Source organism: Rattus norvegicus, chromosome 15, assembly GCF_021556685.1.
Source record: "Rattus norvegicus strain SHRSP/BbbUtx chromosome 15, alternate assembly SHRSP_T2T, whole genome shotgun sequence".
Taxonomy (NCBI): Eukaryota; Metazoa; Chordata; class Mammalia; order Rodentia; family Muridae; genus Rattus; species Rattus norvegicus.
Genome location: NC_141548.1, coordinates 96,769,681 through 96,890,000, shown reverse-complemented (window position 1 = coordinate 96,890,000; position 120,320 = coordinate 96,769,681). Strand labels below are relative to the sequence as shown.

Sequence of the window (120,320 nt, the reverse complement as noted above, 5' to 3'; positions counted from 1 at the left end):
TGGTAAATATATTTTACTACTACTTCAGTTTTGTTAAATTGTCATTACTCCTTTGTCCCCATCCTTTCCTTGCCAGAAAGGCTTCTGATAGCAATGTTGTTTCAATGTATTTGGAAATTATTAAATACTATTATCATTATAATTTTAAATTGTAAAACACAAAATTTTGTCACAAAATAATGTTTTTATATATTCTTGATAATGGTGGATTGCCTTTCCATAGCACTTTCATATTAAATTTCCATTTATCATCTCTAATTTTATCAAGAACAATTGTTAGATTTTATTTATACTCAGATTTAGAATATATAGAGAGAGACTATATATAAAGTGTTCTAAAAATTGCTTTATAAAATGTATTATATGTCACATTTGTTATTCTATACAAGATTTTGTGTTTTTTAATACTTTCTGTGAATTTGCTTATTTGCTATATTTATTTATTTATTTTACATTTTTCCATTTATTGGATATTTTTTATTTGCATTTCAAATGTTTTCACCCTTCCCAGTTTCCCCTCCAGAACCCACTATCTCCCTCTGCATCTATGAGGGTACTCCTCCACCCACATGCTCCCTCCCACCTCTCCTCCCTGACATTCCCCTATACTGGCTACCGAGCCTTGAAAGGAACAAGGGCCTTTCCTCCACTGATGTCTGACAAGGCCATCCTCTACTACATATGTGGCTGGAGTCATAGGTTCATCCCCTTGTACTCTTTGGTTAGCAATTTAGTCCCTGGGAGGCCTGGGATGTCTGGTTGGTTGATACTGTTGTTCTTCTTATGAGGTTGCAAACACCTTCATCTCTTTCACTTTTTTTCTCTAACTCCTCCATTGGGGACCCCATTCTCAGTACAATGGTTGGCTGCTAGCATCGACCTCTGTATTTCTCAGGCTCTGGCACAGCCTCTCAGGAGACATATCAGGCTCCTGTCAGCATGTACTTCTTGGCATCAGCAATATTGTCTGGGTTTGGTGGTTGTATATGGGCTGGATCCCCAGGTGGGTTAGTCTCTGCATGGTCTTTCCTTCAGTTTCTGCTCCATACTTTGTCCCCATATTTCCTGCTGAGTATTTTTGTTTCCCCTTCTATGAAGGACTAAAACATCCACACTTTGGTCTTTCTTCTTCTTGAGCCTCATCCATGTGTTCTGTAAATTATATCTTGAGAATTCTGAGCTTTTGGGCTATTATCCACTTATCAGTGAGTGCAAACCACATAAGTTCTTTCGTGGTTGGGTTACCTTACTCAGGTTAATATTTTCTAGTCCATCCATTTGCCTAAGAATTTCACATAGTCATTGTTTTTAAGAGCTGTGTAGTACTCCATTGTGTAAATGTACCACATTTTCTGTATCCATTCCTCTGTTGAAGGGCATCTGTGTTCTTTCCAGCTTCTGGCTATTATAAATAAGGCTGCTATGAACATAGTGAAGCATGTGTCCTTTTTATATGTTGGGGTATCTTTTGGGTATATGCCTAGGAGTGGTAGAGCTGGGTCCTCAGGTAGTACAATGTCCAATTTTCTGAGGAACCTCCAGACTGATTTCCAGAGTGGTTGTACCAGCTTGTAATCCCACTAACAATGGAGGAGTGAGTGGTCCTTTTTCTGGGTCATAGTGGTGTTAAATGTGAGCACTGAGTACAGGGGCAAGAATTGGGCAACTTTTCAACCATGAGAAGCAAAAATGGACATTTAAGCTGACACATTCCATGTTTCCTCGTGAGCTCGCTGCCTCGTATTCCTCTTCTGAACTCTTACAAGATGCTAAGAAAGGTCCTTTTCTCTAAGTTGTGCTCTACATGCTGGCTACCTTCTGATGATGTTCAATGGAAGGTATAAAGGGACAGCCAGACCACAACCATTCATGACAATTGTGAAGGGAGCGAAAGTCACCATTTGGATCAACATAGACTCATGCACACATTTTGGCTCTTTCTAGAACAGAGTATCTTTCCTCAAAGAATGTTTGAAAACATTAATCAGTTGGTACATATAATGAAATTTGTCCTGCTCACTCCCTTTTGCTCTCCTCCTTTCACTCACATCCATTTTTCTATGGAACCTTTCTTTCTGAGTCCCTTCCCACTTCAATGCCTTCTTTGTGTTTGTGACCCACTGTGTTTAAACCATAGTGCAAATAAGAATTGCAGGAACAGGTTGTTCAAATCTAAGATTTCATGTGCTCCAAGCAATAACCCCAGTCACACATCCATGTAGCTTTCCTTGCCCATAGCCCTCATTGTCAGCACATTTACTACAGACGTTCTGTTTAATATCCACATCACAGCATCTGATGGTCATGAAAAGACATAAGTCTATGGCTGCTGCTTCTTCATTTTTGCGTCTTCAAACACTTCTTTTTTACTGGATATCTTGTGTTATTTCCTTTACCACTGAGAAAGAATAACCGACAAGAAACCATTTTAGAAAGAACAGATTTATATTGACAACTGTCCAGGGGCTTACATTCAAGTACGGCACGGGACACGTGGCAGAAGCTGCACAGGACTGGGGCAGCTGGCTGTGTTGTGTCTTCAGTCAGAAGAGGAATTGTCCACAGAATCTGAGCTTTAAGCTCCCTCTGAAGTAGGGCTGTACTACCCAAGAGATCTACAACCTTCCAACACAATGGCACCACCTGGAGAACAAAGTATTCAAACACAGGAGGGCATTCAGACTCAAACTGCAATGCCTGCCATGTCCTGTTATCTTCACAAGCAACTAAGTCAATTGTTCTTTCACTCATTTTAACAATTAACCCAAACTTTCCAGAGATATTTATTATACTTAATTCTATAAGCTTCAACACTCTTGTTTTTTTCTTCTTCTAACAAAAAATAGCTACTTCTAAGTAATCACAAATAGTATTAAAGTTCACAATTTTATTGTGAATCCCATCTTCATTTTTTTTTTCAGTTGAACAGTACCTCATAGACTTGCTCAACCTGATTTTGAAGAACTTTTCTTTTTTCCTTTTTTCCAGGAACACATTCAAGTGGTTCTTACTTGAAGTTATGAGTCCTTGTTTTTTGGATCCCTTTCATGGTTCTTCAAATGTTCTTTTCTGAACATTGGAGTGCCTTAGGCTCCATCTGAGATTTCATATATATATATATATATATATATATATATATATATATATATATATATATATATATATTTCCCTCAGTGAACATCCAATTTCATGAATGAGGAAACTTTGATAATAAAGAAAGTCACTAACTTAAAATCTTTAACCAACTCCTTTTTTTTAAAATTCTTATTGCCGTGAATAATTAGTTTACAGGCATCTATGGCCTATTTTAGTTGGTTGATTATGATATGTATATTTTTCCTTGCCTAACAATTATTGTTAAGGCTGATATTTTCCTCTGATATCCTAACAGCATTATTAAAAATCACAAATAAAACATATAAATGTTGAAGTGGTGACAGCCAATATTATCACATACCTGATTTAAAAGGGAAAACTTTTAGACTTTCTCAATGAAAAATAATAAATTATACTACGTTTCTGATAGGCACTGCTGACATTAACTAGCAACTGAAATGAAACCTAAATGAAGCCTTTGAAAAGTGCTAGGTGTTAGACATAATGAGTAACATTATACATGATTAGCTAGAAATGATTTTAGTGATTCGTTGGGACCCAGTAGAAGAGAGAACCAGGAATCAGGATGAAACCATATGTCCTGAGGCACAGAAATCAAAAGGAACTGCTAAGACTTTTTATTTATTTTTATTTTTCCATTACAAACTATAAAAGAGAAATTTTGCTTTGGGGGTGATCTAGAGGTGATTTAAAACACACAGAAGGCTGTGTGCTTGATATATGCAAATGTGATGCTATTTTATATAAGACCTGAGCAAATCCAGATGTTGATATCTACAGGGAGTCCCAAGAACAAACAGCAACTAAAGTATATCTGACCTAATCTTTGCCTTTTCCCAAGGTGAATCTCAGGTAGTGGTGAGGGGAGATATGAGCAACTATAGGGAAGTTGTAGGGCAGCTGGCCATCTCTCAGCAGGGTAGTACAGAACACAGCTGGGCCTTGTCATCCTTCAGAACTCCTGTTCCTCCAAACAGGCCCTGCTGGCAAAGCATAGCCTCAACCTGATTACTACTGGGCACAATGCCCTTTGAGCCTCACCCTCTTAAGGTTGCCAATGTTTTTTTTTTTCTAATTTATCATTTCCTTATGGTGGAGACATTCTGGTGTGCAGCAGACTCAATTGCTTACCCATCTTCTTTTTGGTAATGGGATATAGAAAGTTTCAGCTTGGGCCTGCACTTTAGGTATATCAGCACACAAAACAGTCACCTCAATCCTAGTAATAGAGCAATCCGTCACCAACCGGTCACCACGCTCCTCCTCGGTGACATTTAAGGGTTATCAGAAAATGGAACTGGAGTGATACTGTTTCTGATTTGTCTACATATATACAATGAGGTCAATGTTTTTGGCCTAATTGTGTCCCTCTCTAAACGAAAAGGGATATGATATAAAAACAGATATCATACACATGCTGTAGTAACTACATAAAAGAATGCTTGATTCTGAGGGGTGGCGGGCAAGTTAAAACTGGTTAATAAATACAATAAAGCAGTTATGAATAATGTGTCAAATAAGAAAAAAACAGCATATGTATATCTTAAAAGGTATGATTTCAGGTGAATACAAGCAATGATGTGTTCAAGTAATGCTCTGAAATAAATACACACAGATATAATTGTCAGGTTAAGGTAAAGGGACACTCGGTAGTTATTAAAAGACACGAGGAGAAAGGTCACAGTGTTTCTCACAACACGTGCATTGATTGGAGCTGAATTGCCTCTCTGCTCCATGTTTAGAATTTTAAAAACAAATAACGAGAGAACAGACAAATTGTTACAATGAGTAAACCGGGGTTGACCACTAAGGTCAAAGGCCAAAGAGTGAAAGACATACTACTGACTGGCAGATTTATTTCTTTCTGTTTTAGAGCTCTCTTTAAGGAACCAAAATTAATTTCAAGCATTCTACTGAGTAGCCACATTTTCATGCTCTATTAATCCACAAGTCAATGGGTTAAATTTCGTGGGCCTTACATATTTATGTTCATAAGTCCGATTACCATTCTGTTAACTGCTTCTTAGAATTGTGGAGTTTCGTGTGACCAGTTAGTTTTTAGATCAAAGGTCTTTTCTTCTTTTGATATCTTGAAATATAATACAGTATGCTATTCCTTCTGTTTTCCTGGATACTTATTTACCTAAAGGAAGATCCACAGAGAGCTTACATTGTGTGCCCTTCCTAAAGGATCTCTCTTTAGCTATGTTCACCAAGAACTTCTCTCTCAGACTATACAGCAAGTGTGCTTTTACTGAATGGGTTTGAGATGTTTTAGAAATACGAACTCAATTCGTTTTGGCAAAACCCATTGGTTAGCATAACCAGCCATACACTCAAGGTTCTGAATAGATTTGATTCATGTTTTACCTGGGGAAAGCTTGGTCTCAATGCTTTTAAGGAACTGAATTGAAGTTCAGAAAGTGACATTTTTACATTGTTTGGTTTGTTTTGAACTGGACCAAGCATATATATATATATATAATATATATATTATATATATATCTTATTTAGATTTAGATTTAGATTTAGTATCTTCAGCTTGAAACAAAAAGCAATAAGAGGGAATGAGAGAACTTGAATGGAGGAAGAGAGGGTGCACCAATGAATTCTACTTCAAGTAAGCAGTATATTTTTAAAAGGTAAAGCATTGCTGGAGGACATTTTTGACTTACAAATTAGAAAGTATGTGTGTGGAAGATTTAGGTTTTGCAAGTTACTGTTTGCACACAAATCATATATGTATGAATACAAATAGATAATATAATTATCTACAAATTATGGATTAGTGTCTGCATTTACGGTCTCAGAGTAAAACTAAAATAAATACTTTGAAAAGCAACACATATTTTTACAAAGCAAATTTGATATATAGCTATGTAATGACAGTGACTACACAAGACCTAAAGTATTTCTGTCTCAATGTGGATAAATATGGGTGAAAAGCAGGAATTATAGGCCTTATTATTTTCATATTTTGTCTGTGACTTTTGGATCTCTTTTAAATGTATTTTGTATACAGTCTCATATATGACATCAAAGGACAAAGGATATATGAGGCAAAATTACATAGTTTCTTTCAGAAAAATCACCGCTAGAATCTTAGAAGATGAATAAGCATTGACTTGCCCTGTGGAATACCGATATTAACTTGGTTCATCACCTTGTTAATAGAGATCTCTCATGTCAAAGGCAGGTGTCCCTTTAGTATATCTGTAAAGGAACAAAAGTTTCTGAAGCCTTGCCTGGGGAAAGAGAGTACAAGACTTTGTTTCCTCATTTTTATTACATTTATCTACCTTTCTTTTACATAGATTTATAAAACAAAAATATATTTCTACCTAGTTGCCATTGAATGTATCCACTAAAGACTCTAGTATTTACCATATAAATCATTCAAGATGGCAAAGATCAAATCCTTAAGGTTTGTGGTACATACTTTTGTGTGCATTTAAAACACAAATTGTTATTTGCGAACATTATATGAACCACTAGAGAAATCCCCAGACTGTATATAAGCTCAGAAATGCTGAATAGGTGTGTGGGCACGAGCTTCTGCAAAGAGTAACAATTTATTGAGAGGAGGAGTAGGCTCCCAAAAGAGAAAAACGAGTTACTTTGCAAAAGCTATATGGAGCCGCGGGGAAAGAAATGGTTTTAAAGTACCATGAGTAGGAGACAATGGCTACATCTTAAGGGCCATAGGCTAGACATTTAGACACAGACTAAGCAAAACAAAACTAGTCTCTTTCAGAGTTCAAGCTACGGGGCTTTGTTGTTTAGAGTTTGCCTTTCCCTTTATTCTCATGTTGTTAGCATACAGCTTTAAAGAATGTGCAGATTATGAATAAATCCACCATTTCCTTAAAGACTAGTTTATATTCCACTATTAGAATACTATGGGTCAAATAAGAGGACACATGGTTTATATTTTCTTTGGTATTTGGGATGCTTTTTATTGCCTGTGGTTAGAAGCCCAGGAAACCATTGCTTCTGATCTACTTTCAATGGCTGTCAATCTGCTAAGCAAAAGCCACACCTAGAGGAAAAACAAGTTCCTGCCTCTCCATGGAAACTCTATGTTCTTGTATTCTGAAGAATCATGCCTTGGATTATGCTGTTTTGATGATAAAATTGTGTAAGCATAGACTATGCTTTGAGTAATCATCATTCTTTGAACCCTACTGCATTAAGTTGAGGTCATGGTCGAAAGTTTCAATACCCTTAGCATTGTGACTAATCATGGTTGTCAACTTGACCTCATATGTAGTCAACTAATACTCAAGCTGCTTACCACTCCTGTGAAGGACATTCTTTATCATGTTATTGGAATTAGGAAGACCTGCTTTAAATATGAGTGTCACCGTCTGAGTAGCACTTTGATCTTTGTTGTTTCTGGGACCATTCCTTCAGTTGAATTCAACCTACATTTCAGGAATGCCACAGACCTTTGGTGCCAGGTTGGTACTCCTGACCCATCCACACTCACAGACTTAGCAACTACATGATACTCTCCAGTGTATGATAGTCATTGTTGAAGTACCTGAGTTGTATCCTCAAAGCTGGTCTAATAAATTCCTTTCAGTGTGTGTGTGCACGTGTGTGTGATCAGTTTTATTCCTTTACAGATAACTGACTAACTCATACAGTAAGATGTACAGCTCTATCAGAGGTGAGAGGAATGTCTCACCTATGTTTTCAGTTGCTGCCCTGAAAAAGAAAACCTTTTGAAATTTCTTGGACTTACAAATGTTGCACAGGAACACATTTATTACAGTAAACCCAATTTTGTTCTTTCTCCAAAATATAATTTTTCTAGTATTTGTGTGAATATGCAGTAAAAGAACAAAACAATACATAACCCATTGAAAGTTAGAAAATTGAAAATTTGAATTCCATTCACTATAATACCCTGTGTGAATGTAGTCTTTGTTTCATTTTCTGCCTGGCCAGATGAAAAATTCAATTTGTTTATCTATGATTTCTTACTTCTGTACCACATTTTTTTTATACACATGAAGCCAAATGTTAATATCCTGCTTTCTGTTCTTGTAATTCAGAGACCATAGTAGGCACTCTCCAATGAAGGTTTTCTCACAAACTCTCCAGTTTAGTGGAAGCCCTCTTGTTTATTTTCCTTTACTATTTTTCCAGTACTAATATCAACATTATTAATTGTCAGGCCATTAACTTCAATTCACCTAACCATATAATTCATTTAAAATTCTACCCTTTGTCTCCCTTTTTAAGTTTCATATCTTCCATCACATATCCATTAACATAATTTGATAGTGATTCTCTGCAGCTTTGAATGCAGTGCACTCCCGAGAGAATCAGAGCGAAGGGAGTCACTCAGTTCTACTCTTTTCCATCCTTATGACTTACTGCGATGTTTCTTCCAGTGGCTCTGTGTGGCATGTAGTATAACAGTGCTGCCACACATTTTTCTCTCATGATCTGTGCCTCATCATGTCTTACCCAAAGAAATATGTTGCAAATTTTGTGCTATTCTTGGCCCTATATGATTTGCAAATGTGTCATATGTGTCAACATATAGAGTAAAAGTCTTGAAAAAACAAGTTGAACTACATTGTTTCTTGAATATTTGATAAAAGTGACATGCCTTTTCTTTGGAATAAAATAGAAATATTAAACCATAATGGTTAATCTTGTTTTCTCTCCCATGTTATTTATTTGTTGTGTGTGTCTATGTGTGTATGTGATATGTTTGTGAGCACATGCTTTATGCAATACTTAATTTCGGGTCAGATAACAATGTTAGGAGCTCAGCGCTCTCCTTCCACTAAGTCACAGAGACACACCTCAGCTTCTAATGATAGTGTAAACATTTATCCATCGAACAAAACTCACCTGAAGGTTCATGATGGTAAATCAGGAAAGCCAATTCATTGGCAATAACACCTGTGTCTGGGAAGCTATTCTATTTAGGTATTCTATGTAGATAGTTATTGAGGTAGAAAGTCTCAGGTTTAATGTTGGTGTCTGGAGTTCCACAGTGGATGAATAGGTTCAAAGAAACTGAGCAATGGCATTCAGCTCTGCCTCCTAACTAGACAAGTGATGTGATCGGCTGCCTCTTACTTTACTGCCATGTTTTCTCCACTAGGCAGGCTTCCTCTGCAAACTATCAGCCAACTGAGAGCTTTCCTGCCTTCTGTAGGCTTGCTCAGGTGTTTGATTACAAAAATAAGAAAATTGACTAACAAAAACTTACTTCCAACTGCATGTTGAATCAAAATAACTCTTCTATTGATACTGGGTGTTGTGGACACTGCTTCCTCAGGAAGGCACATGGTATGGGACATGTGAAGATAATATTTGAAATGTAAATAAGAAATACCTAATCTAATAAATATGAAAAAAATAAAAAAAATAAATTAAAAAAATTAAAGAAAGAACTCAAAGTCACACAGTTTGAAGGGTAGTGAACTGGGGTAGATCTGGAGTTAGGGGAGGAGGAGTGACTCTGATCAAAAAATATTATATAAAAACTCAAAAAAAAGTAATAAAAATTTTAGAAAAATAAGAGAAATTGGAGGAAGCCCAAATAAAAGCTGTACATTAAATGATGTATTTAAGTAGCTGAGAGTACATGCCTGAACCACCAGGCCTAGCATCAAAATAGAGTTGTTTCTTTTTTTTAAACCAGAAATATTTTAAGGTGTTCAATGAAAAATGGTGATTTATCAAGTAAAATAGTATATTATTGGTAAAGTTAGAATTGTATTTTCCATAAAAATTTATAAGAATGAATAAATAAGTAAATAGATGATCTTCAAGGAAAAATGTGGAAAAAATAGGCTTCTTTCTTTCTCTTCCCCTTCCTTCCTTCCTTCCTTCCTCCTTCCTTCCTCCTTCCTTCCTTCCTTCCTTCCTTCCTTCCTTTCTTCTCTAGTTTGACACAAAATTTCACTGTGCAGCTTAGGCTGATATCAAAAACTAAGTTCAACTGATCCTCTTGCCTCCATCTTCAAGTATCCATGGATATGCTTGCTGAAGCTTCTTTCTTCACACATATATATTATATAATATTTGTACATATGTATATATACATATATATAATGACTCAGTAGAAAAGTTAGTAAAATCTATAAAGACAATTTGTAGAAAATCAAATAGAGATTTAAGTATATGAAAAAATGGCTCATAATGTTTTATGTGATCTATTTCTTCATAATTTGAAGAATTTTGGAACATTTGAAAACAATGGCACTGGATGAATTAAACAAACAAACAAACAAACAACAATAAAACCCCTCCTAAATAAGGCAGAGTGCAAGCTAGTCTGCTCCCCAGAAGACACCATATCCTGTGGATCCCAGAAGATCAGCTGCACTCAAAGCATTTGGTTAGAACTCTCCTGAAGTCCCACAGCTGATGCTGGGAGCCCAATAAACTCAGAGACTCATCGGCTCCCAAAACCTCTGCCTGCCAAATTCCATTCCCCTTCTGCCCAGTCCTTTCTGCTGGGACAGACTGCAAGTAGTCTGCTCCCCTGAAGACACCATATCCCGAGGCATTTGAGAAGATCTACTGCACTTAGAGCATTTGATACCACATCCTGTGGCATCACAGGAGATCCCAGAAGATCCATGGCACTCAGGACACCACAGCTTGAAGGCATCCCAGGAGTTCCTCTGTACACAGGGTAACTGGGCAACTGACATCACACTCTGTGATTTTTTTTTTTTTTTAGTTTTTTTTTTTTTTTCCGGAGCTGGGGACCGAACCCAGGGCCTTGCGCTTCCTAGGCAAGCGCTCTACCACTGAGCTAAATCCTCCAACCCGACATCACACTCTGAAGACCTCCTGTGGCACTGTGGCATGCAGGACAACTGACCCAAAAGACTGAAAGCCTCCCTTGAGTTCTGTTGAACACAGGGAAATAGAAACCACAGTCCATAGGCCCTCCTCGAGAACAGCATCACACAGGACAACAGCTTAACTTCTCCTCTGAGGACCAACTAGGATTTGAAAGGCCTCCCAGAAGATCTACTACAGCCAGGCAACAAATCAGCAGCTTCTCTGCCCCTCTGAAGATCTTCTTGTTGGAAGGACCCACAGAAGGTCTGTCTGTGACAGTCAGGGTCATAGGCCTACCGGGAGATCTGAAGTAACCCAAGGACAAGAGAGGCAGACTCTAGACAGAGTCACCCAGACCAGCAAACACCAGGGATAACCAGATGTCAAGAGGAAAGTGCAAGACAATAAGCAACAGATGCTAATTTCGAGGTTTGCATATCCTTGGCCCAGAGAGTGGCACTATTAGAAGGTGTGGCCTTGTTGGAGGAAGTGTGGCACTGTGGGGTGGGCTTGGAGACCCTGCTCCAAGCTGCCTGAGGATGCTCAGACTGTTCCTGGATTCCTTCAGGTGAAGATGTAGAACTCAGCTCTTCGTATATCATGCCTGTTTGGATGCTGCCATGCTTCTGCCTTGATGATAATGGACTAAACCTCTGAACCTGTAAGCCAACCCCAATTAAATTCTGTCCTTTATAAAACTTGCATTGGTCATGGTGTCTATTCACAGCAATAAAACCCTAAGACACTAATAAATGTGGGTGTCATCAGAACACAGATCTTCCACCACAGCAAGCCCTGAATACCTGAAAATACCTGAAAATCAGGAAGCTTACATAAAATCCTATCTCATGAAGATAATAGTGTCCTTTAAGGAAGATACAAATAACACACTGAAAGAAACAGAAGAAAACACAGGTAGGTAAACAGGTAGGAGCTCTTAAAGAGGAAACAAATGAATCCCTTAAATTAATATAGGAAAATACAATCAAACAGGTGAAGAAATTGCATAAAGTGGTCCAAGACCTAACAATGGAAGTAGAAACAATAAAAAAAAAACCACAAGGAGGCAATCTTGAACATGGAAAATCTAAGAAAGAGGTCAGGAATTACAGATGTAAGTATCAACAATGAAATACAAGACACAGAAGAGAAAATCTTGGGTGTAGGAGATACTGTAGAAGAGATTGACACAACTGTTAAAGAAAATTCAAAGCATAAAAAAAACTAGCCCCAAACATCCAGGAAGTTTGGGACACAATGAAAATACCAAATCTAATAATAATCAGAATAGAGGAAAAAAAAGATTCCCTGAAAACATCTTCAAAAAATAATCATAAAAGAAAATTTCCTCAACCTAAAGAAAGAAATGGCCATAAAGGTACAAGAAGCCTATAGAACACCAAACAAATGAGACCAGGGTAAAAAAAAATCCTCTCTTCACATAATAAAATACTTAACACAGAGAACAAAGAATAGTAAAAGCTGCAAGGGAAAAGATCCAAGTAACATACAAAGGTAGACCTATCAGAATTACACAAAACTTCTCAACAGAGATTATGAAAGCCAGAAGAGTGGTCAGAGTTGACACAGACTCTATGAGAACACAAATGCCAGCCCAGGATACTATACCCAGCAAAACTCTTAATCACCAAAGATGGGGAAAACAAAATATTCCAAGATAAAACCAAATTCAAACAGTATCTATCTACCAGTCTAACATTACAGAGGATCCTAGAATGAAAACTCTAACACAAGGAAGAAAAGACAACACCAAAGAAAAGACATGATATTAAGCATCTCACAACAAAGCCAGAAGGAGAAAACCCCAATCACATAAAGCCACCTACAAAAACATATATAACAGGAACCAACAGTCATCTGTCTTTAATGTCTCTCAATATTAATGAACTCGACTCACCTATGTAACATACTGGATAAGTAAAAAATGATACAGCATTTTGTAGCAAACAGGAAACACACCTCAATAACAAAGACAGGTACTATCTCAGAATATAAAGATGGAAAAAGTTCTTCCAAGCAAATGGTCCCAAGAAACAAGCTGGAGTTGCCATCCTAATATCCAATAAAATAGACTTTCAACTAAAAGTTATCAAGCATGATGAGGCAGGACACTTCATATTCATTAAAGGGAAAATCCACGAGAAAGTCTCAGTTCTGAACACCTATGCAAGGACACCTGCATTCATAAAAGAAATTTTAGTAATGCTTAAAACACACATTAAACTCCAAACAACAATAATGGAAAACTTCAACACCTCATTCTCATCATTGGACAGGTCATTGAAACAGAAAATTAACAGAGAAACAGTGAAACTAATAGAGATTATGAAGCAAATGAATTTAACAGATATCTACAGTTTACCCTAAGAAAAAAGAATAAATAGTCTTCTCAGCACTTCATGATACCTTTTCCAAGATCGACTATATAATTGGACACAAATCAACCCTCATATGATACAAGAAGATAGATATTATTCCATACATCCAATCAGACCACCATAGCCTAAGGTTAGTCTTCAATAACAGTAAAAACAAGAGAAAGCCCACATATATGTTGAAACTGAACAACTTTTAATGATAACTTAGTCAGGGAAGAAATAAAGAAATTAAAGACTTACTGGAGTTTAATAAAAATGTTGAAAAACTTATGGGATACAAGGAAAGTAGTGCTAAGAGGAAAATTCATGCACTAAGTGCCCTGGTAAATAAAATAGCTAGATCTTACACTAGCAATTTAACAGAACTCCTGAGAGCTCTAGAACGAAAACAAGCAAGTGTACCCAACACGGGTACACAGCAGGAAATAGGCAAATTGAAGGCCAAGAAGATGCACCTAACCCTCAAGATACTGGAGACCCCAGGGAGTTTAGAAGTCTGGTGGAGTGGGTAGTGTAGGGACATCCTTGTGGAGACAGGGGATCATGGAAGAGGTATGAGATTTGGAACAGTTGGAGGGTGGGCTGGGAGGGAAATAATACCTGGAGTGTAACAAAAAAAAGAATAAAAACTCCAAACAACATTAAAAATTTAAGGATATAATTGAAAACTCAGATGGTTATCCCTGGAGAATGGTACAACAATTAATTTCATAGAATCAACTTCATGTCTATGTCCTCTGCTGATATGTAAGTGTCCACCTGGTCCTCATAATGTTTTTTGGGGTCAACAAATTATTATAACTTAAAAAACTGTAACTAATAAGAACTTCCGTTGTTCAAAGCATATTAGAAAATTGTGAAAATATACTATACTGAATTAAAGATATATATTAGATAGATAGATAGATAGATAGATAGATAGATAGATAGATAGATAGATAGATAGTTTGATTTGTACACAGTGTTTGTGGCTGGGAGAACTTTTGAAGAAACTAGATGGAACTGGTCCTCATAATTTTTGGGGGGTCAACAAATTATTATAAATTAAAAAATGGAACTAATAAGAACTTGTTCTTAAAAGCATATTAGAAAATTGTGAAAATATACTATACTGAATTAAAGATATATATGTATATATATATATTAGATAGATAGATAGATAGATAGATAGATAGATAGATAGATAGATAGATAGATAGAATGTTTGATTTGTGTCTCAGAGAACTTTTGAAGAAACTAGATGGAACTGGTGAAATAGATATTCTGTAACTTATAACAAAGTGATGATCACTTTATTTTGGAATTAATTATTATATTATCTATGTAAAAGTACCCTAATATTTTACCTTAAATGGATCTAGGCAACATCTCACAACTAAGGCCCGGAACATTATAATGAACCCCATGGAACTTGCCAATGATTACATCACATGGTTATGGGCAATTAAGACAAGCTTTGCAATCTTCATGACTACATTTTGTAAATTACTTTTATAATGTATGTGCACACATGTGCATGGCTATAGTTATGTATACATATATGCAAACATTCATGTATATGAACAGGCATGTGTTTGTGTATTCACGTGTATGGCTCCCATATATGTTATGGTGGTTATGAAAATCAGAGGACAACCTTTCGGTGTGGGATACAGTAAGACCTGGGAGAATGGAGCTAACAAACGAGTCTCATGCAATAGCCAACGTTAATCACAAGAGTAAAATGCATGTGCTCATTATTTTTATGTCAACTTGCCAGAAAATTTAGTTCTTTGAAAGGAGGAAAACTCAATTGACAAATGCCCTCATAAGATCCTGATGTAAGGCATATTCTTAGTGATTGATGAGGAAGTTTCTAGACCTTTGTGGGTGGTGCTATCCCTGACTGGCGTTCCTGGATTCCATAAGAAAACAGGCTAAGCAGGCCCATGGAGAACAAGACAGTAAACAGCGTCCTATGCATGGCCTCTGCATTGCCTCCTGCATCCATGGTCCTGCGCTGTTTGAATTCTTGTTCTGACTTCTTTAAATGATGAACAGTTCTGACGAAACATGAGATTAATAAACCCTTCCTTCCCCCAGTTTCTTTTTGGTTATGCTGTTTTTGTCTCAGCGGTAGAAACTAACTAAGACAGGGTACAATCAAAAGGACCAGCCACATGTGACTGACAAACCCCACATTGCATAAACCTCTCTTTACATAGAGGAACATAGACTAATATCAGTAGCCAGTTCTAAGGAAGTCTGGGATAAATTCACTCTTACTTGATATAGCTGGGAGGGGCACAAAGACACAATCAAAGAACAATTACATGTTTTGGAGGAAACTGTGGTCACTAGATCCTCGGATTGTTTTCTTAGGGTTTTCTCACAAGCACTCGAAATTCTCTTCACATGACTGCATTCTTGGACAGTGTTCCAACACTAGTCCACACATTTCCAACCTGTTTTTTAAGCAGTCTCTTTGTCATTGTGCACGTGTGTGTAACTGCTCTGCTGTTGTCACATTTTCTCACCAAACTCTAGGGGCATAATGGGGCTGCTGCTGATTTTCCTACAGAACCTGGCTTTAATAAGGGATCTGTGGCTCTGAAATTAGGTCATCAGTCTTGCATGACAAGTGAATTTGCCAACTGAGCCATGTCTTCAGCTTCAAATCATGCTTTTACTGAAATATACTTATTAAAAATATGTTTGAAGCCTGCTCTACAGGAAAAAATTCACATTTCATACTGAAAATTTAATCCCACTGTAACTACCCTTACACAACGACAAAGAGACTATGTGTGAAACAAGGTGGAAAAAAGTAGACGGACACCTAAAGCTTGTCTTTGATCTCCTTGAGTATGGTCTACTCATGCTCTCCATGTGTTGGACTCTTCCCATACAGATGAACATACACATACATGCACTAATGCACACACACACACACACACACACACACACACACACACACACACACTATAACCAAATTCAAGAGAAACAAAAAACAAAAGCCTGGGGAATTAAAGGCCCAAGTAAGAAAGCTACTGCCGATGTTTCCTCCCAGAGAACATGATAGGCTTGTCAAATTCCCTTTTACAGAACTATGTTTTTGAGTTAGACTGAATATGCTAATAAGTTTGATCACACAATCCACTTTGCAGTGGTAAAGAATGACTGTGAAGACTAATGAGTGCTCAGAGTAGTGAGACTACAGGACTGCCAAAGGCCTTGTCTAAGTGGATAATGTGTATCAGCTGCTCCAGTGCTCAGGCGATATGACACAAAAGGAAGGGAAAAAAGTGCCAGAACCAGAGAATGGGGTGAGAGGGATGGCAGTGTGGAACACTCACATGTGTGAACATGTCATGGCTGTCACATTCTTGTGTTCGTAACACCTGTCCAATATCCCCCTGACTTTGGGCCCATAGGCATCCTTCTATAGCAACAAGAGAATACACAGGGTCTGACACTCTTTAATAAGTTGGTATTCATTTCAAGGTCAGTGAAGGAGGGAGAAACATTCTCTGATGGTCTAGTCATTAGTGGGGTACACATTCTTAAATAACTGAGCTCTATTCATTATACCATCAATACAAATGAATTTTACTAGGTTAGAAACAATAAAACATTAATTTAGAAAGTGCATCAAAGGTAAATAATGAGTGCATGTGTGGAACACAAGAGATGGTAACAGAGAGCTAGGATATAAATAGACTGTGGGCATGTATAGAATCCATTATAAAATCCATATATGAAATGAATACATAGAATAGTACTGCATGGTTAAATTACTTCTACTTAGAATACCCATTGACATAACTTGGGATAAGGCATTCTATATTCAGAATACATATTTCTGGTCATTCAATTTAAAATATAGAGATTTTCCTGTACTACCTAAGTGACTCCAATGCAACTATGTGGATTCCTAAAACTGGAAGAAGAGGAGAGCTCAGTCAATGGTTGTGGCTGAAAAAGAGACAGGGAAATACAATCCTGATAGGAACTCAAATTTGTTCATGTGCAGTGTGTGCCATTTAAGCCTAAGAGTTAGTTATTCACTTGGGAGTAAAAAGTAGAGAAGATTCAAAATGAAAAAAAAGGCCCCAATTTTTTTTGGAAGTAGTTGTGACAGAGACGAGAAGCTGTTGCACTAGTGACCTTAGTCTCTGCTGGCACACTAGTGGCCATATTCTCCGTTGCTGTTTTTTGCTGATTATCCCAAGAGTATCGACTCTGACTTCTGAATAAAAGTGTTAACCCTTAAACTTCCTGTCTTTACACTGAAGGCAGAAAACTAGAGGGACACTGTGTAGGATACTTGAACTAGAAAGAGAGGCAGAGTTCTCAGCAGTTCAAGTGACAGTTCTGCTGAAGTTTTAGTGACTAGAAAGCTTGCGACAGAGTACAGTGAAGACGCTTGATGGAAATCCAAATGTCATCCACTGCTGCAGAAACCCTGGGTAGTGGAAAGCCATTCAGGCCATGGGAAACTCTGTGTGAAGTTAGTTAGACTCGCCTGCCTGTGCTGAGAGACCTGAGGACAAAGGTGGAAGAACCAAGAGAAAAGTAGGTTAATGGACTTTTCTAGACACTCTTCAATGGCACGGGAAGTGGAAGCTCAAGGGACGGGACCAGACATAACCACGCTTTGCTCCTGCAATGGAACTGAGGTCAAACACAAAGTAAGAAATAGAATGCTCCCCTGGTGCTCGGCCACTTCCCCAAACAAAGAGTCAGGGAAATATCAAACAGCTTATGTAGCTGCACAGTAACGTAGTTCTCTTCCAAACCACATTTTATCTCAATAAAATGACAAAAATAAGAACTTCTGGGAATATAAATTTTTTAAGAGGTTAAAGACTTAAGAAAAAGAAACACTCTCTATCCCTTAGTTTTTTAGTGTGGGAATACACAATTTTTGTATCTGTGTTAAAGAAGATACTGACAAATGAATAATATCTGAAGTCGATGGCTATTTTGATTTAGTTACAAACCTTGAGTTTCAACATGAACAATTGAACTCGGAGTTGCAGACTGTTTTGCCACAGGACACTAATGCAGAGAAGGAAGGAATGATAGAGTGAGTGCCAGACCTACCACAGAGAGGATATAAACATGAAGCACCTACCATCTTCAGCCTTAGCTGTCACCTGACACAAGCTGGAAGTCACCCGGGAAGAGACAAGCTCGACTGAAGAATGCTTTGTGGCGTGTCCTTGAGACACTTTTAGAAACTCTAATGGGTTCCAGTATGATGTGGGCAGTGCCATGTCCAGACAGGTGTGCCAGTGTTGTATTAAAATAATGAATCTCAGACTGTCAAGAAGAAGAATTCCTCATTGGCTTCTGCTTCTAAATCATTTCTTGAGTTGCTACCTTGGCTTCCCTTGTTAATGGACTGTCAGTTCAAGACTAAAATGAACCATTTGCTTTGGGTCATGGTATTGATCACAGCACCAGGAATCAAATTAGAAAATTTAATATTCAATTATTTAAAAGCTAAGGTCGAAAGTTCAAGGGGTGCTGACATATAGGTCACCTCTTTTCTACAGTTACGAGTGTTGCAAGAGTGGCAAGATATATAAGTGTGGTCGGAAGTAAATAAGTGAAATACTGTATGAACTTACAGTAAGCTTTCTTTGTCAATGTGGCAGGTTTCAGAGGGAAAATTTAGTACTTGTGACATTTTCTGATACAAGATTTTAGCATCAATGCATGCAAATAATAATTACCAGAAATCAGGGAGCAAATGAAAGAAACAAAGCATATAATCACAGATGTCAGCATGTCAAGATAAGACTGCAACATGTCAAGGAGTTAAAATTAATTATATAATGTAAATGGAATTATTCACACCTATTATCAAATAATAATAGGTAACTATTTTGAGATATTCCAATGTGCTAAAGTTTTGAAACAAAAAATACCTGCTGTAATTTCACAGATTATATTACTTTTATTGTTAAATTTTTATTGAATACAATGCTCTCTTCTTTGTGAATTGTAGATGACAAAATTATGCCCATGAGGAGAGAATGGAGGCTCCAGAAGGATTTTTGGTATTCTAATACACTCCTTTAAACATGATATACTACTGAATATGAAGATGCTTGTGTCTCACTTGGAAGGGGGAATAAAACTGTCATAAGAGGCACAAGGAGGGAGGGAATTGAATGGCATAAGGGATTTGGAGGGAAATGGAGGGGATCAAGATCATGTGTGGGGAGAAACAGGAAGAATGGCCAGATTGCCATGAGAATGAAGAAATCTGCAATTGATGGGTGTGAGTAGGTAGGGGCCATCACCAGGAAGAGACAGTAACCCAGGATAAGGAAGATGTCCAAGAATTAATGGGGAACGTCCTTAGTTGTGACTCACAGCATTGGGGATATGGAATCTGAGGAGGCCAACTCCATTAACCAAGAAAGAACCTCGGGGCTGGGGATTTAGCTCAGTGGTAGAGCGCTTACCTAGGAAGCGCAAGGCCCTGGGTTCGGTCCCCAGCTCCGAAAAAAAAAAAAAAAAAGAACCAAAAAAAAAAAAAAAAAAAAAAAAAAAAAAAAAAAGAAAGAACCTCAATGGAGAAATAAGGACAGCAAACCACCCACAAAACTTTCTACTCAAAATATATCCTGTCTACAAGAAATGTAAGGAGGAAGGATAGCGCAGATAATGAGGAAATGTCCAACTAATAACCAGGCCCAACTTGAGACACATCCCATGGGCAAGCACCAGTCCCTGACACTCAATGATACTTGAATATAGGAACTGACTCAGAAAGATAGGCACCCACAGCCAAAACGTGGATCGAGCTTGGAGATGCTTAGGGAAGAATAGGGGGAAAGACTGTAGGCCTTGAAGGGGATTAAGAATTCCAAGGAAGATCAACAGAGTCAACTAACCTTGATCCTTGGTGTTCTCAGAGTCTGAACCACCAACCAAACAGAGACAAGCCGTATCCAAGCCTCCCACTCATATTTAGCAGATGTGTGCTTGGTCTCATGTGTATCCTGAACAACTGGAGCAGGGTCTATGCCAAAAGCTGTTGCTTGTACATGGGATATGCTCATTGCGATGGTTTGTATGTGGTTGGCCCAGGGAATGACACTGGGAGGTGTGGCCCTGTTGTAGTAGTTACGTCTCTGTGGGTGTGGGCTAAAAGACTCTTCCTAGCTGCCTGGAAGTCAATATCCTGCTAGCAGCCTTCAGATGAAGATGTAGAACTCTCAGTTCCTCCTGTACCATGCCTAGTGCCTACCTAGATGCTGACATGTTCCTTCCTTGATGATAATGGACAGAACCTTTGAACCTATAAGCCAGCCTCAATTAAATGTCAGTCTTGTAAGAGTAACCTTGTTCATGGTGTCTGTTTACAGCAGTTAAACCCTAAGACACTCTTCTAGCTGGGCAACCTTGTTTGGCCTCAGTGGGAGACAATGTGTTATCACTGCTTGGCGGAGAAGGGGAGGGGAGACACAAGAAGGATTTTGGGGAGTAGTACTGCGACTGGGAAGGGGCATTGAGCAGAATATAAATTGAATAAGTAAATAATGATGATGATGGTGGTGGTGATGATGATGATGATGATAGAAAAGCAGGAAAAATATTTTGTTACTTCAAATTAGGCTTGATATGAACCTTGAAAAACCAGATGTTTGTAGAGATTAGTGCTATATAAAATAGCATTGTATTTTAATGTTACAAATATAGAATAGGCTAATGTAAGCTGTTAGGTATAATAATTAAAGACTTAAGGATACAGTCATTTGTACTACACACTGAGTCAGTGTACCTTGATTCTGAACGTTACTATTTCTTGACAGTAGATTTCCTGTGCTATTGAAAATGATATTTGATAAACATATATGCATATATATATATATATATCTCGAATCTCTCACTTTTAGGATTTAAACATTGATATTCTTGAAGTTAATCCAGTAATCAATATAAGAATATATTTTAATGACGGTTAAATTTTGTGTTATTAAAACTAAAATAAAATTATTTTATAAAAACATTAAAAAAAAACAAGAACAAAAAGAATAAAATTCATGTGAACACAACTTTAGCCAGTGCTGGGTGAAAATTTTCTGGAATGTGACCAAGCAGTTTATTTTCCTTAAAGTTTAAACAGAATAAAATGTTGGAAAAAAAGTTTTCACATGGCAATTACCACAAGTAATCATAAGACATGGGTATGTAGAAGCCACCCTTGTAAAGTTCATCACAGGAATGGCTGCTATTGACGAGAAAGAGTATTCTGGATAAGGATCTAGGGTGTAAGGTTTGTAGTGAGAATAAGGATGGATTCCATTGCCTGAGAGAATTGCTCAGGCTTTTGGGGGATTTGATGAAGGCCTGTTGTACATAATAACAACAGACCAAAAGGTAGTCACACATCATCCACTCAAGTATTCTGGATGAATAAAAGGCATTTCCTTTCTTTGAATAAAAGTCTACTTGTTTAACCATTATGGTTTCTCTAATTTCTTAAAAAGCTGTACCCTTTATAACTCTTAATATCCTGAGCTACACATGCTCATAGTTAAAATGAATATGAAAATTTAATAGTGATATAAGGACTATGAGAAAGACAGTCCAGGGGCATTTATTTATATTCACACCAATGCCTTAAGAAAGATTCAGTAAATATTTATTATCAATAATACAAATTATTGTGCAGGAGACTATGAAATGAGAAAACTATAAAGTGAGAAGACTATTTTCCAGATTTGATTTATGTTGTCAGTTAAAAAAAGTTGAGTTTACAAACCTCGCATCTATTTTTCCGTGTCAAACTGAATCTGAATAGTTCCAATTCCTTTCAAAATTTATATTGCTTATACCAAAGAAGGAAACAACAGTACAATGTATTTTCCTATAACTGTGCATACATCTTCAAGCAATGTGTTTTTGATATTTTTAATCTTTCCATTAAGAACAAAAAATGCCCAAGTAGCATTTTTTATCTAAAGGGATATTACATTTTTCCTTTAATTGGGAAAATTCACCTTCTGTTAGTAATTCACATAACTGGTAGTTATAGATGCTACAAGCATTAAAAATACCTCAGTTTTTAGCATGATCTTCAAGATCATTGTATCAGTATTGCCAGTGTTGAATTCTATTTGACCTAGGAGTGTATAGTGGCTAAAAAATGCCTCACATATTAATGGTAATATAGAATGTCGATTTCTTTATTGTAGCATATTCTGAATTATGGTCCAGCATTGAAGAAAAGGCCATTTAATCAGTAACAACTTGACATTATATAGGCATAAGATCTCTCTTTCAATGTCCATAATAAAAAAATTTAAATTTAAATTCATCTTGACATTGTTAGGTCTCTATTTTTTCAGTTCAATCAATTAATTAAAATTTTTCTCAAACATCTTATGTAAATTGATTTTTAAAAAATAACTGTGATTGAATGTACTGTTTGCCAAAAGTGTAAATAGAACGAAAAAACTTTATAATTCAATTACCAAAAATACATTTTGCAGTATTTTTGAATTTGAGAAAAATTTTCCTATTGATTTATCCACTGTTTACTTAACAATAAATATGCCAGAGTATTACAACAACAAAAGACAATTAGATATGTATCCAGGCTATTGAATAAACAATTGTGCTTCCATACAAAAAAAAAAAGAATTGTGAAAATGAGAAAGTTGATTTCATTTAATTTTTTTTTTTATTAACTTGAGTATTTCTTATATACATTTCGAGTGTTATTCCCTTTCCCAGTTTCCGGGCAAACATCCCCCTCCCCCCTCCCCTTCCTTATGGGTGTTCCCCTCCCAACCCTCCCCCCATTGCCGCCCTCCCCCCATAGACTAGTTCACTGGGGGATTTCATTTAATTTTTAAAATGTATGTTATGTCCTCAGTATACTTATTACATCTTTATTAGGTATTGATTATTATAACCATTCGACTACTGACCAATTCAGCAACAAGTCAAAACTGAATAAAACAAACAAACAAACAAACAAAACATGATTTTGTGCCATACTCATCCTGTGGAGAACCGAATGTACATCACACCAGATAGAAAAGTGTTGACAGGTCAACGAAAGTGTAACGCCCAAGTCCACTTTATCAATCAGCAAGTTACTTGAGGTTGCCTCCAGGATCAGACAGCTGCATTACAGGGCCTCACGGGTGACAACTAACAAAATCACCAGCTCACTGCACAACTTGTAGGAAGCTCAGTTGTGCTGAGTCTTTCCAAGACAGTGTGGCTGGTATGTTACCAGAGTGCCTAACTCAAGTGTCCTGTAGGAGGCTTGGCCTTTCTGAGCATTTTTCTCACTGCTTTTGTAAACTTGAAGGATAGGGATACAGCTTCTAAGTTTTTGGCTTTCCAAGTCTTAAGAACTTTCCTGTAGACCGTCCTGGGTCTTTTGGAACTTCTCCATGTGATGGAATGTGTCGCCCGATTTAGAACACAATTAGTAGCAGCCTCTCTGCTCTCCACATTTCACTGCCCTCCAACATGGAACTTACTATCTGAGAGGAAATCCCTAGTATAATAACATTCAAAGATAAAAAACTTAGAAAGGCTAAAAATAATTAGTGAAGTCAAACAACACGCAAACCATTTCCATAATAAGAATTATCAGATATGATTGAACAAGTTCTCCTTTTGAAACAGCATCAAAGCATGAAAATCGAAGAAAATACAATCGTTTCAAATTAGAACATACAAGATGCCGAGACCAATTTCAAACAACGATTCTTGCCACATCATTTTAAGTAACCGAATGTTATTGTCTGAGGCATTGTCTCTTTCTGGATCTTCAAAGCAAATGGAATAATTAAACCATTTCTATTTGCTTGATTTCCAAGTTGAGTATTCATGACTAGGGGAAAAGATGCATAAAAGACACATATATTTGCAGCTTTACATAATTTGCAAGGGTATCTATTGATTTACCTGGTTATATTCTACTTTGTAGCATTTAAACAGCAAATGCCAGTTCCAATTAGAGAACAATGTGCTCTGATAGAAGCATCAGAGTATGGTAGGAAGCTGGGAACATTGACTTGCTAATGAAGCAGTCAGTTTCCAAGTGCCTGGATAGATAATGCAGCCTTATTTAAGAGAGCAGCAGCTTTGACTCATCTTGCCATATGGGTCACTAAGATTCCTGTGATTATGAAGCTGTGCTCATAAAGAGATGGGGATCGCCCATATTTACAGCTCATGGAGGCAGCTTCATTAGCTGTCAGTCACACCTGTTTACACAATTTCTCTAATACGACCTGTCAGTATCTCGAGAGAGATGCCACTCAATAAAGTGGGAGCAGAGGCTATCAGGAGAATTTCTGTGACTGCCAGGGGAAGATGTTCCTCTTCCCTAGCTGATTGTCCAAATCTACTTATCAACTATTTTGTATAAGGACATCACCATGTTTTCAAGGAACATTGTCCTAAGGAAAGTTCCTGTGTCTAAGGAAAGCAATGGAGATCTCCATGGGCATAAAGGCCCTTGGGAGAACTACAGCTTTCTAGGAGAATGGAGGGAAGAGAAGTAACTGTCAGTGTAAAAACTTGAATATTAAAGTTAGGCAGTCAAGAATACTTTGCTCAAGATCAACTCTTCGAATAGGAAGAGTGAGGAAGTTGTAGTAAATGGAGCCATGTGTCAGTGGTGTCACTGGCTGGTGTCCTGCCTGTCATGATGGACTCTGGTACATGAAAGTCTACTTCCTTCCGTCATCATTATGGGAAATAACTCAACAACCTGAGAAGAAGCATTCAGTGCTGGATTTGTCCACACAGAGTCAGACACACATTTTCTTTCAACATTTATGTTTGCAGTAAATGGTTATCGGTTTGAGGAAGACAATCTCTCGAGTTTTAACTCTCCCTTGAGGTAAAAGAGATGTATGTGCACTGCACAAGGACAGAGGGCAAATTTGCAAGTAGGAGTTTTCAAAATAAATGCTCTAAGAGTATAGATCTCTTTTCCAGCAGCCTTTCCCCTGCTAAAATTCAGTCAATCTGAGGTGACTATTAAGGAAATTTCAGTAACAATCTATATGGACTTTTTTCCCTCATAGTTGTCTTTATTAGTGTCAAGTGTCCAAACTAGTCCTGTATTTTTTTTCTCTTCTTGTATTTTCACCAGCTGAGTCAAAAGCTACACTGGTGATCTCCAACAAAATCTGTCTCTCTTTGAATTTCTCACAAATTTATGATAATACTTCATGACATCACTGTGATTCCATGCTAAATTTATTTAAACCAAGACTTTATGATTATGATATCACTAATGTAACATAAAGATCTTTAGCTCACAAGTGAACAAAAAGGAAGGACTACAGAACCTGGGGAATTCCAAAAACTCTCCACCCTTAAAGGGACGTAGGGAAAAATATTTGTGTGTAAGAAAGCCAAATCCACGCTACTTTAATCTGAGGGACAATATTAATTTGCTTTATGTCAATTTACCAACCTAACAATCTAAGAGAAATAACTACCATATTTTCTCAGGACATGTATACACATACACACACATACACACACACACACAGACACACACACACACACACACACACACACACCCATTCAAACACACCCACAAACACACACACACTCACACATATACACACATGCACACACATACCCATTCAAACACACACACTAACACGCACTCATCCACACACTAACACGTACACTCACCCACACTCTTGTACACTAAAACATACACTCATGCACACACACTCACCCACACTAACACACCATTGCTCCATGTTCCCTCTGCTGTGCTGTTTGTTACACCATCTACTTTTTTCTATGTTATCACGTCACATGCATTCTTCCTCCCATAGTACATGATACCACTGCACGTCAACCCCACTATATATAAAATATTTTAAACTATGTCTAGGCTGAGCATATACAGTTTTCTCTTAACATTACTCCAAACATCAAACAGCATTAGGACTAGTACCATACTATTTCTACAACACTATACTTTGTAAGTACCGTTAGCATGACCGAAGCATAGACATATGTGAAAGTAGGAAAGAATGATGCTACACGCCTACTGATGTCACAGAGGAGAAACGTACATATAAAAAATGCAAATTTTGATTTATAACAAAGTAACACCCTTGAAATTCATACTGTCACCAAGATAAAATTATTCCAGACCCTCAGAATATTTTCCCTTAGACGGCTCCCCCGGAAATCCTCATATTCCAGGGTTAGCAACATTACAAATTGTTATCATCATGAATCCGTTTCGCTTGTTTCAAAAGTGCACAGAAATCAAATCAGACAAATTACACATTTATGTATCTGACTTTTTATCCCACTGTAATGTTTAGATTTATCACTATCATTCTAATTACCAGTGGTTTGTGTGGATATATGGGTTATCTTTTATCCCACTCTTTCTGACTATTTTGTTTCTGCATTTTAGTTATTCTGAAAGAAGCTAATGTGAAAATTATCATAAAAGTCTGTGGCTCAGTTATTGTCTGTTTTAGTCTGTATGATGAATGTAAATGCTGTTGTAGAATATGTGAAAATTTAACTTTATTAAAGTTTCCAATAAATTTGCAACAATATCTACCATTGTGTATACTAAATTTATCAAAATGGATGTGTTCAATATTTTGTGCTTAGTCATTCTTTAAGCATAGTAATGTCATTGTGCTTGATTTTTTATTTTCATAATAAAATATTTGTGATTGTCTTAGACTTTTTTATTTTCATACTCATTTTTTTATCTTATAATACTCTCCTAGTGTAAGGTGATGAAAAATTCTTTCCTCAGTTGTCTTCTAGAAGCTTCACATATTTAGACTCAATCTTCTTTTTTGGGTCTCTGATATATGTACATTAATCATGTATTGAATTATGCATACTTATGACTTTACCTAAATGGATAGTATTTTTCATTTAGTTACAAGAGCATCATTTACTTAGAAAAATATAATTCTTGTTATATTAGGACAGTATGATGTTCATAGATTGATTAGAGTAGTTTCCAGGAGAATTTTGTAATCATAATCAATGTCTCTTAATTATTCTTTTAGTTTGATTCATTAGAAATATGGTAGTTTATAATGACACATTGATAGAATAATTTATCATGCTTTAATTCTCAGTACAGTTTTGGAAATGATATCATGAGTGTAAACATGTAATTCCTTGGGTAAATTACTACATATATTTTACACAAACTAAATTCATATTTGGTTTTTTTTCTGCCTGTTTTTAGATCAGTAAGATACAAGTTAGAGTCACTGGAGAAGAGGAAGTCTGAATAGAGAAAGCCCATGTCAGACCGGGCTGTAGGCAAGCGTGTAGGCTGTTTTCTTAATTAATGGAGAAGGTTCCAACTCGCTGTGAGTGGTGACAGCCTTATGCTGAAAGTTCTGAGTTTGAAAAGGAAACTGAGGAAGTTGTAGTCTCAGAATTAAGAACAAATTTAACATTAAAAATCTTTAAGTATCCCAAACTTCCCTGATCCTTACAATCACTTAAAATACTTTGTGATGTACATATTTTTTATTTAATTATTTTACTTTTTTTACACTCCACATGTTACTCCTTTTTCTTATCCACCCTTCCCGAGTTCATCATCCCATCTACCCCTTTTCCTCCCTCTAGGAGGGAACTCCCCTATCTGCCCACCCAACCTCACCTCACTTAACCAGCATAACCTCTTCCCTGGGGCATCCAGTTTCCACAGGATTAAGTGTTTCCTCTTCTACTTAGACCAGACAAGACAGTCCTCTTTTACCATGTGCCCAGGGGCATGACCTGGTTGGTGGCTTAGTCTCTGGAAGTTCTGAGGGGTCCAGGTTAGTTGATCTGTTGTTCTTTCTATGAGGTCACAATCCCCTTCAGCTCCTTCAATCCTTCTTTGAATTCTTCCACGGGGGTTTCTGAAGTAGATATTAGCCAAAAAGTTCAGAAGACCTACAATACAACTCACAAACCATAAGAGGCTTAACAAGAATTTGAAGGCACGGCCCAGGAGCGGCAGGACCCCTGCCAGAGACACCGCCAGACCCTGAAGGAAACAGACCGGATAAACAGTTCTCTGCACCCAAATCCCGTGGGAGGGAGAGCTAAACCTTCAGAGAGGGAGACAAGCCTGGGAAACCAGAAGAGACTGCTCTCTGCACACACATCTCGGACACCAGAGGAAAAAGCCAAAGACCATCTGGAACCCTGGTGCACTGAAGCTCCCGGAAGGGGCGGCACAGGTCTTCCTGGTTGCTGCCGCAGCAGAGAGCCCATGGGCAGCACCCCACGAGCGAACTTGAGCCTCGGGACCACAGGTAAGACCAACTTTTCTGCTGCAAGAAAGCTGCCTGGTGAGCTTGGGACACACGGAAGCAGAATTTCTCTAGGACCGGGCACGTTCTGTGTTTACCAGAAGTCCCACACCCTCGGATCCCGGCCCACAGCAGCTCTCGACTCCCAGACCCTGTGAGAGAGAGACCCAACCGCCTGGTCAGGTGGGCACTCCTGAGGCTGCAGAGCGGAAGAGACCACCAACACTGCTCACCCCTGCCCACATCCCTGGCCCAAGAGGAAACTGTATAAGGCCTCTGGGCTCCCGTGGGGGAGGGCCCAGGAGCGGCAGGACCCCTGCCAGAGACACCGCCGGACCCTGAAGGAAACAGACCAGATAAACAGTTCTCTGCACCCAAATCCCGTGGGAGGGAGAGCTAAACCTTCAGAGAGGCAGACAAGCCTGGGAAACCAGAAGAGACTGATCTCTGTACATACATCTCGGACGCCAGAGGAAAACACCAAAGGCCATCTGGAACCCTGGTGCACTGAAGCTCCCGGAAGAGGCGGCACAGGTATTCCTGGTTGCTGCCGCCGCAGAGAGCCCATGGGCAGCACCCCACGAGCGAACATGAGCCTCGGGACCACAGGTAAGACCAACTTTTCTGCTGCAAGAAAGCTGCCTGGTGAACTCAAGACACAGGCCCACAGGAACAGCTGAAGACCTGTAGAGAGGAAAAACTACACGCCCGAAAGCAGAACACTCTGTTCCCATAACTGGCTGAAAGAAAACAGGAAAACAGGTCTACAGCACTCCTGACACACAGGCTTATAGGACAGTCTGGCCACTGTCAGAAATAGCAGAACAAAGTGACACTAGAGATAATCTGATGGCGAGAGGCAAGCGCAGGAACACAAGCAACAGAAACCAAGACTACTTGGCATCATCGGAGCCCAATTCTCCCACCAAAACAAACATGGAATATCCAAACACACCAGAAAAGCAAGATCTAGTTTCAAAATCATATTTGATCATGATGCTGGAGGACTTCAAGAAAGATGTGAAGAACTCCCTTAGGGAAACACAGGAAAACATTAATAAACAAGTAGAAGCCTACAGAGAGGAATCGCAAAAATTCCCGAAAGAATTCCAGGAAAACACAATCAAACAGTTGAAGGAATTAAAAATGGAATAGAAGCAATCAAGAAAGAACACATGGAAACAACCCTGGATATAGAAAACCAAAAGAGAGACAAGGAGCTGTAGATACAAGCTTCACCAACAGAATACAAGAGATGGAAGAGAGAATATCAGGAGCAGAAGATTCCATAGATCATTGACACAACTGTCAAAGATAATGTAAAGCAGAAAAAGCTACTGGTCCAAAACATACAGGAAATCCAGGACTCAATGAGAAGATCAAACCTAAGGATAATAGGTATAGAAGAGAGTGAAGACTCCCAGCTCAAAGGACCAGTAAATATCTTCAACAAAATCATAGAAGAAAACTTCCCTAATCTAAAAAAAGAGATACCCATAGGCATACAAGAAGCCTACAGAACTCCAAATAGATTGGACCAGAAAAGAAACAACTCCCGTCACATAATAGTCAAAACACCAAACGCACAAAATAAAGAAAGAATATTAAAAGCAGTAAGGGAAAAAGGTCAAGTAACATATAAAGGCAGACCTATCAGAATCACACCAGACTTCTCGCCAGAAACTATGAAGGCCAGAAGATCCTGGACTGATGTCATACAGACCCTAAGAGAACACAAATGCCAGCCCAGGTTACTGTATCCTGCAAAACTCTCAATTAACATAGATGGAGAAACCAAGATATTCCATGACAAAACCAAATTTACACAATATCTTTCTACAAATCCAGCACTACAAAGGATAATAAATGGTAAAGCCCAACATAAGGAGGCAAGCTATAACCTAGAAGAAGCAAGAAACTAATCGTCTTGGCAACAAAACAAAGAGACTGAAAGCACACAAACATAACCTCACATCCAAATATGAATATAACGGGAAGCAATAATCACTATTCCTTAATATCTCTCAACATCAATGGCCTCAACTCCCCAATAAAAAGACATAGATTAACAAACTGGATACGCAACGAGGACCCTGCATTCTGCTGCCTACAGGAAACACACCTCAGAGACAAAGACAGACATTACCTCAGAGTGAAAGGCTGGAAAACAATTTTCCAAGCAAATGGTCAGAAGAAGCAAGCTGGAGTAGCCATTCTAATATCAAATAAAATCAATTTTCAATTAAAAGTCATCAAAAAAGATAAGGAAGGACACTTCATATTCATCAAAGGAAAAATCCACCAAGATGAACTCTCAATCCTAAATATCTATACCCCAAATACAAGGGCACCTACATACATAAAAGAAACCTTACTAAAGCTCAAAACACACATTGCACCTCACTCAATAATAGTGGGAGATTTCAACACCCCACTCTCATCAATGGACAGATCATGGAAACAGAAATTGAACAGAGATGTAGACAGACTAAGAGAAGTCATGAGCCAAATGGACTTAACGCATATTTATAGAACATTCTATCCTAAAGCAAAAGGATATACCTTCTTCTCAGCTCCTCATGGTACTTTCTCCAAAATTGACCATTAAAATTGGTCAAAAAACGGGCCTCAACAGGTACAGAAAGATAGAAATAATCCCATGCGTGCTATCGGACCACCACGGCCTAAAACTGGTCTTCAATAACAATCAAGGAAGAATGCCCACATATACTTGGAAATTGAACAATGCTCTACTCAATGATAACCTGGTCAAGGAAGAAATAAAGAAAGAAATTAAAAACTTTTTACAATTTAAAGAAAATGAAGGTACAACATACCCAAACTTATGGGACACAATGAAAGCTGTGCTAAGAGGAAAACTCATAGCGCTGAGTGCCTGCAGAAAGAAACAGGAAAGAGCATATGTCAGCAGCTTGACAGCACACCTAAAAGCTCTAGAACAAAAAGAAGCACATACACCCAGGAGGAGTAGAAGGCAGGAAATAATCAAACTCAGAGCGGAAATCAACCAAGTAGAAACAAAAAGGACCATAGAAAGAATCAACACAACCAAAAGTTGGTTCTTTGAGAAAATCAACAAGATAGATAAACCCTTAGCCAGACTAACGAGAGGACACAGAGAGTGCGTCCAAATTAACAAAATCAGAAATGAAAAGGGAGACATAACAACAGATTCAGAGGAAATTCAAAAAATCATCAGATCTTACTATAAAAACCTATATTCAACAAAACTTGAAAATCTTCAGGAAATGGATAATTTCCTAGACAGATACCAGGTACCGAAGTTAAATCAGGAACAGATAGTTAAACAACCCCATAACTCCTAAGGAAATAGAAGCAGTCATTAAAGGTCTCCCAACCAAAAAGAGCCCAGGTACAGACAGGTTTAGTGCAGAATTCTACCAAACCTTCATAGAAGACCTCGTACCAATATTATCCAAACTATTCCACAAAATTGAAACAGATGGATCACTACCGAATACCTTCTACGAAGCCACAATTACTCTTATACCTAAACCACACAAAGACACAACAAAGAAAGAGAACTTCAGACCAATTTCCCTTATGAATATCGATGCAAAAATACTCAACAAAATTCTGGCAAACCGAATCCAAGAGCACATCAAAACAATCATCCACCATGACCAAGTAGGCTTCATCCCAGGCATGCAGGGATGGTTTAATATACGGAAAACCATCAACGTGATCCATTATATAAACAAACTGAAAGAAAACAACCACATGATCATTTCATTAGACGCTGAGAAAGCATTTGACAAAATTCAACACCCCTTCATGATAAAACTCCTGGAGAGAATAGGAATTCAAGGCCCATACCTGAACATAGTAAAAGCCATATACAGCAAACCAGTTGCTAACATTAAACTAAATGGAGAGAAACTTGAAGCAATCCCACTAAAATCAGGGACTAGACAAGGCTGCCCACTCTCTCCCTACTTATTCAATATAGTTCTTGAAGTTCTAGCCAGAGCAATCAGACAACAAAAGGAAGTCAAGTGGATACAGATCGGAAAAGAAGAAGTCAAAATATCACTGTTTGCAGATGATATGATAGTGTATTTAAGTGATCCCAAAAGTTCCACCAGAGAACTACTAAAGCTGATAAACAACTTCAGCAAAGTGGCTGGGTATAAAATTAACTCAAATAAATCAGTAGCCTTCCTCTACACAAAAGAGAAACAAGCCGAGAAAGAAATTAGGGAAACGACACCCTTCATAATAGACCCAAATAATATAAAGTACCTCGGTGTGACTTTAACCAAGCAAGTAAAAGATCTGTACAATAAGAACTACAAGACACTGAAGAAGGAAATTGAAGAAGACCTCAGAAGATGGAAAGATCTCCCATGCTCATGGATTGGCAGGATTAATATAGTAAAAATGGCCATTTTACCAAAAGCGATCTACAGATTCAATGCAATCCCCATCAAAATACCAATCCAATTCTTGAAAGAGTTAGACAGAACAATTTGCAAATTCATCTGGAATAACAAAAAACCCAGGATAGCTAAAGCTATCCTCAACAATAAAAGGACTTCAGGGGGAATCACTATCCCTGAACTCAAGCAGTATTACTGAGCAATAGTGATAAAAACTGCATGGTATTGGTACAGAGCAGACAGATAGACCAATGGAATAGAATTGAAGACCCAGAAATGAACCCACACACCTATGGTCACTTGATTTTTGACAAAGGAGCCAAAACCATCAAATGGAAAAAAGATAGCATTTTCAGCAAATGGTGCTGGATCAACTGGAGGTCAACATGTAGAAGAATGCAGATCGATCCATGCTTATCACCCTGTACAAAGCTTAAGTCCAAGAGGATCAAGGACCTCCACATCAAACCAGACACACTCAAACTAATAGAAGAAAAACTAGGGAAGCATCTGGAACACATGGGCACTGGAAAAAATTTCCTAAACAAAACACCAATGGCTTACGCTCTAAGATCAAGAATCGACAAATGGGATCTCATAAAACTACAAAGCTTCTGTAAGGCAAAGGACACGGTGGTTAGGACAAAACGGCAACCAAGAGATTGGGAAAAGATCTTTACCAATCCTACAACAGATAGAGGCCTTATATCCAAAATATACAAAGAACTCAAGAAGTTAGACCGCAGGGAAACAAATAACCCTATTAAAAAATGGGGTTCAGAGCTAAACAAAGAATTCACAGCTGAGGAATGCCGAATGGCTGAGAAACACCTAAAGAAATGTTCAACATCTTTAGTCATAACCGAAATGCAAATCAAAACAACCCTGAGATTTCACCTCACACCAGTGAGAATGGCTAAGATCAAAAACTCAGGGGACAACAGATGCTGGCGAGGATGTGGAGGAAGAGGAACACTCCTCCATTGTTGGTGGGATTGCAAACTGGTACAACCATTCTGGAAATCAGTCTGGAGAATCCTCAGAAAATTGGACATTGAACTGCCTGAGGATCCAGCTATACCTCTCTTGGCAGGGAAGGGAGAGGCAAAGATTAAAACAGAGACTGAAGGAACACCCATTCAGAGCCTGCCCCACATGTGGCCCATACATATACAGCCACCCAATTAGACAAGATGGATGAAGCAAAGAAGTGCAGACCGACAGGAGCCGGATGTAGATCGCTCCTGAGAGACACAGCCAGAATACAGCAAATACAGAGGCGAATGCCAGCCGCAAACCACTGAACTGAGAATAGGACCCCCATTGAAGGAATCAGAGAAAGAACTGGAAGAGCTTGAAGGGGCTCGAGACTCCATATGTACAACAATGCCAAGCAACCAGAGCTTCCAGGGACTAAGCCACTACCTAAAGACTATACATGGACTGACCCTGGACTCTGACCTCATAGGTAGCAATGAATATCCTAGTAAGAGCACCAGTGGAAGGGGAAGCCCTGGGTCCTGCTAAGACTGAACCCCCAGTGAACTAGACTGGTGGGGGGAGGGCGGCAATGAGGGGAGGTTTGGGAGGGGAACACCCATAAGGAAGGGGAGGGGGGAGGGGGATGTTTGCCCGGAAACCGGGAAAGGGAATAACACTCGAAATGTATATAAGAAATACTCAAGTTAATAAAAAAAAAAAAAGAATTTGAAGGCACAAGTGTGGACAATTCAAACCCACTTAGACATGGGAACAAAATTGTGGGAGGCAGAGGGAGGTTAATCCTGGGTCGGAGAAAGTAGGGGAAGGAAGGAGGGCAGAATCAGGTATGGAGGCAAACAGAAGAGAAGCTCAGAGGGTCAGGGAATTAATTGAAATATTCATCAGTGTGGAGTGAGGGACAGCGAGATCCTCTAGAAAATCTCAGACACCTGGGATAGGAGAGGCTCAATGTTGATGACATTAGCCAAAATGCCCAACAGTGAGGACATGGAACTGGAAGAGACCATCTCCTATAGACAGACATGGCCCCGAGTTGAGGCACGGGACTACCCATCTATCTTCAAAATTTTAAACCCAGAATTGTTCCAGTCTAAAGGACATGCAGGGACAAAAATGGAACAGAAACTGAAGGACAGGCCACCCAGTGACCAACCCAACTTGGGATCTAGTCCATGCTCACACACCAACCTGGACATTAGTTCTGATGTCATATTGTTCATGCAGACAGGAGCATGGCATGGGCCCTCTGAGAGACCCTACCAGTATGTGACTTGAGACAAATGTAGATACTTACAGTCAACCACTATATTGTCATATATGGTTTTTAAGGGTGATTTGCATATGGTTTAGAGTATCCGCATCTTTCATATGGAATGCATTCTACTTCATAGCTGTGGACAATTATTTGAGCAAAAGAACAGGAATCTGAAATACAGATGTAAGACTACGTTAAAGTATAGCTTAAATATAAAGATCAAAATGAAAGTTAAATAAAAAGAATTGATCATGTAGAGGAAAAAGGAAGGAATAGAACCAGAAAGGAAGTGGAGAAGGAAAGAGAGAAGAAAAGGAAAGATGGAAGGAATGAGAAAAGGAGCAGTGAATGAAGCAATGAAAGGGGGAAAGAAGAAAATGAAATTATCATATCGTGTGAGAACCAAAAATCAATTTGTCTCTGATAATAGACTAACGTCAATTTCACATAAACTTACGAGACATAGACATAAAAGAAAAAATTCTGCGAACTAATCTTAACTAAAGGTCTTTTACAGGGCAATCAAAATGTAAAGGTCATGAAAGTGAAACATAAATTTGGCTTTATGAGCCTTAAAGGCTCTATTTTTATTACAACAATAATAAAGTTTTCTATCTCTAGACAACCATTCCCGTTCTAGCCACATAACTGGATACACGTTGCTTTCAATTTCCTCTGTCTAGCGACAACATGGCTGTGAATTTGAGTCCAGTTTCTTTATGCTGTAGTGTGGTCCCCCCATGGGGATATTGGGTTGACTATGGCATTTTACCTATTTGGTTTTCTTGGAAAGCATTGCTTCTAATTATTCAATGCCAATGTCCTAAGTTAATCTGTATTCTTCTGTTCTCAAAGCAAATATGATCGGAGGCTGCCAGGCATGGGACTCATCGGCTAATCTCAGGAAGTTCTCACTAATTCAGTCTTCACATGCTTTGAGTTTTTATGTCTAAGAAAAGAGAGGAAAGAATAGTTTTTGGAAAAGTTAGTAAGTGAGAAGCACCAGGGGTCAAATTAACTCCTAAGTCTACAAAAGCCCAGCTTCTGTGTAGTCGGCATTATAGAAATGTTTTACTATAGTCGGGACTTGTTTTCATGTTTAAAAAAAAGATTCTTCTAAACACTTATGTTTTCTATGTGGGGATGTAGCATAAAGCAAGCTACTTAACGTATAATTCTTATTATTGCAATGATTTCTATAGCCATTAAAATCATTTCTCTTTACTCAGTACTAAATAAAGGTTCTCCCATAAGCATTTTTTTTTGTTTTGTTTTTTTTTTTTTGTTTTTTTTGTGCTCTGTTTACTAGCTTATGTGCCTGGTCATGCTGTGGGATTATCCCTTAATTACAAGTTTAGCCTTGGCAGCCCAGATGAATAGGAAATCATGTTAAATCTCCAATCTGCCATGTCTCCTCTTCTTCTGCCAGTCTGGGTGGTTCTAATTGGAAAATAAATTTAAAATGCCTTCATACAGATACCTTGGTGGAATAACTGCTATAAATACAAAATTTACATAAAAGATAAGTGAGGCCAAAGGAGTAAAGGAAAATTATGCATTACATGCTATGGGATTTCAGAATCAGATGCTGTATTTTCTTTTCAGCATTCATTACACATTCTTTGATCAAAGCAGTATACAGATGGCATAATGCATTTGACAAATACTGATATTTTTTAGGACTGAACAAATAGCAGGAATAATCGTGAATATAATACAAACTAATTCATGAGTATACACAATGTTGATTTTATGTTTTGAAAATTTTGATGCAGAAAGTATCTGATGAGTACACATTTTCAATCAGATGCTGCACTCTATGCTCACTCCTCTCCATGAAAAATTAAAGTCTTAGCACAGCACTGGAGGTGTTGATCCTGTCTGCACTAGTCATTAAATGATTCACTTGATTAGTTGAAATTTAATTTGCTTATAATGAGCCTGAAAGTATGAAATAGAAGTACTAATGCAATGTTACACATAATTCTATTATTGAAACTAAAAAGCAACTTTACACATAATCTTATAATCAAAATATTTACTTTCACATTGACCTCATGTGGCTGTTCTTTGTTTTTAATTGGATATTTTAATTATTTACATTTTGAATGTTATTGTCTTTCCTGGTTTCCCCTCCAGAAACCCTCTATCCCATCCTCCCTCCTCCTGCTTTTATGAGGGTGCTCCCATCGCCACCTACCCACACACCCCTTCCTGCCCTGGAATTCCCCAACACTGGGGTATCAAGCCTTCACAGAACCAAGGGTCTTTCCTTCCACTGATGCCCAACAAGGCCATCCTCTGTTACATATGTGGCTGGAGCCATGGGTTGCTCCATGTTTGGTGGTTTATATCCTGGGAGCTCAGGACGGGGCTCTGGTCGGTTGATATTGTTGTTCTTCCTATGGTGTTGCAAAGCCCTTCAGCTCTTTCAGTCTTTTCTCTAACTACTCCATTGGGGGACCCAGTACTCATAAAACTCAAAAGGAAAGAAGACCAAAGTGTGGCTGCTTCAGGCCTTCTTAGAAGGGGGAACAAAATACTCATAGGAGGAAATATGAAGACAAACTGTGGAGCAGAGACTGAGGGAAAGGCCATCCAGAGACTGCCCCACCTAGGGATCCTTTCCAAATACAGCCACAAAAACCTAGTAACTATTGCTGATGCCAAGAAATGCTTGCTGACAGGAGCCTGATATAGCCGTTTCCTGAGAGGCTCTACCAGAGCCTGACAAATACAGAGGCAGTTGCTCACAGCCAACCATTGGACTGAGCACAGGGTCCCCAGTGACTGTTCTTTAAAAGTTCTGATATTTTAAATTTACACACTCATGTTTCTGACCTGGTAATTTCCATGTTTTCAGAAAGCGTGCTATCAATTAGGAGATATCTAAGGAAAAAGAATCAATGAACTGACCCAAAGAATATAATTATTGGAGCTAAAGATAATCCAAACTCAACAGAGAGAAAAAATGTTGGTTAATAATGACATTTTAGAAACTCAGAAAGAGTAGAGGAAGCCTATATGCATACATTTATTCATGAAAATACTTAAACACTAAATTTTAATTATAATTTCTAATATCTGCTAAATGCATATAAGAATCGCTATATTATCCCGTGAAAATCTTGAATCCATCTTTTTATTATAGAGTCTTCCTTTGCTATTACATTTGTATTAATTGAAAATATTCATCTTATTTTCTTATTAAAGTCTGGCACGAGTTGACATTTACCTAAAGTAAAGGATACTCTGGCTGGTTTTATTAGTGAATGCAAAACACCTTCGTCCTGATTGGACCTCTCTGTGGTGCCACTGAAGTCGTGTAGTACGATAGGCTAGAGTCCTCTGGAGCATGGGAGACCATTTAACAATTTCATCTGTCATTCCCCAGAAAATCTCCTTCACACTTTGATGTGTCTACGTGGTGAGAAAAGTAAGTCTCTGCCAGTTTCAGAGAGGACCAGGTAACTTCCGTTAGCATCTTGACTCACCAGCAAAATGAATTTCTAGTTTTAGTTAAGGCACAATTACCCTGTGACAGGCAGGGTAATTACAGCCTAATAAACACTGGACTAGTGAACCCAAAACCTTGTTTTGGAAACCCGGTCCTCAAGAATTGTATTTTAGCATCAATTTTTTTTATTTTTATTTTGAGACAGGTTTTTTTCATTGGGACCCAGGCTAGACTTGGCCTTTAATTCAATCTTCCTCGGTTTATCAGACATTGCCACATAGACATGGGGTGACATTTAATAATAAAACTTTTATGCATATAGTTACTATGACAACTCATTATGCTGAAATAGTATACTATTAAAAATAAAACAAAACTTCTCAACCTTCTTGCTTTTAAAACTATAGCTGTCTTAGTAAACCGTTATTATTCGGACGTTAAACAAAATTGAGGGAGAAGGAGTTGCAGAAAGAATTAAGTTTGCTGTGGAAATTTTCTGTGGAGATAGAGGTTCCGCAAGCCACGTTTCTGTGCCTTTAGATCACCACAGAGCTCTTTGCTCAGCCTTTCCTTCAGTTCAGCTACTCTTAAGTGTTCTCGTGGAAACTGCTACATGCTAATGCAGTGATGGATTATTTTCTAATATCAGCTTATAATCTTCCAGTGTTTTGTCCTGTTGTCCTTCTTATCATACAATCTCCCATTTTCTACAATATTTTGTGGATGTATCTTGGTTTTACTTAATTGTTCCGCTGAGGTTACTGGCGATGGTCTCCTTTTTCTCTTTCGTCCTGCACCAATATAGGAAAACTGATTAGGTCTTTCTTTCTGGAAGTAGAATGGAGACAACTGAAGGCTTGACAGTAAGACTCTTACAGCAGCTTCTGAATTCTTACTCGAGTTCAGAGGAGTCTGTATCATCTGCGTGATTATTCACAACCTCACAGGCCTCTGGATGCTTATCCTCCATGAAGTGCTTCCTTCCGTTACCCAAACATCTCTCTGCTCCTGCTCCTCCCGTGGGTGGACTCACCTTTCTGAGGTTGCTTCCTCTAAGAATCCTTTCATAGTCTATGCTGACATTTGACTGTACGTGTATGCTTTATTTAGAATGCTAACCGATGTAGGATTGGTGTACATTTAGATACATGTTTTTACACATTTCTCTTTTTTCACTTAATTGTATGATAAAATGTAAGAAAAGTTTCAAAATTGAGTCCATATTACTTAAAAGCCCACTAATCAGACTACGCTTCAAAACAGATTCTACACCTAAAAATAAGGGACAATATTTATGATGTCTATAACAGAAAAAAAACAATCTTCTCTGTCTTTAAATTATCAAATAGTTCACAGATGTGACACCAAGTTTATTATTTTAAAATCTGTTTATGTCATACATCAAGAATTTTATCTCATTATTAATTATCCTTTAATCTTTATTATACATCTCAAAAACTATCATCAGTTTACACTTAACCACAGTAAGTAAGGTCAATAATTTGGATAATGGTGCTTATAGAGTTATGGAACTTTATGTAGGTTTGAAAATTGTGATTCTATGAATCATACCCTTGGCTCTCAGAGATATTATTGATTTTCCTTACAAGATAAAATAATTGAAAGACATTAAAATAGTAGTATGCACATACAACATAGACAAAATATCGTCACAGAATCAGATTACTGTGATTCTCTAATATAAATCTCACTGTCATCATTACAAGAAAACGGTACAATTTAGATGACTATTCTATGATTAACTGGAAATGATCATAATTTTAATAGAAGGAAGCAGTCAAATGTATTTTATGGAGATTTTTAAAAAATTTATCATATCACACAAAATCAGCAAAATATACTTAACAGTTGTCAATAGGACATATTTAGAAAATTTAATGTTTATATGTGTTCAGATGGTTTCAAATATTGAATTACAGCCAAATAGTACTAAATAAAACTTTAAGACCATGCCAATTCTGCTACACAACTCTATTGAGTGGAGTATAATTTTCAAAAATGATTTTAAAATCAGATAAACTAATGTAAACACTAGAACTAATGGAAGCATAGGTCTTCTGAGCTCATTTTCAGGCTGCATGAAAACAAAGTCTAATAGTATTTGTGTTTCACTTTTTTAAGTTGATAAATTTATAGGTAGAAGAACAATTATTGTGTAAATGGCAGACAAAATGTTTTTGATATGGTGTCAATGTTTGCATATCTGTTTATATATTTCACATGTCATTATGGAGGAACTGGATATCAAGACATTACTGTGAATTTCAAATTAAACTGTTACATCCTAAATCACATAAGATTTTTATAACAATTCTTAAGATTGACAAAGTTGTTAGAAAATAAAGAATATTTTTCTCACATATTTGTTTTGGCTTCACTATGATACTTCATATTATTTCAGATATATTTTATCTATATTCAAATAACAAAAGATAGAGATATATACTAATAAAACACAGAGAAGGGGGAGATAGGTGCATACTCTGCCTGTATCTTATTTTATTAACTATTTATTTTATAATGTATAATATTTGAACTTAATTTTGTTTTTATTTTGTCTTACTGACATGAAAAGTTTTATTGAGTCAAGCTTATTTTATGTACCTAGTTTCTAAAACCTTTACCAATTAGGGTAGAGGAAAGGTCTACACTGGAAAGTTGTAGAGTGACCTGCCAAGAGTCAAGATTTACTTCTGTTATAAGCAGTCACAGATATTTCTCTTAAGTAAGATTCAGGTTTTAATTGTTGAATTCAATATCACTTCATATTTTAGCTCACATATATTTCTAAATATTGCATATATATGATACATAATATTTTATAATAAATTATCTAGTTGTGAAATGTTGATTCTTGTAGAGTCCAAATATATAATATATAAATTTCCAACATATTGCTTTGTCACCATATTTCATTACCATCAAAATGAAAATATACAGTCTCAGTTAGTTATATAATGTAAACATTCTATCATAATATCAAGTCCCACTTTATTTCTTGAGTAGAAAAGAATGTTTTCATGTTAAATACCTACATCTTCAACTGAAACCTTTTATTTATATTTTCATTCTAGTTTATCTGTTTGGATGTTTTGCCTTCATGTATGTATGCACAATCCATGAATAATTTGCCCAAAAATGGCAGACAAGGGCTTCAGACCCCATGGGATTGACATTACAGATGGTGGTGAGCTATGTTGGGGGTAATCAGAAACGGATCCAGGTCCTCTTGAAGATCAAATAGTCTTACTAAATGCTGATCCATTGTTCTAGAATCCAACTTTCTGTTATTTTTTTTTCTTTTTCCACTTGGCACTCATGCCATAGAGTGAAACTTCTCTCTTACTATCTCTACATGATGAAAGGCACAGGAAAATAATAAGTTTTGTTGTAGAGGAATTTTGATCCAACAACATGGCTGCTCTGGCAAGTGATCATATCTAAAGTCTTTCTAGGTCTGTGTGATCCAGCTGAAATGCAGACGGGACACACACCTTTAATCCCTGTCACTGAAAACAGACATACTTTTCATCCTAAACAATGAAGGCAACATTAGACTGTAGAAGGAAGCAGTTGTGTTTCAAAGTGACATCTCGTTGAGAGACAAAGTGACAAATCAGAGAAATATTTGACAGAATGAGTCAGGGATCGGATACAACCAACTCTCATGAGAACAGACATGAAAGACAGGCTACCTAACAGCAGGACACACACACACACACACACACACACACACACACACACACACACACACACACACACCCCACAGAGAGAGAGAGAGAGAGAGAGAGAGAGAGAGAGAGAGAGAGAGAGAGAGAATGTGCAGTTCAGTTGGATATTTTGAGTTTACTTAAGTTCCTGCAATTCCATTCAGTTCTGTTTAATTCGTGCAGTTGGGGAATTCAGAGGCACCAAGCAGACCAATTCTGTCAGAAGCTGAGAGAAGTCAGTTAGAATCAGACAGCTTGAAGAGGAACTTTGAGCCACACAGCTGAGTCGAAACCAGTCAGCGGATTTCAGAAACAATTAGAAAGGATGAGCTCATTCAGCAGTAAGCCTCTGAGATGATGACAATAACATAGGATGAGTAAAAGCCACTTTTCCAATTTGTTCCAGCTCCCAACTTAACATTTCAAAGCTTTCATTGTATGCTTTAAAAGCACGTTTCTTTTGAAGGTTGTCTTATATTCATATGTAGAGGTTTGAAATGCTGATTTGTATATGCATAATTTTTCTACTATTTGTATTAAAGAATTGCTACATGAAAACAACATAAATATTAACTCTCAAAAGATAAGTGAGAAGTAACACAGATCTAGTTAAGTTAAAATCATGCCTTTCACATGAGAGTGAGGTCATACGGTTGGCTTATTGCTTTAAGCATAATTTCTACTGTGTCTCTCACATTATGGCAGATGATATAATTTATTCTGGGGAATAATAACGTTACCTTATGGACAAATGCATCCAAATCTTGTTTCTCTTCTCTGTAGCACTGACAATAATGCTACAAGAATCATGTGGGCAAAGAACACTCTGCTACATGCTGCTTTTAATTCTTCTGTGTATGTGCTTATACATGGAATTACTGAAAGCACATAAAGTTAAATTTCTACAAGTAGAAAGAATTTTGAAAAGGAAAGGTGTTAATCTATGGGCACAAAATTCCAGTTAGAATAACCTTTGGAAAGCTACTGTGAAGAATGTTCATCATTAAGTAATAAAACATTTCATGCTCCAATAGATACATTGTTTAGGATTTAAAAGTTTTTACCACTGCACCATAAGTATTTGAATAATGATCCCAACATGTTAATTAATTTCTTTACAAGGTAACTTCATCAAAATAGCTCATTTTACCCCTGAAATACAATTTATTGATAAAAAAGAAATGAACTATTAACAAGTTAACACGTTTGTGTGTCTTGCTTTGTCTTTCCGGGTGTTTTTTTTTTGTTTTTGTTTTTGTTTTTTTTTTTGCCTTGAAAGTCAACAAAACTGGTTTATCTGATGGTATTTAATGACTTCTTGGTTTATATTTTACCTGTCTAAATAATATAAAACAATCTCATACAGCAAATACAGAGGCGAATGCCAGCAGCAAACCACTGAACTGAGAATAGGTCCCCCGTTGAAGGAATCAGAGAAAGAACTGGAAGAGCTTGAAGGGGCTCGAGACCCCATATATACAACAATGTCAAGCAACCAGAGCTTCCAGGGACTAAGCCACTACCTAAAGACTATACATGGACTGACCCTGGACTCTGACCCCATAGGTAGCAATGAATATCCTAGTAAGAGCACCAGTGGAAGGGGAAGCCCTGGGTCCTGCTAAGACTGAACCCCCAGTGAACTAGACTATGGGGGGGAGGGCGGCAATGGGGGGAGGGTTGGGAGGGGAACACCCATAAGGAAGGGGAGGGGGGAGGGGGATGTTTGCCCGGAAACCGGGAAAGGGAATAACACTCGAAATGTATATAAGAAATACTCAAGTTAATAAAAAAAAAATAAAAAATAAAACAATCTCCCTGCATTTAATGATCCATATTCTTAGTTTCTCCTGCCAACACCTTTTTAAATTGTCATTTTCTCTGATATATTTGAATGCTTAAGATAGAAAGATGCTAGAATGACTTGATTAACATTATTCTGCCTATACATTAGAAATAATTATTACATTTATGTGCATATAGGGCAATTAGTGATATATAGGAATGCATAAACTATTGAATATTGTCCCTTAAAGACAAGACTGAATTTCTTAAAACACTTAACTGTTTGAATTAAAATAAAACGAAACTATTATTCTCTCCGTATGACTGACTGGTTTTACCTTTAATATTTATATATGCATATGAATCGATGTATCATTTTTATAGCATAGTATTGCTACGTAGCCTTCACTTGCTTGACACTTTATAACTCAGCCTAGTCTAGAAGTAAAGACAGTCTATAGTTTTAGCTTCCCCAGTGCTGCCGTTACACAACTCTGCCCAGGTTTGAACTGTTTTTTACTAATAACGAAGATGGCATCTTTTTAGGGGCAGGTCTTCCTAATGCTCCTTTTTTATTACCTCTTTCTCTGATTGCTGATAGAGTTCTCAGCATTTCATAGTTACAGAGTAATGTATTTCAATAGTTAGAGTTGCCTTTAAATCCAACATCATGGTTATATTCAACAGTCTTTAAAAGATTCTATTGTCTCTCTTTCTCATCTCATCGGAGTGCTGGGATTATAGACACATGCTTCCGAGTCCAGACTCATGTGGGATTTTAGGATTCAAGCTAAGGCTGTCATTCTCTTGCAACAAGTGCCTTAGCCACTGACCAGTCTCTTACCCACAGTACTTAGAATGATACATAGTCCATATTTTTAGTTATTGAATACAAACCTATCGTCTTTCTTACATATTTTACAAATATTAATATCCCTTGAGCTACATATGAGATATTCCGAACACCCAAGTACTGAATGCTGTAAATTCCCAATACTCGTGTAATTATGAGAACATTTGATCTATAAATTCACATTTATTAAGATAAATACATCCATAATAAAGTTTATATTAAAAGCAATATACAGTAATATAACTATTACTAACATAGCTAACATCCTAATCCCGTGTGATGAAGCCAGTAGTAAGTAAAATAAGGGTTTATTTGATGTGACAGCAGGCCAGTCAGCCTGGTGACCTAGACTCAAGAGCACCCAATGTCAAAATCTTCTCTCTCTCTCTCTTTCTCTCTCTCTCTCTCTCTCTCTCTCTCACACACACACACACACACACAGAGAGAGAGAGAGAGAGAGAGAGAAAGAGAGAGAGAGAAAGAGAGAGTGAGTGAGTGAGAGAGAATTGTATATAAAAAGATCAATAATATATTTTTAAGATATTCATTTTGGATATTTGAAATTTTGTTTACTGACTCAAGTCAAGAACAAAATGTTCTATCCTGTTTATTTATTTATTTGTTGAGGCAGAAATATTTTCAGTTTGAGGGCAGACAGCCTGAACAACAACAGTTTAACCAGATCCTGTAAGGAAACAAAGCAACACACTCAGAAAAATTCATAAAAGTGTCATTTCGTCCTACTTTTAAATTCATAATGTAACGTGGGATGTGAGCCAAATGTTCTCCCTCAAAGACATCATAGGTGCTTCACAGGCTCTCTGGAAACAGAGCGAGCTGGTGTGCAGGCGTTCAGTGAACAGTGTGTAAATAGTGCTAAATGGTCCGTGGGACTTCATTTACTTTTAGAAAATGTGTTTATTCAGGAAACAGAGGGATAAGTGTATCAGCAGGCTTATCCTGCCCGCATCTAAGGCTGCAGCTGTAAAAGTTAGATTTCATGTAAAAGTTAGTTAACTAACCTATTTCGCCTTATTTTTATTTACTATAAATTTGATTAGCAATACCCAGAAAAGTTCTCTTCTTGTGCAAGCTCACTAATTGAATCTGTGTCAGTCATACTAGAGGCATTCTCCTGACTACTAATTCAGCATGTCTTTCACAGGAAAGGCTTCTTCACCTGCAATTCTCCTGTGTATGGCTTTTCTTTTCATAAGTGATTCCAATAATCCCTAATGATTGACTGTGTGTATTCTTTGGGATTTCCAGATTGACTTTCTACCTTTGAAGCTTATTACTTCAGAGAAGCAATATGCTTGATTGATTTTTTCCCTTCTAAATTTACTGAATGATTCATGGCATCGATCATTACTATTTTTATTTTCAAGTTAGGTGTAAAATGATAAAATCCAAATCCATAACTTGACTTCTTTTTCTAATATATGGACATATGTATATTTTCTGTGTGATACTGCTATATAATATAAACCTAATATGAATCTATACATCTAGTACATATATGTAAAGCATATGAATGTTTACATGACAGTGGGTACATTTTTATTGCTCTCGATCTTACTTTTTGAAATAAAATCTCTCAGCAAACCTAAAAGTGCAACTACCTGTCAAGAAGAGCTGGTCTGCAAAGCTCCAGCAATCCTGCTGTCTCTCCTCCCCCACTGCTAGCATTACAGGAATTTGTTTTTTACATAGGATTTAAGGAGCCCAAATTACATCCTCATGTTTGTAAGGCAAGCACTTCCCTCACTGGGCAATCTCTATTGCTATCATTAGCAATATTGAATATTTCTTTTAGGATTTGAGGAAAGACAGGTAAACTCTTCCCTACAACATACAAGGAAGGGAGAGAGTTACTTCTACTAAAATATGTATTTTCCCCTCAAAGGCAGGCATATCCTTCTTGGAAACACAATAGATGGATGAAAGTAATTTGTGCTTTGGGCACAGCTAAAATGGGCAAGCAGCTCATACCACCTTATTGTGGTTTTCTGAACACAGAATTTGAGAAATGTTCTCACCGTTTTTAGTTGTCCACTGGCTATCAGTTTGGGGGCAATAAGAAAAAGCGAATCAAATAAAAACTTCTTGGTACCCGATGTGCGGTTTGCTTCTGTGTTTTCATCTGTCTGTTCTGGACGATTAATATTTCTTGACACACCATCAGATACATTACATTCATACATTCAATCAAAGGCATCAAATGCTTTCCTCTTTAATTTTGTGGTGTGTGTGTGTGTGTGTGTGTGTGTGTGTGTGTGTGTGTGTGTGTGTGTGTGCAGATTCATGCATATGTCTGTGTGGAGAAATGTGCATGTCTGTGTATGTGACTGTGAAGGGTAGGGGAGGTAAAATGAGTACGTTTTTCTAACTCCATTATATTTCTTAGACAAAATCTCATTGGTTTACTGAAGCTCACTAATTGTCTCGACTGATTGGCCAGGAAACTTCTCTAATCCTGGCCTTGCCATCCAGTGCTACAATTAGAGGTGTCTGTCACCACAGAGTTCAACATAGGCTCTAGGGCTCGGAACTAAGGTCTCCCGCTTGTGTAGCAAACACTATGCTTTGAGTCATCTCCCCGTCCCAAGTTATTCTGTTTTATTTCTTTTCCTTTTTTGTTGAAAATGCAATGCATCCCTACCACATTTTCCCCTCCCTGCACTCCTCTAGCTCCTCACCATCTCCCTTCTATCCAAGATCCTTTCTTCCTTTATTTCCCTTCAGGAAAGAGAATCCTCCAACAGACAACAACCACACGACAAAACACAATAAGACAGCGAAAAGTCCTGATATCGAGGATAAATAAGGCGACCTAATTGAAGAAAAGGAGTCCAAGAGCAGGCAAAGGCTTCTGAGCTCTTTGTTCCTACAGTGACGAATGACACAGGGGCGTTAAGCTAAGAGCCTCAATATACATGCAGAGGACCGATGCCTACACAGGTAGTTACCCGCTCGCTGCTGAAGTCTCTGTAAGCCCATAAGAGCCCTGCTCAGTTGACTCAGTGGGCCACGATCTGCTAGTGTCCTCAATGTCCTGAGTCCTCGTTCTTTCCTCCCTCTCTTTCACAGGGTTCCCTAAACTCCAACTGGTTCCCCAAACTGAGGCCTCCACTTCTGACTCTTTCAAAAACGGACATATTGACTATTTTCAATGGCCAATATTTCTGTGAATTTTGCTGATCTAGCTAAATTATTATCGTTTGAGTAGATATTAATCACAATGAGAATACAGTTATGAAACCTGGGGAAACATCAAGTTTAAGAATGTTAAAAGACAGGGGCTGAGGTAATGGCTCAGTGGTTAAGAGCACTGACTGTTCTTCCAGAGGTCCTGAGTTCAATTCCCAGAAACCACATGGTGGCTCAAAACTATCTGTAATGGGATCCAATGCCCTCTTCTGATGTGTCTGAAGACATCAACAGTGTACTCATATACATAGAATAAATAATTAATTAAAAAGAAATGTTAAAAGACGTAATAATCTGAACTCTCAAATTCATATCATGTGTCAGTCCTAAATTAATTGCATAGTGTTTCCACAGTTAAGAAACCATCTATTTAAATTTTCATGATTATTGGCAACATTTAACAGAATAGACAATATATAATAAACAATATATATAATAAACAATATATATAGTATACAATATTAATATATAATATATATTAAACAATATATATAATAAACAATATTTGTATAATCATTCCAATCATCAAATGGATCTTAAAAAGTAAGATACATATATACTATCAATTTAATACATTCAAGGTACTTGTCTTTCATTATAACTAGTCTTAGATATATTGGATATGTGATATCTTTTCAAAAAGAAACAGATATAATTCATTTCATTACACTGTTAATTGATCCACAACTTTTATAATTATTTCCCATTTTTGAAGTCATTAAAAATGTTTTAAGTTCATGTTTTTATTTGTTTGGCTGTCTGATTTTTAATCATTTCTATTTTTAATCATTGACATTAGCCTACCTATATCAAGAAATTTTATTTGCTTCTATGCTTTTACCTACAGAGATGATTTCACAGTTAATGACTTCAATAGAAGTGACATAAAAAGGATCTTGCATTATGGACTTATGGCAAAAGTAGTTGAAACAAGATTCACAGGCCAAATTTGGCTTTCATTTGATTTTGTTCATATTTAGTATCATATATATATATATATGGCCAATGCTTATTTTTTTCATGCTTGAATAGCAGATCAAATACCTGTGACAAACACTACATGGTTTTCAAAGCCCATAGATTATTTATGTCTCCTTGAATGAAGTTTGCAGAGTCTCTCTTTTGGAAAACATTGTAATTATTCTTATTGTACACCAGAGACAAGTAAAGCTGAGAGTAATAAGCATACGTTTTAGAAGACAGGAATAAATTAAATCTGCATTCGCTATTCAAGTGAGTTTTACTTTAGAAGACACAAAGTGATAGAGGGGGATTATAAGAAGAAAAAAACCATATATTTGAACAGCTGTAAGAATCTATGTAATGGAGTGACATCCATAAATATGTTTCATTGTTGTAGTTCATAAAGGGGAGTGGCTTAGGAAATGCAAATAGAAGATGAGACAAGATTGACTTTCATGTATAGAGCTAATGGGTTTTAGGGGTGATCGATCAATAGGGTATGAAATCTACTGAAGCCACTTAGGAAGCAGCCTAATAACTGAGGTCATGTTAGAATAAACCAAGTCCTGACAGGAGTTGTGGTAGGATGAAGGGATTATGTACATAAACATGCGTTATAGAAATAAATGATACAGGGGGATTTCCAGTGTTTTGCTTAAAGGATAATTTGTGTGCCTATTCTCTAATACATATCTCAATCTGAAAACAACCCAGAGGGTATTCAGGTTTATGGGTTCAGGGTAAACTCTTTATGTAATGTTGGGTTTGATGGCACAAATAGGTCTGAAAGAATTTAATTTACCCTGCTAGCAACTTGGATATATCTGCATTTCAAAATGGTTTAAATCTCTCTAAAGAATATTCATGCTGAGGAATGCAGAGTTTTCTAGACTGGTAAATGGCCATGTCATCTTGATAAGAAATACAGAATTGATTTCGTATTTAGAGATCATCCTGGTAAGCTTTCCGGTGTATGTTACAGGTGGCTCAAGTAATTAATGTCTTATTTACCTGTCTTATCCTTCTTTTGTCTTCAAACTAAGAATGTGAAAGAGAAATGGATGTTAAATGGGTGGTGACAGAAGCACAGTATGATCACAAACTGAATTATCAAGGGGCAAGCATAACTAAATCCATCTGGAAGTCATTGACAAAGAGAAGAGAGAAGACTATAAAGTCACTCTACAGAAAAATGTGAAAGGCATCAAACACATAATAGTCAGTATTACTTTTTATTAGCTTCAGTTGTATGAATGTTATTTATCAACTCCAACGAATCAGCCACTCTCAAGGAAAGACAATGCCTTGGTCATTCCTGTAGTCTTAGATCTACAAAACCATATGCACATAGTAGTTTCTTTATCACCTGTAATGCCTGACTACACCAACCTCAGAATCTGTATTATCTGACACAGTTTTAAATTGATAAAATATATGTCTAGAGTATTGCCTTGATTAATGTATTAGCATTTTTGTTAAGCATAAAACAATCTCTAGGAAGGAATTAATTTTGTTCTTCTGTGATTTCAATCGTGTTTTTGATTACTTAGTTACAGCATGGTATCTGAACCTGCAAAGAACACTTAAATAAACGTATCACATATTGGCTCACACACATTTAGAGAAGTGCATTGAAGAATATGATCAGAAAATTGGAGAATGTTTTTTCAGTTGTTATTTTGTAAAAACTAGTTAGGATTTGATCTAATTATGTAGACATTGTAAAGGGTATTATGGCTTATGTACACACGTGGCTACATTTGATGGTTAGAGATTATCTGGTGCATTTTCCTCAAGTGATTACACGTGCACACTTTTACTCATATACATATAATCACACAGCAATATTAATAGAACAAATGTGAAGAGAATGAGCCAGCCGCAGCTGCTTTGGGTGTCTGTGCTCAATTATTTTCTCTCATCTCAACCTCTTCCTCTTCATTAGTTTTTTGTCCTTTGCCAGCCTCTCTCTTCTTCCCCATAGATCTCTGTCACTTTTCCCCCTATCCTGACCACCAACATGAACAGCAAACTAAAATATAAGTGATAAGAAGGCAAGCCTTGGACTTTCAAGCGCTGAGACCCAAACATGAATCCCAGGCACGGCCACTGGAGAGAAGTCACACTCTAATAGGGAACAGAAGCTCTGTGCTGGATGTCGAGCACATCTTCCTATATTTCCTTCCCTTCTCTTTTCAGAGCCACTGTTGTTTTTTGGCTCTGCTCAGGCCTTGGGTTTGAAGTACTAAAATAACGAAATCTTTAGAAATGGATAGGTCAATCTGAGTGCCAGTGTTTCTTTGTGCACTTATTAAATCCTGGCTTACTGAATGCCAAGTCCCCCATGACCTTTGTTGGGGTGGAAAAATATGTCTCCTGCCCCTGGGACAAGGCCAACAATGCAGGTGCCTCTGTGAGTGTAAATGTCTGCTACGACAGCAAATCTTGTTTCTATAAAACTGTATATAATTATTGGTCCTCCTTCAAGGAATGTCCTCCCTGTTGTCTTAATGACTCCATGATGATCAGAGACAGTGCAAGTCTAGGAGGCAAAGGTGTGGCTAATGTCTTAGCAAAATGGTAGACGGTGAGAATTTTAGGACAACCCTGAAGGCTGTGGAAAAGAACTCTAAAGATATGAGTTCAAAAGATATATAATTTTTCAGGTAGGTGAAATATAAGGATCTAAGAATCGTATGAGAGGCTTCAGGAATCTAAAAGAGCACAAACAGCTGTGCTGTGTGTCAACTTGTCAGAAAGAGACTAAGGGAAAAAGAAAGAGACTTAGGGAATGGTGATATTAGGAGTTCTCACCAAGCTAAGCTTTTTGTTGTTGTTGTTTTTGTTGTTTATGCTTACAAAGGCAGGCAGATTTCTGAGTTCAGCATTCTCCTGGAAAGGAGCAAGGTTAGGACCAGGCATAGTAGAAACAATCTTATCTTCTGTTTCTGTGCTTAACAATGGCAGGGAGATCGCTGAATTCTTTTCCCATGTTTAAATAAAGAAAAGAAGAGAAAAGAAAGGAAAAGAAGAACAATGTGTGCTTACTATTTCCTAAGGATCAAAGGACTGGGAACATGCAATGCTGATTAACAGAATAATCAAAACAGAAGCTGGAGTAAATGACTGAGTTGATAAGTAAAATAAATGACTGGGTTTGTTATCTGCAAAAGATGCAGTCTCTAAAGAAATGTTTTTTAGAATAGCACGAAAGAGTTTCTTGGAGAACTGTCTTGAGCTGAATACACGGAGAGAGCTGACTGGAGATCTCCAGAGAGAGCAGAACAGAGACACAGCAGTCTGGAAAGCAGTCTCAAGTGGAACACAGGGCGACAGCTTGGACCCATGATTTGACTTCGAGTCATTTGTTTTCACTGCTCCGAGACAACGCTTTTCTCAGAAGCCCTCTGCAAGCCGAGGCTGCTCTGTGACAACTGAACACATGAAAGCAAAGACCATGAAGAGATGGATCTATATTTATTATTCATATCTATGTGTGAATAGCATTGATGTCTGTCTCTAAATCCTAGTTAAGGATTTGCGTTTGTGACTGCAATGAGGAAGCCACACATGCCATCAAACATGGCGGATTTAACTAGTGCCGCGGGCATCATAAGGATGAACGGTAAATAAAGGAGATTATTTTATAATTCTGAGAGTCACTGGGTTTTACTTAGACCCAATGTAGGATAAGAAGATTCGTCTAATAGTATTTACCATATTCATCTTCCTACATTCTAAAATATTATCCTATAATAGAACCTTTTAAATATAATTAACTATAAAAAAGCCACTTATCTCCTATTGCATGGGCTCTCTTAATTATTGTGGTTTAGAAGAAATTACTTTGCCCTAAACAACCTGTTTACATTTTCTGTAGTTCGTCATTATAAATGATAGAAAACAATTGTGTAGTTTACTCATTCCATAAGGGAGAAGCTCTGTTTACCTCAGAGATTTACCAGAAACTCTGGTTGGTTAACGATTTTAAAAAAATACCATTTTATTGACTTTATATTAATGTTTGCTTGCTTTCCATTTTCCATTAAGACAATGCCTCAAGCTTTAATACATTATTCAGCTGTATATTTTCAGAAGAAAAGTGTTGTTGCCTTCAGTGTTTCCTTCATGTGTAGTTGACTCTCTTTCATGCAAATATAAGGAGCCATGATTGCAGCAACACCACACTACAAACAATAGAGAAGGCTTGACTCTGGACTGGTTTTCCTTCATAATCTAATATGTGGATTTTTTTTGTTGTTGTTGCTGTTCTTGCACATTAAAACCAAGTAAACAGCAACTAAGAGGGAAATCCCACTAAAGAACTGATAGTATATTTCCTGATCTCCATCCAATATCCTTGTAAGATCCTAAGCTTAAATCCAATCTGGATGTGTTTCATGAGTAAAACAAGAGGTTTTCTCTCAGTCAAATAAAGGAGATAGTTATAATAATAATAATAATAATAATAATAATAATAATAATAATAATGTATAGTAATTACCCAGAGCAGGTTTAGAAATCAAGAGGTGTTAACATTCATTGAGAACCACATGTATTACTAAGTTTAATTTTACTGCACCTGCACTGTCAGAACTCAAAGTAGACTGTGCATTACATTTTCCTAAACGTATGAAATCCAGATAGAATATGACCTATGAATTTTAATGTTGCTTCAATAGAAAGTCAGCCATAAGTACATTATACCAACTCAAAGGTGTGTTTAACATAGACTCAAAACAAGTGATGCAGTTTGAAAGTGTGGATTACAGAAAGCCAAGAAGTAATGACATGTATCGTACATCACTGGTGGTTTTCTTAAGAAAGTTAGTTTAAATTCGACGTCTACTGCTGCTCTGAAGTCTGCCAGCAGGGCTCTCCCTTGCATTATAATTTAGAAACAAATGACCCAAATTATTTTTTGTTTCCTTAGAATAAGATTTAATTCTGTAATCCCTAGCCAAACTAATTACATTGGATTGCAACCACAAATGATGAATATCTCTGATCTCCTTGCTTGCCCTGTTTTTATTATTGTCAATTCATTAAGAATGTATAGATTTCTTAAATAAATATTTGTATTTTTAGCAATGAAGTCTTTCATCTTTTCCATTCTAAACATTAAAATTAGAATATAAATTAAGAAAAAGCTTAAGGTTTACTGAACTTTGAAAAGAACCCTCACTTGATATATTTAAATTTTATACATTTAAAAATTATAGTGTAGTGTTAATAACTATGCTGTAGTTATTTTGTCTTCGTTTTAAATCAAGGAACATTTTCAAATAGTTTTGCTCATGGCTAAAGGATTGTTTGGAGCTTAGAGAACTCTCTGATGTCCATATATGAAAAATATGCATTGCAGTCATAAACAGTAAAATTTTGCCTCAAAATGTTAGATGACTATGTAAAATAAACAATCATTCAGATTTCAACTTTTTTATTAAAGATTAACTGTCATATATGAAGAGTTAATGATTTAATAACACTGAAGGAAATCATGGATATTACAAGGCAGTTGAGTATATCTTTTAAATCATAGATTTTAACGTTACATGAAATTAAAATTTGGACACATGGGTATCAGTCATGTGGTTGAACTCATATCTATATTTATGATCATAAAACTATAGAATAGACAACAAACAATTCTAATTATTTGAATGATTAAGGACACTTGGCTGAAATGTCCAAAGTTGTTCATTCTTGTCACCATATTGGTCAATTTTTTTACAGATTACTTTTCAAATAGATTTTGATAACTAACGATGTATATTCTATTTTCCATTAACATAAAAATATTCACGCTTGATGGTTTATATTGTGAAATATGTAAAACAAACTTTGTCAAATTTTTAAATCTAAATTTTAGGTTTTGATGTATCATACAGGGGCTGGGGTGGGGTGTAGAGATCATACATTTAGCCAATTTTCAATGTGTTATTTTTGCTTTTCCCAAAGGAGAGAGATCAGCTTCAAGAGGACTTGATAAAATTGGCCTCAGAAAAAGAAATGTTGCTAACTTACTATTATATAATAAAAGTGATTGGGTGGAAGAAAATGAAAACTAAACATTAAATGCCAAAATATGAAATGAAATGAAATTCCACATGTAATTTATACCATTATTCTCTGTAATTAAGTGCATTCAGCACAGTTCCTCAAGCATAAGTAGCATTCAATAATAAGTTGAAAGACTTAGTCATATTATTTATTACTTAATGTAATATTTAACCTTGGTTATCATATATTATGAACTGAGTCATAATTTCAATTAAAATATAATAGAGTTATATGTTCCTTCCACAGTATTTAATGTAAGTTGGATTAACTGCACGCTTTCTAATTTTATTAATGTATTGAAATCTGACATGTCTGTTATGATGGTCTACCAGCCAGCTTTTGTTTTATTGCTTGTGTGTATTACAGGACCCTGGTATTCTGAAAAAGTTTGCAAAATATTGGGAGAAGTGAGTCAGGCTTTAAGCAGAGGCAGGAGGGTAGCGGGCTTCATTTGCTGGTACAGCAGCTTTAGTTGCATTCATAGATAACACCACTGCTTCTGCAACTGCTTTGACTGGAAGCTAAGACAGTTATTTTTTGTTAATCATTTAGCAAAAATCTTACTAATGTTCTGAGTATTCAAGAGGATTTAGATAGGTGTTTGATGCTCTTTAGGAGACTATTCAAATTATTGGAGAGGCGGTTCAGAGTTTGAGAGTAAGAAGCCATCTTGACATTTACAGCCACCCAATTAGATAAGATGGCTGAAGCAAAGAAGTGCAGGCCGACAGGAACCGCAATTAGATCTCTCTAGAGTGACATGGCCAGAATACAGCAAATACATAGGCGAATGCCAGCAGCAAACCACTGAACTGAGAACGGGACCCCCGTTGAAGGAATCAGAGAAAGGACTGAAAGAGCTTGAAGGAGCTCGAGACCCCATATGAACAACAATGCCAACCAACCAGAGCTTCCAGGGACTAAGCACCCAAAGACTATACATGGACTGACCCTGGACTCTGACCTCATAGGTAGCAATGAATAGCCTAGTAAGAGCACCAGTGGAAGGAGAAGCCCTTGGTCTGAACCCCCAGTGAGTGTGATTGGGGGGAGGGTGGTAATGGGGGAGGATGGGGAAGGGAACACCCATATAGAAGGGGAGGGGGAGGGGTTAGGGGGATATTGGCCCAGAAACTGGGAAGGGCAATAACAATCGAAATGTAAATAAGAAATACTCAAGTTAATAAAGATGGGGAAAAAAAAAGAAGCCATCTTGAATGTCATGCTAATTACCAATGGATTTGTGTTACTTCTAAAATTTACAATGATAGTCACTATAATTGGGAAAAGATTCAAAGGCACTTGCAGGGTATTTGGCTTAATTCTCACACCTCTCTGGATGTTTTAACTTTGCATACCAAGATTATGAATTTAAAGAATGCTGCCCCACCGAGCTTTGATGCTGCCAATACTGCTGTGAGGTCAGTATTTCCATCTTGGTCAAGCTTCAAGAATGGCATATGTAGTTTGATCGTGCTAGCCCTTCTTGTCCTGGGAATATTTTTATTCCTGCCCATTGTGAGAAAACTTGTCTTTCACAACAGCAACATGTTGGCTGCCAAAATACATGGCTTGAAACTAAAAATGAACCCCCAGACAGAGTTACTACTTTAACAGACTTGCACAGAGCCTTACCAACCCAAGACAGAATAGCATTGATTTGATAATGCATATTCCTTAACAGGTAAGCATTGCATTCTTGTTAGAACGACCTAAGACAGGCTCAGTCTTGTTTATGAAATAAATGGGGGAGGAATGTGGAGAACCTTTTGGGGCCACTTGCTTCTAGACATTCGGTTGGAAATTGGCCAGGACAAAAGAAGTAAGCTTAAGGCAAGGTTCTGACTTTTGGCCAGTACTCAGGAAATAGGCCCAGATTAAGAACATTTACATTTGAGTTAATGCAAAGTTCAGAGCCTGCTTAGAGGAGGCATGTGTGGCAGTCCTTTTCTCTTGGCCATCCTTTCTAGCTTCTAGAAAGGTGTTTACAGGATTTTGTTTATTGCCTTGCATGTTCCTTGACCCAGAACTGATCTTATTATTCTCCATATAATTAACGTGGTATAAAATATAAAAGCAAAAAAAAAAAAAGAGACAAGTAGAATGAGGTAAAATGCAAGTAAACTTAGAATTTAAAAGTAATGAATAATTTTAATATATTTTGTTTATTCTTTGAGAATGTCTTCAATGTGTATAATGTATTTTGATGACACTCGTACAACTGTTTGAGTACAGGCTCCTTCACTGTGTCACTCTTCCAACTTCCTGTCCTCCTTCCTTCCACCTCCTCTTTTATCTCCTCTCCCTCCTCCTCCCCTCCTTCTCCTTTTCATCTTTTAACACTTTGAGTGAAAGGAGGACTACCAATGTAAGCATAGGCTTAGAGTCTTGACTGGAGTTTGACCAACCTAATAATAGCCACACTCCCGGTAGAAATGTAGCTCTCTCTCTCTCCTCAGCAGCCATGAGCTGCCAGTGGGCCTTCAGATCTGGAATGGCCTTTGGTAGCCTCCTCCCTATTCATTTTCAGAATCTTGACTTGCTTGATTATCTGTAGCTTTTCCGCAGGCAACCGCTGTTCTAGGAGTGTATGAGTTTATCAACCATATGAGGTAGACAACTTTGTATAGGTACAGGTTACCAGAAAAGGTCATGTTGACGATTTCCAGTTCTCCACTTCTCCACTGTAAACATGATTCAGGTAAAAGTATACACAGTATTTAGATGGTTCTCTTGAAACATAAAATTATCACAGGCAAAGAAAAAAAGAAACCTTTTCAGCAAACCAAATAGAATTTTATACAAAGCAGTTTCCCCTCACTTCCCCTCTCCTGCAGATCCACTGCTCCTCCTTTTCCCTTATAAATGAGGCAGGGGCTGCCCAAAGATATCAACAGAACATGGATAAAAAGTTACAATAAAAGTAGGCACATCCCTTCATATCAAACCTGGATAAGGAGAAAAAAAGGTTCTGGGGACAGGCAAATGATTCCGAGTAAAAATTAAAGCTAAACAAGTACAACATGTGTAAATAGAACCTCGGATCCATGATACCTCTGTGATTGACACTTGAGTCTCTGTGAGTTCCTATGGTTCCTGCTTAGTTGATTCTGTGGGCCATGTTTTCCTGGTGTTCTACAACCCTCTGGCTCCTACAATCCTTCAATATCTTCAGTGGGGTTCCCAAGATCTTCCTAATTGTAATGGGAGGTTTTGTGTGTCAACTTGACACAAGCTGGAGTTATCCCAGAGAAAGGAGCCTACCTTGGGGAAATGCCTCCTTCAGATTCAGCTGTAAGCCATTTTCTCAATTGGTGACCAAAGGAGGGAGAATCCATTGCAGGTGGTGCCATCCCTGGGTTGGTAGGACTGGGTTCTATAAAAAAGCAAGTTGAGTAAGCCAGGGTAAGCAATGCAGTAAGCAACATCCTTTCATGGCCTGTGCATTAGTTCCTGCCTCCAGGTTCCTACCCTATGTAAGTTCTAGTCCTGACTTCCTTTGATGATGAACAGCAAAGTAGAAGTGTAAGCTAAAGAACCCCTTCCTCTCCAACTTAACTTGCTTCTTGTTCATGATGTTTTGTGCCAGAACAGAAACTCTGAACTAATGTTTGTCTATGGGTCTCTGCTCTACCCTTTAAAAATTCTATTTCTATTTCATATTTTAAAATACTTATATCCTCTAGATTTTGAAAGAATTGTATGAGCCATGATTCATTTGATTTGAACTTTAATTCACCAACCTTTCAAATTCTCATCTATGAGTTTTTTCCTTACCAGTTACAGATTCTGATTTTAGCATGTTTATAGCATATCATTTCATGATCTTTTGCAAAATGAGTTATTTTCATTTTATGTTTCTATTACACATTTTTTTAAACTTTCCAATAACAAATTCCCATAATCTAGCTTCTGTGAGAAGTATTTTTTTCCCTAAGGATGTGATTTTATTTATTTATTTAGCTTTTAGGTAGTTTAATTTTTTAACGTTTAGTTTATTGTTTAGTTTTCCCATCGAAGTATAATATAAAATAAAATTTTACCTATTTAAAAACCTTAAACACACATAACAAGTTTTAAGCAATATAAACATAATAAATACTTCTATCTTCTGTAATTATCTTGTGTGGGTAGATGGAAATTGGGAATACTTAATTTTTAATCAATATGTTTCAATTATATAATGCATTATTACAAGCTATGGTTATCATAGTGTCCATTAAGCTTCTAGAAACATAAATGCTAGAGGTTGTTTTTAAGTTCTTACATATTGTCTATTTCCCTTTATGAATTATAATTTTAATATCAAAACATCTAGCTTGTTATCTAAATACTGACTCAAATAACTATGAATATACTATGAATACAGTTGTTTTTAGCACTTACATCTTTAACCTGTTTTTTATAATTCTTTTGGAACTCAAATTCCTTGCCTTTTCAGCAAATTATCACTGAATTATATCTCTAGCTCTTTCCTTGAACCTTTGTTTTAATATTATAATTGATTAATCAATCTCATAGCATTAGAACAGAATTTAGTCATATGATTGATTAACTTTCCTCATGACTTTGATTTTTGCATGTTTTCATGTTACTAACTAGTGTTTTTTCATCTCTGTTTTGAGAATTCCTTAGAATTGCCTGTAAAAGAGATGGGACATTGAGGAATCGTCAGCTGTAGGTGTTCTTTGAAATGTTTTATTAGCGCCATCATTTCACATCATTGCTTTGCCTTATAAAATAATTTTTATTGTCAGTAGTTTTTCTCATTTTAGTGATAACATTTCATTCCTTCTCAGTCTGCAAGTGTTCTGCCAAGAAATCTGCTGACAGTGTTAAGAATATTTTAGATATAGGAGGCTCTTCCAACCCTTGGGCTTTGAAATTTTTGTCTCTTTTTAAATATTCAAAACAAAGTAATTATTTTTTGTGATATATTTTTAAGTGGAATGACATACAGAGTCTTGATATTCATGTGCCTGTAAGTCTGTATCTCAACTCAGATATTGGGTATACTCTACCTTCATTTTTAAAATATATTTTGTGCCCATATTTTCCTCCGGCACATTTATAATGTGAAATATGGCTGTCTTGATGGAGTCTGTCACTCCACCATTTTACTTAATCCTTTCTTGTGATCATGACTTTTCTGGTAACCAGGCTTCATTCTAAAAGTGCTTTCTTTGGTTTCACATATATTCTGATAGAGCTGTCATTGAACTTTTGGTTTTATTTTTCTTATTCTCATTTTCAGTGATCTACTTCTTCATTAAATTTCACATTGCTTACATTTTGTTCTTACAATTTGTCACATATGATCTCCAGGTAGCTCAATGTGTCACTGAAATGCCTGTGTCAGTAAATAAATAAAGAAAATGAAGAATTCATTTACAGTAAAACACTGAACAGATTTCAACTAATGTTTTGTAACTTAATTCAGAATCAAATTTGAGAATCAATTAGAAGGTCTTTAGTTAAGAGAAAAAAAAGGCAGTTTTCAAAAGACCACAGAGAAAGAGACAGAGGTAATAGAAAGGTGTGAACCTTCCTTAAATCATTCACTTTGAAGACTTTCCTAGAACTCACCAACCTCTTGTTCAGTGGGAAACTGATACTTGAAGATCACTGTGTTGTTTTTTTAGCCTATGTTCCATGCATTCTATTAATATTGCTTGAAGACTCACTCACTGCATCTTGGTTTTGTAGAAGTCATTTTCTCCAGGTCTTACTGAAAGCATTCAAAAGTGATTGTGCGGATGACCCTACTTGAATGATTTTACTCTTCCTGAGGTAGCAATCTAAAATTGAGTATCTTTCAAAAGATTGCAAGAATACCTTGTATGCTTTTTCTAGAACAGTTCACTGATATTCTGCATATACCCTCATGCTATTTGAATTAAGCCTTTTGTCTGTACACTATTATGATGTTTATTTCTCATTTTGGTGCCCTCAGAGAGTTAGGTAAGATAGAAGTCATCTGTTGAAATATGGAGAACTATTTGTAAGAGGCTTCCACAGTCAAATCATTTAATGTGACACATGGGTAGTTTTTATTAAAAGACTTGAGACAAGTCCCAAATCCATTCCATTTTTCCCAACTTCTAGTTTTCACAATTCCAAGCACAATGCAGATCATATTAGTATTCTGGAAAGAGAAGAAGAATTAACATTTTGTGCTATATTCTACATGATTGCAAGCATTAGGCCCATGCTACAAGCTTTTTCTTACCAACACACACCAACAGAGATCCCCACTTTGGCATATATATATATATATATATATATATATATATATATTACTCTCTCTCTATATATATATATTACTCTAGTGGTCTACTAAAATTTCTCTGCTGTATTTCTCTACTGTACTCACAGCCATCCTCTTACTTCCTCTTGCACATTTCTATTTATTGTGGTCAAGACATATTTTGGAGATCATAATAGGAAGCTCCTTTTCTGTTAGGTTACAGGTGTTTTTCAGAATTTGATTTTCTCTGTGCTCTTGTCAGAAGTTTTAGCAATTTTATAAGACTTTCAAAGTAATAGTTTACTCCTATTGATGTTACAATTATTTAAATCAGGTAATAGTTTTTTATCTGACATTTACTTTATTTTTATTATTTAAATTGCTTCTTCCAACACAGTTACACACACATACATGCACATGAGCATGCACACATACACGCATACACATACACACAAATATAGGCACACACACACATACATGTAAGAATATTTAATCAATTCTCGTTTTAAATTTCATCCATCCAGTCATGAGTGAATTTAAATAACCTATTAAAATTGCTCCTCTTAAATATGCTTTTTAGTTTACTTCTTTTTATTGGCATCTGTCCATTTTATATAACAATACATTTCATAAAATAATTTTCAACTAATTATGCAATGCAACTTTCATGAGACTCATACTTGATAACATACATCTTCTCTCTTTTACATCCTGATGACAAATTTTCTTGAATTACTCAGCTGTGGTAATCAACATTATCATCTATCCATACAAATATTTTGTATATCTATATAAAATCTAGAATTGACATATAAAAGATAAAAGAGAGATTTGTTTTTCTAAGAAACGTATGTTTACTAAGGTGATAATCTCTTTTTACATCTGTGTACCTATAAACAAAATACTTCTTTTTTATTTACTTTTAGATAAATTTGTGTGTGTGTGTGCATACAAGTTTGTCCTTGTGTGTGTATGTGTGTGTATGTGTATGTGTGTGTATGTGTGTGTATGTGTGTGTATGTGTGTGTATGTGTGTGTGTGTGTGTGTGTGTGTGTGACATTTTCTTTATCCATTTATTTTTTCATTTGTTGACTGACACTTGGGTTTCAAATTTCCAAGTATTACCTTAAAGTCTTTGATTAAATTTAAAATGTTTTGTACAAGGTGGATAAAAGAGGAAACTGCCTAATTCTGTAATTCCACTTGGGGATATTCAGTCTGCCTGGTTCAAATCACCAAAGGCAACATCATTTCTCTAGTTCATGATTTCGACTTTTTTGTTGTTTTCCTCAAGTCTTTTCCCTTAGTAGAGCAGTATCTAAACAACTCAGTTTCATAAGTCCTTATCATTAAAATTTGGTGATTGAATTATTCATTATATATTAATATTCTTTTAAACACTTGCATTACTTTAAAAAAAGAAAAAAAAGAAAAATACAACAGTAGGAAATAAACAGATTATTAAGAACATAGAAAGTGTCTGAATTTGGCAATCAAAAACTATCTTAATGTCTTTAATAATTTTAAAAATACTATTCGAAGTAATGCTTATATGCTCATAATATACAGACTTCTCTACTTAAAGACATACTAATGTAAGCATTGGCCTGAACTAAGTTTGTCATCATCACATGTGTTTGGAAAACAGAAAACATTATTATAGAAATTACCAGCATTAAATAATGTCACTGAAATTGGTAACAAGCTGTAAAAAAGATTAGCCTATTTTGTGTTTCAATTTTTTTAAGTTTATGTATTTTTTCCAAACTTACTGCACGTATGACTTCTCCATGGTTCATCAACGTTAAGCCAAGATGGCACATTCACGTCGGTTTTAGCCTCAGAAACGTTCTAAGATGTCCTATTGCTCAGTAAGTAAATAAACCAAAGCTTATTTATTTATACTAAATATTTGACAATGTGTATATTAACACCTTCCTTTAATATTTTATTTTTAAATAAATTTTCTACAATTGAAGTAAACTCACAAAGATTTTTAAAATCCTCAATCTTTCATTTGAAGTTTTATGCTAGATGAGAATGAACGTTCTATCCGATGGTGAAATAAATTCTAAACATTCAAAAATTCTTCAAAGTTTCATTTAGATGTTTCTTTATGTTTCTATATCTATCTTTCTACATCTCTGTCTATCTACACATATATAGCATTATGTACTAATTATAAATATGTTATGTTACACAATCATATTTATATGTGTGTATTATAAATATGTTGTACCCAGAAACATCTATATAGTATTATATCTAGAAATACAGGGCTATATTTGAAATGAAAATGAATTCCATACATTGAGAAGAACTGTGGATATCAAAAACAAAAAATTAAAATTAAATTAAAAAAGACAACCACGGGGTTGGGGATTTAGCTCAGTGGTAGAGCGCTTGCCTAGGAAGCGCAAGGCCCTGGGTTTGGTCCCCAGCTCCGAAAAAAAGAACAAAAAAAAAAAAAAAAGACAGCCACAGGGAAAAGTTACTTATTCAGTTGTAGTCAAATATGTCCAGACGGTAGCACATTTATGTAAAAATTATAGCGATAGTAGTGACATAGCTGACAAGTCAGAGTTAGATATTAATTCATGAGAGATTCTTAAAAGTAAACAGGTGCAAAAAAATGTAGACAGCATGAGAACTGGGCTTCAAAATAAGAAACCGCATTATTTTTGACATATTGTGTTATTATGGTATTTCAAACTAACATCTTTCTTTTGTAGCAGGTGTGATTACCATTTACTTCTTTGGGAGAGGAGTCTGTCTAGTAAAACATCCTTCATTTTCAATCCTTGGGCACTCACACAAGTCTCACACTTTGCTCGTTGGCACCCTTCTCTCTCTTTACATGCCAGATTTAAATTTCATACCTAGACCGGTGTAAGAGCATCAATTGCTGTTTCAGGATGCTGCTGCCTGCTGACTGGTGATCACACTTTGGCAACGTCAACAATGCTGAATATCAGGACCTCGCGTTTTTGGAAATGGCTTGTTTTTATTTTTTATATAATTTTATAAAATGACCCTAAAAATGAAACCATATATATGTATTCATTGCATTAGTTAAGATAATTTATCTTTGTTGAAAGCAGATCTAAAACTGAACTCTTTCAAGCCCATATAAAAATTATTAGTGGCAATGAGATATTTTTTGGACCCAACACTTTCATAAAACTTCATCATGAAAAAAAATAGATGAAATAAACCATCTGTTTTTCAGTCAGTAACATTAATAATCTACACTATTGCTGCTGTGTGCATGATGCTTATTATTGTTCTAAACTATTTAAAAAAACAAGATTCAAGCTCTCACTTTGGAATCTTGATTCATAAAGGGTTTTTTTTTGTGATTTATTGTGAAGTATATCAGAGAAGATGCAATGTCCTGTCATTGTGGTAGATCATTTCTGTTGTGATCTCATGAGTTTGTGGGCATTAGTCACTTTCTTCAAGTCAATATTGACAAAACACCTCTGCAGGTACGGAAGCTCACGGGTGGGCCAGTGTTCTGTGAAGTTGAGGCTCCTGGCACATTTCCAGCTCATCTGAAACTGTACATGTGAGGAAGCCATGACTATTTCTCTATATAGTACACAGTCTTAAGAATGGCTGTTAGTAAAATTGATTTTAGGATAAAGAATGGTGGTAATGAGCACGATTATTATCATGTTCTGATAATTCCACAAACAGTAATTCCAGAAACAAATGATGCTAACTTCTAAACGTTTGTATTTTTTTTTTAAATCTCATTCTATTCTCTTGGTATACTAAGGAAATTAAAATAAGTATGTTATATATTTACAGATATATGTGATATGTATATAAAAATGCAAGTGTATGTTATGGAAGTAACTAATTTTTATCAATGGGATTTCACATAGACGAACGCAAGCTGAAAATTCTAGAATACAGACACTTTTTATTCTTTTGTTTAAATAATATTTCTATTCATTCTTTGATAATTTCATTAGGTCTTCAATAAATATATCTTGATATTCAAATTGCTTTCTCATTACTTTTTCTTCAGTTGATTTCTAAAAGTATTAGAGTATTGTACCTTTTGGAGTACACTTTATCTTTTATATTTACCTTTATTTGAAGATATTTCATTTTCTTAAAATTTCCACTGCTTAGGAGGATGAGGCAGGAGGATAGGAATTTGGGATCAGTTTAGGCTGGATAGAAATAATATGCAAAAATATCTACTAACACAAATTAGACTGTTAAACAAGAGTTTGTAGACTAAGAAAAAACATGAAAATTTGCCTGATTGTTGAGAAATTTCAAGGACAATATTTAGTTCTTATTCATACTGACCAATACATATACTCTCTTTTTTGTTAGGTTATTGTACTTCATGGATCTTGAAGACATTTGTTTACAACCTAAACCCAGCTTTGAACTTTGGGAGGAGTCTAAGAGTCACAACAGTGCTAGACTTTTCTTTGTGTGATTCAGCGTTTTGTTTTACAATTAGGTTTAACTCTAATGTAGGGAGGGCTAATTACTAGCTTCTGCTGAGTTATTTTCAAACTCTCTAAGAAGGCATAGAATCAAGCGTCCCTATGTATCAAGTGTGCTTTCTGCATAAGCTCCTTCATCATGTGGATAGTCTCTTTTGGTGAAATTAGTGATTCTCAAATACTGCCAAATTCTGGGACTGGAAATATGAATTGGTAATGGGTTAAGAAGATGTCAAATTCTTGCAGAAGACCTGATTTGTGTTCACAACAACTGCATACAGCTCAACCATTTGTAACTCCAGATCCTGGGCATTTTGTATCCTCTCCTGGGTTATGTAGGCATTAGTAATGTGGTGTACTTAAGGTAAATGCCAAATATATATATATATATATATATATATATATATATATATATATATATGTACATATATATGTGTGTGTGTGTATGTATAATGTATGTGTTTTTATACACACATTCATGCTGATATATTTATGATTTAAAAAACATCTATATCCAAAGGCAAGGAAATTCCACTGAAATATATGAGGAATAATGAATATTTGCCAAGTCCCAATCTATATATTATCTGGCCAGGGTGGCATATTTCCCTTAGGTAATTCATTGGGAAGATGTTGTTGTTTGGAACAAACAAAAATTACTAATATGATACCTCGATTTCCAAATAGTGTCTGATTACTCTATATAAGTTCTTCTAGTTGTGCTGCCCTCTCTGACTTCAGTGGGAGAGGAAGTGCCTAGCCTCATAGAGACTTGAAGTGCCAGGGTAGAAGGATATGCCGGGGGCCCTCAATTGTTCAGATTAGAGGCTGAGGGATGGGGGGAAGGATTGTGAGAGGGGAGTGGACAGGAGGGGAGCAGTGAGTTGGATTAAAGTGAATAAATGAAAAAAATGAATTAAAAAACTTCCATAACACTTTAGAACCCACTGTGTTAGCTGTGTATTGTTTAACCCTCTTAATTTTTCTTGCTACTTGCCAAATAATATTTATATACTTTTTCATGCTCATAGCTAGGAAGTTATTCCAAGTATGGAGTTTCCTGTGTTCACTTCAAAAATTTATACTCATAAAATAGTTATAGTCTATGGTTCAGGAGCTTGGGAGTAGAAATTTGTAAATACATTCTTTCAGAAGGAAATTGATTAATGAGAAAGAATAAGCTTCTGGTTAAATTTAATTGTTTCATAAGTTTCTTTTTGCAAGTATTCTATATTTTTCAAAGGAACTAAATTTCTAAGAGGATAGAGTATCTAAATTACCAAGTAAAATAATCCTTTGAGGGGAGGATGTGAAAAAGGCATACCACTCAGAGCTGTTTACTTCAAAGTCTCTCTCTGTCTGTGGTTCTCTGGGTTAATTACTATCTATTAAAATAAGCTTCTAGCCCATGTTTTTCTTTTTGTTATGGGTTTTCCTTATTTTGCTCGCATACAATACATCCCTAATATAGCCTTTCTTTCGCCCATCCTCCCAGTCTTCCCCCTCTCCAACCTCCCCTCTTCAGAGTAGATACTTCTGTTTTGCTTCAGAAAAGATCAGCTCTCCTAGAGATATCAACCAATCGTGATATAACATATGCAATAATAGGCTTAAGCCTAGTCCATCAGGGCTGGACAAGGCAACTCAGTAGGAGGAAAAGGTCCCAAGAGAGGGCAAAATAGTCAGAAATACCTCTCTGCAGCTGTTAGGAGTCCAGTAAAACCCCAGTCTAAACCACCACACCTTGCATGCAGATGAACTAGTGCAAGCTCATGCAAGCTTTGTAGTTGGTGCTTCTTTCAGAGAGAGAGAGAGAGAGAGAGAGAGAGAGAGAGAGAGAGAGAGAGAGAGAGGAGAGAGAGAGAAGGGAGGGAGGGGAAGGGAGGGAGGAGGAGAAGGAGGAGGAGGAGAGAGAGGAGGTTGGGAGAGGGAAGGAGGGAAGGAGGGAGAAGGAGGAGGAGGAGAAAGAGAGGAGGTTGGGAGAGGGAAGGAGGGAAGGAGGGAGGGAGGAGGAGGAGAGAGAGAGAGAGAGAGAGAAGGGAAGGAGGGAGGGAGGAGGAGGAGGAGGAGAGAGAGAGGAGGTTGTGGGAGGGAAGGAGGGAGGGAGGAGGAGGAGGAGGAGAGAGAGAGGAGGTTGGGAGAGGGAAGGAGGGAGGGAGGGAGGAGGAGGGGGAGGAGGGGAGAGAGAGAGAGAGACAGAGAGAGACAGAGAGAGAGACAGAGAGAGAGACAGAGACAGAGACAGAGACAGAGACAAAGAAAAGTTTAAGCCACTAAAAATATAGTCTGTTTTGTTTGGTCAAGTACTCCTGAGAATGAGGCCTGCCCGGAGTATGGTTGAGATACCAGGGTCACTACATTTGAAGAGAACTGTTTATTTATTTATTTTTCCTCAATTGCAGATAGCTTCTATGAGTAGGGCAATGCGACCATTTTTCTTCCCTTGTCTTTGGAATTCGTTTGGCATGGGCTTGTGCAGGTTTTGTGTGTGCTGTGAGTTCATGAACATCTTTTGCCTTGTTGTGCCTTAAGAATGATCCACCCGCACAGGCTCTTAGATATTTTAGTGGGAGAGAATCTGGAAAGACTGGAAAGAAAATGGTAAGAAAATAATGTATTAATTTGTCAAATATAAATTTTAGAAGCAAAACACCACCAGCAGTAAAGAAGGAATCAGGCCCGTCTAGTCTTAAAAATGCCGATTCTACATCATCTTCGACTTGACCCACAGAAGCATTTTTGAAGCTCTATCATAAGTACTAATCACACTAGTGATGGATTCACAAGGCTAGGAAAAATATCGACACATTAAGGTCTCTAAATGCTATAGTAATGTATTAGATAAATTACTTCAGTGGGAATTTTTAAGAGTTGGAACCTCCATTTATCCACATCACAAAACTAAGCCTTAAATAGTTAGCTGGTTTCAGTGAAATATCTGAGCCTACGAAGGCTTTGCTGTCAAGCCTGATGGTCTGCATGCAAATTCATGTTAACTATCTGAAATTCTATTAATTTGGATTCCACTACGCATTTGATAGCTACTAATTCCACTCTCCACGAATTTCTCTTTTTATTTCAACACAAGTTTTCATCAGGGATGATGCTGTGCACGTTGCAACACCAGTGATATGGGAGTAATTTTTCCCGGTATGAACTGCTCACAGAGAGACTGACAGAAGGAAACCATTTTATCACACTAAGATCAGTCACTCTTGAGAGTGCCAATAAGGCTTTGAAGGTGGAAAAATATCTGTTCTTTCTGATGGTTATATGGATGAACAGTATTTGTCATTTAGTTTTTAAAGGAAAAATATATTTGCCTGCAATGACATCCCGTTTTTGTATAAAAACACAGAAAATGGCTCAAGTGGATATGCTCTTCTCACATATCCATACTATCTGAGTAACAATTACAATTTTTATAAGCTGTCATATGAATAATTTAAACCATTTATGAACTTTAAGTATAATTTTTTCTTTTCGCTATATGTAAAAGGAGAATATCCTGAGTTTCAAAAATAGGAAACTGATGAAAAGAATTTATGTGTGTGTGTGTGTTTGTGTATATATATATATATATATACTGTATATATATACAGTGTAAACTTATGAAAAGAATGTATGTGTGTGTTTGTGTATATATATATACATACAGTGTATATATATAGTGTAAAAGTTAGACTATTATGAATATTTCACTAACAGTGTGACAGAAAAGATATATTTTAAACTAGACAAAAGTTTAGATTCACATCAGCAGCAACCCAACACTCTGAGAATCTTTAGGGGCAAAAACTCCACAAGGAATTATCCAAAGGTTTACCAATTACAATTGGCAATTGTACATGTGTTCTCACTACAGTACAGAATCTTTGTTGAGCTTATATTCTTCAATACTATTTGGAGTATGATATAAACTCATTTATGCTCCTGCAGAATATCAAGGATGTTCTTAATATTCTCTTAAGCTGAAGGAGAGAAGAGTGGTTAACAACAAATTTAATATTAGTGTAAACAGAGAACTAAATGGCTCAATTGTTCATCGTAGCAATATTTGGTACCATGATTCACTCTTCATTTCCCTTAACAACATTCACTGTCATTCTGTCATTCAGATGAAGACATCAATAACAGTTACCATGAGGATTGAGTTCCTTTGTTCACATCATGGGCTCCAGGAAACATGTATACTGTCATTTCTGTTTCTATGAAATAAATATCTATATGTAATATATAGAATTAGGGAGAGGTTAGAATAAAGAGCAAGCCTGGGGAAACTGAAAGTGTACTTTGCAAGAACTAATGTTCACTTTCTACACATTCGGTACTCTCATAAACTTGGACTTTTAAAACCTTTTCCTTATAATCATCAAGAGAGAAGACAGAATGTTTGCTAAACGGCTCTCCTGAACTTCTGTAACATTTATTCATATCTAGAATAATTTACATGCTAATCATACATGTCTTTGGATCTGGGTCAACTTGAAGCAATGGCTGTTGCAAGACTGAAGCAGTATCTTGGCAAACTTTCACTATTTACTCTTGTGTCTAGCACATGCTTACATTTTCTGCTCATTACATGTCAATAAGTCATCACACGACTTCAGCACTTCTTTTTCCTATTCAACACTGAAAAATAATAAGAAAGGTGAGAAGAGGAAGAGAGATAGACTATTGAACCTGATTAGGCTGTCACTGTCGGCACTGGATTTTAATCGTGCGTAGAAGGAAAATCATGGTGTGTTTTGCAGAAGAAATGAAAACACAAATACAGAAAATTTCCCCCAACAGTCAACCATAAACATATTGCCTTCTTTCAAGACACCACCAATAGCATCGTGCTTTTAAATATCATCATGGGGTGACTGTCATGGGTTTCTACTTTTCTTCACAGCTGGGTATTGCAGAGGAAAGATTTATTTGGACAGAGTTAATTTAGCACATGTGACACCACCTGCTGTTTGTGCTGTACACGTCTGCGTCTTTAGAAGTGGCTCTGATGGCACAAAAGAGAATAAAGCAACCTCATCACTGCTCTCCTGGGTTTGCCCTCGTCTTTGAATCACAGAGCCAATAATACAGATGGTTTGTCGAAGTGGAATAAAATCAGACTTTTCTTATGATGCTAACAACATGTGTGTGAGGCACATACCACTTGGAGTTACTCTGCTTTGTAGCATAAAGCCCAGTGGGAAACAGAGGACATCGAACCCTTGCTAACTCACTAATTATCAGTCCTGTTGTCTTTCCTCAAACCTATAGACGTATCATAGTACAATAATTATGGAACTCACATACAAAATAGTTCAAACTTACTGCTTTCATGTACATTTTTGATAATGAACTGTCTGTTTTCCAGGAGGAAAACAGCTTTGACTCTGAACTCCATGGAGTTTTATGTTTGACATCTACACTGCATACTCACACATCATTCAGAAGTTTGCTTTCTACTTATTTCTGCATTGATATTTATTTTTCAGAGGTAATATTTTCTTTCATGTGCCTTCATGCTGCTATGAACTCTTGGGAGGAAGTTCTTCAGAAGCTGACATTTTCCTGACACCACATCATCCGGGATGGCTGTGCTTGGTTACTCTGGATGATAGTTTCGAGTACCTCACTGGGCTAGTGATTGTTGGGCGATTTTTCTCTGTAAAGTTGCCAGTTCACCCAGTTCGTCTCCACTTTCACAACCTGCTCTTCTGAGAGAAGGTTGCATTGTTCAGCTACACTGGACCACTCAATAGTTCTGTTCTACATTTTTGTTGTGTATTTTTGAGATTACAATTTAATGACATTTCTCCTTTCTCTTTCCCTCTACAAACACTCCCATATATTCCTTCCAATCTTCTTCAAATTCATGACAACTTTTTACATTGATATATATATACATATATATATATATATATAATAGAATCTGATAAGACTGTAAAATGTTACTTCTGTGCATCTTTTTAGGGCTGAGTGCTTGATCCTTAGCTATTCTTCCTAGAAAATTTCTGTTCTTTTACTTTATTTAGTATTCTGTTTAATATTGGAAATTCAGGGGTTCGTCAATGAAAACTCAAGTGGTTTTAATATTGACTTGTAACTTACAATCACATTATTTGGTTTCTAAGATACCTGACAAAAATACGTTAAGGCAGGAGTTATTTATCTTGGCTCACAGTTTGTAGGTGTTGCTCATAACCATGGGATAATCATGGCAACAGAAGTATGAACAGTTGGCCATATTTTATTCACAGTTACAAATCCCAGAGAAATAAAGGCTACTGTTAACCTCACTTTCTCCTTTTTTCTTTCAGTCCAGGAACCCATGGACAGATGCAGTAGATGAGGATAGCCATGAACTCCTGATCCTCTTTTTTTTTTTCTTTTTTTTTCGGAGCTGGGGACCGAACCCAGGGCCTTGTGCTTGCTAGGCAAGCGCTCTACCACTGAGCCAAATCCCCAACCCCAACTCCTGATCCTCTTGCTTCTACCTCCCAAGTGTTGGCATTACAGGCCTGTACCACTGAGCTCATTTATGGAGTTCTAAGGATCAAAGCCAGTGCTCTGAGCCTGCTATGTAGTCAGTCTACCAACCAGCTACATCTGTAGCCACACTCATTTTCAAGAGTATATGTCAACACTAATTTTTTTAAGAATCCATTCATTGTGCAATTCTGCTTTTGTGATTTATATCTACATATCAACTGGGAAATAACATTTCTCCTAAATTTTAGCAATAACTCACCTGTGAGAGGCATGGAATCAGTATTTTGAAAGTGAGACTAGACATTTAGAGTTAGAAGAACGCTATATTGAGTACAGGCATCTTGGTTACAATTTACTGCCATGACTCTTGCTTTGTTTCTCTTCTTATTCCTTTATATTCCTTTCCTTTCTTTCCTCTGTGACTCCATTTTACAGTTTTATTTTGGTGTAGAAGTCCTTTGATTTCATGATCCACAGTTGCTTTTTACAGAGTATCTACTAGACAACTGTGCCGTTTACTATATGATTAGTGAAAATGTACACACTTAAAAACTCATCACTTCGCTATTTTAGTTTCTATAACAAATTTTACCAAATCCAGACATACAATATTTCTATTTTTTTTCTGATCCCTAGGGCTGATAGCACAGAGATGATTTATTTAGTGTTATTACATGTGGTGGTTTCACTGGGAACAACCCTGTTAGGCTCATCTATTTCAATGTTTGAACATTAGGGAGTGGTGTTACTTGGTAGGGATAAGGAGGTGTGGCCTACTGGAGGAAGAGCGTCACCGAGGGCAGGGTTTGAGGTTTCAAATGCTCAAGCCAGGCTCAGCTTATCTCTCTGCTGTCTGCAGATTTGGACGTAGAATTCACAGCTACAGTGTCTACCCGCATGCCACCATGTTCCTTGCCATGAGGGAAAGAAACAGAAAATGTCAGCCAGTCCCAATTAAATGCTTTCCTTTATGAGAGTTGCTGTGATCGGGGTGTGTCATCAAAGTCATAGAACACTGACTAAGATATGAAGCATCAAGGACTCACATTCTTTTCAATTTAATTTTATTTCTTTTTCTATAGGCAGCGCTGTTTTCTCACAGGGCACTGGAAATCCTGTTTATAAGACAAAATGGCTTTTCTCTAAATCTGTGGCTCTCCTGGCTATTATGCTGATAAGCCCCTTATATTTATTCAGTTTATTTTCTGGCCAACTATGTCTTGATCAGAGTTTCTGTTTGCCTTCTATTTTATATGCACGTGCTTCCCCACGAGAATATCATCTCCTAACATTTAATTTTAATTTATTCAACATTATGCAATTTTCTCAACTTCATGGTCTCACATAACTTTTCATTAATACTTCTTAAATCTTACTTGCATAACAATTTGTTCATTTGTGTTTCTGCTGTCAAAAAGTAACGTTTCTCATTTTCATTAGTATTCCTTTTTAAAAATATGTTTTATTTATGTCTGTCTTCATATGCATGCTTGTGCATGCAACTACATGTCTGTGTGTGTACTTGTGGGCAAATGTGTGTATAGGACATATGCACAGAGATATTCATGAAGGCCAGAAGAGAGCACTAGATCGCTTGGCTCTTGAGTTACAGGTAGCTGGTTGGACGTGATAAAGTATGTGAGAAGCAAATGCATTCCATGTTCTCTGAAAGGACAACAAGAACGTGTAACCACTGTCCAATATCTGCGGTTACCCATGAGGAACATGCCATTTTCCTATGTACTGGAGAACAAGGCTTCTACTTACACATTGTACTTACAATCTGGAAAACCTCATTTTTTATTTAAATTAGGTTTTCCCAAGACTACCCTGATAGCGTGCATAACTTTCAATGTGTACACCTAACTCAGGTTTCGAACAATCTCCTGCCCTTGCTGATCCCAGGTATCCTGCTTATCAAAAATTGTTTGATCCTGGCCAGAAAGGCAGCAAGTCACATCTGAGTTGGAGAGGGAGACAATAATTAACATTTGCTGTTTCTTCTGAAGATATGCAAATCAATATGAAAATGAAAAGATGGAAAAGTGTGCATGATTCTATTATATCAACATTCTCATAGATATTATAACTCACATTCAAAGCTTGCTAAAGACAGACCGTAAGACACAGACCTGCACTTAGAATTAACGCTCCTCTTCACATGGTTTTAGAACTTCTTTGATTTGCAGATATGCAGAGTTCTTTTCCTTTTTTCAAATGAGGCCTGAGTTGCCCCTCACAGAGCTCCATGTGTGCTTATATTTCTCCACACGGATGTTCTTGGGACATGTTTGTCAGTGTAATATGATAGCAGGGCATCTCTCATTTCATTGCTGTCTTCCTATTGCCTTAATCAAGTGAATCCATCATCTCGTTGTCCTCTCATGCTGGAGACATTCATGTCTCTCGGCATAAGTATCGCATCTTCCCTGATTCATTTTTCCCATGTTCGATAGTTGCATTACTGCCTCTGTAAGTTCCATATCTTAAATTGAATTTTCAGTTATTTCAGAGAGAATTGAGATTTTTACACTGATTAGGATTGCTAAGGATAATAAATACCAAAGCTAGGAGAGTGCTAAGGAAGTATTTGATGTGATGTAGTTTTGGACTTTAAGAGACTCAGAAAGTATATTACGTTAAAGTTTTAATTATTTATCTCTACACGTCAAATTCTAACTTTTTATGAGGTGCAAACGTAACTCAGTATGTATCAACTACAGAGGTCAGTAAGTCTCTATAAACGGGGATTGGTTGCTTAGTATTGTCCTGGGCACAGCTGTAATGAGGCGGCCTATGTGATAAATAAAATAAAATCTAGGACAATGATTTAGAGTTCAGGTAACATAGATAAGTTACACTGAAGTAGTAGACTTGTGTTTTACCTACAACTTATGGAAATGTTTAACGTCTAGGAATATAAAAAGTACTGCTTTCTTTTTAATAAAGATTTTGAAGGGTTTTATGTGCTTCTGTTTGTTTTGTTTAATTTTTGTTCTGTGTGTCATGTGTTCTCCTACGTTTTACTCTGTTTTGATTTTGGATCTAAGAAGAGTGTGATAAATAAAATAATGTAACGTTGTGTGGACAGAGGATCTGGGATGTTCTGGGAAAGGAGAAACACGGGGTCAAATATATTGAATGAAAACTTTTGTCAATACAAAGTGAAAGAAAATTAAAAAAACCTGTTATTAGAAATTCAGGAATGCTGTCAGTAAGTTTTATTTTCTACAGATAATCATTAATTAATAATTAAAAGTGCATTTCAGCTTCCAGAGAGTGAACTAGATAAAGCATGATAGATTTAGAACCTGAACACAGGACTGAAATCTAATATTCAGAATCAGTCCCTGCACATTTCTGTTGAGGAGGGCATATGAAGGCGTCCTACTCATTGAGAACTTGTTGGAATTGCTTGACCCCCATAACACATATACAACTAACCAATGAAAATGGCGCAGTGTTGAGAAGGACGTTTTGGGAGGTCAACTACAATGTGCTGCAGTGACTCTCAAGACATAATTTTGGTAATAAGTTGAACATGACATTTTGAGAGCCATTTCCATCTACAAGACTAAAACCCAGCATTTGTTGTATATTCCATCATCGAATTAGTCTCTATTTGATACACTATACTGATCATTATGGGTCTTTGAATTATAAAATCTCAGAACAATCCATAAACTGTCAGAATCAAATTGAAATATCATGTGTTCCATTGAAAGGATTGTTAATACCAGTTTCAATTTTAAGAAACAATACTACAGGAGCGGAGAGTCTGAAATGGATGCATGCAAGACCTGGTGAAATTTTCTTTGAGTATTTGAATTCCATGCAAGTGAGCTTCCTACATGGAGAATGACGTTCTTTCTGTACAGGGAGTCCTTCTACTTGATCAGCAAATGATCTACTCTTGGGTGCTTTTAGTCATTTCATCTGTTATGTGCACAACCAATAATTTATAGAGTGTAAAAATCATTGTTTTCTTCTTAGTATCTTTCTACATTATGACATTGGGAAAGTCTAAATAACAGAAGTGAAAGTGTTAAAATAAAAATATCACCAAGGAAAGACATTTCTGATTCATTACACAGTGAGACACTCAGCCAGACCTTCAATTTTATTATCACAGAAGGGGAAAAAGTTTGAGTTATTCTCTGAGAACCTGTGGAGTTCACTGTGGAAGAGGGAGGCCTAAGCTTCACACACTCTGGATTCCTGTGGTCTGACTCACATTTACCTCCTTCCCCTCTGATTAACAATCATCTGACTGCATTTTGGAATTTTTAACAATAGGAATAGTTTTTTTTCTGTGTATTTCAGTGTTTTTCTATAATCAATGGGCATAAATAATATGCAAAACCTGACATTATAATGCAAAGAATCTGGTTTATATAAACTCCTCATTGTGAATGCTAAGATGTTGTCTTCCTAAAATATGGTCACATTAGATTAAATGCCTTCTTCATTACCTAAATTATTTGAAGCACTTTTTCCATTGTGGAAGTTGTGATGGAGAACAGGTCTCAAGCTGAAGACACGTCTGTCACCATTGCAGACTGGAGAACAGCTAAATCTGCCTCATGTTCTTCATTTCTAGATGAGCTTGAACTGTGGAAACTGTAACATTCAAGGTTACAGTCGATTGGTGTAAAAATATACAGCTTAAAAATCAGTCATGAGTAGAGCTATATAACATAAAAATCTATAAGAATTCTTCTGTGTAGCATTAAGATTTTCTCTTCTCTCTATCTTGACAAACACCCAACATTGATTTCCCTCTTTCTCCCCTCAACAAGAAAATGCAACAATATGCCCAGAATACTTTGTACAGAGGAGGGAATCTTGGATTTTATTTTTCTGAGTCTCTGCTTCTGTCACAGGCATGTTCAATTCTATAACAAACCTGAGTTCCCAGTCTCTGTAAAAGTATTGCCTTGGTAATGACTTACTCTCAACCTCTCCCAATAAAATATACTACTGAATTATATGAAGTTTTCCAAAGACTCATTTGTCAGCTAGGGCATACTGAAAATTTAAAGATGATTATACAGGAGCCAAGAACAAAGGCTTGTCTTTTCTTTAGAAGCAATTAAATACTTTAGTACATATTGAAAATAGTATTATTTTTCACATTTCTCTCTTATATGAAAAAATAACTTAGACTTTTTTTGAATTTGTGGAAATTATAAACCAGAAAATATTGAATATGTGTATTCTTATGATAAACCTATAAGCCACCTGAAGAATTGTGTAACTAAATTAACTGATCAGACACACATATTTTTCTGCCCCAATACCCAGCTGTGACAGAAAATCAAGCATTAGCAAATAAAGACAGAATTTAGTAATAGCAAATAAAGGCAAAAAGTTGATGCCAATCTAAAAGACCTCCACACAAGTTTCTCCTGCAGCCTACATTCAGCTGCTCTGCCCCAGGAGCTATGACCTCTCCTTGACCTTGACCCACCAAGGAACTCTGCCACAAAACCCTAACAGAGGTAACTTATAAAGAACACATTATTATCACTAATATTGGAAATGAAATTAAATAAAACGTCTTACAAAATCTAGTATTAAGTGTTCTATAATGTTTTGAGTGTATGCTAACTGAGCTACATATGTATAAAAATTTGATTGACTGCTCAAAGAAGCTTCTCCTTGATCTATTCCACTCTCACTGTTATGCTCGAATTTGGGAGACTCTGCTCAATCCTACACACTGTATTATGCAGCTAAATGGTTTCCAAGTCTAGAATAAAGTATTTTCACAAAGTCTTGCTCAATCCTCCAATATTTCAGTAGCGCGTTATTGAATCAAATGCAGTCCCTCAGGCATGTGCACAAAGTGCAAAAAGTGCTACACTAAGTCAGCTCCCCAGTTACAGAATCAGGATTTATTAATGTTAATATTTAATGAGAGAATAAACAGATATTATGCATTATAAATAGTGATAATGGTGAATAAATAAGAGTCCAGAAAGCAACTTCCTACTTATTTAGAAAAACCTAGAGTCTACTATCAAAAGAACAATTATGAGATATTTCCTGATGAATAATCATATGAGAAAAATATATATAACAGAATTGTTTACAGGCTTGTCAATGGCCTCCCATAATGCTGTGATGGCATTCAAAAGGTTTGTTTAGGAAGCATAAGCACCAATGTTACTAAGAGAAATCACCTTCCTAAGATCAATTCTCTTTTCTCTTAGCAGGGATGCACACCTCTTCTCTATTTGCTCTGTGTAGATGGAGCTGGATTTTGAACACCGTACTAGGGTTTGCAATCAAGGAAGAGGGTAGGTATCTAGCAGGGGGAAATGCAGCTTGCTTCTTCCTGTCTGCCTGTTAGATGGGTCACCTCTGCTTGTGAGCTCTGTAAAAATCCCTGCTGGGCAGCCAGTTCTTGCATACAGCATTCCTCTTCTTGTGGCAGCATTTCAAGTACCACTTTTTTCCAACATACACTCTCGCTGGTTTGTGGAGCTGGCTGTTATGTCCTTATATGGGGACACTCTTCAAAATGGTCATTCCCTCCTCAGGGTTCTTACTTTTGGCTTTTAGGAATCTAAGAAGGTTTATCCCATCTTCAGATTTGACATTTCCACTGGCTTCCCTTTGTCTTCCTTGTTCTGCCAGACTCCTGCTTTTCTTTAGTAACACACATAATACTCTAGGTGATGTCACTTGAATCCTTTTTTTCTTCCCTCACAAATACTGATTGATTTTAGTTACCTGACTGGATCCTAGTAAATATGTAGAGAAAAGTGTAAAAGGAAATAATGGGAAATTAAATAGAAATTCATGGAAGTATTTGGGCAACGAAATGGAAACAGGTAGCTTAAAGGAATTGATGTAAGATATAAGAAAGATCTGAGGATACGTTAGGACAAAAAGGGAAATGACCACGGAAGGCAAAATATGAGACCTGATGAATAAAGGACAAGAAAGAAATCAGTTATTCTTTAGTGGTTGATGATGTGATAAGTTTGAAAGTAACCATTACACTATGATAATAGAATATTTTTAAAAATATGAAAAAAATAGCCATAAGACAGTCTAGTAACATAAGAATATTTCTCAAAAAAACTAGAAAAATAGGCATAAAAGAAAAATAATGAGAAATTAATATCCACTGCAGAAAGTTTAAATATATGCCAAGATGAAGGCAAAACATTTTAAGGATATTAAATTGTCTATCGCTGGCTTTTAGTCCATTTCATCAGTAGAAAACTTTATAGTTCTGTGCGAATTTCATTAGCAGGAATACTTTGGCTTCAAGTAACAGAGATACAGTTTGATGAGGAGCCATGATAAAATTGAATTTAACTGACATGAACAATAGATATGCTATAAACTTGTAATATTAAAATTAAGAATGAAGAGCTCTTAAGAAAATATCATCCATGGATCGTCATTGGCCACTAATGAGAAGCGTACTATTTTAGTCTATTATTCTTCATAAACGGTATGAATGCTTATTTATAAGTTTCTTGCCTATTGGCTCAATTCATTGTTTCCTTGTGACACTTTGCTTCATTCAGCAGAAACCGTAAGTACAGAAAGCTTCAAGGTTATATGGCACTTTTCCAGACAAAAGAATCCTCTGTTTCAATGCAACCAACCTAACTAATGTAAGCGATGCAGTTCCAGGCTGACTGGTCGAGCAGTTGACCTTCAATAGTTACAACAACATGGTTAGGACTCCTTTGGTGGCCATTGTGAGACAATGGCATTCAAGTGTATGTTTAGGAAATGTACCATCCCAGTAAAGGCATGCATCAATTTAATAATAGTTTATAATTGCTGTGTAACACCAAAGTACTCACTTTTTGGCTATTATGACATAATCTACCTTTGCCAGAAATTCTGCCACAGCACTGCCTGCTTATCTTGAGCCTCATAATCCATAGGCATCCTAGATTCATTTCGTCTCCCTCCATCAATGTCCCAAAGAGTTCCATAATGTTATTATCGTAGGTTAAGGCCTAGATTTTCTTTATCTGTCTAAATGAAGTGTGGATGAAGCATGTGCTTCTAATTATTTAATTACAACTATGAGGTACAGAAATTCTTTATTCAAAATGCAATAGATCATACACAGTGATACATATTCAAGATCACTGATGCAAGAGAAGAAATCTAAGAGTGAATGTATATTACTCAGGTAATAGAGTAAAAGAATTTAAGAAACAAAGACACACGAATATATGTATATATTAGTTAGGTTGCTTGCATTGAATCTAATGTTTCATTCGTTGGAAAAGTGCCGTATTACCCCTAAGGTTCCTATATCGATGTTTTCTGCTAGATGAACAAAAATGACACAAGAAAAGAGTGAATTGAGGTAATACGCAAGAAATACATACATACATATATAAACACATATACATACACACACAAACACAGACACACACACACACACACACACACAGAGAGAGAGAGAGAGAGAGAGAGAGAGAGAGAGAGAGAGAGAGAGAGAGAGAGAGATGCAGAAAATGGCTTACAAGTTGTGGTCCATTTCCCAACAATGGCTGTCTAACAGTGGAAGGTCTAAGGATCCAGTAGTTGTTTAGTCCATGCAGCTAATTATCTAAACTGATCCAGGATAGAGCAGAATCTTGAAAAAAGTAAGCTTTGTTACCAGTGAAGGAATAGATTCTCTAAAAGAGCAAATAGGCCAAGGAAGCAAGTTTACTTCTTCCTTGTTTTATGTAGGTGTGGCCTGATGAATTGTCCATCTCCCCCACCTCAGAAGGTTTGAATTAGAGGTGTGTCTTCCCATCTCAGAGATCCAGATGGGAAGTTGGTCTTCCCATTTCAAATGATTTCTGACAGGTGTTCCTAGCCATTTGGGTTTTACTTCTTTCCAGATAAAGTCAAGTTGTCAACTAAGAACAACCAAGACAGAGAGTAAATGATAGACAAATTCAAGGAATTTATGAAATCTAATCAGGCTTTGTCTTGGGTAGGGTTTCAATTATTGTCATGGAAGGAAACATGACAGCATGTGGGCAGAGGAGCTGAGAGTTCATCTCGATCCACAGGCAGCAGAAGGTGACCCTGAGCTACACTGGGCATATAAGACCTTAAAACCTGCCTTCCATAGAGACATACTTCCTTCAACAAAGACACACCTACTTCAGTAAGTCCACACCTCCTAGTAGTGCTATTTCCTATAGCCAACCATTCCATCCCATAAGACTCTGGGGGGCATTTCTATTCAAACCACCATAGCTGTATTCTAATAGAGTTCCGTGACTATTCTGCAAGTCCTGAGACTCATTACCCACCTCTTCAAAGGTAATACTCTAGGCTCTGGCAATTACAGTTACCTCCTTCCTTCAGGCAAACAGTAATTACCCATTACATAATTATTAGTTTTCTTGTCGTTAGTATTTGGGGGTCTAAGATGTTTGAGTTCATCTTCAGATGAAGTTGCAATAATTGATATGAAACAATGTTCTTAAAAACGTGGGTTGTGTTGGTTCAATTAGTTTTACTCTATTTATTGGTCAGATGAAACGTGTAAGGCTTTCTGAGGGAATTTCTTCTCCTTGTTCACCTCCTCTACAAGAATGACTGAGGGACAGTTAATGTACTTATACCTTTGAAGTAGAGTTGATGGGAAGGCTTTGCCAGGCCCACAAAAATGTCGAGAAGCCTCTTTCTGCTATCAGATCCTTTTGCTCTGGTTCTGTCTGATATTCTAGCCAAGGTTATATAACAAAGCCTCAGTTTTTCTTGTCTGCCAAGATTTCTGCAGTAATATTTTAAATTTAGAATCTTTTTGCCATCTAGAAATGTCCAAAAACTTAAAGACATCTATTGCTAGTCCCTGCGTTCTGCAGCTCTTTCTTCAATCCTCTTATGATATAGCAAAAAGTACTCTTAAAAATTCCTTAGAAATCTACCTACCCTAGTTTGTCTTTTAAAGTGTTTCTTCGGCGTGAATATTGTGATTTGAATGAGAATGGCCCTCATAGCCTCATGTATTTGCATGTATAGACTGCAAATACTGTTTAGGAAGGATTAAGACAATAATTCTCAACCATCCTAATGGTAGTTCTTCACGTTGTAGTGACAACCAAATAAAATTATTTTTGTTACTACTTAAAAACTACTAATTTTGCTACTGTTATGAATCCCAATCTAAATATCTGTGTTTTCTAATAGGTCTTAGGCATCCCCTTTATAAGGGCTATTTAATCCTCTGATTGAAGACTGCAGAGGCAGACTAGGTTGGAGCAACTGTAGCTTTGATGGAGAATGTATGTCAGTGAAAGAAGACTTTGAGGTTCTAAAAGCCCAGGGCAAACCCATTCATTCAGCATTCAATGTTTTAATGAATGTTGGATTTTTGCCAGCATGTATACGTAGAGCACATGAACTCCTGGTGCCTTCAGAGGCACAACATTTAAAACTTCAATTTCTGCTTCAAGGCACAGCCTGGCTTACTTGGATCACATGTGTAGCATCTTTTATTGATGACCCTGAAGGAACTCTTTCCCTATAGGGCCTATCATCCTTCAAGAAGGAGAGAATCCTTTCATCTTAGACTTAGATGAATTCAGATCCTGGAAACATGGAACTTCTGTTGGGTGAGTTTTCCCCACAAGACCTTTCAGCATCCCACTTGATAAGTACAGGACGTTTCTCTGCAGGGCAACTGGCCTCTTTATTAGTTACAACTTTTTCTATAGCACAAACCACTATACTTTCCTGCCTACAATTTTTTTTTTCATTAAAACAAATCAGTCCATCAATGTATAGCTTAATCCTCTTCAAGTCTTTAGGACACAGATATAATGTATCCAGATTCTGGGACAGCACATCGGTAGAATAGCTCGCATTCAAATCCCTAATAATTTTGATTTATTTAAAACCTCGTAGGCTGGTCCTCCAATGTCTGCATTTCTCTAAGCGTTACTGTCTTCCAAGCTTACATTATAATGGGTTAATAAACTCTGCTTCCAGCCTTATATCTTTTGTAGTCCAGCATATCAAATACTTCCCCATTCATAGAACGTATTTGCTTCAGTTTCTCAAAAGCCGTATGTTAAAGTTTAAGGTAATATAAATATTACCTTACTACCACTACGTACGATTTCTGTCTTAATTTTCTTTCTTGTTGCTTTGATAAACTACCTCAAAGGAATATCTTTAAGAGAGGAAGGTTTATTTGGTTTACAACACCAGGTTTCAGTACATCACTGCAAGAAAGTCAAGGCAGGTAAGTAAAGCAGCATCTTAGAGCCATGGTCAAGGGCAGAGAAAGAATGGATCATGCCTGGATTTTACTCTCTATACAGTCCAAGTCACACCCAGGGAATGGTACAATTCAGCTTCAGGCTTGAACTTCCAATATCAAGTCATGTAATCGAGGTAATCCCCAGAGACATACTCCTAGTCTAGCTACATGAAAATTTTTCATTCATTTTCATTCATGAAAAAGTACATTCAGAGCTGACAATTAAAACTCAACACTGCATAACCCAGCAAATATCATCTGTCTGACACCTAAAACAGAGATTGTTTCTTTGTTCAGTTCGTGGTTCCTTTTCTGGAACTATTACAAGTCACTGCATATACTCCACTATAATTATCATATACTAAATGTCAGGTGCATTTTAAAATAGGAACATAGGATATTTGTAAAATACATGATTTCTGAAAAGGGTTTCTTGAGGTTTCTCAAAGGGGTTGGTTATATTCCTGTAACCCAATACTTGGAAGGCAGAATCAGGAGCATCCTGGGTTTAAGACCAGCCTGGAGTACATAGTAGAGTTTCATGTGAACATGGGCAACAGGAAAACTCCTGCTCTCTTACCTCACTGCAAGAAAAGAGGGATGGCTGCACGTATAAATTTCAGTGCGAGGTCGTTCTAAAGAAAAGGATTTAAAAAAAAAAAAGTAGTGGCTGTAATATTACACGTATCCTCAGGACAACATAGATAATGGAAACATGAATGACATCTGCTTTGATGTATACATGAAAGCTGACCTGAGAGTAATGTTCAAACACTGCTTGCCACGTTAGCATGAGGACTTATGCCTGATATCAAATACCAGTGTAAGAAATGCCAGGCAAGGTGTCAAGCTTTTATGATCCCAGTGTTGGGCATGTTGACGAAAAAAAAAAAAAGCATTCTCAGGATTGATTGGCCAGCCTAGCCCAGGTGATCGCCAAAACCAGACCTATCTCAAACTGAAGTGGGTACCTCTGGAATAGGATTGACAAGCCAGGTCATATTCAAGATTCCATGTGCATTACACACTTACATGCAAAAGCACACATAAACATATTCTTTACATTAAATACAGGCTGTGTAAACTATTAATGTTTTGGGGTATCCCTTTAAAAAATTAGCCAGAAATAGTTTTATTTAGAGCTTAATAACTTCGGGGTAGGGATAATATTTCACACATAATTAGATGACCGTATTTTATTTATGATTAATTAAAATTGATTTTAAGCTAAGTCTTAAAATGTATCGAAGAATATTTAATCATAAACTTCGTAAATATATTCACCAACAACTTGAAGCAAATGTATTTAAAGGAATTTCATGTGGTAATTTGTATTGTTCGCATATTTATTAAAATATTTTTCTCATTCAATTGACAGTAAAGTACTTGATTCATTTCCATAAAGCATCTAATTATTGCTTCAAAGCATCTTGGAGGTGTAAGGTATCAGTAGGCATTACCAAGAGCATATATACACAAACATAAATACAGTCTGTAGAGGCCTAAAACCAAGTCTGTCATATTTTACCTAATAGTTACAAGGCTGTGCTGCCTTTGCAAAACTTCTTTATTCCTAGATTTTACATTCTTATCTGAACAATGGGAATGTAATCAACTGCCTTATGTACTGTCATGAAAATAAAACTCCTGAACAAATCCCTTGGCGACATGGCTCACAAAATGAGTTCATAATATCCAGCCACATAATTATGACAGATTAATGATTTGAAAACCATGGGCTTCCTTGCCACCATAGCATATGACTGTAAATTTAACACTTCAGAATAACACATTTACTGCTTTTCTTTTTTATAGTCATGCCTTTCAGAAGCCCAACCCTGGTTTTATCAGCCTGTCAAGACAGTTTCTTTCTGGATTTGAAGAAGAGCGTCTATTTCTGAAGTTGTCTAAGTTGCTAGCCGTACGCAGAACTTGCCGCAGGAGGCCTGACGTCTCTGTCTCTTGGTAAGATGGCAACCCACACTGGATTTCAGCTTCCAGGAGCTGCCCACACCGCTTGGAAGATGGCCCTCTCCTCTATCTTCAGAGGCAGCCACATCAGTTTGAGCGTCTCTCACATTTCCGAGTCCTTCCTTCATGTTTTTTTTTTTATTCCATACGCTTGCATCCTCTCCTCTCTCTTCATTTTCTCTCAGAAGGTCCATCCACATCATGCATAATATTTAATTTATGTCGGGGTCTCATTCTTTCATGTTAGTTATACTTTTTATGCATCATCGTTCTCTGGGTCCCAGAAGTCCGGTACCTCTATTTTTAGGAAGCATTATTCTTCTTTCCACAGCTCTCTAAGAGCCTGTTTTGCTTAAGAGTTTGACTTGGACTTTAATTTTAAACGTTGTCCAACTTTTGCTCCCTGCAAACCTGTTTTATTTGCATTAAACTCAAGTGGATGGAATCAGATGTGGGAACCATTACAGTAAGACAGATCGTAAGACAGTATGCAATGTGAAAGAGGGGATCTACAGCCACAGTGCACAGCCACACACAGATACAACAGAGGTTCCCATCCTGAAATTTCTAGTCAGGTCTCATTTCAGTCGCCTCACAAATTGGATTTGGGATCTACTTAGGAAGGTTCTCTTGGGATCTTGGAGCTATGATTTAGGCAGATTTCACAGGTCTTTTGCTCTCATGCTTACTTTCCTCTTTTGTCTCCCATTTTAGATTTTAAGGCCTTTTTGTTTTCATACACATATAAAAGTACTTATAGAAAGTATAATTTTACTTGCTAATTTTTTTACTCATTTTTCCTAATTTATCTTCAGTTAAAAAACTCCTTGATTTTTTAATGTTTGGGTTTATAGTAATCTCGATTTATTTATCCACGGTTTCATAGCGTTTGTTCTCTTTTATCTGTTCCGCAAACTCATCCCATCTGTAACGTTAATGGAAAATATGTCTCTTGCACACTTGTGATAAAACTGTGCCTGTCGCAGCTGTCTCCTACCACAGGGGAACAATTTCTTCTTAGATTCCCCACAGCAGAGGAGAGAACTAGAAGATTGCCTGGGTGCTGTCAGAAACAAAACAAAACAAATCCCAAGCTGAGTCATACGGAAGCAATGTTCCCAAGTTACAGGAAGTCTTTATGCCGGATCTGTGTTCCCACAGGCCAACTGTAGCTACCTGGGCACAGAGGTATAATAGCCCTTGGGTTTTTCTCTAATTTTTTTTATTCAGCAGTCCTCTGGCTTACAAGCATAATTCTAGCACAGTATTATCTGGAACATTATATAGTAGTTTTCAGAAGTTAATGATTGAGTGGATAAATCCAAGAAGAGGGGACATTTTACAGGTTTTTAAAACACACACACACACACATACACACACACACACACACACACACACACACACATACACATATACAGATATGTCTTAGTCATACACTAAACTTGTTTAACTTCCAAAGATGCCAGGATAATTCATCTACATTACAAGGTCCAGTTAATTAAAATTTTAATTTGATATTTCTTTATTTTAGTTATCATTCGTATGTGATAAAGTCAGCATTTGTTTATTCTCCTTCTTCTTTGACAAAGTTGTTTTGTTTTTTCATTTTTTTCTTTTCTTTTTTTTTTTTTTCGGAGCTGGGGACTGAACCCAGGGCCTTGCATTTGCTAGGCAAGTGCTCTACCACTGAGCTAAATCCCCAACCCCAGTTGTTTTGTTTTTTATCAGCCATATGTAGATGATTTTTGTAGATGATACCTTCCTAAACAGAAACAGGTTAAAGATTAAAGCCAACTACTATTAGAAGCAACACGTATATTGAATAGGTGCAGGACACTGAGTCATCTCAGCCACACACACCCCTCCACACACACACAAGGAACAATACTTTATATCCGCTAGCAAACTAGCAGAAATAAAAATGAAGCAGAATTTTTTACAATAATTATGAAAAATTAACCTAGCTATTACAAAATATTTGCAACTATCTAGGAATAAAATTAGTTGAAGTTCCATACATTGAAAATTATAAAAGCTGATGAAAAATTCAGAAAGTATAAAAGAGAAGACAACATCCTGTGTTTTGAAAGATCAGATACTAGTATGATGTCTTCTTGTAAGGAAACATATTGTCTTAGGGTTTTACTGTTATGAACAGACACCATGACCAATGCATCTCTTATAAAAAGAACATTAAATTGGATCTGTCTTACAGGTTCAGAGGTTCAATTCATTATCATCTAGGTGGGAACGCTGCAGCATCTAGGCAGGTATGGTCCAGGCGGAGCTGAGAGTTCTACATCTTCATCTGAAGATTACTAGCAGAATACTGGCATCCAGGTGGCTAGGAAGAGGGTCTTAAAATCCACACCCAGAGTGACACACCTACTCCAAAAAGGACATAGCTACTACAATAGGGCCACACCTTCTAGTAGTGCCACTCCCTGGGCCAAGCATATACAAACCATCATATACATCATAAGCCACCAAAAGAGGCAAATCAAAATTACTTTGAGATTACATCTTAGAATGGCTACTATTAATACAACTAGTAAAACCTTGTGCAAGCAAAGACGAGGAGTAAGAAGGACACTCATCCACTGCTGTTGGGAGTGCAAACTCATACAGCCAACATGGAAATCAGTGTTATTCAAGAATATGAGAATTGATCTACCCCAAGATCCACTTTTCATAGTTACATTGCTTTATTAAAACACCATGAACAGAGAAACTTGCAGAGGGAAAGGTTTATTTGGTTTTTCCTTCTATAGCACTGTTCATCATTGAAGGAATTCAATGCAGGAACTCAGAGTAGGAACCTGGAAACAGGAGCTGATGCAGAAGCCACGGAAGGGTGCTGCTTACTGGCTTGCTATTCATCACTTACTCAGCCTGCTTTATTATAGAACCAACCCAAAAGTAACACAGCCCACTGTGGGCTGAGCCATCCTGTGTCAATCGCTAAATAGGAAATTGCCCCGCAGCTGTATCTTATGTAGGTGTTTTGTAAATTGAGGTTCATTCCTTTCAGATAACTTTACCTGTACCAAAGGTATAGTTTAACATAAAACTAGCCAGGACACCACTCTCGGACATATAGCCAAAAGATGCTACATCCTACCACAGTTCACCATGTTTTTGATGCTTTTTTTAATAATAGTCAGAAATCTAAAACAACTTGGATATATATCAACAGAAAACTGAATAAAGAAAATGCTCCATAAAAATGAAATTATGAAATTTGTGGGGAGATGGATAGAACTAGAAAAAACAAAACAAAACAAAACAAAAAAAACCAGAAACAATAATAATCCGATATTTGGCTTCACAGAGAAAAAGAAATATGCTATGTATTTGCTTATATATGGATATTAGTTGTCAATGGCAACCAAGATACAATCCACAGAACCTCAGATCATAGGGACAGAGTAAGGGATTTAGGGCACATTAAGAAAAATAAAGTAAAAATGGTTATGGATGGATAGGGGAGTGTAACACCACAATCAAGTGGGGCAGAAAAGGGAAGAAGGGAATGAAGGAATGCACATGGGAAGAGATGAGAAGTGAAGGGGCATTTGAGGGGTAGTATGGACTCCTAATCAAGTAGGAGCTCCCTAAAATATATACATATATGAAGGCGATCTAATTGAAATCTCCAAACAATGAGGAAGATGGAGTCCCAAAGGCAATCTGTTGTCACCAAATATAGCTTCCATTACTGGGATTGGGTTTATTCTAATGAAGTTGTTGGCCAAAGAAGTCTCATGTGAACCAGCAGAGTCTGTGGCCCAGAATATAGGTTTCTTTTCACAAACTCACATCAAGACCCCATTGCTGAAGGGAACACCTATACAAGTGATTGAACATGGTGAAGTCAAAGTAGTGTTGTCATAGAATCTTCACACCTATGCCCTGGCATTTTTCGGCATGAGAAAGTACTCTTAATGCTGACATGGTATTATGAGTGCTCCACAATACTGCCTTGCCTTCAAGATTTGTTTATTGGTGTTACAAAGCTTGTGGAAATAACCGACCAATAACTGGTCTAACTTAAGGCCTACTCTAAAAGATAAAACTTGTGCCTGACATTGATTAGGTGATCTAGAACCTGAGACTAGGAGGCCCAGGGACTAGAGTAAAACCAAATAATAGAGTTTATTAAAAAAATGTATTGACCAGGTGGTACTGGTTCACAATTTTCATCCCAGTAATTGGAAGGATGAGGCAAACAGATCTCTGAGTTCTAGGTCAGCCTGGACATCAAGGGCTACACAGGAAAACCTTATCTCTTAAAGCATTAATTTATTTACTAATTTTTATATATCTAAAACATTTGTGATTTTATTTAGTTTTTTATTTATTTTTATTGGATATTACATGTATTTACATTTCAAATGTTATCCCCTTTCCCCCCTTTCCCATATTTCCTCCCCCTTCTTCTATGAAGATGCTCTCCCTTTTAGATCCATTTGGACTTGAGCTTTGTACAGGGTGATAAGAATGGATCCATTTGCATTCTTCTACTTGTTGACCTCCAGTTGAACCAGCACCATTTGCTGAAAATGCTATCATTTTTCTATTGGATGGTTTTAGCTCCTTTGTCAAAGATCAAGTGACCATACGTGTGTGGGTTCATTTCTGGGTCTTCAATCCTATTCAGTTGATCTACCTGCCGGTCTCTGTAACAATACCATACAGTTTTTTCATGATTGTTTTATAATACCTTGAGGTGAGGGATGGTGATTCCCGGGAAGTTCTTTTATCATTGAGAACAGTTTTTGCTATCCTGGGTTTTTTGTTAGTCTAAATGAATTTGCAAATTGCTTTTTCTAAATCTATGAATAATTAAGTTTAATTTTGATGGGGATTGCATTGAATCTGTGGATTGTTTTTGGAAATATTGCCAGTTATACTATATTATTCCTGCCAATCCATGAGCATAGGAGGTCTTTCCATTTTCTGAGATCTTCTTCAATTTCTTTCTTCAGAGACTTGAAGTTCTTTTCATACAAATCTTTCACTTGCTTGGTTAGAGTCATACCAAGGTATTTTACATTTTTTGTGACTATTGTGAACAGTGTTGTTTCCATAATTTCCTTCTCGGCTTGTTTATCAGGAAGGTTACTAAATTGTTTTCGTTGAATTTGTATCCAGCCACTTTGCTGAAGTTGTTTATCAGGTTTAGGAGTTTTCTAGTGGAACTTTTGAGGTCACTTATTTATACCACCATATCATCTGCAAATGGTGTGATATTTTCACTTCTTCACTTCCAATTTGTATCCCTTTGACCTCTTATTGTTGTCTGATTGCTCTGCCTAAGACTTCAAATACTACATTTAATACGTAGGGAGAGAGTCAGCAGCTTTGTCTAGTCCTTCATTTTAATGAGAATGTTTTGAGTTTCTCTCCATATAGTTTGATACTAGCTACTGGTTTGCTGCATATTGCCTTTACTATGTTTAGGTATGGGTCTTGAATTCTTAATCTTTCCAATACTTTTATCATGAAGGGGTGTTGAATTTTGTCAAATGCTTTCTCAGCATCTAATGAGATGATCATGTGATTTTTTTATTGTTCTTGAGTTTGTTTAAATATTGGATTACTTTGATTGATTTCCATATATTGAACCAACCCTGTATCCCTGGGATGAGGCCTACTTGAATGTTGAACAATCATTTTGATGTGTCCTTGAATTAGATTTGAAAGAACATTACTGAGAATTTTTGCATCGATATTCATGAGGTAAATCCATCTGAAGTTCTCTGAATTTTTGTAGGGTCTTTTTGTGGTTTAGGTATAAGCTTAAATGTGGCTTCAAGGAACAAATTGGGTAATGCTCCTTCTGTATATTTTGTGGAATAGTTTGAAGAGTATTTTTATTAGGTCTTCTCTGAAAGTCTGATAGAAGAAAATATGGAAAGCTTAATGAATTTGTGTGTCATCCTTGCACAGGGGTTATGCTAATCTTCTCTGTATTGTTCCAATATTAGTATATGTGCTGCCTAAACAAGCGCAAATTTATTAATTTATTAATAAAAACACGGTTCTAAAAATACTAAAATCAGAAAGTATCTCCATAGGGATTTTCAAGCTAGCAAGAGCCACATAGTGAGGCTCTCTGTCAAGCAAACAATAATAAAACCAGTATAAAATAGAAGAATGAGCATTTACATCATAGTAGTCTATGCAAAATAAGGAAAATGGATTCTTGCTTTCTACCATCTCTGAAAACCAGCTCAAAATAGATTACCAACTGTAAGATCTATAACAATGAACCTAATGAAATGAAAGATAGAGAAAATGTTTCAGGATGATGAGGCAAGCTGATCTATATGAAAATGTGAAAAATACTCAAATGGGACACAGTAAATTAAAACATTTTAACAGTGGACTATTAGCCATAAAGTTCTGAATACCCATGCTACACTCCACAGACTCAAAGAGGTTAAACAAGAAGGAGGGTCCAAGAGAGGATGCTTGAATTTCACTAGGAAAGGGAAACAAAATAATCATGGGAGGCAGATGGAGGGAGAAACCTAAGTGGGAGAGGGGAGGGGAAGGATAATGGGGACAGTGAGGAGTGGGGAGAGACATAGAGAGAGGCCCAGAGAGCCAGGAGAATTAATGGAAATCTGCAGCTGCTGGAGTTAAGGAGATGGGGGAATCTCTAGGAAGTCCCAGGAGGCTCCCAGGAGCCAATGCAGATGTTGAGATAACAGTTGGGATATGAAACCTGAAGTGGCCACCTCCTGTAGCCAGGCAGGACCTCCAGTGAGGGGATAAGGACACTAACCTACCCAAAAAAACTTTTGACCCAAGATGTGTCCTGTCTGCAAGAAATTGAGGGACAAACATGGAGCAGAGACTGAAAAAACGGCCAAGAACAAGCCCAACTTGAGACTCCTCCCAGGGGCAAGCACCAATCCCTAACACTATTAATGTCACTCCCTTATGCTTATAGGAAGGGCCTAGCATAACTGTCCTCTGAGAAACTCTGTGTAGCAGCTGATGGAAATAGATGCAGATCCCCACAGCCAAACAGGCACCCTTGGGAAGAGCAGGGGAAAGGATTGAAGGCATGGAAGGGGTTAGAAACCACAGCAAATACCAACAGAGTCCACTAACCTAGACCCATGGGAGCTCTCACAGACTGAGTCACCAACCAAAGAATGTTTGCGTTCTGGACTGAAGCCGTTGGCCTATATATAACGATCGGCATCTGGGTCTCCACAGCAGCCTTGTCTGGTTTCAGTAGGACAGGAAGTCCCTAAACTGCAGAAACTTGATGCACCAGGATGGAGGGTACCCAAGCCGGCCCTATCTTCTCAGAGAAGAAAGGAAGGGGCAAGGAGGAAAGGACTCTGTGAGGGTATACTGGGAGGCAGAGCAGCGTTTGGATGCAAATCAATCAATCAATCAATCAATCAATCAATCAGTCAATCAGTCAATCTCAGCCAGTCAATCAATCAATCAACACGTGAAGAGAAAACTTAAATCATGGGGCAAAATACTTGTAAACTTTGCATCTGGCGAGTGTTAGCTACGTAAAATGTGCAAGTAGCTCTGAAAAGTCAAGAGCAGAAAAAGATTCTGATTAAACACTGAGTAGTGCAGTGGTAGAGCGCTTACCTAGGAAGCGCAAGACCCTGGATTCGGTCCCCAGCTTCGAAAAAAAAAAAAGAAAAAAAAAAAAAAAAACACTGAGTAGTGGACCTAGACAGATAAGTTCAAATGCACAGTGAACCAGCATGTATATAAAAATAGCAAATTAATCCAAGGTAAAACTTCTGAGCACATTTCCCCATACGTACTTGCTTTAAAGTCAATCCATGCATATAATTTTTAATTGCTCCATTTAAAATATTTTCTTGAGCCTGAAAAAGAAAGCTTTTTTACTTTTGTTTCCTTATGGAGCATGTATTCTAACTCCTGCTATTTGCGTGCGTGTTTGCTTTATTTCTGGAGGATTAGGCACAGTATCTCAGAGGACCAGCTGATGGGCTGAGGGAACACAGTACACAAGGTAGTAACATACACTGTTGTGTATTCTAGGATTGTCCGAAAGCAAGAGGCCTAGTTATCTAGGGAGAGGTACTGAGGAAGAGGTACAGAAGGCATCCTGGGTGAACTGTGTTTTTACAAGATGATTTCCTTTTCCATTTCCTGCCTACATGGAAACTGAATCTATTTCTTGGTATTTACATATCTTTCTAGATAGAAAATGAGAAATATTCCGAATGCTTAAATGTATTAGCTCATACTTGATGATAGATTTAACCACTTCTGCACATAGCCCAGTGAATGACCTGATTACAGAAACACTGTGCCTAGAGCACTGAACTCTATGATATATTAATGAGCATTAACTTTTCAGTGAGTTGCCATAGGTATGCTATGGAACATTTTAGAGAAACTGGTTAAGTTATAGAAATTGCTACCTGCACTTTTGGCTGATTTTAGATGTATTCTTTTGCATTTTTCCTCATATATGTCAGAGAACATTATTTACGTCCAGCTTTTAGGCAGAATGATTTAAATGAGATCCTGTCTTGTATAGTCATAACTCCTCCTCTTCAGAGCCTATCTAACCAAAGTAAGCAAAGGGCATTCATGGAGGCACCACACCATGTGATCATATTTCTATTTAAAGTAACAGTAGCTACATACCTAAGCCTGGAATCCATTATTCAAAATCTCTGGAGAAAAACAAGACTCAAAGCAGATTAAATGGACTTAATGTGTGAAAAATGTATTATGAAGGCTATTACAGTTTATAGCAGTTTCTTCTCGATTTCAGAATTTCTGTATTTATCAATTTTGTCTATTGTCTTCAATGTTCTTTATTGTGAGTCCATTAAAATATATTTTAAATTTTGTGCATTTTATTCATTTACATTGGGAATGGTTTAATTTCTTCAGTGTTTAGATTTTCCTAGATTGCATGCAAATCTTCCGACATTATCTCAATTTTACTGTGCAGAATTTAAGTTCTGTAGGAATATGCTATTGGAACGTTTCCTGTTAGCACAATTATCTTTAGCAAAGTCAATAGCCATGAGCACATACGGCTTTTTGTTACAACTTAGATTCAGTACAAGGTGAGAAGATCATTATAAAATAATGGCTTAACTGGGAATCCAGCCTATACACATATACAAACCATATACGAACCCAGACAATATTGCTGATGCCAAGAAGTGCATGCTGACGGGAGCCTGATATAGATGTCTCCTGAGAGGCTGTGCCAGAGCATGACAAATGCAGAGGTGAATACTAGCAGCAAACCATTGAACTGAAAATGGGGTCCCCATCGGAGGAGTTAGAGAAAGGATTGAAGGAGCTGAAAGGGGCTTGCAACCCCATAAGAACAACAATACCAACCAACCAGAGCTCCTGGGTCCTAAACCACTACCCAGAGTACACAAGGACAGGCCCATGGCTGCATATGTAGCAGAGAATGACCTTGTTGGACACCAATGGGAGGAGAAGCCCTTGGTCCTGCCAAGGCTGGACCAGCAGTGTAGGGGAATGTCAGGGCGGAGGGGGGAGGGGTGGGTGATTGGTGGGGAGCACCCTCATAGAAGAAGGGGAATGGGAATGGGATAAGGGTGTTATAGACAGGAAACTGGGAAAGAGGATAACAATTGAAATCTAAATAAATAAAAAATGCATTAAAAAACAACATTTTGAAGAAATTACCTAACTTGGGATCGGCGAGGGTAGAGTTGGTTTACTGAGTCCATCCTCTGTTTCTGTTTCAGTAAAACAGCTATTCTAATTAGAGTAACAGACTTTTATATCAAGAAAACAACATCACTTTATTCAGTCACAGTTTTTATTGTCAGGCAGAGTAAACTTAGTAATAAATCTTTTTATTTGTTTGCAAAAAGCCCCAAGAAAATTAAGCACAAAGCCAGTTCTGAAAATTGAAAGGTGTTAGGAGAAACTCTACTAGCTTAGAATGAGGCAGTGCCTCTGGGCTGACTTTATAAGTAAGAAACCATCTAAGTCTGTGTAGTTTGCAGGACCACAAATGTTTGTGTGATATGAGTACACTGAATGGAAATGGTAACCTATCATTTATATTCTTTTCTTTAAAACAAAGTATTCCCCACTACATTTGGTCAGTAAAGACTTTTCACCTACTCACCCTCCACACTCCACTACATTTTAATAGTTTTCCGAAGCAAACTCCAGTGTGATAATGAGTTTGTTTGTGCCTCACAGTTCAATAGCTATAGAATCCAAAGAAGGGTTTCCCGTTTGCCTAGTGTGGATGTTCAGAATATGCAAATAGTTTTATTAAATGGAAGAAGACCATTTGTTTGAATCGCATGGGTAAAATACAATCTAAAAGTAAAGTTTTCTGAGTTGAATTATCAGCATATTTCAAGCGTGTAATGAAACTGCAAATCCATCTTCATTTATGATTAATACATAAGTTATTTTTTGAATCTTTAAACATTCACATGCTTGGTTATGAACTAAACAGTTGAGTTGCTCCCTTTTAAGTCAAAGATAGTTTTCAGGTAATGCAACAAAAATGAGTCATTAAAATGCAGTTTCATAGAGCACTCCTTTGGATTGAATGATAAGACTTTTCTGAATATAATTTAATTTTTTTTAATTTTACTTTTCATGAAATTAAAATTTTCCTTTGTTGGCATAACTAAGTATAACAAATCAGTTTACAATTTAAAAAAATCTAATTCACAGTTGTGTATACTTTTCTCCTTTTGTTGAAGTGGATTCCTTTTTTATATATTATATATCCTGATTATGAATTCCTCCCTCTACTCCATTCCTTCTAACATCCCCTCCCAAATAGATCCACCTTCTTTCTGTCTCTCATTGGAAAACCAACAGGCTTCTAAGGGATTATAAAAATAATACAATATAAACATTGTATAATATGATAAAACAGAAAGTAACAATGCAGAATAGGATAAAACAAACAAAACCTGTGTGTTCTTCCTTTGTTCTATGGCTTCTTATTCTTCGTTTTCCTCCTCTCCTCCTTCTCTGGACCATGGAATAAAGGAAGAATGTTCAGGAGAGGAAAAGGGAAGAGAAAGGAGAGGAGAGAAGGCACAAGGTACAGAACCACTTGTTGGAGCACATAAGAATGACATCAGAACAATAAACATGAAGTCATTTTTACCAAGAAGGGGTAGTCATTTTTATCAGGAAGGGGTAGTCATTTTTATCAAAGAGGGATAGTCATTTTTATCAAGAAGGTAGTCATTTCATCTTCTACCTCTTGAGATCTGTCATTAGAACTATTTATTTGATAAATTAATTTTATTGTCATTTTTTGTGTTGAATTGTGATCTTTCTGGAATCAAGTCAGGCTCATCATGGAGAATAAACATTTTGATGTGTTTCTTGAATTCTGTTTGTATGCAGGTGTTTGTTCGATTGTTGTTTGTTTTTTGAGATTTTATACCTATGGTCCTGAGAAAGATTCTTCTATTTGTTTTCCTACCTATTTTTGATTGGTTTTCATATAATGCTGGCTTAGCCAACATCATCCTCTAAAAAATATATATGACATATAGAAGATACTAGGAGGAAATGTCCAACCCAAGAATACAAGAAATAAATAATTTCATACCACAAAATTGAGAGATGGAAAACACACACACACACACACACACATACACACACACACACACACACACACACACACATCCTACTACATCAATATTTCATTTAGTATCTCTCAATGTCAATGGATTAAACTTCCCACTCAAGACACAGGATTACAGATTGGATATGAAAATAGGATCCATTATTCTGCTGCCTATAAGAAAAACACTTTAACATAAAGATAGACTATCACAGATTAAATGGCCAGGTAAAGAATTTCCAAGAAAATGAACCCAAGAACCAAGGTGGAGTAGCCATTCTAATATCTAATAAAATAGTCTTTCAACCAAAATTAACCAAAAGAGATAGGGAAGGATTCTTCATATGTGTTAAAGAAAAAAAATTCACAAAGATGACATCTCAATTTGAAATATCTAGACCCCAAATGCATGGCAATGTATTAAAAAATATCAAAAATTCTGATGCAGGATTTCTACTCCATCTTTTGTTGTTGGGTTCCTAGAAGAACACACTCATGGCATTTATATTTACAATATATCCTACATTGCTGTCTACCCTCCATGCTGGTGGGATCTACTTTCCTATCAATAATCCCGAGTAATTACTGTTTATTATGTTCCATCCAGGCTGCTCTTAACTCCAATTGGGAAGCCTGGTGACCTTTCCTTTCTCCTTTCCTGAACATTCTTCCTTTGTTCCATGGTCCAGAGAAGGAGGGAAGGAGAAAAAAAAGAAGAATATGAAGCCATAGAACAAAGGAAGAACACACAGGAGGAAGAAAGGATATCAGCCATGGGAAAAAAGAGAGGAGAGCATAGCTCTGAGGGCTGCCCTATGCAGCTAAGAGTAGCCAAAAGGAAGCATAGTGAGTAAAGATAGCTCAGGGTTCTCGTTAGGATATTAGATTCTAACAGCGTGAAGGAAACTGCCCAGCTATTGTGCTGCTTAACTAAGGCTTATTAAATGTATAAGGGCTGTGTCACTTTGGTTGGACCGACTAATACTATCTTCAAAGCCTTTGCTATGATTATTGACAAACTGGAAGAGAACGTAAGCAGTCTATGACCAACAGCACAGCTGCCACTAGACCCCCATCACCTTAAGGCTGATAGTTCCTGCTAGTCAGTGTGCCTCTCTAATTGGAAAAGGTGATCACAAGGTCAAGGAAATAAGAGAGAGTACAGGGGCTCAGGTCTAGGTAGCAGGGAATACGCTCTCCAACTCAACTAATGGGACAATCACCATTGCTGGCATTCTGCAATCCATCATTGAGTGTGTCAAACAGATCTGCGTGGTCATGTTGGATTCCCCCTGAAGGGTGGGACCATCCCTTACCAACCCAAGTCCTCTAGCTCTCCAGCCATCTTTGCAGGTGGTCCAAACTTCACCATTTGTCAATGCAACAGTCTCCTTTGACCATGACCCGGATTCAGTGGCATTGAATCCAGCTCTCCAGAGGTGAAAAGCTGTTGGGCAGGTTTAGATGCGTCTGCTCAAACTACTTCTCACGAACTCACCATTCCAAATGATTTGATTATCTGCATAATTGGGTGTCAGGGCACCAAAATCAATAAGGTCCGTCAGATTTCTGGGGAGCAGATGAAAATTGCAAACCCAGTGGAAGGATCCACTGATCGTCAGGTTACCATCACTGGATCCGCTGCCAGCATTAGTCTGGCTCAGTATCTAATCAACGTCAGGCTTTCCTAGGAGACAGGTGGCGTTGGGAGCAGTTAGAACAGAGCAGATTCATCCACAATCCTTTTCTGCTCTTCAGCACCACCCATGGTCCAACTGTGTAGTTTCTGAACAGTCAGTGATTCCAGGTCTTAGTTGGTAAATTTTTAGCTTCTACACACTTTATCATCCACTCATGATTTTTTTTAATGAAAGTGTTTTAATTCCTTTCTCTGTTCAGCAGTTACACTGAGATATCCATATTTAGTTTTATAAGCTTCTCCCCCTTTTTTTGTTTTGTTTTTGTTTTGTTTTTCCCTTGGCTCATAAATTTTTGTTGCACATGCAAATGTAAGAGGGGATTATCAGGACATTTAGTTCTGTAATGTCGGGAAGTTTTCAAAAAACATTAAAAGATGGACTGGAGTCTTTTCTTTGTGAATAGAAAAAGAGACAAACAAACAACAAAAACCTCCAAAACACACACACACACACACAAAACAAAAAAAAAAAAAAAAAAAAACAAGAAGAATCTACTTCTCAGCAACTCATGGATCCTTCTCCAAAACTGACCTCATACTCTGTCACACAGAAAGCCTCAATAGACACAAGAAAATTAAGTTAACCCCTTTTTAAAAGTTATTTCACCATTGGTGAAAAGACATTTCAAGCTAGGCTAGATTGTGTTAAGTGCAGATTTGCTGGGAAGCTGATCTACGGTGGGCAAGTTCATTGGCCCCAAAGATGGAGGCCATGGAATTCTCCATGGGAAGGGAGAGAGAAGAGAGAGGGAAGAGAAAGAAAGAGTGAGCACTCAAAGAGCGTGGGTGGGGGAGACCAAAATGTGTAAATTATATCAGGAAGAGCCTCTGGGGGAGGGCTGCCTAGCCCCTGAGCTGGAAAGTTCAGGATCTGGCTCAGGGTGTGGTATGCCAGGAAGGGAGTGAGGGATACATGGAGCACCAGGCCTGGTCCTTAAATGGAGACAAATGGAGTTTGTCATGTCCTCCTCTCAAAACTCGTAACATGCCCAAATTTATGGGACACAAGGAAAACCATGGTAGGAGGAAAGTTCATAGTAGCAAGGGCCTTCATAAAGAAATTGGAGAGTTCTAATACTAGCAACTTTATAGTACTCACAAACACTCTAGAACAAAAAAAGAATCAAATACACCCAGGAGGAATCCAAGAAGACATCAAAAACACCATCTGTCACAACCAAGTAGGTGTCATTCAGAGATGGTTCAACATAGGAAAATCTATCAATATAATGCACCATATAAACAAACTGGGGAAAAGTATGAACAGCTTATTAAGATTCTGAAAAGGCCTTTGACAAAATCTAGTACTTTTTCATGATAAACATCTTGGAGATATATAAGCACACAGCTGAATACAGTCAGAGAGATGCATATCAAATAAACAGCAAACACCAAATTAATTGGAGGAAAAACAAGCAATTCTACTTATATAAGGGACAAGAAATGTGCCTAATGTGCCTAATCCACATTTATGCACTGCAATACTTGAAGCTTTAGGTAGAGCAGTAAGACGACTAAACAGGATCACTGGGAATCAAATGGGAAGAGAAAATGTCAAAAGTATCACAATTCGCAGATGATATGATACTATATATAAGTGACCTAAAACATTCTACTAGAGAACTACAGCTAATAAACACCTTCAGCAACCTGGCTGGATGCAAAATAAGCTTAAACACAGCATTATCCCTCTGGCATACAAATGGGCTGACACTGAAATTAGAGAAAGAACAGACTTGCAATAGTCATAAGTAATATAAAATATCTTGGTGTGACTCTAATCAAGCATGTGAAAGGCCTGTATGACATGAATTTCATGTATTTGAAGAAAGAAACAGAAGATATGAGAGTATGGAAGGAACTCCCATTCTCATGGATCAGTAGAATTAGCACAGTAAAAATAACTATCCTACCAAAATCAATCCAGAGATTCAATAAATTCCCATCAAAATTCTCACACAACCTTGAAAGAATAATACTCAATTTCATATGGAGAAAAGAACATCCCAAGATAGCTTAAAAAATCCCACAAAATAAAAGAACTTCTGCAGCTATCACCATCCTGATTTCAAGCTGTCCTACAAAGCAAAAGTACAATAAACAACATAGTATTATCATAAAAAGACAAGCTGATCATTGGAATTGAATTGAAGATCTAGGAAGTAAAAACATATACCTACAGACACTTAATTTTTGACAAAGAAGTGAAAACCATACAAAGGAAAAAAGAAATCATTTTCAACAAATGTTGCTGGTCTAACTGGATGCCTGCAGGTTAAAGATTGCCAAATAGATCCATATCTGTCACCCTACACAAAACTCAAGTCTAAGGGGCTCGAGGACTCCAAGACAAATCCAGGTTCATTAAACCTGATAGAAGAAAAAGTGGGCAATAGTCTTGAATACCTTGGTATGAGGGGCAAGTTCCTGAACAGAACACCAATAGCAAAGGCACTAAGACCATCGATTAATAAACAGGAGCTAATGAAGCTAAGAAACTTCGGTAAGCAAAAAAACTGTGAACAGACAAAATTACAGTCTACAGAATGATAGCAGATTTGTACCAACCCTATAGTTGACAGAGGACTGATACCAAAAATATATAAAGACTCAAGAAATTAGACATCAACAAACCAAAAACCCAATTTAAAAAGGGTGTGTGTGTGTACAAGTCTAAACAGAGAATTCTAAATAAAAGAATTTCTAATGGCTGGGAAGCATTTAAAGGAATGTTGGACATCCTTAGTCATCAGGAAAATGGAAATGAAAATGACCTGAAATTCTAGCTCAGACTTCTCAGAATGACTATGATCAAAAACCTCAAGTTACAGTACATGTGAGCAACAACTTGGAGTAGAAACATTCCTCCATTGCTGGTGGGAGTGAAAATTGGACAACCACTTGGGAAACCAAATTGGCAGTTCCTCAGAAACCTGGTAGTAGGTCTTTGGATGTGATACCTTGTCAGAGCAGCCATGTCCTACAGCTTATGGAAATAGAAGCACAGACCCACATCACAGCCAAACATTAGGCCGAGCTGGTAGAATGTTGTGGAAAAGAAGTAAGAGAGATTGAAGGAGCCAGAGAGGTCAAGGACTGTCAACAAGGGTGCTGAGGTTACCTGGAAGAGAATGGGGGACAAGAGACGCGAAGAAGGACGCCAAGACAAGAGTCTGATCAAGGTGACAATTTTATTTTTTTCCCACGGCTGAATTTATACCATAACAGGGGTAACAGAGAGAGGGGGAAGTGGGAAACATTTATGCAGGCCTAGGACACAGTATTTGTGTGGTCAGCTGATGTCAACAGGATGTTGGTTTTTCAGAAAGGTTACAGGTCATCACATTGGGCATCTTGACGTCAGATCTATTTCTCAGCAAGGTCAGAGCTTTATCATATCATTTTTCATCCTGACCACCAGATTTGTATTAGTCTTCTGCAGCTGGCTGGGGATTTTCCATGAACCCAGTCATACTTAATTCTAACCATAATAATAACATCAATAATGGAGGGTTTCAAAGGAATCACTCCCAACAAAGGACACCATAAGAAAGCCTACAGAAACAACTAACAGGGCCCATAGGGACTCACAGAAATGGAGCTGTCAATCAGAGAGCATTAATTTTATGGCTCTAGGTTCTCTACACTTATATAACAGATGTACAGCTTGGTGTTCATATGGAAGTCCTAACAGCAGAAGTAGCTGTCCCTGACTCTGTTGCCTGTCTTTGGAGCCCTTTCCTCTAGCTGAGCTGCCTTGAATATCCTCAGTAAGAAATATGCCACCTTGACAGTCCAAGGCAGGCAGGTTGATATCCACAGGGGGCATCTCTTTCTCTGAAGTGAAAGGGAGGTTAGATGGGAGGAGAGAGGTGAAAGGAAGGGCCTAGGAGGAGAGGAGAGATGGAAAGCTGTAATCAAGATGTAAAGTAAATAAATGTTTTAATGAAAAAGAGTATCTAGGTCAATATTAAGATAAATGCTCACTTTGTTTCATGCTCAGGGAAATACCAGTCAAAATTACAATGTAATATCACATATATCAAAATAATGGCTGACGTCAAAAGGATAATAGTAACAACTTCTTACAAATATGTGCAGAAAGAGGATACATACACCTATATCATAAATGAAAGTATTTCTGCACCTATGTTTTATATAAATATTACATTAAAAGAATGTCATCTGAATAGCTAAGTGTATAAACTTTTCTATGGTTATTTATGATAAAATTTATCTGCCCGAGGCAGACCCCACACTCAGGAGGAATTTTCCAATGCCAGTTTGATGCCATTTCCTTTTATAAATCAATTTTTATTGGGTATTTTATTTACATTTCGAATGTTATCTTCACCCCCAAGACCAGTCACTGTTTCACTTCTGCAAAACTCCTATCCCATTCCCCTCCCTCTGCTTCTATGAAGATACTTCCCCACCCACTCACTCCTTCCCACCTCCCTCCCCTGGCATTTCCCTACACTGGGGGTTTCCAGCCTTCACAGGACCAAGGGCCTCTCCTCCCTTAGATGCTTGAAAAGGCCATCTTCTGCTACATGTGCAGCTGTAGCTACCGGTAACGCCATGTGTCCTCTCTGTTTGGTGGTTTAGTCCTTGGGAGCTCTGGGGTGTCTGGCTGGTTGATATTGTTGTTCTTCCAATGAGGTTGCAAACTCCTTCAGCTCCTTCAATCCTTTCTCTAAGCACATGGGGACCCCATGTGCTGCTTGTTTTGTTTGATTTTCAAAACTTAGAAAGAACATGAAGTTGTGGGGGTAGAATGAGTTGTGGGGGAAAGTGATGTGATCAAAATCAAGTTCTCAGGTAGTAAATAAAAAAACCATAAAGGCTCATAGTGTACTACATGTAAAATAAGTGAAATATTAAAGATTATATCTCAAAGACATGGATATTACTGTGAATATTTCTTTACTGATATTTAAAATATGATCTATATCTCCATTTGCGTTCTATTATGTCTATAGTAAACTTATTAGAATTGTTTCCTCCCTACCAAGGCAAAACTACTTACTGTACCTTTACAATTTCACTTACCATGTTCTTGGATCCAAGACAACTAACAAGATATCAAGGTACAGCAATAAAAAGAAGGCTATTAAAACTGCGACAAATACAAGAGCATAGCTCTCTCGATGCAATATAAAACATTTTGTTTCTGTGGCTTGCCTCTTCAGATTTCATGAGCTATGCACATGGTAGAAAAATTCAAACTCTGATTGCACAGAAACTCCTCATTTTGGACAAAGACATATTTCCCAAGATTGTATATGAAAAACATCACAATGGCGGCACAGGATATGCAATATGAGTTTCAAAAGAGCATGTCATTGGTTATGAAATTCCAGGACTTTAGGTTTAGGTGGTTATAGAAAATGATCACACATACATACTTCAGGAGATAGAATTTTAAGGAGGTCCATTTTTCCTTTCATTTTGTCACAGAGACTTTAAGACTTTTACAGTGACAGTGTCAATGAGCATGGAAATTATCTTTATGTTTGGCTTCTCCAGGATTCACCAGAAATAACTGTGAGCCCATTTCACCTTTCAGAGACTACACTTCACTACAGCCTGTGGCGTCAGTCAGGTTTGATTCAAGGAAGGAAGCCTCAGGAAAATAAAAGAATGAAATGAAATCAATGATGAAAGGGATTTCAGACAACGGCATGTCATCTGAGCATACAGGCTGGAATAAAGAGTTAATAAATTTAACCCAATGACATCACAACTGGCTTGCATCCTGAGTCTACAGGGCAGATCATATCATGATTCAGAGCTTAAGCAGTAACTCACCACAGTTAGCAGAAACAGGGTTCTATTTCTATCATCCACCTGGGTATTGAAGACCTCAATTCCATTAAGTCCCACCTCAGAAACCCATTCTTACTGTAAAATCCACTGAAACAGTGATTATTTTAAAGTTACCTTAAACATACAAGAAATATAAATATTTGTAAATATATGTATAGTAACATATAATTCAATTGTTTTATATATATCACAAGTTATAAATATATATATTTATAAAATAAAAATGTTAACATGCAAAAGGTTCCTCTCTAATGCCCCTTTATTATTCTCACAGAGTTGGCAATCATAAAAGATTTGACGTTTTAAGTCTTTACTTTTGTCTGACATCTTAGGAAGTCACTGTACAGTTAAAACACTTCCACTGAAAAGTTAAACCATCCGTAAATTACTTTCTCATCAAATGCTGACAATCTGTAGGGTTTTACATAGTTAGAGGTATCCTTGTGCTTTTAATGTACTTGGCACATTCATTTTGAAATGAAATTGGCTTCTGCTTATGTTAGAATATTTTTAGGCCCCACACCCACACATATATGGCAGCAGGAAGCAAACTTACTGGTTTAACAAAAAAGGAAAAAAAAAGAAAGAAAGAAAACCCAGAGATGTGAAATTGTGAGGCGGTTGATGTGGGGACGTGGGTAGAGTTGAATGAGGAAATGGGAGGTTAGGTATGGCCATGTCTTATTTACATAGTGAGATTCTCCACACTAAATGATTGTCTCAGAAAACAACCCTCTGCAGATAATAATGAAAAGCTCTAAACACGTCATGTGATTTTACCTTGGAAGAATCTCGCGGGCCACACGCAGGCACAGTGACATTCGGCTCGTGGGACTCTGCTCCAGACAGGACTCTGCTCCCAAATAGGTAAGGGTTCCCTATTTGATCACATTGCAAGATGGTCACCAGAATGTCTTTGAAAGTGCGAGGAAACTTACTCAGCATTAAAAGTTTACAGAAGAAAAGACATATTCTTTCTAATTTACTTGGAAGTTTGTACTGCCTGAAGTTATCTAAAAAAAAAGATATATGAATTAAAAAGTGCAGATGTTTGAAAACTAAGTAGATGGCAATAGACTCCCTGTACAGACTAAGCTGCTTGTCTATCTCCACTGGGGTACACAAAATTAAATAAACGCACTGTCAGTGACAGAGGCACGGGAGTGCTGATGAGCGGCAGAGAAGCTCCTTTTGTTTTGCTCGGGAAGGGAATATTTGAAAGGTAGTTTTAAAAATGAATCACTACACTCAGTGAATAAAATTGTATGGTACACAAGTCTAGCCAGAGGCATCAAACTAAGAGCTTGGCATCAAACTCCCTCAGCTATAAAATCATCTTGTTGCTGTTAATAATGTAACAGTTAGGTCCTACCAGGAAATAAATAAACTCAGATTTTATTAAAGAACTTCTGTTTTCCATTATTATTTCTTGTGGAACAATAAAAACATCAGATACACATTGTCATCACAGCGTTAGAAAAAACAATGTTATTTTAAAAAAAAATGTCCATGGGAAGTTTTATAAATTGCAAACAGGAATCTCCTAAAAGCAAAAACAGCAAGTGTTTTCCTGAATCAGTCTGAATGGGGAGATGCTTTCTAAACAGTACTAGATGGGAGATGTTGATAAACACTGCTCATATCCCAAATGTGATCATTCAAATGTTCTATTTAATATTCTTCCAGGCTGAACATTTGCAAGTTGACTGTGCTGCCAGAACATGGCATTCTGATATTTGCTATAAAGCACACATTCATGTGCATATCTTAGTTGTGTTTAAAATATATGAAAACAGTTCATTTCCTTTCTTAAGCCAGCTAAAAACGGAAATGATTTTAGACTTTCTATGTAGATTTTTTTAAAATAGCTTAGAATTTCAGATTGTCTTGGGAAAAAGCTGTTACAAATTGATGACTCACTGTTTTCAATTTGTCTCAAAGTCAGTCGATTAGAGAGTAATTTTCAAGATAACATTGGGGACAGTTTAAAAGCGGGTGCTCTTCCCTATGTCCCCAACACCAATGGGGACTCAGTTAGTTACAGTGGCTTCTATCTTGGACTCTGTGAACTTGAATTTATCTTTGTTTCCTACTTAGTGCTTTTTTCATGTGTTCTCCATCTGACACTGAAGATCACTGTCTAAAACGGAAGTAAACGATAGAATTCAGAATTTAAATCAGACTTTTTTTTTTAAACTGTGATAAAGATCACATGAAACAACTGTGGGCTTTGGAGGACAGCCATGATCAACTTTGTCATTAACTTCTGACTTCCCATAATACCTGCGTTTTCAACAGCTCTTATTTAGTAGCAGATCTGATCTTTGATTGGGTGCCTACCTTCCTGGAGTTGCTCTATTGTTTTATTTCTTTAAGAAAATTCCTCCAGGCACTAGATAATTCTCAAATGACATATTCTAGTAACTTGGATTGCAGTTGCAAAGATAGAGACTGCAAAACCTTGTCATGTGAATATTTTAGTGTTCTCGGCTCTGACTTCCTTCTCTTCAGAATTTTCAATGCAAGTGTATCTATTTTGTTTTTATGTAAGTAAGTCTGCTGCCAATGTAAGAGCTACTTAATGCTTCCTGCACTCTCTTTGCTAAGTCTTTATGCACACAAATACGTATAATAAATATTCTAACACATTGAGCGAAGAAACTATTAAAACCCACCTCTTTTTGCAACAGAGGAGATTTAGAATGTGCACAACTACTAAGATTTGCTAAACAACATTATCAATATTCTTAAAACTAATGCCGTTCAATGAAAGCCCTCTAGAACATGACATCAAAAGAATGTTGTGGGCTTGCTGCATTGAAGGTGCCCTCTGTGTGATGTTGGATGCTGTCCAGGAAGTTTACATGCTGTTGTTGGCAAATGTTGAGATATTTACATGATCACTGATTTTGATAGTGAGATGATACAGAGTAGAGGAGGCACACAAATGTTGTTCTTTGGGCACCCCCTTCCCTGAGAGGAGCAGGGATACTCCCTTCCATTGGCCTCACATCACACAGAAGGGCCTCACATGACGCAGTAGCGGAAAAGCAGTATAGAAAAGATTGAGAAATTCTAAGGATTATTCAGGAATTTTTCAGAGATGACTGGGGTTTCTATTATCTTTGATTCTCTTGTTGAGAGGCTTGGGAACTGGTCTGTCTTCCGTAGGGTTCCTGGTGAGACTTAAGTTAGGACTAGCACAGTCCTCTTATGGCTCATTTTCCTATGTATTGGATACTCTATTTGGCTGTTAATCTCAAGGCAGTATTGTGTTGATAGAATGCTATTTCAAACACATACTTCACTATAAGGGTGCTCTTATTAAACCAGGATAATACATTTTAGAATTTTTCCAAAAAAGTACCACTTCTCACTGTGAGAATAACTATAAAATATGCCAAAAAGAAAAAGAAATACAAAGAACAAGAATGCCATTATCAAGAGTAGTGTGTTGTATGGATTTGTATGTTGTATGGCTTTCAACAGATTTTCTTTTATTTTACTTTTCTGAACTGTGATCAGCTTTTCAATGCAAGTTTTAAAAACAAAACAATTATCAGCCTAAGAATATTAGATTGGTAAAACAGCTTACAAATCATGCTATATATACACAGGCAGGTATAATTAATGTATTTGTTTAAAATGAGCAAGAATATGTTACATGATAAAATAAGAGCTAACAGTTTGACAGTATCTTGAAAAGTTCTCTCATTGCATCAAAATTCTTACAAAATAGCTTTCTTGACAGTGTTTAATCTTATAGAAGTAATATGCTCAGTCATCTTCAAGAATAAATTCCATTTCATAGTATGATAAAAAAATCCACTAAAGTGGCTATCATCACTGGAATCAAGGATTTCAGAACATAATTTGTCTTCGTAGATAGGAATATCAATTCTAGATTATAATGACCTGAATTCTGAAATGCCTTGTTTTATGTTTTAAAAAAAAAGAAATAAGAAACATGCAGTGTATCCTAAGAATCACAGAGGTGAGACTCCTGTCTATAAACTGGTCTCAAGATAGCCAAGATACGCTTTTTGACCTTGAGCAATGTATCATTACCAAACCAAATATGATAAGTTCCTAGTACATAAAGAGTTTGAATCAAATGAATTCTGACAAGTGACCTTCATGACAACTCTGCCCACGTTGCCTTTAAATATTTGGTAATGTGATCAGATCTTTTTCAGTCCTTACATATGGCTCTACAATCTTGACAATACTTCTGTTTTTAGGTTGGATAATTCTCTTGTCATGTGTATGTAAAATGTTTGTAGCATCCCTTTTCTATACTCACTTGAGGCCAGCAGCAGCGTTAATCAGAATGCATCGTTGGAGGCAAAGTCTCCCTTATTTCAAATCCAGTGCTGTGAAAGGAAAGGAACTCTGGTGGTATTATGCAGTCACAAGACTCCCTTTCCAAAAATCTCAGAGGAACCCAATTATGTCAGATGGAATCCTAAGCCAACTCCACATTCCTTAACATCTGGAAAAGCATTTTAGAAAATACCATTGCAAACCTACATGGTTTGTATATAAGCCTACAACCCTTCTATGGTGGAATCTTTCACTTCTCTAGACACCGAGCTCTTTCAATTCATTTTCGTTTTTTTTTTTTTTTTTTTTTTGTTTAAAATGTCCGGTCACTATGTAAACCTCAAAATAGAATTCAGTCCATGTTGATCCTCACAGAGTGCAACAATATATTATTCATTAAAAAATCTGTCTTTGCCTCTGTGTCTAGAATCAGGGTTTGTTTTATTTGGTCCCTCACTCACTTCGTAGCTGTAGTTTTTTTTTTTTTTTTTTTTGGTTCTTTTTTTCGGAGCTGGGGATCGAACCCAGGGCCCTGAGCCGTAGCTGTAGTTTTTGAGATAGAATCTACCACTGATTCTGACTGAAACTCAACTGTTGAGCTACCCTGGCTGTCTAGCAAGCTCAGGAAGTCCTCTTGTCTCTGCTATCAAAGCCCTGGGGTTTCAGTCTGTGTGGCTACCCCTTTCCTTTTATGTGCACATAGTATTTCGAAATCAGCTCCTCCTGCTTGCACACCAGGCACTGTATTGACAGTCTATTCTCCAATCCCGTGCCAAGAGTATTACCTGATTTCTTGATTTCTTCCTTTTTGGTCTTCATAATGAATTGCCAAAATATTTTTCAGAGGGTCTATATTTTCATTTCACATTTCCTGGATATATATGCAGTTTATAAACCGACATATTTAGAATTAAGGATAGATTGAGTTTTGTTATGGTTTAGTAATGAGTGAGGCAACATTAACAATATAGTTATAAGGTATCATGGGGAATAATTTGATTGTCACTTTTCTTTGAACCAGGTCATCACTCAGTGCTCACTGGAGAAGTTAGTAGTAGATTAAAATTAACAATGAGATGCACAACAAGGCAATATGCAGAGAATGATTGAGTGGGGAGCTTTCAAAGTCCTCCACTCAAGGCTCATGAAGATAAAGACTGTAACAGTCAGAGGTGGGAGATGATTCCTAGTATGTAGTTTCTTCCAGACATAGCAAGACTTATACATACTTAAACTTGGAGAGACCATGCTAGGATGCACCAGACCTGCACAAATGCAACTAGACAAAAAAAATAAATAAATCCACAGCTTCAGGCAAGAAGCAATGGCCATTGATACTCCTTGGGAAAGAGAATTTTTTTTTTGGTCGAATGTTACTAAGTATATCAACCACACTCCAGGGCAGGCTGCATGCAGGGAATAGTTAGTAACACAAAACAGACTCCATATCTTTTGCTAGATTTGTGTTTTATTTTTGCCATTTCTTCCATTGGTGATCTTTTTTCCTTTATCTCATTTCTTTTTGTTTTGACTTTCATTCATTATTTGAGACATAGAATGAGAGAATACGGAGTTGGGGAAGAACAGGGTGAACTTCCAGGAAGAGAAATAATAGGATCCAACTACATATAATGTTTAAATAAAATAAAATTAATTAAAAACAATACATTTGAATAATATCTCAAAGATAGATAACCATTTCAACACATTATTATTATTACTATTGTTATTGTTATTGTAAAAGTATATCCTTAATATTATAAGATGTTATTATTCCTTACGTACAAAGAATGACAAAATTGCAGAATTCTATCGTGCAGAATAAAATATTCACGTTTTGAAATGCTTATAAGGAAAGGTCAGAACCTCAGAGCCTTACCAGTTAGATAAGGGCTCACTAATACTAGTGCAAATGTGAGTGCTTGACTAGGGGAGCTACAGAGCTGTGTAAGCAGCACTGACTGATGCAGTCCTTGATAATTATTCCTTCCCCACTGTAGAATGTTCTCCCTAGAGTCAAAATGGATTGAATAATCTGCAGTCTAGCCACTCTTTTGATACTTCTTTCCTACTATTGCTCCCTTCCAGTCTCTTCTTAATACCTCACGGCGTTCCTCAACCCTGAAATGCCAAACTATTGCTGAATATTGCCATATATTTTTGACTTACTCTTTTCTGTGCATAACAAAAGACTCTTTGCTTTCATGCTTTAGCATATAGGAGATATATGTGTATCTGTTTGTAGAAGTTAGGTCTGGTTCCTCCTCTCAGCTCCATTCTCCTAGAAATATAACTCAGACTCAAATTATACTTACAAATAATGTGGGCACATAGCTAAGCTTTTCTCTTCTGCCATGTTGCGGCTTGCCTGTGCTCATCACATCTTCCAGGGCAAAGCTTGCATGCCTGGTTCTATCCCTGAATTCCTTCTGCCTCCAGGATACCTGACCTTCTATTCTACCCTTTCCTACAGTCCATATTTTTAATGGTCTGGTGATATATCCATACAATATACACCATATTCTCTCTATATGTGCTTATATTTAAAGTGTATTAAATATGCATCCCTATTTGTACAAAAATATATATGAATGGGTTCAAAGTTTTTGATAATCATTTAAAAATGTAATAATTTTACATGTATAAATTTGATGTTTCAATATAAATTTGATATTTCAATATAAACCTCAAGTACACGTATTGTATCTCTGTGTTGGTAATAATTAAATTATTCTTTTTGTCTTCATAACATGTTGCCAATAAATAAAGCCAGCTGAGACACACCAGGGACTGACTAGTGTTTAGTCCTACTAAATAATTTAAAAAGTGTATTACTTCTTTAACTATTGAAATAATCAAATATTTCCATGTACATAGCAATTAAATTTCTTTTTCTGCTAGGAGACAGTTTTTCTTTGGATGCATTGTGCCACTAATTCAAGGCAATTCTCCTGCTTCAGCTTCCGGTGTAATGAGATTATCCCTCATGTCTAGCTCTAAAAAGAAGGTGATTATGAATAAGGAAACTTTCCTCCTACTTTAAGAACTAATATTTAGGCATTGATTCTCAATGTATTATGCTGAACAATTTGGAAAGCTTTGTTTTTTTCCATGGCCTCCCCCATCCAAACAGCTAAACTTAAACACATGCTTTATGATTGCTAAAAGGAATCTAAAAGGCTGCTTTATTACATATCCTAAAAAGATATGTAACTGTGGGATGCATATATATATATGTATATATAATATATATATCCTTTGATACAGATTTGTGTTATTTATGTAAAATAAATCTAGTAATGATAGCAACCTAGTGAGAGAATTCTTGACCAGATGGCTTCTGAATCTTTACACATAATGGAGATGATGCTGTGATTTTTGTTTGTTTTGTCATTGTAGGTAAATGTTTGGCTACATGTGTGTCTGTAGAACATAAGAAGCAGAAGAAGGCACAGAATCCCATGGAACTGGATGCACAACTGTTCGTGGGCCACCATGTGCTCTTGGAAGTGAACTTGTGTTTTCAGGAAGGGCAGTCTATTCTTTTTTTTTTTTTATTAACTTGAGTATTTCTTATATACATTTCAAGTGTTATTCCCTTTCCCGGTTTCCTACTGAGCCATTTCCTCGCACCTTACTGCTTTGTTCCTTAATGGATATACTGAGCTTGTGTTTGTATTTTCACTGCCATAAGTCACTGGCTACCCACTGTATACATACAATTACTCATCTGTATTAAAAAACCAGTTGGTAAGCTAGTCAAGAAAGAACACATATGGTATGCACTCACTGATAAGTGGATATTAGCCCAAAAGCTTGGAATAACTAAGAAAAAATTCACAGATTGTATGAAGCTCAAGAAGAAGAAAGACCAATATGTGGATGCTTTATTCCTTCTTAGAAGGGAGAAAAACATATGCATGGGAGGAAATACAGGGACAAAAAGTGGAGCAGGGATGGAAGAAAAGGTCATCCAGAGACTGTCCCACCTGGGGATCCATCCCATAAGCAGCCACCAAACTCAGTCACTATTGCTGATGCCAAGAAGTGCTTGCTGAGAGGATCCAGATATGGGTGTCTCTTGAGAGGCTGTGCCAGAGCCCTACTGATACAGATGAGGATACTTGCAATTAACCATTGGACTAAACAATGGAGGAGTTAGAGAAAAGACTGAGAGAGCTGAAGTGGTTTTCAACACCATAGGAAAAACAACAACAACCAACCAGACCCCACCAGGGCTCCCAGGTACTAAACCACCAACCAATGAGTACACATGGAGGGACACATGGCTCCAGCCACATGTGTAGCAGAGGATAGCATTGTCCAGCATCAATATGAGCAAAAACCCTTGGTCACTTCCCTAGTATATGTTAATGCCAGGGCATTGAGGTTGGAGTAGGTGGGTGGGAGTTGGAGCATCCTCATAGAAACAGGGAGAGGGGTAAGGGGGTTTGGGAGAAGGAGGAAAGGGGATTACATTTGAAATGTAAATACATAAAATGTCCAAGAAAAATAAAATGGAATAAAATAATAAAAGACCAGTTTGGATTTTGATAATGTACCAGTATGCCTTATACCATTTTCAGCAAATACATTTTACGTATTCCTGATTGAGTAGTGTATGAGTGTGAAGAAGTCCATTAAGAATACACGCCTGGCTCTGTGTTCCTTCGTGCTGTATGGAGAGAGCGCTCATCTTGTCAGACATTGAGGGTAAGCACTTTGCCCACTAAGTCATCACAGTGGCACCGACTGTAATGCTTACACGGGCCAATGACTTCATAGAGTGTGTAACTAATAGTCTTTCAGCGAATGCACCTAAAATATAGCATTTTCCCCTTAATTGGAGTCATTAGCCTTCATTGAAAATGGATAAGATATGAAAAAAATATTGAGGAGGAGATGACATGGTAAGGGGTAAGTTCACTGCTCACTCTATCGCCCCAGCTGCACTGCACGGTGTGACTCTCGAGTGACTTCTTGGATTCTTGATGTTAAGTCTTTCTGTCACTGCTTCTTTCATTTCCTTCATAGAAGTGACATTTCTATGCAATATGATATAGCAAAGTGAAGCAAAACCACTTAATTTAACGATTTTTTAAATCTGAGTCATAGTATCACAAACAGAATTATTTTCAGAATCACTGCCCTGTTTCTGAAGCCTATGACGCTGGCCGCTAGCATCCACCAACAGCAACTGTGAACAACATTGACAAAATGCAAGTGGTCTTCATTGCCAGGAAGGAGTTGGACCGCCATTTCTCCTGTTGAGAGGAAATTAACTCTCTTTCCGTTATCTCTGTGACAAGTTCTTTTGGGCTGAGACTTGCCTGCAGTTGGATGGAAGTGAAAGCAGTAAATAGAAACAAGCCATACTCAAGGAGTCAGCTTGAGTAAATGGTACGTTAGCACATGCTTGTTCTTGTTAATCGTAAAGAAACAGATGTATTCATTTGATGGGTCTGTGAGTGCATGTGTAAGTGTGTGTGTGTGTGTGTGTGTGTGTGTGTGTGTAGGTATGTGGGTGTGTGTATGAGAGAGAGGAGGGTATGTGGGTGTGGGTGTGCATGATGTATATGTGTATGTGAGTGTGTGTGTGTATGCTTATATGAATATGTGAGTGTATATGTGTGAATGTGTGTGTATGTGTATGAGTATGTGTATGTGCGTACATAAGGTTATATGTTAATACGTGTATATGTGTATGTAAGTATGTGTGTGTGTGTGTGTGTGTGTGTGTGTGTGTGTTGGAAGAATGGACTCATGCATACAATAACACCTTTATGGAAATCATGAAATAACTCCTTGAGTCAGTCTTTTCCTTCCACAACATTGGTCCTGTGCATCAAACTCAAATCCCCAGATCTGGTGGCAAAGTAATTTGAAGCCCGCACTACCTTGTTGACCCATGAATACCTATTCTTAAGCACTTAAAAGTTTGAGCATTTGAATATCTATTATATTACATAGCAAATCATATATTACTATATATTCATGTTTATACTATTATATACAAGTTTCATAAATATGTATATGTAATTCAAGGCTAAAGCTGAAAAGATAACCTTTTGAAGCATCGTGAGGCATACATTCTACATAATAAGCGCCAATGAAATAGTTTTAAAAAGAAGTTAGCAAATTTGCTTTTTATGAAATTACTCCTAAATTAGAAAAATCACTGGAAATCAGGCTGGGGAAATGGCATGTCTTCAGTGTCAAGGGAAGAATAAGTTGGAAAGAGCCTTTGATAGCTAGTTAAGACATTATTTATCACTGCAATAGGAGATAATTAATAAGGAAGAGTAATTTCTGAATTTCTCTCTTTGAGAGCAATTACAAGAGCCATTATCTTCCTAGGAATTTTACTAGGAATTTCCTGTTACTGGGCCATTGTGAAAATGTAACAAATGACTCAGGAAAAAAATATGTTTTTCTTCCATCACTGTGTAAACGGGGAATGCTGACAACAGAGGACTGTGGGCCCAACACAACTGTGTGCCTAATTGTGTCCTGTAACTGTCAGTAAGTTGCCGTGTAGCATGAAATATTCCTTTATCTTGTTTCCCAACAATATAGGAGATTTTGGAAGCATGTGTTTATGAATATTAAGCCTTCATGTAATTAAAAAATCATTTCCCAAGCACTAATTAAAGCCATCTATTATGGCTTCTTGTCTCTTTTATATCTGCCTTACAGGACAGTGGATACAAAGGGAAATGACTTAAGTAAAGTGGAGCACAAGGGAAGCTGTCATCCGGAAAAATAAAATAAGACATCATTTTTCAAATGCCGTTGGTTGTGGATCATGGGGGCACATCCGCAAGAGGCTCCGGGCCAAGGTGGCATAATGACAAACTTAGAGATGTGCTCTTGGTTTCTGTTTTGCAGCAGAACTTGCTAGTTGCCTTTGGGATGAAAATAGCTAATAAAACCCAACCAGGGAAAGTCAGTGGCACTATCTAAAAAGATATTTCATTATGTAACAACCTATTTAGTATTTCTTCATCTGTTTTCAAGGGATAGTAGGCTAAAAATCAACGGTAAAAGCATATACAGTCCTGCAAACAATCTGATTCTTCTTCACTCTTTGACCTTACTATGGCAGGTGTTTGGATAAAACTGACCTCGTAACCAAGTACAAATCTACTAAATTAAAATGAGTGACATAACTGTTAGCATAGAGGAGAGGAATGTACGGAAAACCAGCAGAGGTAGAAAAACTACTTATGTGTGTTTGGGATTTGTCGTGAAGTTATTTATAAATAAACTCACCCCCAAAGAGCTATGAAATATTGACAGCAATATCCTTTCAGATTATGCTGCCATTATCTCTGGGAACATATTTTGATATCCTTATTCATTATTATGATAGTGTCATATTTGATCACAGTGGAGTATAGGTATAGGATTCTGAATTTCATCAGAATGCTGATTTGGTTTGAAGCATTTGTGACATAATTCTTCTACCCTGTGGGGCAATTTGATGTTATCTCTGAACAGATTAAACATCAATTTGATTGTTCATGATACATGAAATAAGCTTGTATTTGTTGATTGTCACTGTTAGATGTTTTAGGACCTTGACGTGTGTTTTCAAAGCATCAGGCTAGCAAAACAGAATTGTATTTCAGCCACCCGGATCCTATTCAGAAAAATAAACATCTGGAGAAGTTTCTCCTGTCAAAGAGCTCAGTAGCTTACCTTGCTTGGTATCATGCAATTAGATGATGCATTAAATATCAGATGCCCAGGTAGTTTTAGTTTAATATAAAATAATAGGATAATAGTTAAACATGACACTTTATTCCCAATCATGTCAAAGATTCCACTGGGCATATCTACATCAGCACGGACTGAGTTATTTTAAAGAAGATATTGAAAGGTGTACAAATCTTCAGCACAGCAAGGTCTTTCTCAAACAAAGTTGCCCAGGTAATCAGCACAGCGGCGAAAAGCATCGTACACTTCTTTAAGCCTAGTAACAGTCCTGAAGACCTGACCATCACAACTCTGAACTAACTCTGTCTAAAAGCATTTGCTCATCTGGTAGATAGTACTGTAGAGATCATCTCAACATTATTTTATCTGAATTCTTTCTGGCAACATTATATGGATGCAACTGAATTAACCATTTTTCCTGCATGTAGCTTCTTCCTCTTTTGTTTAATTTAACGTTATATGGTTTCTTCATCATAAGATATGTGACGACCAGTGTCCTAAAGCGTTGACTCTACCTCAGCCTACAGAAGTGATGAATACTCTTTCTATAAACCTGCAGGGCCTTTGCAACGCGTTATTGTTTGCTTGACTGAAAGATACTAAAGCATAGAGCAGCTAAATTCCAGAGAGAACACCATATAATTTATGTTGTGCAGGAGTTTCTCAAAACAGTTGTTTCAGTAAAAATAGTGCCACCATTCATCACATGTATAAATTAGTATAGTAGTTTACCTAATGTAGGTTACTACACTGATCTGCTTTCTGATCAGAATTTAAACTCAACTGCCTTTCTGCCTAGTAACAGTTATGCCGTATTTCTCATGTTTTAAGGCACTGGCATTCATATTTTTGTTGAGTGTTATTACATTGCTCACTTACTGAATAGCTCCAACTTCTTGGTTTTCTTTTCTTTCCTCTCTCTTTTTTTCACAATTACATGCACGTATTAGGACCCAATATCCTATTTTAAAATAGATTTTAACAATTCATAAGTTCAGAAGGCACTTTTGAAAGAATTATCACTCCTGACATAGGACATGCTAACAACAGATTCTGTGGCCATAGAATGTGTACTTAATCAATTTTCAATACTTTATTTCTTTTTAGAATGTCCAAATAGTTTAAGTTACATCTATACATTTTATATAATTATAATTATACATTGTTATTGTATTATAAATGACTTCAATTTATAACTTTATTTTTGTCATTTGTTAATGGAATATTAAAGTACCTCTAAACCTACATTTTATTTCACACTTGGGAAGTAAATCATTATAATGGACATTTTGTAAATATTTTTATATTGTTATTTACAAAATCACATGTCTGTAAAATATAGCTATTTCACATCTCTTCTCTGGTTTTCCATTATATTTATTATCGTATTACTGACTTAAATATAAGTAAGCATCTTGAATAGCATTTATAGAAGTGAGCATTGTTATTTTCCTCCTGGTCTTGGTAAGATGTAGTTCACCAGTTTATGAGCTAAACAGTGACAGATTTTGGGCACTTAGATCACAAAACACAATTCTAAGACATCCCCCATTTTTAACCAACATTTGAATGTACTTTCTTCTACATCTTTTATCAAGTACATGTTTTAATCTTAGTTTTATGACGTTAATTTCTATTTAACCTTGGTCTTATCCTTACTTGCTACTATGCAAATATGCTTCTTCACCATGTATTTTATTATTAACAAAAATCTTAGTTTTATAATTAGTTTTTATAAAAATTTTTTGATGCCCACATTATTGCTATTTTCTATGGCTGGGTTCAGTTTTCCACCATAATGGTTGGGAAACTGAAGTAACTGAGAATGAGGTCTACATTTACCTGTCTTATATTTACCTGATAGCCTTGTCAGATTTGGAAACAATAATTTACTGACTATGTGAAATTCACCAAGAAAGAGATGTTGAAGGCTGCCAGCATGTGTTGCTGAAAGATATGTGGATTGTATAAGAAAATAGAACTTTCACCAAAAACAAGCAATAATCTGACCAAGAATTGAACCCCCCACCTACTACCAAATGCAGAAAGGCAGATTGTAAGAAGGAAAATTGTGTTCTCTGGTGATGTATTAGGAAGCTAAGCATCACCCTTTGTAGCAGTCTTCCTCATGCTCATGACTTAATTATAAACCAGTGAATTCCTTGGTGCTGGTCTTTGTTTTAATTTTGAGCCAATCTCCATTAGCCAGAAGCATACAAACATCTGGATCCTAAGGGTAAACCACATATGGCTTCTTCATGATGATGATACCAGATGACACCATCAAGGACATAGTCTCTTTCTAAAATTATGAATTTACTTCATGTGTGCTGTCTTTGTCTTCCTGACAAAATTTACCCATATTCTTAGAATAATGGCTTGTTCTTTTATCTTTTAAGGAATCTCTTCACTTCCTTGCCTCTTTACCTCTCTCTCAATCTCTCTGTGTTTCTGTCTCTCTGTCTCTGTCTCTCTTTCTTTCTCTCTCTCTCTTTGTGTTTGTATGTATGTGTGCGATTTCTAGGTTTATAATTATAGCTTAAATTGGACAAATACATTTTAAATACTAGGAACACATGCCCTCCAGAGGTTTCTTCTGATAATCTGACCCCTCAGATTCAAGATTTGGGGTTGAATTCCTATTTGGAACATCACTTCTTTAAATATATTTTTTCAGTTTTTCCTACTAGGCTATATGTATTTATCTGGTTTTGATCATTATCTTTTAGCATGCTATAATCATACTAGTATGAATTACCTTAGGAACAAAATGAACAAAATATGAAAAGAGAAAAAAATTAAAAAGTAATAAAGTATAATAATAAATAATCAATGTTCTTGTTTTACTAGGATTTGAAATACTTATATTTATTATTTCAGAGTACTATTGTAAAGGCTTGCTATTAGAAGAAGTGATTTTAAGTAAAATTAGAAGAATTTAAGTGATTTAAATAAAGTGATTTAAATTTAAGTGATTTAAGTAAAATTAGAAGAATTTTAGGAATTCCATCTTTTTCCATTGTTTTTTGTCAAAAGCCTGTCTATTCTGATACTCGTTTTAATATTTTATTTTCTGAAATATTTAGTTACTCAAAAATTGAAATGCCATTCCTTTTGAATTTCTTTAACTCTGAAACAAATATTTAGGAGCTATAATTTTTTTTTTTGTAGTCAAGGGAACTATAGTTTCCAACTGTGTGGAGATCACATTGAGAGGTGTAAAATTAGACATTTCCAGCACAGGTAGATGCCAAGAAACAGAAGATAGATATCTTGGTTATATCAGTCAGTGCCTGGGCACCATGAAATATTCCAGAATT

General features: G+C 36.9%; 2 long non-coding RNA genes, 1 other non-coding gene and 1 pseudogene across 4 annotated transcripts; 1 reads left to right on the top strand and 3 right to left on the bottom strand.

Moving 5' to 3' along the window:
• Nucleotides 1-2,424: 2,424 nt before the first annotated feature.
• Nucleotides 2,425-58,752, bottom strand: LOC102547827 (uncharacterized). The gene is made up of 5 exons (XR_015638557.1): nucleotides 58,641-58,752; nucleotides 36,087-36,263; nucleotides 35,354-35,484; nucleotides 27,997-28,240; nucleotides 2,425-2,643 (listed from the first exon to the last, which is right to left on the bottom strand). It is a non-coding gene; the product is annotated as an uncharacterized LOC102547827 (long non-coding RNA).
• Nucleotides 58,753-68,455: 9,703 nt separating this feature from the next.
• LOC108352972 (uncharacterized) lies at nucleotides 68,456-109,361 on the bottom strand. 2 transcript variants are annotated; one of them, XR_015638556.1, is made up of 4 exons: nucleotides 109,262-109,361; nucleotides 105,739-105,836; nucleotides 77,049-77,196; nucleotides 68,456-68,683 (listed from the first exon to the last, which is right to left on the bottom strand). It is a non-coding gene; the product is annotated as an uncharacterized LOC108352972 (long non-coding RNA). The 2 variants fall into 2 exon arrangements; XR_015638555.1 differs by lacking the exon at nucleotides 77,049-77,196.
• Nucleotides 91,709-91,815, bottom strand: LOC120097305 (U6 spliceosomal RNA). The gene has a single exon (XR_015639230.1). It is a non-coding gene; the product is annotated as a U6 spliceosomal RNA (small nuclear RNA).
• On the top strand, nucleotides 98,375-99,121 carry LOC134482071 (poly(rC)-binding protein 2-like; annotated as a pseudogene).
• Nucleotides 109,362-120,320: the final 10,959 nt, after the last annotated feature.